Genomic DNA, 143,205 nt, shown 5'->3' on the forward strand with positions numbered 1-143,205 from the left:
GAAAGTCCCAGATGTCAGTGGTCAGAATGTGTAAAGTTACGTTACTCGGGAGAAGTGTCTTGGGAAACAGAGATGGTCTGAAGGTAAATAGATCACCTGGACCAGATGGTGAACACGGCAGAGATCTGAAAGAGGTGGCTGAAGGGATGTGGAGCCATTAGCAATCATCTTTCGAGATCTTACCCCCACTATCCGAAATGTCCTCTCCTCACCCACCCTCCCAACTCCACTCCTGTCCCCGCTTGCAGGGCAACAGTCTGTCGGTGTTTGCCCCCCAATGTGGTGAATCGCCACCACCGTGGGCTCAGACATTTCCACAGATGAGCCCCTCCTGTCCCCACCGGGACAAACATCCTGTCCGCCCCCTCTCTCACCGTCTTCATCCTCTCCCTCCCCGGGGAACCGGCATCAAACCGACGGGCCGAGCGGTCTCCTCCTACCTCTCAGCGATACATCAGACTCCGGCCGCAGGAGACGCTTCACAAACGCCCCAACTTCCCTCGGAGGGAAATGGAAATAAATCAGAAAGCGGACATTTACTTTGGGATTTGCTGCTCTTGAGATGTCAGTGGGGTAACGCCCTCTCGGCTGGTCCGCCTCCGCTATTGGGCGTAAACAGTGATTGACATCGCCTCGGGCCAATGACTACAGCGCAGCGGAGGTGAGGGGTGGAGGGGTCTCGTGGTCGGTGGCTCAGCCGTTAAACTGTTTCAGCGCGAGCAGAGCAGCGCGTGTGTGACGTCAGGTACGCACGAGGGGAACCATGTGTGACGTCAGGCGGGTGGGGGTGTGCGTGTATTTAAAAGCGCCTTAATGGACATTTCTTATGATTTCAGTGGGACAACAACATTAATCTCGGGTTTCATCACTGAATCCAGTGTTGTGAGATGTAAAGTCCCTGTTATGTGTCCGGCTGTGCCGTGTTGTTGGTGGAGTGGGCAGCGTGGTGTTTGTCTCGATTCGGGTCACAACACCAGAATTGCCAGCGGGGTCCACACACAGTGTATTAGTGACCAGAAAACCTCCCGTCCCTGCAGTCTCTGTCTCCTGGTAAACTCAACACCCTGACAATGTGGATCATAGACACCCCTTCCTCTCAGAGTCAGGGGATCATTCAGACAGTGATCAAAGAGAGAAATTATATTTATTGGTCATTAAAGTTCATTGTGGATTATCGATACCCCTTCCTCACCCGCCCCGTTTTTGTTCCGATATTTCCCCCCTTCCTTCTCATTCCTGAAGGAGGATTCAACTGGAAATGTTGACTGTCCATAGATGCTGCCCGGCCTGCTGAGTTCCGCCAGCATTTTGTTTGTGTTGCTCTGGATTTCCAGCATCTGCAGACTGGTGGTGTCGCGGCGAACCTCCTGCAAAACGCAGACTCGGTGCAGACCCCAGCCGTCGCCGGTGGTCCTCCTGTACGGGCGGCGGTGAGGAAGGGGCTGATCTCGGGTTTGTGTCAATCGAGGGCCGGTTGCAGTGGGAAATGTTCGAGTACGAGCTCTGCCGGACAGCCAGAGGCTCCGGGCTCTCCGGTCTTGCAGTCCCGGTTTTATTTTGTGCTGAGCTGGGATTGTGGAATCATTTAGTTGTGGGTCCCCTAGCTGGAAGGGTGGATGTGGGTGAAGGGGATCTGACTACGTGTACGGTTGTGGGCTGAATGGTGGGAAGGATATGAATGAAATTTTATTTTTTGGTCAGTACAAACAACAAAAAACATCATTCTCGACGATGATTTCATAAAACAACAAAAACATAGATATTCTTTAACACAGACCGAAAGGGTGTAGGCTGAAGCTACAGCTTATTACACCTACCCCTCTTACTTATACAAAAACATATTTGGTGTCAATCTTCACGTCAAAATGAAAACATTGATAATCTTTTAACACAAAATCCTGTTCCAAGTATCATTAATTTACATTACTCCCGTTTATTTTAAATCATGTGTTTTATATTTGTTCATTAAATTATTCTGATATATTTTTTAAAACTTTTTTAAGTGTGGTGCATGTTTTTAAATTCTCACTACAACTGTTCCATAGATTCAGCCCTCTGACTGAAATACAATGATTCTTTTACATTTGTTCTTATCCTTTGATTTTGAAATATACACATTCCTCTCAAATCATGTTGACTTTCTCTCATTTTAAACCGGGGTCACCAATCTTTTTCACATTGCGGACCGGTTTAATATTGACAATATTCTTGCAGACCGGCCGACGAGGGTGGGGTTGGGTGGTGTTAATCACGACCAGAATACAGGTGATAAGTCGACTATAAGTCACTTATAAGTGGCTAATACACTCAATTTCGTTTCTAAAAGGGTTTATGTAATGAATTTATTTTTAAACACACAGCACATATTTTCCTTGCATGAATATAGTGATAACTCAACTATAAGTCACTTATAAGTCAATAGCTTCATAACATTTTAAGTAACGTTTGGATATTAAACACACAGCACATATTTTCCTCGTATGAACATATAAAATCATTGCAACACACCAATATCGCTGAATCAGTGGGAGCCCTGGGCTTGTTTTCCTGCAACAAGACTGTCCCATCGAGGGGTGATGGGAGACAGCGATACTCGAAGGGAGTTCCTTATGTCCAGTCTATTCTGCAAGTTAGTTTTCGTTGCATTCATTGCAGAAAACCCCGCTTCACAGAGACATGATGTCGGAAATGGAAGCAACGTTTTCAGTGCTTTCGTGGCTATCTCAGGATATTCAGCCTTGACTTTGATCCAGAATGCCAGCAGAGATGTTATGTCAAACATACTTTTCAGCCCACTGTCACTTGCAAGCTCGAGGAGTTGATCTTCTTCCCGCGCTGACATGGATGATTCACTGGGAACATTCACAAATGGGACACGGATCCATTCCTTTGCACGTCTCGGGTCATTTGCGGTTGGGAAGTAACACTCGAATTCTGTCGCCAGCGAAGATAGGTGATCGCGCACCAGCTGTGAGAGGGACGGTGCAGCCTCAGTCTCCCCCAAAATCCCAGCTAATGTTGGGAACATGTCAAATATGCCCCTGTCCACTCGCCGTCCCCACAGTTCAGTTTGGCTTTGAAAGCAGACACTTTATCTGCCAACTTGAAGACAGTTGTCATTCTCCCCTGAAGTGACAAATTGAGTTCATTGAGCAGGTTGAAGATGTCACACAGATAAGCGAGTTTTGCTATCCACTCCTCGTCACTGAAGTGTGCTGCCAGTGGTGACTTTTTTCCTGAAAGAAATCTCTGTAGCGGCTCTCTTAACTCAAAAACCCTGGCCAGGGCTCTCCCCCTTGATAGCTACCTGACTTCAGTGTGTAAGAGAAGGCGTTTGTGTTCTGCATCCATTTCCTCGCAAAGCTGCTCAAACAGACGCGAGTTAAGGGCTTTTGCTTTGATGTGATTGACAACTTCAACAACGTCACTCAACACGCTGTTAAGATCAGGTGACACTTTTCGGCTAGCCAGCATTTCGCTGTGTATGATACAGTGTGTAGACTCGGGTAGTGAAACCAGACAGCCGTCCAGTCACAGCTGCAGCCCCGTCTGTGCATATTCCAACACAGAATGACCAGTCCAGTTTGCCTGACATGTAGTCATTCAAAGACTTGAATAGTTCTGCCCCAGTTGTGTTAGTTGGCAACGGCAGTGCACACAACATATCCTCGTGCACATCGTCTTGAAATATATATCGCACATAAACCAGCAGTATTGCCTTGTTGTCGACGTCGGCAGACTCGTCGACATCGGTAGACTCGTCGACCTGGATAGCATACCATGGTGACTCGTTAAGCCGTTCCAACAGTTGTGCTTCGATGTCCTCCGCTATGGCATCGATTCTCCTTGAAACTGTGGTAGCTGAAAGAGAAACCTGTGCCATCTTGTTAGCTGCAGCTTCTCCCAACAGTTCACGGCACATGACCTTGGCAGCAGGCAGACTCAATTCTTCACCAACGGTGAAAGGCTTTTTAGCCTTAGCAATCCGGCTAGCCACTAAGTACGACACTCTCAGAGCGGCAGCGTTTGTGGAGGTGGTGGCTCTCAGCACTTCCTTCTGTCCCACTTGCTCCTGTCCCGCTTGCTCACATTTTTTCCGCACAAAAAACTCAACGGGTTTGTCTTTAAGTGCAGGGTGCTTGGTCTCAAGGTGCCGAAGCAGTTTTGAGGGCTTCATTGCCTCATTAGACAGCTTGTCTCCACATACCACACACAGGGGGCTTGGAGCGTGCGAGTCACCGGTCGCAATAAATCCGTGTTTTATGTACGACTTGTCGTATTTTCTGTTGCAGGAAGCTTTCTTTTTTTGAGGAGGGAGGGGTGAGCAGGTGAGGAGGGAGAAAGGGCTGGTGAGTGGGAGTGAGAGAAGGGTTACGGAGACAGGCTTGAGGTAGAACTAGTGAAGCTGTGGGATGCGAAGGGTGGGGTGAGCATGAGGAGGTGGCAAGAAAGGGGGGATGAGTGTGATGGGTGGCGAGTAGAGAGGATTATCCAGGAAATGTATAATCCAAAGGGAATGGGGTAAAAGCAGGGGAGTGGGGATGACTGGAAGAATTGGATCAGCCCATGCTTGAATGGCGGAGCAGACTTGATGGGCCGAATGGCCTACTTCTACTCCTATATCTTATGGTCTTATGGAAGGCTTATGCGGGGACAGGGAGAGGGATGGTGAAGAGAGTAGGGTGAAGGAGATCCGTGGCGAGGAGACATGGATGAGTGAAGAGAGGTGCTGTGACTGGTCAAAGTTATTAGACTAACTACTTATTCCCTCACAGTGCCAAGGATGCCAGTCATGGCTCATCACAAGTCTCTGAACAAATCCACAGCACACGGTTCCCATTCCCACTCTCCCTATTTCACGTTAGGTGTTTTACGGCGCACGATTCCCTGTCTCCCTGTCCCACACCAGGAGTTTTACTCTGCTCGATTCCCGGTCTCTGTGTCGAGCTTTTAATCAGCCGAGTCTCATTGACACGCCCCCTTCCCCTCCCATCCATGTACTTATCCAAGTTTCTTTAACAGATATTGTTAAGACCGCAGACAAAGTCATGAATCAAAAGGTTAATCATGCTGTGACTAATGTTCTGAGTTTGGTAAGTTACAAAGCAGGAAGTATTGAAGCAAAGGCAGGTAACCCTTTGTAGCTGTTAGACTTGGTTGCAGAGAGGCAGGACTGGCAGCTCAATATTCGGGGGTTCCGCTGTTTCAGAGTGGGGTTTGCTAGTTATTTCTTCAGCGCTTTGAACGGGCACGACTGCAAAACCTCATTGAGGTCATCCAGTGAGAACAGCGAGGAGAGTTTAAAAAGAAGACAGCTTTCTACAGCGGGCGAAAGAGTGGAGCGAGACAGAGTAGGAAGGCTTTGGCTCAACGGGGCTTGGGAGGGAAGGGGTCAAGGCGAGGTACGTTACTTGTGTACAATGCTGACAGAAATTATGTGTGTGAGGCCGGCGTTCTGAGCTCGGTGTCAAATGTGGGAGGTCCTGGAGACTCCCAGCCTCCCGGACGGCCACTTCTGCACCAGGTGCGTCGAACTGCAGCTCCAGAGGGACCGCGTTAGGGAGCTGGAGATGCAGCCCGATGACCTTCGTCTGGTCAGGGAGAGTGAGGAGGTGATAGGGAGCAGCTAGAGGCAGGTAGTCACACCGGGGTCTCGGGAGGCAGATAAGACGGTAACAGTCAGGAGAGGGAGCGGCGGCAGTCAGAGGCTAGAGAGCACCCCTGTGGCTGTCCCCCTTAACAATACCTACGCCGGGCAGTCCCCTTTGCACAGAGGGCGGAACTCAGACCTTCCCAGAACCCGGGCTGGATCAAATCGGCAGCCTGGGACTCGCTGTGTTAAATAGAGAAACTCCGCCCCACTGGTTGCGATGAGAGAAAAAGGAGAGATTTAGACAGTGATATTAAAGAGGATGCCTAATGTTTCTTCAGATACATTAAGTGTTGAGGAGAGGAAAGTGTGGATATCGGACAACTGGACACCGATGCTGGAGGAGTAGTATTGGGGGACATGGAACTGGCGGATGAACTGAATAAGTATTTTGCATCAGTCTTCACTCTGGAAGGCACTAGCAGGATGGTGGATGTCTAAATGTCAGTGGTCTGAATTGTGCAAATTTACATTACTCAGGAGAAGGTTCTTGGAAATAGAATGGTCTGAAGGTAAATAGGTCACCTGGACCAGATGGTGTACATCTGAAAGTGGTGGCTGAAAAGATTGTGGAGGGATCAGTAATGATGCTTCAAGAATCAGTGGGTTCTGGTATGGTTCTGGGAGACTGGAAATTTGGAAATACCACTCCACTCTTCAAGGAGGTAGAGAGGTAGAAGATACAAAATTATGGGCCAGTTAGTCTGACCTCACTGGTTGGGAAGATATTGGAGTCGGACGTTGAGGACGTGTTTCCAGGGTGTCTGGGGCACATGATAAAATTAGCCATTTTCAGCATGTTGTCTTCAAGGGAAAATCTTGTCTGACAAGCATGTTGAAATTCTTTGAATTCATTGAAAAAGTAACAAGCAAGACAGACAGAGGAGAATCAGTTGATGATGTGCACCCGGACTTTCAGAAAGTCCTTGACAAGATGGCACACATGGGTCTGCTTAACAAGTTATGAGCCCATGATACGAGTGGTGATTGTTAAGTTCGTGGCCTAAGGTAGAAGGAGTCAATTTTAGAAAACCCAACACATTTATTTTTCAACATAGTCCCCTCCTACATTTACACACTTAGTTCAGCGGTCGTGGAGCGTACGGATCCCTTCTTTATAGAAGCCGGCGTCTTGGACCTGCAGACAGCAGGGGTGATCGATAAGTTCGTGGCCTAAGGTAGAAGGAGATGAGTTATTAACTTCAAACTTTCTGCATAATCACTCAAAGAGTTGGACTGCATGCGCATGTAACGAGAGCTGTATAACTCATCTCCTTCTACCTTAGGCCACGAACTTATCGAAGGGTGGCAGGGGTAAGTTTGTCATGCAGAGAGTGGTGGGTGTATGTAATACACTGCCGGCGGCAGTGCTGGACGCCGATACGAAAGGGTATTTTAAGAGCTTCTTAGATAGGCACACAGAGCTTAGAAAAATAGAGGGTTGTGCGCTAGGGAAATTCCAGGCAATTTCTAGAGTAAGCCACGTGGGCGGGACAACATTGTGGGCCGAAGGGCCTGTAATGTGCTGTATATTTCTATGTTCTATAACTTGAGGCACCAGACCTTACTGACTGTTAGTAGAGCAGGCCCTGGAACACAGAAAGAGCCGTAGCTCCGCAGACAGCAAACGCTCGTCGTCTCAACCGTCTGAAACTCGGCAACCTCTTCCCACCTTACCAGCCTAACAGACATTATTGGGGAAGCATAAATTAACAACCAGAGTGCTCAACAATTCCCCCTGACTCGCGACACGGAACGAGTTCATGCAATTTAACAGTCTAACCCCGATAATGATGGCTTAATACGTACGGCAGGATCTCTGTGAATCTGAAGGCGATGAGGACTTGAATTCTAATTCTGCTAAGAATCAGAAACTACAAAAACTGCGTCTTTACGTATATGGAGCATGGTTTTATTCTATTTCTGTCAGATCAGCGACGCCACATGTGCCTTATTCGTGATACTGTACTGTCTAATGAAACACTGAAACTATCAAGATTGCAGGAACACTTCCGTAAAAGACACCCCGAAAAGGCTTACCTATGTCATTACTCAGATCCAGAGGATGAAAGAAGCGTTTGAAAGGCGTTGCACACTCGAGTCATTTGCCAGGAAAGCTAAAAATATCTTTGATCGCGATCTCATTGCTTCTCATAACATTTCCAAAATGATAGCAAAGTGTGAAAAATCTCATACAATTAGTGAAAGATTACTAATGCCTGTTGTATCAGAAGTGCTCGCCACTGTTCTCAAAATAGATACCAGTATTTTAAAATCAATTCCCCTGAGTAATAACTCTGTGTCTCGTCGTACTGATGACATGAGTAAGGACATTAAGTATCACTATGCACAGAACTACAAAAAAAAACACAATAGAATTTGGGAGCCAACTGTATGAGTCAACTATGTGGGACAACGAGGCCTTGCTAATGGCATATGTATGGCTAATCAAAAATGGAAAAGTTGATGAAGAGATTTCCTATTGTAAATATTTGAAAACAGATATTAACGTGGAATAAATCTATGAGAGCTCAAAATGTATATTGATGACAAAATTATTTTGATTAGGAACAGGATTTCTTGTGTAATGGATAGAGCGGCAAATAGGGCAGGTAGCCATGCTGGTTTAGTGGAATTCATGAAAATTAAATTGCAAGTCCGTGGTGTCATTCATTGTCAACACCCCGCAGCTACTGTGCGGGGCACAGGTACTGTGAAAACTAGTTTTAAAGATAAATAAAAAGTTAAAGCAGAATATTTATTTCATGCCGGCATATGATAGCCATGTGTTTACACGATGGGAGCGCTAGAAAGTATATTCGGTCTCAGAGGGGCGAGTATGGCGAGTATGAAGGTCCTCAGGAGGGCGTTGGCAAGTATGTGGGCGTTGGGTTGGCAAACACTGCTCTGGAAGAAAGAGTTAGCCAATGGGTAAGCATAACCGTCCATGGATGGGATCCCCATGATCATTGCAGATTAGGTGTCAGCGAGAACGTGTCCGACGACAGGCTCAAAGTTGGAGACTCCTTCCCAGAAACTGGATGTTTCCTTGTGACAATACTGGTCCAGGTGGTTAAGACAAAAACATCAAAGATGCGCAATAAAAGGCTAACAAATTCAAGACGATAAAAGCAGAATATGTCATGTGAAACCGGGAAAAAAAATCCCACAATTACAGAATCCTGCAACAATCTAATTCAATCCGATTACTTACACAGGCACCATCAGGCGACAAAAACATCTTTCACCAAATTCTTGCTTTAAGATACAAAATCATGAAACATGCCATGCATTATTATAAATACAATCCTGATCCAGTTTTAATGTCAGGACCCTACAATTATATTACGACCGATTCATTATTAGTGATGGGATAATACCTGCTACCCGCCCGAATATAATATTACAGGATAAATATGCAGTAATAATTTATTTAATAGGTATGGCCATTCCGAACACACACAGCCCACGGAAATCAGTCAGTGTAAAACACCAGAAATAAGCTGACGAAAGAGGGAAATGAACGACTATGGTACATGAAGAGGGTATACATTGTCCCGTTGTAATATACACGACTGGCATCTTCCCAAAATCACTACACAATAGCTCTAAACATTTCGACCTGCACGGCAATATTTATTCAAATCTCCAGAAAGGCACAATACTAAAACGCATTAGAATAGTCCAAAAGTTCCAAGCGATTGAGAAATAAGTGCTCGTCTATGTCCATAACGCAATTTTTATCAGATTTAGCTGAGATAAAAAGTAAAAATAATAAACATGCGATTCTACTGGAGTGAATGCAGAGGAGAGTCAAGACGCAATTTGATTGGACGGGCATTTATTAGAAATCAGGAAGTTGGATGACATTATTTTCCTTGAAGCAGAGTAGGCACCGGAGATTTCCGTAACAATTTGCACAATTATGAATGAGTTCTGTGGTGTTAAATATTTCTCTGTAACTTCTTTGTCTAATGCGACGGACATGTCCAAGCTTCACTGTAAGTTCGTGTTGACTTTCTTTTTTTTTCATTCATTCTTATGCAAAAGACTAAAGTAACGAATGAGTTGCATTTTTGCCGATTTGGTCTTGAATGTCCCCAGAACCTGTCTCGCTTTCTCAGACCGAGAAGGGTCTGGCGGTGACGAGCGCGGGAATATAGTGGAAAACTGAAAATAAAAGGTAGGATGAGTTTAATATTTGGTAGGCGCGGAGGTGGCGGGTGTCGGAGAGTCTGTTCCTGGGCTGTGTTTCTCTCGGGTGCTAAACCAGATTTACTCTCCCCCGCTGCCACGTTCATTGGTTCTGTGGAGTCAAGATCGAAAACATTGCGACCACCGCCGAGACCAGCTTAGATATGTTGTTTGTTAGTTAGTTGAATAATCGACGTGAGCGGACATTTCGCCGCGCTGATGAAATGTTCTCTGAACTTGCACTGAGCTGTCCCATAATAAACGTGTTTGTGCAGCAACTTAATATCATTAGCATGTCTCCGGTGTGTTGAAAGATGTATTCAGAATCGTTGTAATTATTTTGATCCAATCAGGCAATGGTGTTATAAAGGAATTCGGCAACACTCACCGACCACAGGATGACGAACCTCCCGGAGATGGTGAGAAGTAAGATCACAGACCTCCTCCTGCTCTCCATCTCCGGGTCACTGCGGTTCTCCGTCTTGCTCTGACCCCTCAGCCCCTTACGGACGCGACTGGTCACTAAAATGTGTCTGACTGTCAGAGCGTTGAACAGTAGTATTAACACAGGAGTATTAGAAATGAGGCCGGGAAACCTTTGGAAAATTAGTGTAAATCTCTGTCCATCAGGATTCTGACTGATATGCAAAGCCGAGAAAGCCTCGGCAACTTTCTCAGCGACAGTGATTCCCGCGATCCGGTCACATCTGTTCACACTGTCCGGTCCCGCTCAGCCCCTCTGTCTCCGACTTTGTCCACGGACAGTTTTCAAAGCTCGTTGCAGATTTACTTCCCCCGTTAGCAGGTATCGATCTCCTCCTCGGCTTCCGCCCACACGGGCCCGGCTCGGCTCGCTTATTTTACATTCTGCAACTACACTTCGCCGCGGTTCCTTCACACTCTGTCAGGGGATCGGATCAGAAAGTTCCCGTGTTGGTTTTATTTAATATTCTCCTTGACCTGCTCCGAATTACTGCGGCGTTACTCTAAATGCTTTAGTGCTGATTGTTCCGGAGCGGAGTGTCGCCTGTAACTTACCCCGTCTGACCTGTATCGGACCCCGCTGTGTCGGCTCTGAACTCCCGCTTCACTACATCGATATCAGGGCGTGGAAACAAACCCCGGGAAACGAAAACTCACAGACACCCTTATTTAATTTTTCCAAACTCCCGAAACTCTCGGGATCTAACACATAAATATACAAACAACAGGAATTCTGCAGATGCCGGAAATTCAAGCAACACACATAAAATATATAAATGTACAGTTGGTTTCATTTTCAAGTCAAGTCAAGTAGCTTTTTATTGTTATTTCAACCATAACTGCTAGTGCAGTACACAGTAAAAACGAAACCACGTTCCTCCAGGACCATAAATGTAGATTTTTTTTTAATAACAGACTTGGGAATGTTGATTTGGTCCCTCAGCCAAATTGTTGACACAATTTGCGAACAACTGGGCTCCGAACACCGGTCCCTACAACACCGACTGGGACATCCTGCAGGCCCGGGAAGGGTCTGGTTATTCCTTGTATTTAAACAAACAGACACCAGGAACAGGAGCCGGCCATTCGGCCCCTCTAACACGTCCTGTCATTCAATAAGATACTGGGCCCCAATACCACTCCCATCCCCACTTTGACCGGACCATTGGCCCCACTTGCAGATCAACAGTCTGCCGGTGTTTGCCCCCAATGTGGTGAATCCCTCTGCTCGCCTCCACCGTGGGCTCAGACATTTCCACAGATGAGCCCCTCCTGTCCCCTCCGGGACAATCATCCTGCCCGTCCCCTCTCCCACCATCTTCATAATTTCAATAAAATCCACCCCTCCCACCCCGGGGAACCGGCATCAAACCGACGGGCCGAGCGGTCTCCTCCTACCTCTCAGCGATACATCAGACTCCGGCCGCAGGAGACGCTTCACAAACTCCCCAAACTTCCCTCGGAGGGAAATGGAAATAAATCAGAAAGCGGGACATTTACTTCGGGGTTTGTTCTTCTTGGACGGGGAGTTCAACGCGGCTGCCGAGATGTCAGTGTTGATGATCAGAGGGATCTTAGACTCCAAGTTCATCGCTTCCTGAAAGAGACTGCACAGATTGATCGAGTGGTTAAGAAGGCAAATGGAGTGGTTGTCTTTATTAGTTGAAGCACTGAGTTGAAAAGTCGGGAAGTTGTGTTGCGGCTGTTGCGAGCCTGCGGTCGGACTGTGACTGTGTCTTTAAGAGCGCCGGAGTGAGGAGGCGGGACTATGACGTCAGTCACAGGCGGACGGCGCTAACTGTGGATTTAACCATAAAAGAGAGAGAGCGATCTGCAGACAGGCAGTCGGCCAGTCTAAAGAGAGAGAGAGAGACTGGAAAAGCTGATAGATTCAGTTTGTCACAGCTGAGGCTTGGAACTCTCCTATGCCCACAAGAGTGGGGTGATCAACGGTACCCGGAACCACAACGAATGTTTGTGGCTATCACTTCGTATAATCCATAGGATTAACTGTAAAAGATGGAAATAAAAATGTAATCTTGCTTAAAATATTAAAGAAATGTGTCATGTTAAACTTTATGCCTTTTGTAAATCAGGTCATCTTTTACTCACTTGGCTATTCACAGTAACAGAAATTTTGACCAGGGGTGCCCAAATATTTGCATGCCACTGTATGTATCCTGTGCCTTCCGAATTGCTTCCAGAAATTCCTGCCCGTGTTCTTTCCAAATCAATTTTGACCAATTTTTCTTTCATGCCTCTCTAATTCTCTTTATTTCACATCTGACTTTAGCTTCTCCTTCTCTAATGTCAGGGTGAATTTGATCATATTAAGAACACTTGCCCCTCAGGGTTCTTTGAACTTAAGTGACCTAATTAATTCTGGTTCATTACAACACCCAATCCAGAATAGTTGATCCCCAAGCGGGCTCAACCATGAACTGTTCTAAAAAAGCATCTTGTAGGCATTCTAGGAATTCCTCCTCTTGAGACCAACACTGTCCTAATTTTCCTAATCACCTGCATGACAATCCCCCATGACTATTGTAACGTTGCCCTTTTGGCACGCACTTTCTATCTCCCATTGTAATTTGTGGACCACATACTCACTACTGTTTGGAGGTCTCCATACAATTCCCATCAGGGATTTTGTTTTACATTTGCTGTTCCTTAATTCTAGCCACAGATTCTACACCTTGCAACCCTATGCCACCTCTTTCCATTTCATCAAACAGAGCCACACAACCCCACTACCTGCTTGTTATTTCAAGAAACATATAAGTATCTGGGAAACAGGAGGACCTGCAGATGCTAGAAATCTAGAGAACTACACACAAAGTGCTGGAGGAGCTCAGCATGTCAGGCAGCATCTATGGATGGGAATCATCATTTTGGGCCAAGACCCTTCATCGGAACTCTTGATACCCACATACCTGGAATATCAACAAGCAAAGAAAATAGAAGGTAGTGCAAAATAGGGAAAACCTTTGACAAAATTTAGTTCAAGGCCTAAAAAGACCTGCCAAACAGAGCTCAACAGTTAACAAATACAACAAAGACAATAAACACTTTCATCAATACCGACATTGACTTTTTTTAAATAAAAATATCTTGGTCCCATTTCAATCAGTAAAATTTACAAAGATAAATAAGAACTTTAGAAAAGACTATTTACGCTCAAACCCACTTAGATTAACACTACCTTGGACAGAAGGAGGAAGAGAGATAACACACATGAAAAAAAATCACACAACAGTCAGATAAAATTTCTAAGTATATATTTTTTATGAAAAATGAACAGTATGCAATGCTCCATGTGTGTATATGGAATCATGACAGGAAATACAGACCAGAAAACTTAAATGAGAGGCCAACTCAGAAAAATGAATCATCACTATGGAAGAAAACATTAACCAGTGGAATAAGTATGACCCTCCATGGGAGACATCCCAATGATCTGAGCAGACGAGATGATGACAAGGAAGCATCGAGCACCTGACTGAGAGTTGGAGACCTCTTCCCAGAAACAGAGGGGGTCCTTGCAGAAATACAGGACAAGGTGGTTAACAAAAGGAAAAAAAAATCAAAAGTACATGAAATACAAACAAATAAGGCAGTAATTGCAGAAAATATTAGCGGAAACCAGACACAATCAAACACATTCCAGGATTCTGCAGCAGTTTAACTCAATCTGATTACTTACAAAGTTACAATCAAGTGGCAAATATCATTCACCAAAATCTTGATTTAAAATACAGACTCATGAATGCCCTCCATCACTTCATAAAGGCACCATAAATTCAAGCCTGATCCAGTTTTAGAGTCAAAATCTTACAAATTATATGATAATCAATATATTATTTCAGATAGGACGATCCATAATAACCATCTGGATATAATATTACTGGATAAACAAGCAGGAACAACTTCTTCTATACATAAAACCATTCCCAACACATACATGTTCCTCAACCAGTGGAGCACCTCACCACAGGTATTGGTTGTGTCATCAGTCAGACAAACGAAAGATTTTCCCAGTCAATCAGCTTCCAAATGTTGCTACTCTGTCATTCGTTGCCACGCCCCACTGATGATTCCCTTCTCCTCATCATACGTTCTTACCCCGACCGTCGTCCAGAGTCCCAAACTCTGCCACGTGCCCACCTCTGATTTCTGACCCTGCTTCGTTGACGTCCAACTGATGGTTTCCCATTCTGCTTTCAGTCTTTGGAGGACAGGAGTGTTTTCTAAGAACCCTTACAAAGCAAGGAAAATGACCCATAATGTGGAAATGAGTCATGATTAAGGACGTTAACTACCAATGTCATTCTTCCTCAGCCCAGAGATTAGAGGGGCGAAGAACATCTCAGACAGAACTGCAGTCAGCTCGACTTCTTCAGTCTGCAGAAAATTCAAGGGAAACCTCTTCACCCACAGAGTGGTGACTGTTTGGAACCCATCACCACAGGGAGAGCAAGAGGGGAACAACAGGGGAGGATTTAAAAGGACTGTTGTGGAACCGAAACACTGGCAGGGTCCAGCTCGCCTGAGTTGACTCTCTACTGTACACTAGGTGTGTTAAAAATTCAATAAGCACCAGAGACAGAATTTAAAATAGAACTGATTTATTTGTCTCAAATCCAGAAGATTAAACTCCAGTCCCATTAAAGGTGAATATGCAGCAGAAGAAACTCCTCCCATGCCCAGTGACCAGGGTGCAGAACTGGGTGTGGTGAGCAGCAGCAATAATTGCAGAATTCAGCACTGACAGTCACTCTCAAAATTGTATTCAGCAATGGTGATGGACGAATATCCAGCAAGCAGCTTATTGAAACTTTCTCCCCAGTGTGAACCCGGTAGTGTGTCACAAGTGTAACACACTGTAAGGTTTCACTGCTAATGTAACGGCCTCTCAGCAATGTTTCACCGCTGAGGTAATGGTTTCTCTGTAGCAGCAAAGTTTAGGTTATGACTAGAGATAACAGGGTTTTGGAGTGCGGGGTTATCCAGTGAGAGAAATGTTGTTCTTTCTTGTGAGTCAGGAAGAGAGATTTTCACAGTCTTTTGCTGGGGAGAAATGAGAAGACGCGAATGGAGAGAGTGGCCCCTTATCTTTTTCTTTGTTTTCTTCACTAACCCTATAGTCAAAGTAAGAATTATAAATTTGAATTGTTTAATCACATATTGTGTACTGTTTGTTATTTTGGGGTGCTGATTTTTAACAGGGGACACATCACGCAGCATCCATCCAAATGAGATATCTTAAGTTTTCCCGGGTTGGGGGGCTATCACCCCCTATATTAAGTTGCTAGCCGAAGTGAGATTTACATAAGGATAGATGACTGAGTGAATTGCTTCCCACATTCACAGCAGGTGAACATCCTCTCCCCAGTGTGAACTCAGTGATACACATTTGGTTGATTTGGTTGAGAGAATCTCTTCCCAATGTCTGAGCAGGTGAACGGTCTCTACCCGGTGTGAACTCGCTGGTGTTTCTGTAGGTGGGATGACCGAGTGAATCCCTTCCCACACACTGAGCAGATGAAAGGCCTCTCCCCTGTGTGACCTCACTGATGTACCTTCACTTTAGATGTCGATATGAATCCCTTCTCACAGTCTGAGCAGAAAAATGCCTCTCCCCAGTGTGAACTCGCTGGTGTACCTTCAGATTAGATGATGAAGTGAATCCCTTCCCACAGTCTGAGCAGCTGAATGGCCACTCTCCGGTGTGAACTGACTGGTGTCTCAGTAGATCAGTTGACAAAGTGAATCTCTTCCCACACACTGAGCAGGTGAATGGCCTCTCGCCAGTGTGAAGTCGCTGATGTACCTTCAGTGGAGATGACGAAGCGAATCTCTTCCCGCAGTCTGAGCAGGTGAATGGCCTCTCTCCAGTATGAACTCGCTGATGTTCCTTCAGATGAGATGATAGAGTGAATCCCTTCCCACAGTCTGAGCAGGTGAATGGCCTCTCACCAGTGTGAAGTCGCTGATGTACCTTCAGTTGAGATGACCAAGTGAATCCCTTTCCACAATCTGAGCAGGAGAACGGCCACTGTCCAGTGTGAATTCGCTGGTGTACCATTAGGTAAGATGACCGAGTGAATCCCTTCCCACAGTCTGAGCAGGTGAATGGCCTCTCTCTGGTGTGAACTGACTGGTGTTTCAGTAGATCAGATGACATAGTGAATCTCTTCCCGCAGTCTGAGCAGGTGAATGGCCGCTCCCCGGTGTGAACTCGCTGATGTACCTTCAGGTGAGATGAGCAAGTGAATCTCTTCCCACAGTCCAAGCAGGTGAATGGCCGCTCCCCAGTGTGAACTCGCTGGTGAGCCATTAGTTCAGATGACTGAGTGAATCCCTTCCCACAGTCTGAGCAGGTGAATGGCCTCTCACCAGTGTGAACTCGCTGATGTACCTTCAGTTGAGATGACCAAGTGAATCCCTTCCCACAATCCGAGCAGGAGAACGGCCACTGTCCTGTGTGAATTCGCTGGTGTACCATTAGGTAAGATGACCGAGTGAATCCCTTCCCACAGTCTGAGCAGGTGAACGGCTGCTCCCTGGTGTGAACTCGCTGGTGAGCCATTAGGTCAGATGACCGAGTGAATCCTACCCCACAAATTCAGCAGTTGACCAGCCTCTGCCCAGTGAGAACTGACTAGTGTGTCCACAGGTGGGAAGACTGACTGAATCCCTTCTCACACACAGAACAGACTGAATCCATTCCCACTGTCTGAGCAGGAAGGATGATCGAGTGAATCCCTTGCTCCACTTCTTAAATATCTGGACAGAGACAGCAAAACTGGTGTGTTGTATTCTAGATTCCCGTAGACAAATTACTTGTCATTTTTAACCTGTAAAAAGAGTTACAAAATCCATCAATGGGTGTAGGACAACATTTCAGATGAGATCACTTGAGTTGTCAAGGTGTGATCTGACAACACACTGTTACAGTGAACTTCAACCCAAGTTGGAGAGAGAAATCATCTTCTAACTGGGCACAGTGCTGGTATCTGGAATGACCATCAAATTCTCTGATGCTCTTCCTGTCTGTATAAGAATGGGACATTTCTGCCATCTCCAATCTGTGACCTGGCTCAGTTTGACTCGCTCCATTGGTATTATTCCCTGTTCCCACTGAGCTGCATGGGTTCCTGGCCCCACAGTAACTGAAACACTCTCACGCAAATAGCCGGCAGTGCATTCCACGCACCCACCACTCTCTATGTAAAAAACTTACCCCTGACATCCCCTCGGTAGACTTCTTGTCTCTCTTCCCTCCAGGAGAAGATTCAGGAGTTTGAAGACTTGTATGGCCAGGTTTGGGAGCCGCTTCTTTCCAATTATGATAAGACTGCCGAACAGATCCTGACCCGGATCTGGGCCGTACCCTCCAGATATCTGGACCCACCCCTCGGTTTTTTTGCACTACGTTACTTTCCATTTTTCTATTTTCTATTTATGATTTATAATTTAAATTTTTAATATTTACTAATTTTAATTATATTTAATATTTAATATTTGTAATCCAGGGAGAGTGAAGCGCAGAATCAAATATCGCTGTGATGATTGTACGTTCTAGTACCAATTGTTTGGCAACAATAAAGTATGAAGAAGTATAAAGTATTTCAAAGCACCTTAAAACTCTGCCCCCTTGTCTTAGCCACTTCAGCCCTGGGGGAAAAAAAAGACCTCTGGCTATCTACACTATCAATGCCCCTCATCATCTTATACATCTAAAAAAGATTCTAAACATAAACAAGGAAATTATACATTGCTTTGAGGATTTGTTAGAAGTACACAAAATTATGAGGGTATAGATAGGGTAAATGCAAGCAGCTTTTTCCACTGAGGTTGGGTGGGATGACAACCAGAGGTCATGGGTAAGTGGGGAAGTGCAAATTTAAAGGGAACATTTGGTAAAGCTCTTTACTGATGTTTTTAAGAAGATCCAACACTTCTTCTTCCTTAATCTCCACCTTGTCCAGCACACAGGCCTGTTCTATCTTGACCTCACCCTGATCAAGATCCTTTTCAATTGTAAATACTGAAGCAAAGTATTCATTTAGGACCTCCCCAACCTCCCCCACCTCCAGGCACATGTTGTCTTCTTCATCCTTGAGCAGCCCCACCTTCATTCTTGCCATCCTTCTGTTCTTCACATTCGCATAGAACGCCTTGGGGTTCTCCTTAATCCGACATGCCAAGGCCTTCTCATCATGCCCCCTTCGAGCTCTCCTAAGTCCTTTCTTAAGCTCCTTCCTGGCTACCCTATATTTCTCATAAGCCCGTCCTGCTTCCTGCTTCTTACATCTAACATATGCTTCCTTCTTCCTCTTCACGAGTTGCCTCACGTGTTTCGTCAGCCACGATTCCCTTTTCCTACCATTTTTTCCTTGTCTCAGAGGGACCAAACCTATCCTGAACCCAGCACAAGTGGTCCCTAAACTTCCTCCACATTACTTCTGTGCTTGCACCCTTGAACATCTGTTTCCAATTTACTCTCGCTAGTTCCTGCCTCATCCCTTCATAGTTAGCCCTTCCCCAGTTAAGCACTTTCCCATTTTGTCTGCTTTTATCCTTTTCCATAGCTATGCTGAAGCTAAGGGAGTTGTGGTCACTCTCACTAAAATGCTCCCCCACCAAGAGGTCTGCCACCTGACCAGGTTCATTACCCAGAACTAGATCTAGTATGGCCTCTCCTCTCATCGGCCGGTCCACATACTGTGTCAGGAATCCTTCTTGAATGCACCTGACAAATTCAGTCCCACCTCTCCCCCTTGCAGTCAGGAGGTGCCAGTCAATACGAGGGAAGTTGAAATCACCCAAAACTACAAATCTGCACCATTCTAAACTCTGTCTGCTTATCTGCTCCTCAGTGTCCCGAGGGCTATTTGGGGGCCTATAGACTACTCCCAGCACAGTGATTGATCCCTTCCTATTTCTGACTTCCACCCATACCAACTCAGTGGACACTCACTCTGCAGCATCCTCCCTTTCTATAGCCGTGATACTATCCCTGACCAGTAATGCTACTCCCCCGCCTTTTCTACCTCCCATCCTATTCCTTATAAAACACCTGAACCCCGGTACCTGCATCAGCCAATGCTGCCCTTCCTCCAGCCAGGTTTCAGTAATGGCCACAACGTCATCATTCCATGTACTGATCCATGTTCCAAGTTCATCCCCTTTATGCCTAACACTCCTAGCATTGAAATAGACACACATCAACCACTTTAACTGGCTACATTTGTGTTTTGTCCCCTGCCTGTCCTTCCTCAGCAACTCAGAACACATAGCATCATGCTCTTGTCCTTCTACCCTAATCTCTGCACTCACATTCTGATTCCCACCCCCCTGCCAAACTAGTTTAAACCCTCCCCAACAGCTCTAGCAAACCTGCCATGCCCGGATATTGGTCCCTTTCCAGTTCAGGTGCAGCCCGTCCTTTTTGTACAGGTCAGACCATCCCCAGAAGAGATCCCAATGTCCCAGAAATCTGAACCCCTGCCCCCTGCACCAACTCTTCAGCCACGCATTCAACTGCCATGACTTCCTGTTCCTACTCTCTCTGCCTCGTGGCACAGGCAGCAATCCTGAGATTACCACCCTTGAGGTCCTGCTCTTTAACTTTTTTCCTAACTCCCTATATTCCTTCTTTAAACCCTCATACCTACTGCTGTCTATGTCATTGGTCCCCACGTGGACCATGACATCTGGCTGCTCACCCTCTCTCCTGAGAATACCGAGAACTCGATCTGAGATATCGTGGACCCTGGCACCAGGGAGGCAACAGACCATCCGGGATTCTCGATCTCTCCCACGGAATCTCTTACTTCTCCCCCTAACTTTCTAATCCCTAATCACTACTACTCTCCTCTTTTCACTCCTTCCTTTCTGAGGTAAGGGTCCAGTCTCAGTGCCAGAGACGCGACCACTACAACTTGTCTCTGGTAGGTCGTCCCCATCAACAGTATCCAAACTTAGAGAAGTTCAGTACAGAAACAGGGGCCCACCTAGTCAATGGTGAAAACATATTCAGGCTGTCTAATGCAACTTCCTGCACTGGGACCTCCTTCCTATCTGTTCTGGCATTCTGACTCCAATCCCCCCTGCAACTTGAGTTTAACTTCCACCCTCCCACACCACACACTAGCACTAGCAAGCCTTACCACTAGGATATTGGATCTCTGATAGTTTTAATTCCCTAACTAACAAATCCCCTATCAACCCTTTGACATTCCTCTGCTAGGTAATCCTCCCTAACAGTGTCTAAAGTGGTCCACCTGCTGTTGTGTGGGATGGCCACAGGAGTACTCTGCAATGGCTATTTAACCTCATTCCCCTACCTGACTCTCACTCAGTTTCTTATGTCCTACATTTCGGTTTAAATCACCTCTCTTCATGCCATATCTATCACCCTCTCCAGCTCCTGGATGATATGGAATTCATCCATTTCCAGATCCAGCTCCTTAAAGTGCAGGATTACAAGCTGCAGCTGGATGCACATCTTGTAGGTGAGGGCATCAGGGCCACTGGAGGTCTCCCCACCTTCCCACCAATATCCTCTCTAATTTGTAATGACCAGTGTGCCGAAAAATCTTGCGCTGTGCAATTTTTACCCAGTAACAACAACATGTGCACACTGAATTTTAAATAGAGAGGTATTTATTTTAACAGCTAGCAGAACACTGTTATCCTCCGGGTTTGATCAAGTTCATCTGCACTCTCACACAATCTATGTAGCAGGCCTGTAGAGGGTTATGAAGGATTTTCTCACTCCAGCTTTTGCACACCGTCCATATCTGATTTGCTTGCTAAATGACACTTTAAAAAGGCAGATTTCCAAATATCACTCCACTTCCTCCCATTTGCAAATTCTCCAGCAATTTTTGCATCGTCACAATACACAGGTAACACCAGTTTCTGTATTGTACATAAATATTTCCCCTGAACCCTCCCCCAGGTGACTGGCGGCCAATGAATATGAAGGGAAGGGCAGTAGTCTGTCTCATTGGAGTCTGGCACTTGTTGCCAAGGACAAAGGTGCTTGATATCATTATTTCCTCAGAGAGAATGGGTCAAAACATGTCCCCACGGGTAGAAAGGTCCAGAACAAGAGGAGGTAGAACAACCAACACACACAAAATGCTGGAGGAACTCAGCAGGCCAGGCAGCATTATGGAAAACAGTACTAATGCTGAATTCCTCCAGCATTTTGTGTGTGTTGCTTGGATTTTCAATATCTGCAGATTTTATCTTATTTGTGATTGGAGGCAGAACAAAGGTGAATTTCTTAACAGCTGATGGAAAAGATTTTGTTCCCTTTCTCCGAGTTCCTAATCCTTGCATTTAGACAGCTGGAGCTCAGCTCTGTCTGAGAGATCCATCGGCTCCCATTCCCTCATCAGCCGGAAGCTCCCCGGGCCCATGTACGGATCGTGGGGCTGAGAGAGAGGGAAGAGAGCACGACTGTCCCGGAATTGCGGGCCACGGTATTCGGAGCTCACAGCAATTGTTCCGAATCCGGCAACCGGGGAATATCTCTTACCTGGAGCTGATTTTCCGAGGCCTTTATATACTGCGCGCATGCGTGATATTCGGGACAACCGCAACCCTGACGCATGCGCATTCGATCGGCGTTTCAGCGACAGCGACCACTCCTACGCAGAGCTTTCTGGGTAATCACGATGCCATTAAACATTTCTGCAAACACCGGTTCCATGTTCATACCTCAGCTTGTTTTTTTTGGGGGGGGGCGGAATTCAGCAGCTCTTTTAATGGAGAAAGCAGCTTTCGTAAACAATGCACTTAATATCAGCAAACTTTCCGCGTGTTTAATGCCGAAGTAGAATCTTCTTACAAATGCAGATATGAAACACAAGAGATTCTGCTGCTGCTGGAACTGTAGACACATGCACATAAAATGCTGGAGGAACTCTGCAGTTCAGGCAGCAACTAAGCAGAGGAGTACACAGTCTAGGCATACTGAAGGGGCTCGGCCTAAACGTTGTCTATTTATTCCTCTCCACATTTGCGGCCCGATCTGTTGATTTCCTACAGTATTTTGCACAGGTTAACCACCTTTTTTTTTTCAATCGAACAGTTTCAAAATGTTTCTGATCTTTCATTTGTGGCCACATCCTGGTGGTCTGATTCCTCTCCCTCCTCGTCCTTGTAAATTCTAGACCCCATTTCCTTTCTGGCGCCCCAAAGCCTGATTCAGGGTGGTAACTCTTTGGTTTCTGACTCTGCACCATCGAAGATTCACTCGCTAGTCTGCTGTCAGACTTTAGAGGCGCATTGCAACAATCCAGCTGTCTGAGGCACAGACCTTTGAAATGAGTGAAAATGACACAAAACTTTGAAAAGAGCAGGGAAGAAGGAGCTTAACCACCTTAGTCCAGAGCCCTGAAGAACGTCAAAACCACAGTGAGCTCATCGTGTTATTCAGCCTGGAGAGAAGCATGCAGGAAATTCATGCAGGTGTATAGGATGATGAGAGGCATTGGTCGTGTGGATCGCCAGAGGCTTTTTTTCCAGGGCTGAAACGGCTAACACGAGGGGGCATAGGTTTAAGCTGCCTAGAAATAGGTGCAGAGAAGGTGGAAGAGCTAAGTTTTATAAACAAAGTGTGGTGTGTGTGTGTGTGTGTGTGTGTGTGTGGAATGCACTGCCAGCGACGGTGGTAGAGGTGGATACAATCGGGTCTTTTAAGAGACTCTTAGATAGGTACATGGAGATTAGGAAAATAGAGGGTTATGCAGTAGGGTAATTCTAGACAGTTTCTAGAGTAAGTTACATGGTCGTCACAACATTGTGGGTCAAAGGGTCTGTAATGAGCTGTAGATTTCTATGATTCTATGAAATTCAAGGGAGATCTCCTATCTCAAGGAGTGGTGACTAGTTACAACCTGTTATCACAAGGAGAGTGAGAGGGGAACGGCAGGGATAGATTTTGATATACTGATATGGAACAGAAACATGGGCAGGGACCAGATGGGCCGAGTGGCCTCTCTAGTGTACATTGTGAGTGTGGTAGAGACAGTAAGTACCTGAGACACGGGATTTGATATAGAACTGATTTATCTTTCACAGATCCGCAATATTAAACACCAGACTACTTTAAGGCTAAAGTCAGCAGAACAGACTCCTCCAATGCTCAATGACCAGGGTCCAGTCCTGGGTGCGATGAGCAGCCGCAAGAACTGCGGAATCTGACAGTAACAGTCCCTCATGAATCTGCAGCTGCCTTCAATCAGTGTGATGGTTGAATATTTAACACAGAGCCATTCATTTGAGAATTCAGCCTTTTCTATGTTTCTGAGCTTCTCACAAATGTGTACAGTTTTGTTAAGCCTTGCTCCAGAATTTCCACACAATTAAAAGAGCTTATTACATTTTTTTTATTTTTATTTTTGCACCACTTATGTAATTTAACTATTTAATATGTATATTATTGTAATTCATAGTTGTTAAAATCTATTGTTAAGAATTAGGTTCTACTGCTGCCGCAGAGACAACAGATTTCATGAGATATGCCGGTGCTATTAAACCTGATTCTGAAAATTGGTATTGGAGACCCACAACGGTCACCTGATCCCAGTTACCGCAGATGGTAATGCGAGATTGAAGCCTTTTCTATTTATCTGCATTCCTCAGAAATGACAACAGTTCAGTTAAGTTTCCTTCTGAGGTTCCAAAGCAGAAGCTCAGTCTGTCTAATATTTCCACAAAATTAAAATGGGGAATTTGTTTATTTTTATCACGGACTGAGCTACAGTGAAAATCTTGCCTGACGTACCATCCACACAGATCAATACATTACTACAGTACATTGAGCTGATATACGACAAAACAATAACTGTAACAAAGCATTATGGCTGCAGAGAAAGTGCAGTGCAGAGAGACATATGGTGTAGGGTCACGTCGAGTTACATTGTGAGGTCGAGTCCATTTTATCGAACTAGAGACCATTCATTCGGCTTATAACCGCAGACAGGAAGCCGTCCTTGAGCCTGGTGGTACGGGCTTTAAGGCTTTTGTATCTCTTCCCCGATGGGGGAGCGGGTTTGCAGCAAGAATGTCCGGGTTGTGAGGATCTTTGACTACATGGCCTGCTTTTCCGAGACAGGGGAAGTGTAGGAAGAGTCCATGGAGGGGAGGCTTGTTTCTCTGATGTTCTCTGCTCTCCAAAGTTCTCTGCAGTTCCTTACAGTCATGGGCAGAGCAGTAGCCATACGAAGGCGTGAAGTATCGACAAGAAGCTCAGAGACCTCGGCCTTCACCCTGCCTTGTGTAGCTGGATCCTGGACTTCCTGTCAGATCGCCGGCAGGTGGTAAGAGTGGACTCCCTCACCTCTGTCTCTCTGACCCTCAGCACTCATACACGCAGGGTTGTCTCCTTGGTCCCCTCCATTACTCTCTGTATTCCCATGATTTGTGTCGCCACCCACAGATCCAATCTGCTAATTAAATTTGCTTACGACACGACATTGTTTGGCCTAATCTCAAATAATAACGAGGCAGCCTACAGAGAAGAAGTCATCACCCCGACACAGTGGTGTCAAGAAAACAACCTCTCCCTCATGGTGACAAAAACAAAGGAGCTGGTTGTGGACTACAGGAGGAAAGGAGACAGGGACCAATTTCAACATTTCCAAGTCTGTTATTGACACAAAATGCACATTTTAATATTGATCACAACACAATGTATTTTATATATTGTTAATGACATAAAACGTATTTATAGATTGTTACTGACAGAGAATCGTATAATTTGTGCTCCGTGTGTTATCTGAATGTATTTGCCTGTGATGCTGCCACAAGTCAGTGTTTCTCTGTACCTGCACCTTCCCGTACTTGTGCACTTGGCAATAAATTCAACAGGACCTGAGAAATCTCCGTGAGTTTTGATTAGTGATGATCATCTTGGCAGCTCGGTAGGTCGAATGTATGAGACAGTACACTGTTAAATGCAAAACCCTGAACAGTGTTGATGATCAGAGGGATCTTAGACTCCAAGTTCAATGCTCCCTGAAAGAGACTGCACAGATTGATCGGGTGGTTAAGAAGGCAAATGGCGTGGTTGTCTTTATTAGTTGAAGCACTGAGCTGAAAAGTCGGGGGGGGGGGGGGAGAGAGAGAGAGAGAGAGAGAGAGAAGAAAGAGAAAACGAACCCAGACAGAATATAAGGTGCTGATCCTGGACCCTGAGGGTGGCCTCATCTTGACACAAGAGGAGACGATGGGTTGACACGTCGGAACGGAAATGGGAATGAAAATGTTTGGACACGGGAAGTCCCGCTCGGGACGGATAGTTCAAAGGTTAATTCATTATCAAAGCAGGTATCCATAAACAACTCTGAGTTTTTTTTTCTCCTCCAGAGAGTCACGAAAGAAAGAAAGAAAAAGGCTTTCAGAGCGAGAAAAATCGGACTCCCATCCCACCCCCGTATAAAAAGGAACGGCATCCCGATCATCAACCCCCCAAAACCCACCCCTCCCACAAACGGGAACAATAACATCGAATCTGGGCGAACTTTAATGACCAATAAATATAATTCCTCTCTTTGATCAGCTGTCTGAATGATTCCCTGACTCTGAGAGGAAGGGGTGTCTATGGTCCACATTGTCAGGGTGTTGAGTTTACCAGGAGACAAAGACTGCAGGGACGGGAGGTTTTCTGGTCACTAATACACTGTGTGTGGACCCCGCTGGCAATTCTGGTGTTGTGACCCGAATCGAGACAAACACCACGCTGCCCACTCCACCAACAACACGGCACAGCCGGACACATAACAGGGACTTTACATCTCACAACACTGGATTCAGTGATGAAACCCGTGATTAATGTTGTTGTCCCACTGAAATCATAAGAAACGTCCATTCAGGCGCTTTTAAATACGTCCACGCTCACGCGCCTGACGTCACACATGGTTTCCCATCGCGCGTACCTGACGTCACACACGCGCTGCTGTGCTCGCGCTGAAACAGTTTAACAGCTGAGCTACCGACCACGAGACCCCTCCACCCCTCACCTCCGCTGCGCTGTAGTCATTGGCCCGAGGCGATGTCAATCATTGTTTCCGCCCAATAGCGGAGGCGGACCAGCCGAGAGGGCGTTACCCCGCTGACATCTCTTCTCAAAGAGGAACAAATCCCAAAGTAAATGTCCGCTTTCTGATTTATTTCCATTTCCCTCCGAGGGAAGTTGGGGCGTTTGTGAAGCGTCTCCTGCGGCCGGAGTCTGATGTATCGCTGAGAGGTAGGAGGAGACCGCTCGGCCCGTCGGTTTGATGCCGGTTCCCCGGGGAGGGAGAGGATGAAGACGGTGAGAGAGGGGGCGGACAGGATGTTTGTCCCGGTGGGGACAGGAGGGGCTCATCTGTGGAAATGTCTGAGCCCACGGTGGTGGCGATTCACCACATTGGGGGGCAAACACCGGCAGACTGTTGCCCTGCAAGCGGGGACAGGACTGGAGTTGGGAGGGTGGGTGAGGAGAGGAGATTTCGGGTAGTGGGGGTAAGATCTCGAAAGATGATTGCTAATGGCTCCACATCCCTTCAGCCACCTCTTTCAGATCTCTGGGGTGTTCACCATCTGGTCCAGGTGATCTATTTACCTTCAGACCATCTCTGTTTCCCAAGAAACTTCTCCCGAGTAACGTAACTTTACACATTCTGACCACTGACATCTGGGACTTTCATATTCCTGCCAGTGTCTCCGACAGATAAGAGTGATGTACAATACTTATTCAGTTCATCAGTTCACCTTGCACCCCCACCCCATTACTACCTCTCCAGCATCATTTCCCAGTGGTTTCCACCTCTCTTTTACACCATATGTACCTGAAGAAAAATTTGGTATCCTCTTTAATATTACTGGCTAGCTCACCTATGTATTCCATCTTTTCCTACTTAATTACTTCAGTTGCATTCTGTTGGTTTTTAAAAGCTTCCCAATCCTCTAACTTCCTAGAAATTTTTGCTCCATGCTCTCTCTTTGGTTTTTATGTTGTCTTTGATTTCTCTTATCAGCCATGGTTTTGTCACCTCACCTTCAGAATACTGCTTCCTCTTTGTGATTTGTGTATCCTGTGCCTTTCAAATTGCTTCCAGAAATTGCAGCTATCTCTGCTCTGTTTTCATCCCTGCCCATGTTCTTTTCAAACCAGTTTGACCAATTCTGCTCTCATGCCTCTGTAATTCTCTTTATTCCACATCGGACTTTAGCTTCTTCCTTCTCTAATGTCAGGGTGAATTTGATCATATTAATATCACTTGCCCCTAACGGTTCTTTGAACTTAAGTGACCTAATTAATTCCGCTTCATTACAACACCCAATCCAGAATAGCTGATCCCCAAGTGGTCTCAACCATGAACTGCTCTAAAACAGCATCTTGTAGGATCTCTACGAATTTCTCCTCTTGAGACCAACACCATCCTAATTTTCCTAATCACCTGCATGACAATCCGCCATGACTATTGTAACATTGCCCTTTTGGCACGCATTTTCTATCTCCCATTTTATTTTGTGGACCACATACTCACTGCTGTTTGTAGGTCTCTATACAATTCCCATCAGGGATTTTTTTTTTTTTTTTTACATTTGCTACTCCTTAAATCTACCCACAGATTCTACACCTTCCGACCCTATGCCACTTCTTTCTAATGATTTTGTTTAATATTTTACCAACAGATCCACACAACCCCACTACCAGCTTGTTCTTTTAAGAAACATGTAAGTATCTGGGAAACAAGAGGACCTGCAGATGCTAGAAATCCAGTGAACTACACACAAAGTGCTGGAGGAGCTCAGCATGTCAGGCAGCATCTATGGATGGGAATCAACATTTCGGGCCAAGACCCTTCATTGGGACTCTTGACACCCACATATCTGGAATATCAACAAGCAAAGAAAATAGAAAGTAGTGCAAAATAGGGAAAACCTTTAACAAAATTTAGTTCAAAATTTTTTTTAAAACTGCCAAACAGAGCTCAATAGTTAACAAATTCAACAAAGGCAATAAACATCTTCATCAATTGACTTTTTTTTGAAATAAAAAAAATATCTTGGTCCCATTTCAATCAGTCAAATTTACAAAGATAAATAAGAACTTTAGAAAAGTTTAGAATAGACTATTTACACTCAAACCCACTTAGATTAACATTACCTTGGACAGGAGGAAGAGAAGTAACACACACGAAAAAAAAAAATCACACAACAGTCAGATAAAACTTCTAAGTATCTACTTTCATCAAAAATGAACAGAATTCAGCACTCCATGTGTGTGTATGCCATCGTGATAAGAAATACAGACCAGAAAACTTAAATGAGAGGCCAACTCAGAAAAAGGAATCATCACAATGGAAAAAAACATTAACCAGTCGAATGAGTATGACCCTCCATGGGAGACATCCCAACGATCTGAGCAGACAAGATAGTGACAAGGAAATGTGGAGCACCTGACTGAGAGTTGGAGAACTCTTCCCAGTGTCACATACACACAACCCAGTAAAAGTATCAGCAGCAGTAGAACACACGTTATGTGGTATCTTATGGTGTTGTTTCACTAAGTACCGGAGACAGAGTTTAAAACAGAACTGATTTATTTGTCACAGATCCAGAATATTAAACTCCAGTCCCATTAAAGGTGAATATGCAGTAGAAGAAACTTCTCCCATGCCCAGTGACCAGGGTGCAGAACTGGGTGTGGTGAGCAGCAGCAATAATTGCAGAATTCATAAACTTAAAACTTTTCTGACTACAGTAGTGTGTCATAAAGTTACATACATGACTGAACACCTTCCACAGTCACAGCAGGTGAACAGCATCTCCGCTGTGTGAACTTACTGGTGTCCCTTAGACCAAATAGATGGGTGAAACCCTTCCTTCAGTCTGAGCAGGTGAATGGCCTCTTTCCAATGTGTACTGCCTGGTGTGCCAATAGGTCGGATGACCGAGTGAATCCCTTCCCACACACTGAGCAGATGAATGGCCTCTCCCCAGTGTGAACTCGCTGATGCAGCTTCAGGTGGCATGATTGAGTGAATCCTTTCCCACAGTCTAAGCAGGTAAATGGCTTCTCCCCAGTGTGAACTGACTGGTGTGCTTGTAGGCTAGCTAACTGTGTGAATCCCTTCCCACACAACGAACAGGTGAATGGCCTCTCCCCAGTGTGAACTCTCTGATGTACCTTCAGTTGAAATGACCGGGTGAATCCCTTCCCACAGTCTGAGCATGTGAACGGCCATACTCCAGTGTGGATTGACTGGTGTCTCTGGAGGGTGGATGAGTGATTGAATCCTTTCCCGCAGTCTGGGCAGTTGAACAGCCATTTCCCTGTGTGGGATGCCAGGTGTGTCTGCAGGCTGGATAACTGAGTGAATCTCTTCCCACAATCTGAGCAGGTGAACAGCCTCTCCCCAGTGTGAACTGACTGATGTGTCAGCAGGTGAGATGACAAAGTGAATCCCTTCCCACAGTCTGAGCAGGTGAACAGCCTCTCCCCAGTGTGAACTTGCTGATGTGCCTTCAGTTGAGATGACTGAGTGAATCTCTTCCCACAATCCGAGCAGGTAAATGGCTTCTCCCCAGAGTGAACTGACTGATGTGCTTGTAGGCTAGCTAACTGTGTGAATCCCTTCCCACAGTCTGAGCAGGTGAATGGCCTCTCCCCAGTGTGAACTCTTCGATGAACCTTCAGTTGAAATCTCCCAATGAATCCCTTCCCACAGTCTGAGCAGGTGAATGGCCACTCCCCTGTGTGAACTGACTGGTGTCTCCGTAGGGTGGATGAGTGAGTGAATCCTCTTCCACAGTCTGAGCAGGTGAATGGCTTCTTTCCAGTGTGGGCTGTCTGGTGTGTCTGTAGGCTGGATAACTGAGTGAATGTCTTCCCACAATCCGAGCAGGTGAACGGCCTCTCCCCAGTGTGAACTGACTGGTGTCTCAGTAGGTTAGATGATGAAGTGAATCCCATCCCACAGTCTGAGCAGGTAAACGGCCTCTCCCTGGTGTGAACTGACTGGTGAGCCAGAAGGTTGGATGATTGAGAGAATCCCTTCCCACATTCTGAGCAGGTGAATGGCCACACTCCAGTGTGAACTGATTGGTGTGTCTTTAGGCCAGATGACCTAGTGAATCCTTTCCCACAGTCTGAGCAGGTGTACGGCCATTTCCCAGTGTGAACTGACTGGTGTGCCTGTAGGTGGGATGACTGAGTGAATCCTTTCCCACACTCTGAGCAGGTGAAAGGCTTCTCCCCAGTGTGAATGCGCTGATGTACCTTCAGTTGACATGACCGAGTGAATCCCTTCCCACAGTCTGAGCAGGTGAACAGTCTGTCCGCAGTGTGAATTTGCCGATGCACCTTCAGTTGAGATGACAGAATGAATCCCTTCCCACAGTCTGAGCAGGTGAATGGCCTCTCCCCAGTGTGAACTCGCTGATGTACCTTCAGTTGAGATGACAGAATAAATCCTCTCCCACAGTCTGAGCAGGTAAACAGCCTCTCCGCTGTGTGAACTGCCTGGTGTGCCTGCAGGTTGGATGAGCGAGCGAATCCCTTCCCACATTCTGAGCAGGTGAACGGCCTCTCCCCAGTGTGAACTGTTTGGTGAGCTAGTAGGTTTGATGAGCGAGTGAATCCCTTCCCACAGTTCGAGCAGGTGAATGGCCGTTCCCCGGTGTGAATTCGCTGATGAGCCATTAGGTCAGATGATCGAGTGAATCCTTCCCCACAAATTCAGCAGGTGGCCAGCCTCTGCCCAGCGTGAACTGACTGATGTGTCCGCAGGTGGGATGACTGACTAATTCCCTTCCCACATACAGAACAGTGAGTGGCCGTGTCCCAGTGTGGAATTGCTGATGGACTTTCAGTTCAGATGACTGAGTGAATCCCTCGATCCACTTCTTAATGGACAAGAAGGGCAACACTGGCGTGTTGTCTCTGAGATTCTGGGAGACAAATTCCTTGCCGTGCTTAACCTGTGAAAAGATTTACAAAATACATCAGTGGGTGAAGGCAACATTTCAGATGAGATCACTTTAGTCACCAAGATGTGATCTGACATCACACTGTGCTTGGGCCCTGACGATTTCTGCACTTGTCTTCCGCAGGGTCCCAGGGAACAACTTGTCAGGCCCTGGGGATTTATCCATGGTAATTTGCCTTAAGACAGGAAACACCTCCACCTCTGTAATCTGTACAGGGTCCATGAAGTTGATGCTGCTTTGCCTCACTTCTATAGACTCTGTGTCCAACTCCTGAAAAATAGAGATGCAAAAAAAAAATTTTAAATCTCCCCCATCTATTTTGTCTCCTCATATAGATTACCGTTCTGATCGTCCAGAGTGGGCATGGTTCTGTATTGACATTCTCCATGTTTCTGTGGCAGAGAAGCTGGCCAAACTTGTTTGGAAGGGAAAAGGTAGGAGTGACAATGGAGCAGCAATGGCTGGAGTTTCTGGGAGCAATTCAGGAGCTGAGTGATTGATACATCCCAAAGAAGTGGAAGCATTGTAAAGGCAGGAGGACACAACGGAGGCTAAAGTGAGAAGCCTAAGCCAACATAAGAACCAAAGAGAGGCCAAACAAAAGAGCAAAAACTGCTAGGAAGCTTTTAGAAAGCAACAGAAGCTGACTAAAAAAAAATGTCAGATGATCTCAGGGCGTGGAATTATGATTATTGTAGTCATTAATGAGTCTTTGTAGCACCCAACAGTCTGAGGCATTTAGAGGAACAAAATATCTGGGGCCTCGATATCTCTTGAAAACCAAGGTTCCCTGCACCAGCTACCTTTCAACTTTTACTTTGACAGGCACATACAAACCCTGCACCCTCAAAACTTCACTTCTGAAGGCCTCCCACTTACCAAGTACTCCTTTGTCAGAAAACAGCCTGTGCCAATCCACACTTGTCAGATCCTTTCTGATACCATCAAAATTGACCTTTCTCCAATTGAGAATTGAACCCATGGTTCAGTCCTCATTTTTTCTATATTAACTTGGAATCTCATGACATTATGATCACTACATACAAAGTGTTCCGATACACTAATTTCTGTTACTAGCCCTGGATTATTTTCTAATAGCTTATTGCACACTTCTATGTCGGGAGTTCTACGTGCTGACTTCAGGCACATTTGACAAACTCTACCTATCCAGTCCTTTTATATACGGGAGCCCCAGTAATCTTTGGGAATTTAAAATCGCTCACTATATGAAGCATTCTTTCTTGGCATAGTCTGTGATCTCTCCACAAATTTATTTCTCTGAATTCCTTAGATTGTTGGGTGCAAACAAGTCCCAGCAATAGCTACAATATCACATTCCATGCCCTGAGGTGTCTGGTGTCAAGAAAACAACCTCTCTCTCATTGTCACAAAAACAAAGGAGCTGATTGTGGACTACAGGAAGAATGGAGACAGGCTAACCCATATTTGCACCAATGGATCTGGGGTTGAGAGGGTGAACAGCTTTAAGTTCCTTGTCAGACACATCACAGAGGATCTCATGTGGTCTGTACAACAGTGCCTCTTTCACCTCAGACGGTTGTAAGAAGTTTGAAATGCAGCCCACAATCCGAAGAACTTTCTGCAGGGACACAATTGAGAGCATCCTGACTAGCTGCATCACTGCCTGGCATGGGAACTGTACTTCCCTCAATCACAGACTTTGTAGAGTGGTGTGTACAGCCCAGCACATCTGCAGTTGTGAACTTCCCATGATTCAGGACATTTACAAAGACAGGAGTGTAAAAAGGGCCCGAAGGATCATTGGGGACCCGAGTCACCCCAACCACAAACTGTTCCAGCTGCTACCATTTGGGAAACAGTACCGCAGCATTAAAGCCAGAACCAACAGGATCCGGGACAGCTTCTTCCACCAGGCCATCAGACTGCTTAATTCATGCTGATACAATTGCATTTCTAAGTTATAGTGACTGTCGTGTTCTATTATAACTTACTAAAAATTGCACGTTGCACATTCAGACGGAGATGTGACATAAAGATTTTTACTCCTCATGTATGTGAAGGATGTAAGTAATAAAGTCAATTCAATTCAATTCACCCTCTCCACTATCTGTTCTGTCATTCTGGCTCCCATTCCCACTACAACTTCAGTTTAACCCAGCCTGTCTCCACCACACTAGCACCAGCAAGCCTTACCACTACGACATTAGTCCCCTTCTAGTTCTGGTACCCTAACTACTGAACCCACATCACCCCTTTGACTTTCCTCTGCCAGGTAACCCCCCCCCGCCCACCTCCAACAGTTTCTAAAGTGGTAGAATATATAGACCACAGAAAACCTACAGCACAATACAGGCCCCTCTGCCCACAAAGCTGTGCCGATCATGACCCTGGCTTAGGACTACCTGGGCTTACCCATAGCCCTCTATTTTTCTAAGCTCCATGTAGCCATCCAGGAGTCTCTTAAAAGACCCTATTGTTTCTGCCTCCACCACCACCGCCAGCAGCCCATCCCATGCACTCACCACTCTCTGCATAAAAAAAAACTTACCCCTGATGTCTCCTCTATACCCACTTCCAAGCACCTTAGAACTATGCCCTCTCGTGCTTGCCATTTCAGCACTGGGAAAAAGCATCTGACTATCCACATGATCAATGCCTCTCATTATCTCGTACACCTCCATCAGGTCACCTCTCATCCTCCATCGCTCCAAGGATAAAAGGCTGAGATCACTCAACTTATTCTCATAAACCATGCTCCCTAATTGACACAAAGTCCTTGTAAATTTCCTCTGCACCCTTTCTATGGTCTACCTGTTGTTGTGGGGGATGGCCACAAGAGTACTGTACTCTGCGATGGCTACTTAACCTCATTCCCCTTCCTGACTCTCACCCAGTTTCATGTGTCCTACACCTTGGGTGTAACTCACCTCTGTTCAATGTCATATCAATCACCCCTCCGACTCCTGATTAATCCAGAATTCATTCATTCCCAGCTCCAACTCCAATATCACTGTCAATAATAATTTTTATCTGCTCTGGGTTTGATTGACTTCATCTGCACTCTCACACAACCTATGTAGCAGGCCTGTAGTGGATAATGAAGGATTTTCTCGACAGAGCATTTGAACACCGTCCATACGTGACTTGCTTGCTAACTGATGCTATGAAAAGTCATTTTTTCAAATATCGCTCCACTTCTTCCCAGTTGCAAATTCTCCAGCAACTTTTGCGTCACCACAATACACACAGGTAACACCAGTTTCTGTTTTGTACATAAATATTTCCCCTGAACCCTCCCCCAGGTGACTGACAGTGGTAAACTCATTGATGGCAATGTCAATGAATATGAAAGGAAGGGCAGTAGTCTGTCCCATTGGAGTCTGGCACATTTGTGATGTGAAAGCTACTTGTTGCCCAGTGCAAAGGTGTTTGATATCATTATGTACCCAGACAGAGTGGGTCAAAACATGTTCTCACGGGTGGAAAAGTCCAGAACAAGAGGAGGTAGAACAAGCAAAACACACAAAATGCTGGAGGAACTCAGCAGGGCAGGCAGCATCTATGGAAAAGAGTACTAATGCTGAGTTCCTCCAACAATTTGTGTGCGTTGCTTGCATTTCCAGCATCTGCAGATTTTCTCTTGTTTGTGATTGGAAGTAGAACACACCTGGTGATGTAAAAGATTATGTTCCCTTTCCCCGAGTTCCCAATCCTTGCATTTAGATAGCTGGAGCTCAGCTCTGTCTGAGAGATCCAGCGGTTCCCATTCCCTCATCAGCCGGAAGCTCCCTGGGGCCCGTGTGCAGATCGTGGGGCTGAGAGAGAGGGACGAGAGCAGGACTGTCCCGGGATTGCGGGTCACGGTATCCGCATCTCACATCAATTGTCCTGAAGTCGGTATTAAAATCCCGCCCGGAGATTCTCTCTTACCTCTTGCCGATCCTCCCGAGGCCTTTGTATATCGCGCGCATGAGTGATATTCGGGAAAATGCGCAATCCTGACGGCTGCGAATTTGATCGGTGCTTCAGCGACGGCTAAATTTCCAACTCCCGGCTTTATGGGTAACCAGGGCACCATTAAAAGTTTCCGCAAGCACCGCTTCCATGTCCATACCTCAGTTTTTTTTGTGTGTATAGAAAACTCAGCAGCTATTTTAACACAGAAAGCGGTTCCCATAAACAACATACTCTATAGCAACTGGTATTCCGTGTATCTAATACCAAAGTACAACCCTCTTACAAAGACAGAGTGGCGGGCAACTGGAGTCTCTCCCTGCGGTGGGAAACCCCACCAGTCACGTGATCTCATTTGCCCCTCCCATTTGACCGCGGATGGGCAGCATCTGCGCGTATGTTTCCGAGGCCCCGCCCTCTGGATGATGTAACACTGACGCCGCGCATGCTCACTGCATCCAGATGGGTGGTGTTTTCCTTTCCGCTCAGTGCTGAAGCCGATTCATCTGCGGCAGCGGGATCGGGAAAGGTCGGGATCGCTGTCCGCGGGCTGAAGTTTTCACTTTCCCATCGGTGAGTATAGAGACCGATCCCGAGCGGGGAGATCTGATGTGGGCCGTGATCCCCGAACTGAGGGCCAGTTACTCATTCAGTACCCAGTTATCTGGGCTCGTCAGAAATGTGTCGACTTCACTGAATCTGCATTGAACGATCCAAACCAGGAGCCCAGGCTGTCTGTTTCCACAGAATTGAAACGGGAGTCCCGTCAGCCGGTCACGTGAGGCTGTTTTACCGCAGATCTGCCCCGCCCTCCGCTTTGTGACGTAGGATCACGTGGTGTGCCAGCCGTGGGGGTGGTGTGTGAGTGGCAGATTCAGCTGTTGACTCTGTGAGGCTGGGTCCTGGTGCATCACAGTTTTTGATCCAAGTAAAATGGACCGGGACTTCGAGCTGCCCGAGTTTATGAGGCGCTGAGTTCTGGGATCAGATCTTTGTTTCTGGAGTTCCTTTGGAAACAATGACTGCTGATCTGAGGAGAGACTCGAGGAAACCTGCAGATGCTGGAATTTCAAGCAACACACATAAAAGTTGCTGGTGAACACAGCAGGTCAGGCAGCATCTCTGGAAAGAGGTACAGTTAGGACAAGGGTCTCGGCCCGAAACGTCGACTGTACCTCTTCCTAGAGATGCTGCCTGACCTGTTGCGTTCACCAGCAACTTTTATGTGTGTTGCTTGTAACCTGAGGAGAGGATGCGTTCCCATTCCATCCTCACAGGTAGTGGCTGCTCTGTGTTTGCATCAGTAGAAATAAAATAGACCAGTGTTCAAACTGTGTTTGGAAATTCCCCCTCACTGTCACCTGTCTATCAGGCAGTGGAAATAAAACATAAACCCAAGATGCAGGAGATCGGCACTAAAAACTGAAAATGTGTGAGGCCATTCTGATAAAACGTTATTAACCTGAATCGTTAAGTTTGTTCCTCTCCCCACAGCTGTTCCTTACCTGCTGAGTGTTTCTGGTAATTCCAGTTTTTTTTAATGTCACTCACCCTGGTCTGGTTTATATTTCCTGAAATGAACCTGTTTTAACCTGGGAATGCAATTGGCTCAGTCTGTGATAGTAGAACATGAAAGAAAGCACAACTTTTCCCTGGTACTGATATGTCTGTTATTCCTGGAAATGTGTTCTGTACATTGGTTGCTGACAAGGTTTACAAGAATAATCTCAGGAATGATCGGCTTTATGTATTGTCACGTACTCCGTGACGGGCTAAAGAACCAGCAGAATGGAAAACACTTTGAAGTCCAGTATTGTTATTAACTAATATTATTTATTAGTAACTATGCAATACAGTAATATAAATGCAGATATGTCAAACAGGTTAGCAATGAATATATATATATAGGAATATATAAAAACCAAGCTTCTTCAAGTCTAGGGGTAAATAGATCGTCTTACAATGATGAGTAAAGTTCAGTTCAGTTCGTGGTATTGAGTTGAGTAGTGATAGAGAGAGAGAGGGAGAGATTTGAGTCTTCAGGTGAGCTGATGCTGTCGATCTTCCTGTTGTCCTCTGAAATCCTTTTGAAGTCACTGACTGTGACCACAACAAAGGGGGCCGTTCTTCTGTGGTGGAATTATCAACCCACGCGAGGGTTGGACACACAAATAGCTCCCCACCGGTCACACCCTTTTCACACTGCAAGAGCCGCTGATCGATTCTCCAAAACCCACCTTTTCTGTGGGCACAACAAAGCTCATTCAGTGTCCAAAACCATTGTGTCTGTAGCTCTATCATCTGACCTTCTATTTATCTCACCGCACTGAATACCAACTGCCTATCAAGTAGCTCCTCCCTTCTCTTGTAAGAATACAGAAGCTGAGAGTGTCCCTGCAAAAGTGTAAACATACTGCTGAAAAACCATAACATCATCTCAAAGCAGTCTTTGTCTCTCTCTCTCCTTCTTTCTCTCTCTTTTAACAAGGTGTCTGGTGTTGAATACACCTCTATCTCTCTTTTCAAAAGCACAGTTCATAGGGGTAATTCAGGACCCCCGTCACAGTATGAGGAGCATTTGATGGTTCTGGGCCTGTGCTCAATGGAGTTCAGAGGGACTGTGGGGGTGCTGGGGAGATGTACGGTTAAGTAAACCTACCGAATGCTGAAAAGCCTGGATACAGTGGACACGGAGAGGATGTTTCCATTAGATATTAATCTGACAGCACAGTCTCAGAATAAAGATGTTTCCCTTTAAAACTGAGGTGAGAGATTTTTTTTGGCAAAAAGCTGTCTGATGTGTGTGCGGGTTTCAGGTTACCAACCATTCCCTCCTTTCCCAGGTGTGTACAATTATGTTTCCATCATTAAAGGCTTGGTCTCCTGCGAAAGTGCTGTAGCAGGCCACAAATTGCTCCCAATAGTCTGGTCCCGATTCCCCAGGCTTAGGTTTTTATTAAAGTACCTTAGTGATATCTACAGGTTGGTGGAGAGCCCTTTCCAATGCTTGAATTATCTGGTCTGTCCGTTCATTCTCATTATGGTTTCCCGCTTGTAACTCCTGATAGGTTTGGTATCTCAATTCTGCCTTCTATTTCCGCCCCTCATCAGCTGAGAGAATCGTGCAGCAGAGACCGAATAAATCTTGCGGGGTCACTTTAAGCATTTGTAGAGTACTGCAGACATACTGAGCAAACTGTGCTGGTCTTTCTTTTCTATGTGGGGCCTGATTCATGATCATTATCATTTCTTAAGGCTTCCAGGGTGCATACACAGGAATCACTGAGGGCTGTCCCTCCTCCTGCTCGTGGACTGGGCATCATTCGGGTCGGCAATTGTCTTTGTGGAGCCATTAACTCTGGGGTTTTATTGGATTCTTCCCTCCCTGTCTCAGTATAATCCTCGGTATTCCCTTTCTGGATCTCAGGGTATAGGGACCTCCCCTCCCCTGATGCCGCTGTTTTACCTGAGCCGCCACCGTATCTGAGTACTGGGAGAATTGGGGTTCGGGAGCACGGGTGCACGGGTCGGTATGCCAGACATGTGTTCGGGATCCCTTGTTTCCCTATCAGTTAGAACTTTAGACTGACGTTCCTGCCCTTCCCTCCTATGTAAGCCAGCCTTGGTTTGCTTACGTTGTTTTTCCTGCTCTCGTTTTCAACGCCCATCCACCATTCACACTCCGGTTTTAGCCTCTCCCAACCTTTGGCATTCCTTCTGCAGTACATACCTTTGTCCGTTTGTCACATGCATTATTCCTCCAACTTGCTAATAATATACTGTTCCTCTTTACATCTGCCTTTTCCTTCCATTCCCTTTTCAACAACTTCCACTTCTTTCCACAGTTCTTTTTCCATATCAAATTTACTGCTTTTTCTCATGAGGTAATATCCTACCACAGTCTGCTTGGCACTCCCGATATTGGGATCCTGTTTGTGACGCCGAATGTTGAAGTTAAATCTGAATAAAACTTGAGAGACCAGCTTCTTATCATCACCACAGTTTATTGCGTATTCTGCTGCAGGAGTTTGAGACCCAGTTGTCAAAGGGAAGGCATGTAAGCACTGCCACCAACTGACAAGTGGAATGAGTTAGTCAGGTTACAGCCGTATATTTATACATAGTAAGCCGCATACCTTACTGTTGGTAGATGTTATTTGAACTGGTACAGCCATCATGTCTGTTGGTGTAAAACTTAATTAATTAGATAAGAGAGTTCATAAGGTTTTAGTTACAGATGGATGTACCATCCAGTCCTTATCCGTTGTTCCCTTTGTAAGGTCCTGACTTAATTACAGACAGATGTTCATTCCTGTCCTTATCAGTGAGTCCTCCTCTCTTTACTCAAACGAGGGTACAATGTATAATGTTATCAACTAACGAAGGTACAATGTACAATGTTATCAGCTCTCAGTCTGTCTCTCTGCAAGCCGCAGAGAACTGGTAATGAGCCTGTCTCAGCTAACTGCTGATGACAGAGTTTACTTCAGTTCAACATTCCTGTTCAGTCCCAATTATTCTTTTAGCCAGAGGTTACATAGGTTCGAAATGATTTTTTAATATATCCTCAATTCCTCGGGAGGATTCAGGGAAAATATTTATGTCCAATACAGAAACTGGTGTTACCTGTGTGTATTGTGGTGATACAAAAGTTGCTGGAGAATTCGCAAGTGGAACGAAGTGGAGTGATATTTGGACACCTGACTTTTTAAAGTGTAATTTAGCAAGCAAACCACAGATGGACAATGTGCAAAAGCTCTGGTGAGAAAATACTTCATTACCCGTTACAGGCCTGCTGCATAGTTTGTGTGAGAGTGCAGGTGAACTTGATCGAACACAGAGGAGATCAAAGTTCCTATCGACAGTGATTTGCTAGCTGTTAAAATGAATACCTCTCTCTATATAAAATTCACTGTGCACATGTTGTCACTGGGTAAAAAAATGCACGGTACAAGATTTATGTATACGCTGGTCATTACAAATTAGAGGGCACATTGGTGGGAAGGTGGGGAGATCTCCAGCGTCCCTGATGCCCTCAGCTACAAGATGTGCATCCAGCTGCAGCTTGTAACCCTGCACTTTAAGGAGCTGGAACTTGAAATGAGTGAATTCCAGGTCATCCAGGAGATGGAGGGAGTGATAGATATGACATGAGGAGAGGTGAGTTGCACCCAAGGTGCAGGACATGGGAAACTGGGTGAGAGTCAGGAAGGGGAATGAGGTTAAATAGCCATCGCAGAGTACTCTTGTTGCTATCCCACACAACAACAGGTGGACCACTTTAGAAACTGTTGGGGAGATTACCTAGCAGAAAAAATTCAAAGGGATGACAGGGGATTCATTACTTAGGGGAATAGAATGAGAGGGAACTAATATCCTAGTGGTAAGGCTTGCTAGTGCTCATGTGGGGGAGGGGGTGATGTGGTTAAAATAGTTGTAGGGGGGAATGGGAGCCAGAATGACAGAACAGATAGTGGAGAGGGTGAATTCAATTGACTTTATTACATACATCCTTCATATACATGAGGAGTAGAAATCTTTACGTCTCCATCTAAATGTGTAACTTAGAGTCATTTATAATAAATAGTTTGTACATAAGACATAGAAGTCAATTGTATCAGCATGAATTAATCAGACTGATGGCCTGGTAGAAGATGATGTCCCAGAGCCTGTTGGTCCTTTTGCTGGGGTACCGTTTCCTGGATGGTAGCAGCAGGAACAGGTTGTAGTGGTGGTGAATTGGGTCCCCAATATCCTTTTTACACACCTGTCTCTGTAAATGTCCTGAATAGTGGAAAGTTCACACCAACAGATTCGCTGGGCTATCTGCACCACTCTCTGCAGGGTCCTACGATTTAGGGAAGTACAGTTCCCATACCAGGCAGTGATGCAGCCAGACAGGATACTCTCAGCTGTATCCCTTTGGAAGGTTCTTAGGATTTGGGGCCCCATCCCAGACTTCTTCAACCATCTGATGTGAAGGAGGTGCTGCTGTGCTCTTATCAAAACACAACCATGTGAGATCCTCGGTGATGTTTATGCCGAGGAACTTAAAGTTGTTCACCCTCTCAACCCCAGATCCATTGATGTCAATAGGGGTTAGCCTGTCTCCATTCCTCCTGTCGTCCACAATCACCTCCTTTGTTTTTGTGACAATCAGGGAGAGGTTGTTTTCTTGACATCTGTCAGAAGTTGTTCAGACCTCAGATAGAGCGAGCAATGAAATGGTTGAGCATGGTGTGATGAATGTGCTGAGCTGAGGATATCACAATGCAAGAAGCATCGTAGGAAAGCCAGATGAGCTCAGGACAGGGAATTATGATATTGTCGCCATTATTGGGATTTGGTTGCACCCAACAGTCTGAGGGATTGAGAGGAACAAATTTGTAGAGAGATCGCAGACCATGCCAAGAAACAAAGGTTGATTCAGTAACTGATTTTAACTTGCTATATTTTGACTGGGACTCCCATACTGTAAAAGGACTAGATGGGTTTGAGTTTGTCAAATGTGCCCTTAATCAGTACGTAGAATACCCGACATAGAAGTGTGTGATAAGCTGTTAGGAAATGATCCAGGGCTGGTGGCAGAAATCAGTGATCATAATGCCATGAAATTCAAAGCAAATATGGAAACAGATAGGTCTGGACCATGGGTTGAGATTCTAAATTGGAGAAAGGTCAATTTTGATGGTATCAAAGGATCTGACAAGTGTGGTTTGGGACAGGCTGTTTTTTGGCAAAGGAGTACTTGGTATGTGGGAGGCCTTCGAAGTGAAATTTTGAGGGTGTCTAATTTGTATGTGCCTGCCAAAATAAAAGTTGAAAGGTAACTGGTGCAGGGAACCTTGGTTTTCAAGAGATATTGAGGCCCCGGATATTTTGTTCCTCTAAATGCCTCAGACTGTTGGGAGCTACCAAGACTCATTAATGACTGCAATATCATAAATCAATACCCTGAGCTCATCTGACTTTTATTTTAGTTGTCTTCTGTTTTTTTTCTAAAAGCTTCCAAATAGTATTTGCTCTTTTTTTTGCCCTCTCTTTGGCTTTTATGTTGGCTTTGGCTTCTCATTTCAGCCATGGTTGTGTCCTCCTGCCTTTCCAATGCTTCTGCTTCGTTGGGATGTATCGATCACTCAGCTCCTGAATTGCTACCAGAAACTCCAGCCATTGCTGCTCCATTGTCACTCCTACCTTTTCCCTTCCAAACAAGTTTGGCCAGCTTCTCTGTCATAGAAACATGGAGAATTTCAGTATGGAAACAGGCCATTTGGCCCATCTAATCAATGCTGAAAAAACATTTAAGCTGTCTAATCCACCGGGACCATCGCCCTCCATACCCCTACCATCCAGGTACCTATCAAACTTCTTCGAAATGGTGAAACTGAGCTCATATTCACCACTTGTGCTGGCATCTCATTCCACACTCTCACAACCATTTCAATAAAGAGCTTTTCCACACGTTCCCATTAAATTTTCACCTTTCCCATTTACCCATGACTTCTGGTTGGCATCCCACCCAACCTCAATGGAAAAAGCCTGCTTGCATTTACCTTATCTATATTCTCATAATTTTGTATACTTCTAACAAATCCTCAAAGCAATGTATAATTTCCTTGTTTATGTTTAGAGCCTTTTTCAGGTGTATAAGATGATGAGGGGCATTGATCGTGTGGCTAGTCAGAGGTTTTTTCCCAGGGCTGAGATGGCTAACACGAGGGGGCATAATTGTAAGCTGCTTGGAAATAGATACCGAGTGGATGTCAGGGGTAAGTTTTTTTACACAGAGAGTGGTGGGTGCGTGGGATGCACTGCCGGCTATTTGCGTGAGAATGTTTCAGTTACTGTGGGGCCAGGAACCCATGCAGCTCAGTGGGAACAGGGAATAATACCAATGGAGAGAGTCAAACTGAGCCAGGTCACAGATTGGAGATGACAGAAATGGCCCATTCTTATAGAGACAGAAAGAGCATCAGAGAGTTTGATTGTCATTCCAGATACCAGCACTGTGCCCAGTTAGAAGATGATTTCTCTCTCCAACTTGAGTTGAACTTCACTGTAACAGTGTGATGTCAGATCACACCTTGACAACTCAAGTGATCTCATCTGAAATCTTGTGCTTCACCCATTGATGGATTTTGTAAATCTTTTTACAGGTTAAGAATGACAAGGAATTTGTCTATGGGAATCTCGAACACAACACATCAGGTTTTCTGTCTCTGTCCAGATATTTAAGAAGTGGAGCAAGGGATTCACTCGATCATCCTTCCTGCTCAGATGTGGGGAGGAATTCACTCGATCATCTGACCGACTGACATGCCTGTCATTTTACACGGGGGGGAACCCGTTCATCTGCTCAGACAGTGGGAATGGATTCAGTCGGTCATTTCAACTGAAGGTACATCAGCAAGTTCACACTGGGACAAGGCCATTCACCTCTTCTGTGTGTGAGAACAGATTCAGTCGGTCTTCTCGCCTGTGGACACACCAGTCAGTTCACACTGGGCAGTGGCTGGTCATCTGCTGAATTTGTGGGGAAGAATTCACTCAGTCATCTGACCTAATGGCTCACCAGCGAGTTCACACCAGGGAGCGACCATTCACGTGCTCGGACTGTGGGAAAGGATTCACTCACTCATCTAGACTGAAATTACATCAGCGAGTTCACACTGGAGAGAGGCCGTTCACCTGCTCAGACTGCGGGAGGGGATTCACTCGGTCATCCGCCCTACTGGTACACAAGTCAGTTCACACTGGGGAGTGGCCATTCACCTGCTCAGACTGTGGGAAGGGATTCACTCGCTCATCTGAACTGAAGATACATCAGCGAGTTCACACTGGAGAGAGGCCATTCACCTGCTCAGACTGTGGGAAGAGATTCACTCAGTCATCTCAACTTAAGGTACATCAGCGAGTTCACACTGGGGAGAGGCCGTTCACCTGCTCAGACTGTGGGAAGAGATTCACTCATTCATCTCAACTTAAGGTACATCAGCGAGTTCACACTGGGGAGAGGCCGTTCACCTGCTCAGACTGTGGGAAGAGATTCACTCATTCATCCACCCTACAGAATCATCAGCGAGTTCACACTGGGGAGAAGCCGTTCACCTGCTTAGAATGTGGGAAGGGATTCACTCAGTCATCCCACCTACTGGTACATCAGTCAATTCACACTGGGGAGAAGCCGTTCACCTGCTCAGTTTGTGGGAATAAATTCACTCTGTCATCCCACCTACAGAATCATCAGCGAGTTCACACTGAGGAGAAGCCGTTCACCTGCTCAGTCTGTGGGAAGAGATTCACTCATTCATCCAGCCTACGGAGTCACCAGCGAGTTCACACTGGGGAGAAGCCGTTCACCTGCTCAGAATGTGGGAAGAAATTCACTGATTCATCCACCCTACGGAGTCACCAGCGAGTTCACACTGGGGAGAAGCCGTTCACCTGCTCAGAATGTGGGAAAGGATTTACTCAGTCATCCCACCGACTGGCACACCAGTCAGTTCACACACAGGGGAAGCCGTTCACCTGCTCAGTTTGTGGGAAGGGATACACTCGGTCATCCTACCTACAGAGACATCAGCGAGTTCACACTGGGGAGAAGCCGTTCACCTGCTAAGAATGTGGGAAAGGATTCACTCAGTCATCTCAACTACGGGCACACCAGTCAGTTCACAGTGGGGAGTGGCCGTTGTTATGAATCCCTTGGTTTCGTTTGCTGTGGACTGTCATTTTAAGAGAGAGAGAGAGAGATTAAGAAGGCTAATCAGTCTGATTTGCAGCTTGTTTATATCGCTCACAGCTTGTTCAGTTTTAACCAAGGGCACAAACACTAAGAGTCAGAGGAAGAAAAATGGAAGGATCAAAACCAGGGAACTAGTGGCAAGGGTCACTGTTTAGAACTATACTTTGCCCAGAAGGGTGGGTTAATTATCGAAACAGCGTACATTGCATGTGTGGTTGTCACCTCGTTTGATCCATTGGAGTGGATCGGATTTGGGGTATCCTGTGAAGACCACTTATGTCTTATGTGCCTGGGTGTGGTGTGGTAATTCACTTGAAGATGATACCCCTTGTGAAAAGTCACTTTCGGTGATAATTCGTATGTGGATTTGGAACGACGACGAATAAAATCTACAGTGACTATTCTCTTGTTTTACCAACATGGGACCTGTGGAATTCGACATAATTGCCTTCTCTTGACATTTACCCTGGATTACAAATATCTCTCTCTCATCACCTGTTCCATGGATGAACTGAACTTTCATAGTTTACTCAAGACTCTAAGCCTGGTTTCCCCAGAGCTCAATATTTTGGGAGTTGTATTTAAACACATATATACACATAATACTGTTCACTTTTGTTTATCTTGCTTAAGTTACTATATTATAAGTAGATACTCGCAATGACAGTGGTTTTAACATCAAAACCAGACTCCAGGTGTAGTCTACTGCTGCTGGTTTGTTTCTAAAGCGCAACAAAATTGAGACCTGCGTTCGGGATATGAACAAATTCGGGGGCATATTTATTGAATAATTATCAATTTCATTGGGGAAATCCCTTTTGATTTATTTGCGTGTGAAAAATCAGCAGCAATGGATGTTGATAGATTTCTGGAAGCGCCAGTCTCTGAGGCATGAGAGGATGCCAGAAGGATTGGGTTGTTGAGTATTGCTAAAAGGTTAAAATTTGCTAAGGTGAAATTGACAATGAGGAGGGCACAGAGAAGCAGAAAAACAGAGAAGAGGCAGAAAAACAGAGGGAGGAAGCACAAAGACGGGCTGATTGAGCTGGAAAAGATGGAGAGATTGCAGCAAAGGCGTCTGGCATTAGACTCTGGTGATAAGTTTGAGGCCAGTCAGGAAGTTAAATTGGTACCTCCATTTGATGAGGCGGATGTTGATAAATACTTCCAGCATTTTGAGAAGTTTGCTCAGAGTTTAAAGTGGCCAAAAGAGGGTTGGCCTATCCTCTTACAAAGTGTAATTAAGGGGAAGGCTCAGCAAGACTATTCTACTTTGACAGTTGATGAAGCAGCTGTTTTGGACATAGTGAAACAGGCTGTGCTCAAAGCTTACGGGTTGGTCCCAGAAGCAAAAGTTTAGAAATTTGAGGAAATCTGTTATATGGAATTTGCTTATGAGAAATTTGTGTGTTTTGACCGCTGGTACACATATAAAAATGTAAATGATGATTTTACCAGCTTGAAAGAGTTGGTTTTAATTGAAGAATTCAAAAGGTGCATCCCTGATGACATAAACATGTATTTAGATGAAAAGGATGCTGCCACTTTGCAGGTGTCTGCTAGATTAGCAGATGAGTTTGTTTTAACTCATAAGATTAAGTTTACGCCGAATAAGAGTTTCCAGAAGAGTAGCAGGGATAACCAGTGTAAACCAGAAATTAAAGCTGGGATTACTAACAAGTGCAAGGATGAAGGGCAGCAGTTGAAGGAGAAATATTCTTGTCTTACTTGTTACTATTGTAAGAAAGCTGGTCATATGATGGCTAATTGTTCCGTCCTGAAGAAGAAAAAGGAAAAGGAAGCAGTCCCAAATGCCTGTGAATCAGTATGTTGAAGCACCTATAAACCCACAGGGTTCTGAACATTCTGTTGAGGCTCAGTTAAGGACTGAGGGGTCTGACCGAGTTAAGAAGGTATTTGATTATTTTAAGCCAGATGGGTTTGTATTAGTAAAGGAAGGGTCAACCCCAGTACCAGTGACAATTCTTCGAGATACTGGGGATTCTCAGTCACTTATATTAGTGTTCTAAAGTTTGGTGATGAGATGGACATAGGTGAGGTAAATTTTATTAAAGGCATTGGGGGTGGCATGGTTTCTGTGCCATTGCACAGGGTAACTTTATATTCGGTGTTGGTTTTGGGACCTGTTAAGATCAGATTATGCTCCGGTTTACAGGTGGAAGTTGTTACTTTGCTGTTAGGGAATGACCGGGCAGATGGTAAAGTTGTTCCTGCAGTGCAGTTGACAACTAAGCCAACCACTGACGACCCACAGATGGATTTTAACATTTATCCTTCCTGTGCAGTAACTCGAAGTATGGCTAAAAAGTCTGCCAATGCAGACGATTCTGGGCAGCATGATTCTGATAACCATGATAGCCAAAATCGGGATTCAGGTTATGATAACTTGTCAGGGACTTTTCTGCCTTCATTGTTTCAACAAGATTCAGGTAGTAAGTCTGATGGAATAGATTTATCCCTGCCTAGGAAGAAGTTTATAGCAGAACAGAACCGAGACCCTGAGATTGAAGCTTTAAAAGAAACAGCTCTCTCAGATAATGAGATTAAGAAAGTGCCAGTAGGGTATTATCTCAAGGATGGAGTGTTAATGAGGAAGTGGAGGCCATCTGCTATACCTGTGAGTGAGGAATGGGCAATTGTTCACCAAGTTGTAGTCCCTAAAGTTTATAGGACTAAAATTTTAGCTTTGGCCCACAGTATGCCCTGAGGTGGCCATTTCAGAGTGAATAAAACTGTAAACAGGATTATGAAACAATTTTACTGGCCTAATTTGAGGAAAGAGGTTGTGACCTTTTGCAGAACCTGTCACACTTATCAATTTGTGGGTAAACCTAATGAGGTCACCCCAGTGGCCCCACTCCGGCCTATACCTGTATTTGGTATACCCTTTTCTAAAGTTATAGTGGATTGTGTTGGCCCATTGCTAAAGACTGAATCTGGCCATCAGTATTTGCTAACTATTATGTGTACTGTATCCAGATTCCCAGAGGCAATACCTCTCAGAAATATTAAAGCTAAAACTGTAGCGAAGGCTCTTACCAAGTTTTTTACTTTATTTGGTTTACCTAAAGAAATCCAGTCTGATCAAGGAAGTAATTTTACATCTGGATTGTTCCAGCAGGTATTTTATGAACTGGGAGCTAAACAAATTACATTGTCTGAGTACCATCCAGAATCACAAGGGGCTTTAGAAAGATTTCCTTCTACCCTCTAAACAATGATTAAGACATACCGTGTTGAAAATGGAAAAGACTGGGATGAAGGAATACATTTGCTTTTGTTTGCAGTAAGAGAGTCAGCACAAGAGTTACAGGGCTTTAGTCCTTTTGAACTTGTATTTGGTCATAGAGTGAGGGGAACTTTGGCCTTGTTAAAGGAACAGTGGATTGATGGGGATGTACATGTTAACTTGTTAGACTATGTTTTGAAGTTCAAAAATAAACTACACCAAACTTGTAGTCTAGCAAGACAAAAATTAAAGATTTCTCAAAACAAAATGAAGTGTTGGTTTGATGAGTGGGCTTGTGAAAGAAAATACCAGGTGGAGGATAAGGTGCTTGCCTTATTTCCAAGGTTGACGAATCCACTTCAGGGGAAATTCAGTGGACCGTCTGAAATAGTCTCTCAAAGTAATGATGCGAATTATGTTACTAAAACACCCGACCGACGTCAACTAACACAGGTGGTACACATAAATATGATAAAGCCTTATTTTGACAAGCAGGCACCATCTGTGAGTGTTGTCAAAATATATGAATCTAGCAACCCTGAGAATGAAACAATTGACTCATCTAAGGCTATGTCCACACTAGACCGGATAAATCCGTAACCGAAGCTTTTGCTCTTCGTTTTGTCCTTCTGTCCACACTGAAATGGCGTTTTCCTCCCCCAAAAATGGAGATTTTGTTCAACATCCTCCAGAGTGTGTAAATTTGAAAACGCCGATTGTGCAGAGCAGTGTGGACGGGGTAAACGGATATTTTTAAAAACGCTGTCATGACGTGCTGGTACAGATGGCGGCAGCGCGACATTTCATTGTTTTCTTGACGCAACCTCCCACACAACCTAACAATTTCAGAATAGACGGCAACAATACTGAAGCCTGAGGAGTTAAAAATGTACTTACCAAATACTTTGACCCATAGCTTACTGAATAAATAAGTATACTTACTTTGCCCTATTTTCTGTCCTTGCTTGTGTGAAGGTAGTTTACCTATTTATGCAAGTACTTCTTTCACAATAGATGTGTAACAGCCTAATGTAACATTGTATGGAGATACAAGCTAACACTGATGCAGACATGTTTTATACATTTAACAAGATGCTTTATTTGTCACGGACCCTTCTGGCAATCCCCCACCTTACTATTTACCTCAGGAATTGGGCTTCGATCCCCTCGTTTAATTTCCAATCATTCCCAGGTTCCACCAACTACACACACCTGCTTTCCATCAGAAAATGCAGGATAAAGACGCTGTGATCACAACAAGGAGCTGTCAGTTCATTGGTCAACTCGGGTGTGAGTAACCTTGTTTCATGGTTCTTAGGGACATTAGTTCCAAGTCCAGCATCGCTCCTGGAATCTCTCCAAACCCAAGGCTTCAGGTATATACTCTTCTGGAAACCGATTCCATGCTTGCTACGGTGATAACGCCTCCCGACTCTGCCCCCACGCCCGTGTTCTGCACTTGCGTTGGTCCACCGCCACACTTGTGCAAATAATGTATTAATGTATTGCTTGTGCAAACATTCAATAGATGCAATTGTCACCTTTGCCCAGTAACTCATTTTATTGCACATGTTAAATACAGCAAAATAATACACAAAGACATGGCAAAAGTAAAGGTAAACAAATGAGGTAACAGCAAATTTCACTTTTGCCCAGTAATAAGCCTTATTGCATTTAGTTGTAGCTGTCGTCCCTTTCATCGATGAAGAGACTATGGCTGTAGAAAACATTTCTGGACAAACGCGCACCAAGTCTTTCATTTGACAATTTTCTTTTAAGTTTCTCTAGTCTAACTGGACAAACGCACACCAAGTACACCGTTTCCTCTCCACTTGTTTTCCGTGTGTCTTGCGCATGCCCAGTAGGAGGAGATTCACCCAAATATCCATTCTAATGTGAACGGAGGTATTTTGAAAAACACCTGGTGTGAACGCCTATCGTTTTTAGGCCAAACCGGCATTTTCAAAATTATCCGGTCTAGTGTGGATGTAGCCTGAAACTTTTTACAAGCCAAACATGGTTCCAGTTAGGCTAATGAACTTGGTTGTTCTAGAAAACATTGATAACAAGTTGGCTCATCTGCAGCCAAAGCAACAACAACAGCTGAGGAATTAATTCTGAAGTTTAAAGATTTATTTCCCGACGTTCCCAAGCAAACCACGGTCACAGTACATGACGTAGATATTGGTCAAGCCAAACCGATTAAACAGCAGTCATATCGCATGAATGTAGAAAAGCGTAAATTGGCTGAGCAAGAAATTGGGCTATTATTAGGCCTTCAAAATCAGATTGGAGCTCACCCTGTGTTATTGTGCCCAAATCTGATGGTAGTGTTAGATTTTTCACTGATTATAGGAAGGTAAATGCGGTAACATAAACAGATGCCTATTCTTTCTCTAGGGTGGATGATTGCATCGATAAGGTTGGAAAAGGTAAATTTCTTACAAAGATTGATCTGTTGAAAGGGTATTGGTATGTTCCATTGACGGACAGAGGTAGAGAAATTTCTGCATTTGTGACACCTACTGGGTTGTATGAATACAATGTTTTGCTGTTTGGAATGAAAAATGCTCCAGGAATATTCCAGAGAATGATTGATTCTGTAATTTGAGGGTTAGAACACACAGTTGCCTATATTGATGAGTTAGTCACAGGGAGTGACACTTGGGAAGAGCATATCTCTGCAGTAGAAAAGCTGTTTGACAGGCTTTCCCAGTCCAGCCTTCCAGTTAAGAGTGAATTTGGCCGTCCCACTGTGACCTATCTTGGCTATGTAGTAGGTCAAGACAAGTTGGCTCCTGTTCAGGCAATTTCTGAAGTTCCTATTCCAACTAGTAAGAAGGCTCTTGAAATGTTTCCAGAAATGGTTGGATATTATCGTAAGTTTTGGAAGAATGCTGATATCGCTCTTCCTCTGACTAATCTCCTGAAGAAGGGTGAAAAGTTTGTTTGGACCGAGCCTTGTTTGGAGGCATTTCATCGATTGAAAGTTATTATTTGAGATTAGGCCAATCAGTGTAGTGTCGTCAGCAAATTTAATTAGCAGATTGGAGCTGTGGGTGGCGACACAAGTCATGGGAATACAGAGAGTAAAGGAGGGGGCCAAGGAGACAACCCTGTGGGGTATGTGTGCTGAGGTTCAGAGAGACAGAGGTGAGGGAGCCCACTCTTACCACCTGCCGGCGATCTGACAGGAAGTCCAGGATCCAGCTACACAAGGCAGGGTGAAGGCCGTGGTCTCTGAGCTTCTTGTCGATACTTCACGCCTTCATATGGCTACCGCTCTGCCCGTGACTGCAAGGAACTGCAGAGAACTTTGGAGAGTAGAGAACATCAGAGAAACAAGCCTCCCCTCCATGGACTCTTCCTACACTTCCCCTGTGTCGGAAAAGCAGGCCGTGTACTCAAAGATCCTCACAACACACACATTCTTGCTGCAAACCCTCTCCCCCATCGGGGAAGGGATACAAAAGCCTTAAAGCATGTACCACCAGGCTTAAGGACGGTTTCCTGTCTGTGGCTATAAGCCAAATGAATGGTCTCCAGTATGATAAAATAGACTCGACCTCACAATGTAACTCGACAAGACCATGCACCATATGTCTATCTGCACTGCACTTTCTCTGCAGCCATAATGCTTTGTTACAGTTATTGTTTTGTCGTATATCAGCTTAATGTACTGTTGTAATGTATTGATCTGTGTGGCTGGTACGTCAGGCAAGATTTTCACTGTAGCTCGGTACGTGATAAAGATAAACAAATTCCCCATTTTAATGGTGTGGAAATATTAGACAGACTGAGATTCTGCTGTGTGACCTCAGAAGGAAACTTAACTGAACTGTTGTCATTTCTGAGGAATGCAGATAAATAGAAAAGGCTTCAATCTCGCATTATGATCTGCGGTATCTGGGATCAGGTGACCGGTTGTGGGTCTCCCATACCAATATCAGAATCAGGTTTAACAGCACCAGCATATGTCATGAAATTCGTTGATTCTGCGGCAGCAGTAGAACTTAATTCATAACAATAGATTTTAACTATGAATTATAATAATATTTATTAAATAGTTAAATTACTTCAGTGGTCCAAAACTAAAAATAAAAAAAATGTAATAAACTCTTTTAATTGTGTGGAAATTCTGGAGCAAAGCTTAACTAAACTGTACAAGTTTATGAGAAGCTCAGAAAAATAGGAAAGGCTAAATTCTCACATGAATGCTCTGTGTTAAATGTTTAACCATCACGGTGACTGAAGGCAGCTGCAGGTTCATGAGGGACTGTTACTGTCAGAATCTGCAGTTCTTGCGGCTGCTCATCGCACCCAGGACTGAACCCTGGTCACTTGAGCATTGGAGGAGTCTGTTCGGCTGATGTTAGCCTTAAACTGGACTGGTGTTTAATATTGTGGATCTGTGAAAGATCAATCAGTTCTGTATCAAATCTCGTGTCTCAGGTACTTCCTGTCTCTACCACACTCACAATGTACACTAGAGAGGCCATTCGGCCCATCTGGTCCCTGCCCAGGTTTCTGTTCCATATCATTATATGAAAATCTATCCCTGCCGTTCCCCTCTCACTCTCCCTGTGATGACAAGTTGCAACTAGTCACCACTCCGTGGGATAGGAGATTTCCCTTGAATTTCAGAGAATCATAGAAATCTACAGCACATTACAGACCCTTTGGCCCACAATGTTATGACGACCATGTAACTTACTCTAGAAACTGCCTAGAATTACACTACCGCATAGGCCTCTATTTTCCTAATCTCCGTGTACCTATCTAAGAGTCTCTTAAAAGACCCCATTGTATCCGCTTCTACCACCGTTGCTGGCAGTGCATTCCACACACACACCACACTTTGTTCAAAAAACTTAGCTCTGACATCTCCTCTGTACCGACTACCAAGCAGCTTAAACCTATGCCCCCTCGTGTTAACCGTTTCAGCCCTGGGAAAAAGCCTCTGGCGATCCACACGACCAATGCCTCTCATCATCCTACACATCTGCATGAATTTCCTGCATGCTTCTCTCCAGGCTGAATAAGACGATGAGCACACTGTGGTTTTAATGTTCTTCAGGGCTCTGGTCTAAGGTGTTTAAGCTCCTTCTTCCCTGATCTTTTCAACGTTTTGTGTCACTCTCACTCATTTCAAAGGACTGTGCCTCTGACAGCTGGGTTGTTGCAATGCACCTCTAAAGTCTGACAGCAGACCAGCGAGTGAATGTTCGATGGAACAGAGTCAGAAACCAAATAATTACCAGCCTGAGTCAGGGCTTTTGGGCTCCAAGAAGAGATGGCCCATAGAGATTACAAGGAGGAGGAGAAAGAGAAATTAGACCAGCAGGATGTGGCTACAAGTGAAAGATCAGAAACATTTTGAAAATGTTTGATTGAAAAAAAAGGTGGTTAATTTCTGCAAATTACTGGAGGAAATCAACATATCAGGCAGCAAATGTGGAGAGGAATAAATGGAGAACGTTTAGGCCGAGTCCCTTCAGCATGCCTAGACTGTGTACTCCTCTGCTTAGTTGCTGCCAGCATTTTGTGTGTGGGCGTCTCTGTATTTCCAGCAACTTTTGTATTTCATATCTGCATTTGTAAGAGGATTATACCTTGGCATTAAATACATGGAATACCTGTTGATATTGAGTCCAGAACAAGGGGCCACAGTTTGAGGATAGAGGGGAAGCCTTTTAGGACAGAGATTAGGAAAAACTTCTTTACACAGAGAGTGGTGAATCTGTGGAATTCTCTGCCACAGGAAACAGTTGAGGCCAGTTCATTGGCTATATTTAAGAGGGAGTTAGATATGGCCCTTGTGGCTATGGGGGTCAGGGGGTATGGAGGGAAGGCTGGGGCGGGGTTCTGAGTTGGATGACCAGCCATGATCATAATAAATGGTGGTGCAGGCTCGAAGGGCCGAACGGCCTACTCCTGCACCTATTTTCTATGTATGTTTCTATGTATATTGTTTGTGGGAGCCGCCAACACAAAAAAAAAACTGAGCTGTGGATATCGAACTAGTGCTTGCAGAAACTTTTAATGGCATCGTGATTACGCATAAATCCTTGCGATAAAAATGTCGCCGTCGCCGAAGCACCGATCAAATGCGCAGGCGTCAGGGTTGTTGCTGTTAGCGAATATCACGCTTGCGCAAAGTATACAAAAGGCCTCTGATTATTCGGTGAAGGTTAGAGCGGGTTTGCGGGAGGGACAGTCGCTGTGACCCACAATCCCGGGACAGTCCAGCTCTCTCGTCCCTCTCTCTCTGCCCCACGATCCGTACACGGGTCCCGGGGAGCTTCCGGCTGATGAGGGAATGGGAGCCGATGGATCTCTCAGACAGAGCTGAGCTCCAGCTGTCTAAATGCAAGGATTAGGAACTCGGAGAAACGGAACAAAATCTTTTACATCACCGGTTGAGAAAATCACCTTTGTTCTACCTCCAATCACAAACCAGAGAAAAATTGTAGATGTTGGAAATCCATGCAACAGACACAAAACGCTGGAGGAATTCAACATTAGTACTCTTTTCCATAGATGCTGCCTGGCCTGCTGATTTCCTCCAGCATTTTTTGTGTGCTCCTTGTTCTACCTCCTCTGGTGAGAAAATCCTTCATTACCCATTACAGGCCTGCTACATAGGTTGTGTGAGAGTGCAGATGAACTCGATCAAACCCAGATGAGATCAAAGTTCTTATCGCCAGTGATTTGGTTGCTGTTGAAATGAATACCTCTGTATATAAAGTTCAGTTTTCACATGTTGTCACTGGGCAAGAATTGTACAGCACAAGGTTTTTGCAGACACTGGTCATTACAAATTAGAGGGGACATTAGTGGGAAGGTGGGGAGACCTCCAGTGTCCCTGATACCCTCACATACCTGACTCCCTGTAACCCTGCACATTAGGGAGTTGGAGCTGGAAATGGATGAATTCCGGATCATTCAGAAATCAGAGGGGATGATAGATATGATACGAAGAGAGGTGAGTTACACCCAAGGTGCAGGACACAGGAAACTGGATGAGAGTCAGGAAGGAGAATGAGGTTAAATAGCCATCACAGAGTACTCTTGTGGCCATCCCCCAGGACAACAGGTAGACCACGTTAGAAACTGTTGGCAGGGAATTAGCTAGCACAGGAAAGTCAAAGGGGATTTGTTAGTTAGGGGAACAGAACTAGAAGGGGACTAATATCCTAGTGGTCATGCTTGCTAGTGCTAGTGGATGTTAAACTGAAGTTGCAGGGTGGATGGGAGCCTGAATACCAGAACAGATAGTGGAGTCATTGAAGTGAATTGACTTTATTACTTACATCCTTCATATACATGTGGAGTAGAAATCTTTATGTTCCGTCTCCATCTAAATGTGCAATTTGTAGTAATTTGTAATAAACAGTATGTACATCAGAATGGTCAATATAATATAGAAATACAATTGTATCAGCATAAATATATGAGTCTGATGACCTGGTGGAAGAAGCTGTCCCAGAGCCTGTTGGTTCTGGCTTTCATGCTGTGGTACCATTTCCCGGATGGTAGCAGCTGGAATAGTTTGTGGTTGGGGGTGAATCAGGTCTCCAGTGATCCATCAGGTCCTTTTTTACACATCTGTCAGTGTAAGTGTCATGAATAGTGGAAAGTTCACATCTACAAATGCACTGGGCTGTCCGCACCACTCTCTGCAGAGTCCAGCGATTGAGGGAGGTACAGATCCCATACCAGGCAGTAATGCAGCCAGCCAGGATGCTCTCTATTCTGCCCCTGTAGAAAGTTCTTTACATTTGGGGGCACATTCCAAACTTCTTCAGCCTTCTGAGGTGAAACTGGCATGCTTGTGCCTTTTTCACCACACAGCCGGGATGTACAGACCACGTGAGATCCTCGACGATGTTTATGCCGAGGAACTTAAATCTGTTTACCCTCTCAACTCCAGATCCATTGATGTCAATAGGGGTTAGCCTGTCTCCATTCCTTCTGTAATCCACAACCAGCGCCTTTGTTTCTGTGACATCGAGGAAGTGGTTGTTTTCTTGACACCAGTCAGATGTTGTTCAAACTTCAGACAAAGTCAACAATCAAAAGATTGAGCATGGTGCTTCGAATGTACTGAGCTGTGTAAATCAAATGCAAGAAACATCATGGGAAAGCCAGATGAGCTCAGTGTATTGAATTATGATATTGTTACCATTACTGGGACTTGGTTGAAACCAAAAGTCTGAGGGATTGAGAGGAACAAATTTACAGAGAGATCACAGACTATGCCAGAAACAAAGACTGATACAGTAAGTGATTTTAACTTTCCATATATTGACTGGGGGTCCCATACTGTAAAAGGACTAGATGGGACAGAGTTTGTCAAATGTGCTCTCAACCAGTAGAATTCTCAAAGTAGAAGTGTGCAATAAGCTATCAGGAAATGATCCAGGGCTAGTGACAGAAATTAGTGTATGGGAAGACTTTGTACCTAGTGATCATAATACTATGAGATTCCAAGTAAATATGGAAAGAGAGAGGTCTAGACCACAGGTTGAGATTCTAACTTGGGAAAGGTCAATTTTGGTGGTATCAGAAAGGATCTGACAAGTGCGAATTGGGACAGGATGTTTCTGGCAAAGGAGCACTTGGTAAGTGGGAGTTCTTCAGAAGTGAAGTTTCGAGGGTTGTATGTGCCTGTCAAAATAAAAGTTTGGTAACTGGTGCAGGGAACCTTGGTTTCCAGAGATATTGAGGCCCCGGATATTTTGTTTCTCTAAATGCCTCAGGCTGTTGGGTGCTACCAAGACTCATTAGTGACTACAATATTATAATTCCACACCCTGAGCTCAGCTGACTTTTTTTGAAGTCATCTTCTGTTGGTTTCTAAAAGCTTCCCAATAGTTTTTGCTCTTTTGTTTGCCCTCTCTTTGTTTTTTACATTGGCTTTGGCTTCTCATTTCAGCCATGGTTCTGCCCTCCAGACTTTACAATGCTTCCAGTTCTTTGGGATGTATCTATCACTCACCTCCCGAATTGCTCCCAGAAACTCCAGCCATTGCTGCTCTGTTGTCAGTTTCTACCAGTTTCCCCTTCCAATCAAGTTTGGCCAGCTTCTCTGTCATAGAAACATGGAGAAGGTCAGTGCAGAAACGTGCCCACTCTGGACGATCAGTGAATGGTAATCTATACTGTGAATGGTATCTATAATGTGAAAAAGACTAAGGAGCTGGTGGTAGACGTGAGGAGAGCTAAGGTACTGGTGACCCCTGTGTCTATCCAGGGGGTCAGTGTGGACATGTGGTGGCCAGTGCTATCATGTTTGCTGTTGTGCGCTGGGGCAGCAGGCTGAGGGTAGCAGACACCAACAGAATCAACAACTCATTCGTAAGGCCAGTGATGTTGTGGGGATGGAACTGGACTCTCTCACGGTGGTGTCTGAAAACAGGATGCTGCCTAAGTTGCATGCCATCTTGGACAATGTCTCCCATCCTCTACATAATGTACTGGGTGGGCACAGGAGTACATTCAGCCAGAGACTCATTCCACCGAGATGCAACAGTGAGCGTCATAGGAAGTCATTCCTGCCTGTGGCCATCAAACTTTACAACTCCTCCCTTGGAGGGTCAGACACTCTGAGCCAATAGGCTGGTCCTGGACTTATTTCATAATTTACTGGCATAATTTACATATTACTATTTAACTATTTATAGTTCTATTACTAGTAATTATTTATGGTGCAACTGTAACAAAAACCAATTTCCCCCAGGATCAATAAAGCATGACTATGACTATACGAGGAGGCAAAATAGATAGGGTAGATTTTACATAGCATTCTTGCATCTGTATTTACTCAGGACACAGATACCCATTCAAACTTCTCATCAATGGTGAAATCGAGCTCACATGCATCACTTGTGCTGGCATCTCATTCCACACTCTCAACCATTTCACTGAGAGGTTTTCCACATGTTCCCCTTAAATTTTCACCTTCCCCACTTACCCATGACCTCTGGTTGTCATTCCACCCAAACTGAGTGGTAAAAGCCTGATTGCATTAACCCTATCCATACCCTCATAATTTTGTACATTTCTAACAAATCCTCAAATCATGTATAATTTCCTTGTTTATGTTTAATGCCTTTTTTAGGGGTCTAAGATGATGAGGGGCATTGATCATGTGGATAGTCAGAGGCTTTTCCCAGGGCTGAAATGGCTAACATGAGGAGCCTGAATAACAGAACATATAGTGCAGGGTTGTGGAGACAGATGTTGTTCAGACTTCAGATAAAGTCAGGAATGAAAAATTTCAGCAACTTTAGTTTAATCCCCCCCATACACACACAAACCCACCTTCCCATGCAGCTCTATCACCCCTTTGGCTTTCATCTCCCAGATCAATAAAAAGGAGGTACATACCAGTTACAGGTAAATAGGAACAAATGGGGTACTTATGAAGTACAGGATATTCAAGTGAACACTTACGAAAGAAATAAAAGAAGGCATGAGGTTGCCCAGCAGACAAGGTGAAGGAGAATCTTCAGGGATTCTGCAGATATGTTGAGAGTGAAAAGATGGCAAGGGAGAAAATTAATCCTCTGAAAGATCAGAATGGTAATCCATATGAGGAGACAAAATAGATGGGGGAGATTTTTTTGCCATCTGTATTTACTCAGGAGATGGTCACAGGGTCTATAGAAGTGAGGCAAAGCAGCATCAACTTCATGGACCCTGTACAGATTACAGAGGTGGAGGTGTTTGCTGTCTTAAGGCAGATTACCATGGAAAAATCACCAGGGCCTGACAAGTTGTTCCCTATGACCCTGTGGAAGACAAGTGCAGAAATTGGTGGGGCCCAAGCACAGGTATTTAAATCATTCACAGTGACAGGTGAGGTACTGGAGGTTTGGAGCCAATGTTATTCCGCTGTTCAAGACAGGCTCCAAATATAAACTAGGAAATTATACGTTGGTGAGCTTGACATCAGTAGTGGAAAAGTTATTGGAACGTATGTGCAGGAACTGGATATATAATTATTTGGATAGATGTGGACTGATTAAGGATAGGCAGCATGGCTTTGTGCATGCTAGGTCATGTCTAACGAATCTTATCGAGCCTCACGAGGAAGTTATCAGGAAAGTGGATGAAGGCAAGGCAGTGGATGTTGTCTACATGGACTTTAGCAAGGCACTTGACAGAGTCTCATATGGGAGGTTGGTCAAGAAGGTTCAGTCACTCAACATTCAAGATGAGATAGTAAATTGGATGAGACACTGTCTTTGGGAGAAGCCAGACTGTGGTAGCAGATGGTTGCCTCTCTGACTGGAGACCTGTGACTAGTGGTGTGCCACAGGGATCACTGCTGGATCTGTTGCTGTTTGTCATCTATGTCAGATATCTGGATGATAACATGGTTAGCTGTATCAGCAAATTTGTGGCTGACACCAAGGCTGGGGGTGTAGTGGACAGTGAGGAAGACTATCATGGCTTGCAGAGCAATCTGAACCCACTGGAAAAAATGTGTTGAGAAACAGAAAATGGAATTTAATGCAGACAGGTGTGAAGTGTTGCACATTGGTAGGAACAAGGTCTTACACAGTGACTGGTCGGGCTCTGAGGAGTGATGTAGAAGGAAGGGATCTGGGAACGCAGGTCCATAGTTCACTAAAAGTGGTGCCCCAGTTAGGTAGGGACGGAAAGAAAGATTGTGGCACATTGGCCTTCATAAACCAAAGTACTGAGTACAGGAGATGGATGTTATGTTGACGTTGTATAAGAAATTGGTGAAACCTAATTTGCACTGTTGTGTGCAGTTTTGGTCACCTACCTACAGGAAAGATGTTAGAGGTTGAAAGAGTTCAGAGAAAATTTGCAAGGATGTTGCCACGTCTGGAGACTTTGATTATAAGGAAAGATTGAACAGGTCAGGCCTTTATTTGTTGGAACGTAGAAGATTGAGGGGAGATTTGATGAAGGTGTACCAAAATTATGAAGGTTATAGATAGGGTAAATGCAAGCTGGCTTTTACCACTGAGATTGGGTGGGACCACAACCAGAGGCCGTGGGTTAAGAGTGAAAGGTGAAACGTTAAGGGGAACATGAGGGGAAACTTCTTCACACAGATGGTCATCCGGTTGTGGAATGAGCAGTTAGCACAAATGGTGAATGTGAGCTCAATTTCGACACTTAAGAGGTATGAGTAGGTGCCTGGATGATAGGGATATGGGAGTAGAAAGTTAAAATAGTTCAGCACAAACTAGATAGGCCAAAGGGTCTGTTTCTGTGTTGTACTTTTCTATGACTGTGACAAGAACCTTAAATAATACTAATATTCACTTTAATTCCTTTTAACAGACCAACCATTCATCTCAGCAGCAAATTTTTATATGGTGTTAAAACTGTGGCACTTTAAATTAACAGTGCATAAAAGAAAATCCCAGCTGCAGGTCAACAAAGGCTATTTGTGTGAGAGTGTTTCAGTTACTGTGGAGCCAGAGACCTATGTAGCTCAGTGGGAACAGGGAATAATACCAGTGGAGAGAGTCAAACTGATCCAAGTCACAGATTTGAGACGGCAGAAATGCACCATTCGTATACAGACAGAAAGAGCATCAGAGAGTTTAATTCCAGATACCAGATACCATTTAATTCCAGATACCAGCACTCTGCACAGTTAGAAGATGATTTCTCCTTCCAACTTGGGTTGACTGTCACTGTAACAGTGTGATGTCAGATCACACCTTGGTGACTAAAGTAATCTCATCTGAAATGTTGTCCTTCACCCATTGATGGATTTTGTAAATCTTTTTACAGGTTAAAAACTATAAGGAATTTGTCTATGGGAATCTTGAACACAACACACCAGTTTTGCTGTCTCTGTCTAGAGATTTAAGAAGTGGAGCAAGGGAACCACTCGATCATCCTTCCTCCTCAGACTGTGGGGAGGGATTTACTCGATCATCTGACTGACTGGCACGCCCATCATTTTACACATGGGGAGAGGCCATTCACTTGCTCAGACTGTTGGAATGGATTCCCTCAGTCATCTCAGCTGAAGGTACATCAGTAAGTTCACACTGGTCAAGGCCATTCACCTGTTCTGTGGGTGAGAAGGGATTCAGTCGGTCTTCCCACCTGTGGACACACCAGACAGTTCACACTGGGCAGAGGCTAGTCACCTGGTGAATTTGTGGGAAGGATTCACTTGGTCATCTGACCTCATGGCTCACCAGCGAGTTCACACTGGGGAGAGGCCATTCACCTGCTCAGAATGTGGGAAGGGATTCACTCGTTCATCCACCCTACAGAGTCACCAGCGAGTTCACACAGGGGACAGGCCATTCACCTGCTCAGTCTGTGGGAAGGGATTCACTTTGTCATCTCAGCTACTGAGACACCAGTCAGTTCACACCGGGGAGTGGCCATTCAACTGTTCAGACTGTGGAAAGGGTTTCACTTGGTCACCCGACCTACTGGTGCACCAGCGAGTTCACACCGGAGAGAGGCCGTTCACCTGTTCAGACTGTGGGAAGGGATTCACTCAGTTATCCACCCTACTGGCACACCAGTCAGTTCACACACGGGAGACGCCGTTCACCTGTTCAGCCTGTGGGAAGAGATTCACTCGGTCATCTGACCTACAGAGTCATCAGCGAGTTCACACTGGGGAGAAGCCGTTCACCTGCTCAGAATGTGGAAAGGGATTCACTCAGTCATCCAACCTACAGAGTCATCACCAAGTTCACACTGGGGAGAAGCCCTTTACCTGCTCAGACTGTGGGAAGAGATTCTCTCATTCATTTCACGTACTGACCCACCAGCGAGTTCACACTGGAGAGAGGCCGTTCACTTGCTCAGAATGTGGGAAGGGATTCAATCAGTCATCCACCCTACTGAGTCACCAGCGACTTCACACTGGAGAGAGGCCATTCACCTGCTCAGAATGTGGGAAGAGATTCACTCGATCATCCGACCTACTGAGTCACCAACGAGTTCACACTGGAGAGAAGCCGTTCACCTGTTCAGAATGTGCGAAGAGATTCAGTCGATCATCTGACTTACAGAGTCATCAGCGAGTTCACACTGGAGAGAAGCCATTTACCTGCTCAGAATGTGGGAAGGGATTCACTCATTCATCCACCCTACAGCGTCACCTGCGAGTTCACACTGGGGAGAAGCCGTTCATCTGCTCAGTTTGTGGAAAGAGATTCACTCGATCATCCACCCTACAGAGTCATCAGCGAGTTCACACTGGGGAGGGGCCGTTCACCTGCTCAGACTGTGGGAAAGGATTCACTCAGTCATCCCAACTACTGGCACACCAGTCAGTTCACATTGGGGAGCGAGCATTGATATGAATCTCGAGGTTTCACTTCCTGTGGACTGTCATTTTAAGGGAGAGGGAGAGATTAAGAAGGCGAATCAGTCTGACTTTCAGCTTGTTTACATCGCTCGCAGCTTGTTTAGATTTAACCAAGGACACAGACACTCAGAGTCAGATGGAGACAAAGGAGAAAAAATGGAAGGATCGAAAGAAGGGAACTAGTGGCCAAGGGTCACTGTTTAGAACTTTCCCATGCCCACAAGGGTGGGTTAATTATTGATTCAGTGAACATCGAATGTGTGGTTATCACCTCATTTGATCCATTGGAGTGGATCGGATTTGTGAAGACCACTTATGTCTTATGTGTCTGGGTATGGTCTGGTAATTCACTTGAAGATGATACCCCTTGTGACAAGTCCGTTTCGGTGATAATTCGTACGTGGATTTAGAACGACAAGGATAAAATCTACAGCGACTTTTCTCTTGTTTTACCACCGTGGAGCCTGTGGAATTTGACATAATTGCCTTGTCTCAACATTTACCTTGGATTACAAATATCTCTCTCTCATCAACTATTCCATGGATGAACTGAACTTTCATACTTTACCATCTCAAGCCTCTAAGCTCAATAGTTTGGGAGTTATCTTTAAATATATATATATACACACACACACATAACACTGTTCAATTTTGTTTATCTTGTTTAAGTTACTATCTTATAAGTAGATACTAATAAAGATAGTGATTTTAACATCAAAACCAGACGCCTGGTGTAGTCTATTGCTGCTGGTTCGTTTCTAAAGCGTTACAGTTCGTAAGAAAATTGGGGCCTGCGCCTGGAATATGAACAAATTTGGGGGCATATTGATTGATTAATTATCAATTTCATTGGTAAATCCCTTTTGATTTATTTGTGTGTGAAAAATCAGCGGCAATGGATGTTGATAGATTTCTGCAAGCGCCAACCTCTGAAGCATTAGAGGATGCCAGAAGGATTGAGTTGTTGAGTATTGCTAAAAGGTTAAAACTTGGAAAGGTGAAATTAAAAAACAGAGGGAGGAAGCAAAACGACAGAGGCTGTTTGAGCTGGAAAAGATAGATTGCTGCAAAGGGGTCTAGTGTTACACTCTGGTGATAAGTTTGAGTCCAGTCAGGAAGTTAAATTGGTACCTCCATTTGATGAGGCAGAGGTTGATAAATACTTCCAGCATTTTGAGAAGTTTGCTCAGAGTTTAAAGTGACCAAAAGTGGGTTGGCCAATTCTCTGACAAAGTGTAATTAAGGAGAAGGCTCAGCGAGCCTATTCTGCCTTGACAGTTGATGAAGCAGCTGATTATGACATTGTGAAACAGGCTGTGCTGAAAGCTTACGAGTTGGTCCCAGAAGCATACAGGCAAAGGTTTAGAAATTTAAGAAAATTGTTGTATGGAATTTGCTTATGAGAAGTTTGTGTGTTTTGAACGCCGGCGCACATATGAAAATGTAAATGATGATTTTAACAGCTTGAAAGAGTTGGTTTTAATTGAAGAATTCAAAAGGTGCATCCCTGATGACATGAAGACATATTTAGATGAAAAGGATGCTGCCACTTTGCAGGAGTCTGCTAGATTAGCAGATGAGTTTGCTTTAACTCATAAGGTTCAGTTTACCCGGAATAAGAGCTTCCAAAAGAGTAGCAGGAATAACCAGGGTAAACCAGAAGTTAAAGCTGGGATTAGTAACAAGAGTAAGGATGAAGGGAAGCAGTTGAAGGAGAAATATTCTGATCTTTCTTGTTACTATTGTAAGAAAGCTGGTCATATGATGGCTAATTATTCCATCCTGAAGAAGAAAAAGGAAAAGGAGGCTGTCCGAAATGCCTGTGATCTGTATGTTGAAGCACATATAAACCCACAGGGTTCTGAACATTCTGTTGAGGCTTAGTTAAGGACTGAGAGGTCTGACCGAGTTAAGAAGGGATTCGATCATTTTATGTCAGATGGGTTTATATTAGTAAAGGAAGGGTCAACCCCAGTACCAGTGAAAATTCTTCGAGATACTGGGCTTCTCAGTAAGTTACGTTAGACAGCGTTCTAAAGTTTGGTGATGAGACTAACATTGGTGAGGTAAATCTTATTAAAGGCATTGGGAGTGGCATGGTTTCTGTGCCATTGCACAGGGTAACTTACAGTCAGGGTTGGTTTCAGGACCTGTTAAGTTCAGATTATGCTCCGGTTTACAGGTGGAAGTTGTTACTTTGCTGTTAGGGAATGACCGGGCAGATGGTAAGGTTGTTCCTGCAGTGCAGTTGACAACTAAGCCAACCACTGACGACCCACGGATGGATTTTAATATTTATCCTTCCTGCGCAGTAACTCAAAGTATGGCTAAAAAGTCTGCCAATGGAGATGGTTCTGTGCAGCATGATTCTGGTACCTATGACAGCCAAAATCGGGATCAGGTTGTGATGACTTGTAAGGGTCTTTTCTGCCTTCATTCTTTCAACAGGATTCGGGTACTAAGTCTGATGAGAAATATTTATCCCTGTCTAGGAAGGAGTTTATAGCAGAACAGAATTGAGACCCTGAGATTGAAGCTTTAAAAGAAAGGGCTTTCTCAGATGATGAGATTAAGAAAGTGCCAGTAGGGTATTATCTCAAGGATGGAGTGTTAATGAGGAAGTGGAGGCCACCTGCTATACCTGCGAGTGAGGAATGGGCAATTGTTCACCAAGTTGTAGTCCCTAAAGTTTATAGGACTGAAATTTTAACTTTCCCCCACAGTATGCCCTTAGGTGGCCATTGAGAACCTAGAACAGTTCAGGCCCTATGGCCCACAATGTTGTGCCGACCCTTAAACCCTGCCTCCCATATAACCCCCCACCTTAAATTCCTCCATGTACCTGTCTAGCAGTCTCTTAAACATCACTAGTGTATCTGCCTCCACCACTGACTCAGGCAGTGCATTCCTCGCACCAACCACTCTCTGAGTAAAAAACCTTCCTCTAATATCCCCCTTGAACTTCCCACCCCTTACCTTAAAGCCATGTCCTCTTGTATTGAGCAGTGGTGCCCTGCGGAAGAGGCGCTGGCTGTCCACTCTATCTACTCCTGTTAATATCTTGTATATTTTGGAGTGAATAAAACTGTAAGCAGGATTATGAAAGAATTTTACTGGCCTAATTTGAGGAAAGATGTTGTGACCTATTGCAGAACCTGTCACACTTGTCAAGCTGTGGGTAAACCCAATCAGTTCACCCCAGTGGCCCCACTCCGGCCTATACCTGCTTTCAGTGAACCCTTTTCCAAAGCTATAGTAGATTGTGTTGACCCATTGCCAAAGACTAAAGCTGGCCATCAGTATTTGCTAACTGTTATGTGCACTGCATCCAGATTCCCAGAAGCAATACCTCTCAGAAATATTAAAGCTAAAACTGTGGGGAGGGCTCTTATCAGTTTTTTTTTACTTTATTTGGTTTGCCTAGAGAAATCCAGTCTGATCAACGAAGTAATTTTACATCTGGATTGTTCCAGCAGGTAGTTTATGAACTGGGAACTAAAAAAATTACATCGTCTGCATACCATCCAGAATTACAAAGGGCTTTAGAAAGATTTCATTCTACCCTCAAAACAAAGATTAAGACATACTGTGTAGAAAATGGAAAAGACTTGGATGAGGGCAAACTGTCTTTTTTGCTTTTGTTCGCAGTAAGTGTCTCGGTACAGGAAAGACTGGGCTTCAGTCCATTTGAACTTATATTTGGTCATAGAGTGAGGGGAACTTTGACCTTGTTAAAGGAACAATGGACTGATGGGGATGTACATGTTAACCTGTTAGACTATGTTTTGAAGTTCAAAAATAAACTACACCAAACCTGTAGTCCAGCGAGACAAAACTTAAAGATTTCTCAAAATAAAATGAAGTGTTGGTTTGGTAAGCAGGCTTCCAAAAGAAAATGTCAGGTGGGGGATAACGTGCTTGCCTTATTTCCAATGTTGACGAATCCACTTCAGGCGAAATTCAATGGACCATATGAAATAGTCTCTCAAAGTAATGATGTGAATTATGTTATTAAAACACCTGACCGATGTAAACTAACACAGGTGGTACACACAAATATGATAAAGCCTTATTTTGACATGCAAACCATGGTTACAGTACATGACACAGATATTGGTCAAGCCAAACCAATTAAACAACAGCCGTATCGCATGAACGTAGAAAAGCGTAAATTGGCTGAGCAAGAAATTGAATATATGCTGAAAATGGTATTATTAGGTCTTCAACATCAGATTGGAGCTCACCCTGCGTTATTGTGCCCAAACCTGATGGTAGTGTTAGATTTTCCACTGACTATAGGAAGGTAAATGCAGTAACGAAAACAGATGCCCATCCTATACCTGGGGTGGATGAGTGCATCGATAAGGTTGCAAAAGCTAAATTTCTTACAAAGATTGGTCTGCTTAAAGGGTATTGGTATATTCCATGGACGGACAGAGGTAGAGAAATTTCTGCGTTTGTGACACCTTCTGGGTGGTATGAATACAATGTTTTGCCATTTGGAATGAAAAATGCTCCAGGAACATTCCAGAGAATGATTGATTCTGTAATTTGAGGGTTAGAACACGCAGTTGCCTATATTGGTGACTTAGTCACAGGGAGTGACACTTGTGAAGAGCATATCTCTGCAGTAGAAAAGCTGTTTGACAGGCTTTCCCAGGCCAACCTTACAGTTAAGAGTGAATTTGGCCATGCCACTGTGACCTATCTTGGCTATGTAGTAGGTCAAGGCAAGTTGGCTCCTGTTCAGGCAATTTCTGAAGTTTCTATTCCAACTGGTATGAAGGCTCTCAGAAGATTTCTGGGAATGGTTGGATACTATCGTAAGTTCTGTAAGAACTTTGCTGATATCGCTCTTCCTCTGACTAATCTCCTGAAGAAGGGTGAAAAGTTTGTCTGGACCGAGCCCTGTCAGGATGCATTTGATCGATTGAAAGTTATTATTTGACATTAGGCCAATCAATGTAGTGTCATCAACAAATTTAATTAGCAGATTGGAGCTGTGGGTGGCTACACAAGTCATGGGTATAAAAAGAGTAAAGGAGGGGGCCAAGGAGACAGCCCTGTGGGGTATGAGTGCTGAGGGTCAGAGAGACAGAGGTGAGGGAGCCCACTCTTACCACCTGCCAGTGATCTGACAGGAAGTCCAGGATCCAGCTACACAAGGCAGGGTGAAGGCCGAGGTCTCTGAGCTTCTTGTCGATACTTCACGCCTTCGTATGGCTACTGCTCTGCCCATGACTGCAAGGAACTGCAGAGAACTTTGGAGAGCAGAGAACATCAGAGAAACAAGCCTCCCCTCCATGGACTCTTCCTACACTTCCCCTGCGTCGGAAAAGCAGGCCGTGTTCTCAAAGATCCTCACAACCTGGACATTCTTGCTGCAAACCCGCTCCCCCATCGGGGAAGAGATACAAAAGCCTTAAAGCGCGTACCACCAGGCTCAAGGACGGCTTCCTGTCTGCGGTTATAAGCCAAATGAATGGTCTCCAGTCCGATAAAATGGGCTCGACCTCACAATGTAACTGGACGTGACCCTGCACCATATGTCTATCTGCACTGCACTTTCTCTGCAGCCATAATGCTTTGTTACAGTTATTGTTTTGTCGTATATCAGCTCAATGTACTGTCGTAATGTATTGATCTGTGTGGATGGTCCGTCAGGCAAGATTTACACTGTAACTCAGTACGTGATGATAACAAACAAATTCCCCATTTTAATTGTGTGGAAATATTAGACAGACTGAGCTGCTTTGGAACCACAGAAGGAAATTTAATTGTTGTCATTTCTGAAGAATGCAAACAAATGGAAAAGGCTTCAATCTCGCTTTACGATCTGCGGTGACTGGGATCAGGTGACCGGTGTGGGTCTCCCACATCAATATCAGAATCAGGTTTAATAGCACCGGCATATGTCATGAAATTCATTGTCTCTGCAGCAGCAATAGAACCGAATTTATAGCAATAGATTTTAACAATTGTGATTTAAAATAAATATATATATTAAATAGTTAAATTATGTAAGTAGTACAACATAAAAAAATGTAATAAACTATTTTAAATGTGTGGAGCTATTTGACTCCAGCATTGGAAATTCTGGAGTGAAGCTTAACTAAACTGTATGCATTTATGAGAAGCTCAGATAAATAGAAAAGGCTAAATTCTCACATAAATTGATCATACACCCAGAAACATTGGCTGCACTTCAGCAGGTAAAAACAGTGAAATGAAACATGCTGAAAATTTTGCAGATAAAAACATATTGTCCACCCACAACGAGAGGACGTGACAGATCCGGATCTCACTGCCTTGTCTGAACGGGCGAAAGATGAAGCTACACGGACACGTAGAGCAGTGACCGGCAGATGCTGCAGATCTGCGGGAAAACGTGAACAGGAAACGGGATCAGGTGACGGGTGGATGGTCTCCCACCTGAACCGGTGACTCTGCTCCTTGCCCCTCACATGCTGTCCGACCCATCCGCTGCATTTCCCACATTATTTCATATTTACAACAAATACATAGTTACCTTTTCTCTCCATATCTTCTCTGTCCCTTTCCTTTCAGGTCACAGAGTCACGGGCTCGATTCCCATCCCGATCCAACACACAATTCAGACCTAAACAGGAAATGTGCAGGTTTCATTTAAATCAGTCTGTGTTTAAAAACACTCATTTCTATTCACATTCCTCTGGCCTCACTGGACAGCAACACTGAGAAAAAGCAGGAGGTGGCCATTCAGCCCCTCGAACCATCAACAAGATGGCGGCTGCTCTCCCATCTCAGCCACATGTTTCTGTCTGATCCTCATTTCCTCGATCCCTTCGGTCTCCACTCATCTGCCGGCCTCTGTTTTCTGTGAGGACAATCACTGAGTCTTCACCGCCCTCTGTGGTGGGAATTTACAGACATTCACCACCCTCGGAGTGGAGACACTTCCCCCTCATCTCAGTCCCGGACAGTCCACCCCCTTTTTCAGAGACTGGGATCCCTGGTTCAACCGGTAATGATGTTGTGCATTTCAATGTGTTCACCTCTCAGTCCTCGATTATCTAAATGAAAGGGTTATCACATTCGATCTTTCTTCATATGATGATCCCAACACCCCAGGGATCAGTCTGGCGAATCTTCATTGCACTCTCTATAACAAATACTCTCTAACTCTTTGTTAATCCTCTATGGAATTAATTTCGATTTTCTGCAGCCCCATGTTGCCCCAACCACTCACCTCCCACCCCTGTCACTATTTCCACCTTCCCACCTCCCCCTCACCTGGATCCACCTCTCACTCCCCAGCTCTTGCCCCATCCCCACCACTCACCTCTTTTCTCTGACTACTTCCCGTCCACTCTCAGTCCAGAGGGAGGGTCTTGGCCCGAAATGTTGATGGTCCATTTCCCTCCACAGATGCTGCCCGACCCACTGAGTTCCTCCGACAGTTTGTTCTTTGGTCTGTATAACCCGTGTTAGTGTGGGGAGCGGGATTTTACACCATATTCCAGGTACAATCTCAACAAAACACAAATAATTGTCACTTTGCCCGGACCATTGGTCCCGCTTGCAGGACAACAGTCTGCCGGTGTTTGCCCCCCAATGTGGTGAATCCCTCTGCTCGCCACCACCATGGGCTCAGACATTTCCACAGATGAGCCCCTCCTGTCCCCACCGGGACAAACATCCTGTCTGCCCCCTCTCTCACCGTCTTCATCCTTTCAATAAAATCCCCCTCTCCCTCCCCGGGGAACCGGCGTCAAACCGACGGGCCGAGCAGTCTCCTCCTACCTCTCAGCAATATATCAGACTCCGGCCGCAGGAGACACTTCACAAACGCCCCAACTTCCCTCGGAGGGAAATGGAAATAAATCAGAAAGCTGACATTTACTTTGGGGTTATGAGTGGGTGTGGGTGTGGGTCCCGGGACAAATTAACTTGTAAACATGGAACCATCTGGTGAATTGGATCAGACAGCTTCGCTCGCCTGTCCTTTCAGGAAACAACAATTCTCTCTTCATATTAATGACTGTCTAAACTTGCTGTGAACAAGATTATGTGTTGCAAGATTGTGAGTTACAGAGTCTAGGACAGCTGTCACCGTCATGGGCTGCGAGTGCAGACAGGGATTGGGGTCACTGAGCTGTGCATCAGAGAAGGACACGGGTTTGTACAGCCTCTGTGAGGTAGAAATGTCCACATGGTGAATTCGGATCTGCTGGCACAGCGGGAGTCTGAAAGGGAAAGGGAATAGGGAAGGGGCTGAGCAGAGAGTTTTAACAGGGGAACCTGTTCAGGGGTGGAGGGGTACAGGAGCTGTCTGATAGATCGTTTTAATTGTTTTTTATAATCCGACAGATGGTGACTGAGGAAGAAGCTTGTTGACGGAGGATACCCGGAGGCGAGCAGCTCAGGCACAGAATCAGGAATTGAATTGAATTGACTTTATTTCTTACATCCATGAGGAGTAATAATCTTTACGTTACGTCTCCATCTAAATGTGCAATGTGCAATCATAGTAATTTATAATAGTTTATAATAAATAAAACAGACAATGTAATATAGAGCACACTCAAATCAGCGTGAGTTCATCAGTCTGACGGCCTGGTGGAAGAAGCTGTCCCGGAGCCTGTTGGTCCTGGCTTTTATGTTGCGGTACTGCTTCCCGGATGGTATCAGGAGAGTGACAGTGATGTGATTTCCTGTGTCACGGGTACAGACAGTCGTCTCAAGTGAGGAGTTTGTGTGGAGATGCAGCTTCCCTGGAGGTGGAGGAAAGAGGACACACCAACAGGCGGAACCAGCTGTGGGAAGACATGGTTTGTCAGGTCTGACGACGAGCTGAATGCACCATAACCTTCAGACTGAATCAGAAAACCATTCTGAGGGTATTTGAAATGTAAGAATCAGGGGAGATGTGATCACATGTGCAGAGGGCAGGGGTTGTGTCTCCATCAGACCCTCAGTGAGATGGTTCAAGTTACAATGTGCAGGGATGAAAGCAGAATGTTTGGGGCTGGATTTAATCACTGATTCTGACAGTGAGAGGGTTAGTTTTGCTGTAAGGAAGCAACATTAATGGAAGACGACACAGGGACTTCATCAATTGCCAGTTGTTTGGCAGAAGTGACCAATTTGTATGTTACCTCGACAGAAACAGATATTCACAGTGGTGACAAAGGGGTTCAGTCTGGTTTATTTCAGGTTGGATAGGGGTGAGGGGTTTTGAAATCAATGCCTTGCGGTGCCACCATCGTTAATTTGTCATGTCCGGAGTGGTGGATCACACAGCACGGAAACAGGTCTTTGGCCGGCCATACCTGTTCTGACCATCCACTCACTGTCCACACTGGTCCCATTTATCAGCACTCGGTTCATAGCCGACTGTATCTCGACAGTTTCAATGCTCATCCACTTCGTAATGTTGTGAAGGGACCTGTCTCCACACCACCTCGGACAGTGTGTTCCAGATTTCAGCTACCCTCTGAGTGAAAAATCTCTTCTTCAGATCCCTCTAAGCCTCTTCGTCCTCTGTTTAAATCTGTGCCCTCTGATCAGTGACACCTCTGTCCCAGGATTGTGTGCGATATGGGCATCAGTGAGGCCTTTGACAGGGTTCAGCATGGTAAGTTGCTGTGGAAAGTTAGATCACATGGGATCCAGGGAGAGCTGGCTAACTGGATGCACAGTTGTCTTGATGCTAGGAAGCAGAGAGTAATGGTGGGAGGCCGTTTATTGGACTCAAGGCCCGGCCTAGGTGGGTTCCCCAGCGTTACACCCCATTGCTTTTGTTATTTGTTGATATTTAATTATATTTGCATTTACACAGTTTGTTGAATTCTCTGCTCTACTTGATCTTTCATTGATCCTGTTTCTATTCTATAGATTTGCTAAGTGTTCCTGTAGGAAAAAGTATCTCAGGGTTGTATGTGGTGACATATGTACTCTGATAATAAAATTTACTTTGAACTTTGAACATTGCTACTTGTCATCTCGATCAATAATTTGGTTGAGAATGTACAGGGTATGGATAATAGGTTTGCAGCAAGTAAGTTTAAACAAGTACTTTTTCTGAAAGATATTAAGTATAAACTCTCCACTCTGTTTCCCGCTCCGCACTCGACCACCCCCTCCCCTTACTGTCCTCCCTCTCACCTCCATATTGGACATAAGTTCAGGGTGAAAGTGAATACTTTTAGGGGAGTCTGAAGGGGAATTCTTCACTCAGAGGTTGGTGGGAGTGTGGAATGAGCTGCCAGTGGAAGAGGTGGATGTGGGTCCAATTGAGACACTAAAGAGAAATTTGGGTGATGACATGGATGGGAGGTGTATGGAGGCTATGGTGCAGGTAGTTGGAACTAGGCAGTAAAAACAAAAGGTCAGCATTGACTAGAAGGGCTGAAGGGCCTGTTTCAGTGCTGCTGGGCTCTGTGACTCTAATAATATTCTGATTTGTAATTTCCACAGTCAGTGCTTTGCTGCTAATGACTGAACCCAGAAATTTACCCAAGCAAGAATTGAAAGACTCTTAGCTGACTACAAAAAGCGTTTACAAACTGTAATACTTGCCAAAGGGGGTGTTACTAAGTACTGACCATGCAGGGTGCCCAAACTTTTGCTTCGGGCCTTTTTCCTTTTTCATTATTTTGAAACTGTAAAAGATGGAAATAAAAATGTAACCTTGCTTAAAATATTAAAGAAATGTGCCATGTTTAACTTTATGCCTTTTGGAAATCAGGTCATCTTTTACTCACTTAGCTATTCACAGTAACAGAAATTTAACCAGGGGTGCCCACACATTTGCATGCCACTGTATATATCCTGTGCCTTCCAAATTGCTTCCAGAAATTCCTGCCATTGCTGCTCTGTTTTCATCCCTGCCCGTGTTCTTTTCAAATCAATTTCGACCAATTTTTCTCTCATACCTCTCTAATTCTCTTTATTCCACATCTGACTTTTGCTTCTCCTTCTGCAATGTCAGGGTGAATTTGATCATATTAATATCACTTGCCTCTAAGGGTTCTTTGAATTTAAGTGACCCAATTAATTCCGGTTCATTACAAGACCCAATTAATTCTGGTTCATTACAACACCCAATCCAGAATAACTGATCCCCAAGTGGTCTCAACCCTGAACTGCTCTAAAAAAGCATCTTGTAGGCATTCTAGGAATTCCTCCTCTTGAGATCAGCACTATCCTAATTTTCCTAATCACCTGCATGACAATCCCCCATGACTATTGTAACATTGCCCCTTTAGCACGCACTTTCTATCTCCCATTGTAATTTGTGGATCATATACTCACTACTGTTTGGAGGTCTCTATACAATTCCCATCAGGGATTTTTTTTACATTTGCTGTTCCTTAATTCTACCCACAGATTCTACACCTTCCAACCCTATGCCACCTCTTTCTAATGATTTTATTTAATATTTTACCAACAGAGCTACACAACCCCACTACCAGCTTGTTCTTTCAAGAAGCATGAAAGTATCTGATAAGCAGTCGTGATAAGAAAGTTAGGCCAGAAAACTTAAATGAGAGGCCAACTCAGAAAAATGAATCATCACTATGGAAGAAAACATTAACCAGTGGAATGAGTATGACCCTCCATGGGAGACATCCCAATGATCTGAGCAGATGAGATGGTGACAAGGAAGCATCGAGCACCTGACTGAGAGTTGGAGACCTCTTCCCAGAAACAGAGGGGTTCCTAGCAGAAATATAGGTTTCCCCCGCCATCCGAAGGTACAGCGTTCCTATGAAATGGTTCGTAAGCCGAAATGTCATAAAGCAAAGAAGCCATTACCATTTATTTATATGGGAAAATTTTGTGAGCGTTCGCAGACCCAAAAACAACCTACCAAATCATGCCAAATAACACATAAAACCTAAAATAACAGTAACATATAGTAAAAGCAGGAATGATATGATAAATACACAGCCTATATAAAGTAGAAATACTTTTCCACAATCATTGCCGGCACTGTTCTCCGTAGCGAAAATCTCACACAAGCACTCTCGGCAGAAAATCTCATGCAAGCGCTGTTGGCAAGAACACTCTCTCCAGTAACCTGTAAGCCATGAAGCTGCCAAATCATACCAAATAACACGTAAAAATACACAGCCCATATAAAGTAGAAATAATGTCTGTACAGTTTGGTATCACTCATCAGAATCGGGACAGCGCCCAGCACACTGATGGTGCTGTGTTAGGCTGAGTCGTCGCAGGTTGGGATGGTGCAGTGGCCCCCACACTCTGGGCCGCCGACCGATATATTGCCGCGAAGAATGCAGCAGTAGCCGGGAGGCATCTAGCACATCTTTAAGAAAAAAAGCCGAAATAAACATGCAAATTAATTAGGTGCCGCCCGACACATAATTAATTAGCATGTTTATTTTGGCTTTTTTCTTAAAGGTGTGCTGTGTGCCTCCCGGCTACCGCTGCATTCTCCGCGAATCACTATCTATCCGAGGTCTGGGGGTTGGGGTGATGGGACACTGGGGTGTCGTCTGTTTCCATCAGGCAGGCAGCTCATCTTCTCCTATGTCTGCCCGCCTCGATGTCGAAGGTCAAGGTTTGTCGTCTGCTGTGGCTGATGTGGAAGGCTTGCTTGACTGCTGAGCCTCGCACCTTTTTAGATCATACAGTTCTTTGTAAGCACTCAAATCATCTTGCAAATATCCCCTAAACCAACGTACCCTTTCAAAATTAAAGTTGTACATTATCATTGCAGCGAAAATCTCACGCAGTTGCTTCACGTTCATTTCGTTAATGAATTTGGTTTTGATTGTTATCCTTTCCTCTTCCAATTGCATCAGCTCTTCATCTATCAGGTCTTGGTCATGGGATGCCAAAAGCTCTTCAACATCATCTTCGTCAGCTTCCACAAGCCAAACTCACGTTGTCCTTACTTCGTTCACCACGATCACAACGCTTAATTATGTCTAATTTTACGCTAAGTGTAACACCCTTACGAGCTCTTTCAGGCTTTTCCGACACCTTAGAACTCATCTCGCTAACGGCTGCTTAATGCAACGTGTTTAAGCAATGCCAGCGAGAATGCCATTCCGAATCCAGGGGGAGAGGGGCCGCTCGGGGCGCGCGCTGCCTTTTATTGCTCGCTGATTTTTTCGTGCACTGATTTTTTTGTAACAGTGAAAACACCTTCTGTTAGTGAAAACAGGGAACTAATATAGGTCTTTCGTAACAGTGAGGTTTCGTAAAACGAACGTTCGAAAAGCGGGAGACACCTGTACAGGACAGGATGGTTAACAAAAGGAAAAAAAAAAACAAAAGTAAATGAAGTACAAACAAACAAGGCAGTAAGTGCAGAAAATGCCAAGAAAAACCAGACACAATCCAATACATTTCAGGATCCTGCAGCAGTTTAACTCAATCTGTTTAATTACAAAGGTACAATCAAGTGGTAAATATCATTCACCAAAATCTTGCTTTAAAATGCCCTCCATCACTTCATAAAGGCACCATAAATTCAAGCCTGATCCAGTTTTATAGTCAAAATCTTACAAATTATTTGATAATCAATACATTATTACAGATAGGATAATCCATAATAACCATCTGGATATAATATTACAGGATAAACAAGCAGGAACAACTCCCTCAATAAATAAAATCATTCCCAACACACATACTCCTCGACCAGTGGAGCACCTCACCACAGGTATTGTTTGTGTCATCAGATAGACAACCGAAAGATTTTCTGTGTCAATCAGCTTCCAAATTTTGCTACTCTGTCATTTGTTGCCACGCCCCGCTGCTGATTCGCTTCTCCTCGACTTCTTCAGTCTACAGAAAATTCAAGGGAAACCTCTTCACCCACAGAGTGGTGACTGGAACCTATCCCACAGGGAGAGCGAGAGATGAACAACAGGGGAGGGTTTAAAAGGACTGTTGTGGAACTGAATCACTGGCAGGGTCCAGCCAGCCTAAGTTGACTCTCTACTGTACACTAGTCATGTTATGAATTCACTAAGTAGAATAGACAGAGTTTAGAATAGACAGAGTTTAAAATAGAACTGATTTATTTGTCTCAGATCCAGAATTTTAAACTCCAGTCCCATTAAAGGTGAATATGCAGAAGAAACCCCTCCCATGCCCAGTGACCAGGGGCAAGAACTGGGTGTGGTGAGCAGCAGCAATAATTGCAGAGTTCAGCACCGACAGTCACTCTCGAAATCACATTAAGCAACCGTGATGGCCAAACATCCAGCATGCAGCTTATTGAAACTTTCTCCCCAGTGTGAACCCGGTAGTGCGTCACAAGCTGTAAGGTTTCACTGCTAATGTAATGGCCTCTTTGCAATGTTTCACTGCTGAGGTAATGGTTTCTCAGTAGCAGCAATGTTTAGGTTACGACTAGAGACAACAGGGTTTTGGAGTGCGGGGCTATCCAATGACAGAAATGTTCTTCCTTGTGCGTCTAGAAGAGAGATTTTCATAGTCTTTTGTCGGGGAGAGATGAGAAGACACGAATGGAGAGAGTGAGCCCTTTTATCTTCTTTTGTTTACATCACTAACCATATAGTCAAAGTAAGAATTATAAAGCTCAATCATTTAATCACATATAGTTTACTGTTTGTTATTTTGGGGTACTGATTTGTAACAGGGAACACATCACGCAGCATCCACCCAAACAAGATTTCTTAAGTTTGGCCAGGCTGAGGGACTATCACCCCCTATATTAAGCAGCTAGCCGAAGCGGGGATTATATAAGGTTAGATGACTAAGTGAATCGCTTCCCACAGTCAGAGCAGGTGAATGGCCTCTCTCCACTGTGAACTCAATGATACACATTTGGTTCATTTGGCTGAGAGAATCTCCTCCCAAATCGTGAGCAGGTGAACAGCCTCTATCCAGTGTGAACTTGCTGGTGTCTCTATAGTTGACATGACCGTGTGAATCCCTTCCCACAGACTGAGCAGAAGAACGGCCTCTCCCCAGTTTGAACTCGCTGATGTACCTTCAGATGAGATGACATAGTAAATCCCTTCCCACAGTCTGAGCAGGTGAATGGCCTCCCCCCAGTGTGAAGTCTCTGATGTATCTTCAGTTTAGATCACGAAATGAATCCCTTCCCACAGACTGAGCAGGTGAATGGCCATTCCCCTGTGTGGGCTGACTGCTGTGTCACGAGGTGAGATGACCGATTGAATCCCTTGCCACAGACTGAGCAGGTGAACTGCCACTTCCCAGTGTGAACTGACTGGTTTCTCTGTAGGAAGGATAATTCAGTGAATCCTTTCCCACAGACTGAGCAGGTGAATGGCCACGCCCCGGTATGAACTAACTGGTGTCTTAGTAGGTGAGGTGACAAAGTGAATGTCTTCCCACAGACTGAGCAAGTGAATGGCCTCTCTCCAGTGTGAACGTGCTGATGTACCTTCAGTTGAGATGAGGAAGTAAATCCCTTCCCACAGTCTGAGCAGGTGAATGGCCTCTCTCCAGTGTGAAGTCTCTGATGTACCTTCAGTTTAGATGACGAAATGAATCCCTTCCCACAGTCTCAGCAGGTGAACGGCCTTTCTCCAATGTGAACTCGCTGGTGTACCTTCAGATTAGATAACCAAGTGAATCCCTTCCCAAAGTCCGAGCAGATGAACGGCCGCTCCCTGGTGTGAACTCGCTGGTGAGCCATTAGGTCAGATGACCGAGTGAATCCTTCCCCACAAATTCAGCAGATGACCAGGCTCTGCCCAGTGTGAACTGACTGGTGTGTCCACAGGTGGGAAGACCGACTGAATCCCTTCTCACCCACAGAACAGGTGAATGGTGCCCAGTGCCCAGTGTGAAATATCTGGACAGAGACAGCAAAACTGGTGTGTTGTGTTCAAGATTCCCGTAGACAAATTCCTTGTCATTTTTAACCTGTAAAAAGATTTACAACATTCATCAGTGGGTGAAGGAAAACATTTCAGATGAGATCACTTGAGTTGTCAAGGTATGATCTGGCATCACACTGTTACAGTGAAGTTCAACCCAACTTGGAGAGAGAAAGCATCTTCTATCTGGGCACAGTGCTGGTATCTGGAATGACCATCAAATTCTCTGATGTTCTTCCTGTCTCTATAAGAATGGGGCATTTCTGCCATCTCCAGTCTGTGACCTGGCTCAGTTTGACACTCTCCATTGGTATTATTCCCTGTTCCCAATGAGCTGCATGGGTGCCTGGCTCCACAGTAACTGAAACACTCTCACACAAATAGCCTTTGTTGACGTACTGCTGGGATTTTCTTTTATGTTCTGTTAATTTAAAAGTGCCGCAGTTTTAACACCATGTAAATGACTCTGACTGAGATGTATGCCTGCACAGCTGTTAAAAGGAATTAGAGTGAATATTAGTATTATTTTAGGTTCTTGTCACAGTCATAGAAAAGTACAACACAGAAAGAGACCCTTCGGCCTATCAAGTTTGTGCTGAACTATTTAAACTTTCTACTCCCATATCTCTACCATCCAGGTACCTACATAAACCTCTTAAATGATGAAATTGAGCTTCCATTCACCACTTGTGCGGGCTGTTCATTCCACATGCAGATGTTCATCTGTGTGAAGAAGTTTCCCATCATGTTCCCCTTAAAATTTCACCTTTCACACTTCATCCATGGCCTCTGGTTGTAGTCTCATCCAATCTCAGTGGAAAAAGGCAGCTTGCATTTACCCCATCTATAACCCTCACAATTTTAAAACACCTCCATCAAACCTCCCGTCAATCATTTATATTCCAAGGAACAAATATCAGCAACAAATATCTTGTTCTGGATGCTGTTGAGGGGATGACCTGACAGGGGACGCCCATGGTGACCGGGGTCTCTGGCACTGAGCCTGGCGCTGTTGTGCAGGAGAGAAGGAGGGAGAAGAGAAATGCGGTAGTTGTCGGGGATTCCATAGTCAGGGTAACGGACAGGAGATTCTGTGAGCCTGACAGAGATACCCGCATAGTGCGTTGCCTCCCAGGTGCCAGGGTACGGGATGTCTCGGATCAGGTACTGAATATTCTGAAGGGGGAGGGTGAGCAGCCAGTTGTCTTGGTACATGTTGGTACCAATGACATAGATAGGACAAAGGAGGAGGTCCTGAAGAGAGATTTCCACGAGTTAAGAAGGAAGCTGAGAAGCAGAACCTCCAGGGTAGTAATCCAGGGTGCCCAAACATTTGGATGCCACTGTATATATTCTGTGTCTTCTGAATTGCTTCCAAAAATTCCTGCCATTGCTGCTCTGTTTTCATCCCTGCCTGTGTTCTTTTCAAATCAATTTTGACCAATTTTCCTCTCATGCCTCTCTAATAATCTTTATTCCACATCTGACTTTAGCTTCTCCTTCTCCAATGTCAGGGAGAATTTGATCATATTAAGATCACTTGCCCATAAGGGTTCTTTGAACTTAAGTGACCTAATTAATTCTGCATCATTACAACATCCAATCCAGAATAGCTGATCCCCAAGTGGGCTCAACCATGAGCTGCTCTAAAAATGCATCTTATAGGCATTCTAGGAATTCCACCACTTGAGACCAACACCGTCCTAATTTTCCTAATCACCTGCATGACAATCCCCCATGACGATTGTAACATTGCTCCTTTGGCACGCATTTTCTATCTCCCATTGTAATTTGTGGCCCACATACTTACTACTGTTTGGAGGTCTCTATACAATTCCCATCAGGGATTATTTTTTTGACATTTGCTGTTCCTTAATTCTACACACAGATTCTACACCTTCCAACCCTATGCCACCTCTTTATAATGATTTTATTTAATATTTTACTAATAGAGCCACACAACCCCACCTCCAGCTTGTTCTTTCAAGAAACATACAAGTATCTGGGAAACAAGAGGATCTGCAGATGCGAGAAATCTAGAGAACTACACACAAACTGCCGGAGGAGTTCAGCATGCCAGGCAGCATCTATGGATGGGAATCAACATTTCAGGCCAAGACTCTTCATCGGAACTCTTGATATCCATGTATCTGGAATATCAACAAGCAAAGAAAATAGAAGGTAGTGCGAAATAGGGAAAACCTTTGACAAAATTTAGTTGAAGGCTTAAAAAACCTGCCAAACAGTTCAATAGTTAACAAGTACAACAAAGACAATAAACACTTCCATCAATACCAACATTGATTTTTTTTAATAAAAATATCTTGGTCCCATTTCAATCAGTAAAATTTAAAGATAAATAAGAACTGAAATGATATTTACGCTCAAACCCACTTAGATTAACACTACCTTGGACAGGAGCTAGAGAAGTAACACACATGAAAAAAATATCACACAAAGGTCAGATAAAACTTCTAAGTATATATTTTCATCAAAAATGAACAGGATTCAGAACTCCATGTGTGTATATGCCATCGTGATAAGAAATACAGACCAGAAAACTTCAATGAGAGGCCAACTCAGAAAAATGAATCATCACTATGGAAGAAAACATTAACCAGTGAAATGAGTATGACCCTCCATGGGAGACATCCCAATGATCTGAGCAGACGAGATGGTGACAAGGAAGCATCGAGCACCTGACTGAGAGTTGGAGACCTCTTCCCAGAAACAGAGGGGGTCTTTGCAGAAATATAGGACAAGCTGGTTAACAAAAGGAAAAAAAAATGTGAATACATGAAATACACACAAACACGGTGGGAGGAGAAAATGGCGGCGCGCCAGCGTGTGCACAGCCCTCCGGTGAAAAATGATGTTGTATCTGTTAAATAGGGGCCGTGGACAACTCTGATTTGATGGAGAATGGACGTGAAAGCACAGAGGAACATCTGGAGAAATTTATGAAATGCCCATTCGCTGCTGTCATTACCGTGTGGTCGGGAATCTTTCGGAGGGTAGGCCTCAAAATCCCCGGCCTTGCCTGCTTTTGGTGACCGAGAGGAGGTCGAATCGTTCAGACAGAGATGGCGCTCAGTACTCGGTGTCAGAGAGCTGATCACAGCTCGAAGTTTTCGGATGGCTCAGAGACGGATTGTGATCGGCATGGCAGGGAGAGTTTTTCTTCCTTCTCCTGTCTGTGTGAGATGTGGGACATTTGAGAAACTTTGAACTTTACTGTGCTCACTGATTTCTTCATCAAGTTATGGTATTGTTACACTCTTTGTAACTATATGTTATAATTATGTGGTTTTGTCAGTTTTTTCAGTCTTGGTTTGTCCTGTGTTTTGTGATATCACACCGGAGGAAATAATGTATCATTTCTTAAGGCATGCATTACTAAATGACAATAAAAGAGGACTACGTGTCTTCATAATCATATAAAAACAAGGCAGTAAGTGCAGGAAATGCCAAGAGAAACCAGACACAATCCAACACATTCCAGGATCCTGCAGCAGTTTAACTCAATCTGATTACTTGCAAAGGTACAATCAAATGGCAAATAATATTCACAAAAATCTTGCTTTAAAATACAAACTCATGAAGGCCCTCCATCACTTCATAAAAGCATCAGATTTCAAGCCTGATCCAGTTCAGAGTCAAAATATTACAAATTATATGATAATCAATACATTATTTCAGATAGGACAATCCATAATAACCATCCGGATATAATATTACAGGATAAACAAGCAGGAACAACTCCCTCAATAGATAAAACCATTCCCCACACACACGTTCCTCAACCAGTGGAGCACCTCACCACAGGCATTGTTTGTGTGATCAGTCAGACAACTGAAAGATTTTCTCTCTCAGTCAGCTTCCAAATGTTGTTACTCTGTCATGTGTTGCCATGCCCCACTGCTGATTCCCTTCTCCTCATCATACATTCTTACCCCGACCGTCGTCAAGATCCCCAAACTCTGCCCTGTGCAGACCTGCCTCTGGTTTCTGACCCTGCTCCATTGAACATCCAACGGATGGTTTCCCATTCTGCTTTCAGTCTTTAGAGGACAGTGGTGTTTTCTAACAACCCTTTAGAAGCAGGAAAAATGACCCACAATGTGGAAATGAGTCGTCATTATGGAGGTTAACGACCAATGCCATTCTTCCTCAGCCCAGAGATTTCAGGGCGAAGAACATCTCAGACAGAACTGCAGTCAGCTCGGCTTCTTCAGTCTGCAGAAAATTCAAGGGAAACCTCTTCACCCACAGAGTGGTGACTGTTCGGAACCCATAAGCACAGGGAGAGCGAGAGATGAACAACAGGGCAGGATTTAAATTGACCGTCATGGAACTGAATCACTGGCAGGGTCCAGCTGGCCTGAATTGATTCTCTACTGTACACTAGGTGTGTTATAAATTCACCAAGTACCAGAGACAGAGTTTAAATTAAACTGATTTATTTGTCTCAGATCCAGAATATTAAACTCCAGCTCCACTAAAGGTGAATATGCAGCAGAAGAAACTCCTCCCATGCCCAGTGACCAGGGTGCAGAACTGGATGTGGTGAGCAGCAGCAATAATTGCAGAGTTCAGCACCAACAGTCACTCTCGAAATTGCATTCAGCAACTGTGATGGACAAATATCCAGCATGCAGCTTATTGAAACTTTCTCCCCAGTGTGAACCCGGCAGTGTGTCACAAGTGTAACATACTGTAAGGTTCCACTGCTAATGTAACGGCCTCTGTGCAGTGTTTCACTGCTGAGGTAATGGTTTCTCTGTAGCAGCAATGTTGAGGTTATGACTGGAGATAACAGGGTTTTGGAGTGCGGGGTCATCCAATGAGAGAAATGTTCTTTCTTGTGAGTCTGGAAGAGGGATTTTCGTGGTCTTTTGTTGTGGAGAGATGAGAAGATGCGAATGGAGAGAGTGGGCCCTTTTTTTTTTGTTTACTTCACTAACCATATAGAACCATAGAACACTACCACACAGAATCAGGCCTTTTGGCCCTCCTTGGCTCTGCCGAACCATTTTTCTGCCTAGTCCCACTGACCTGCACCTGGACCAATTTAGCACATTATCATCCAGATCATTGATATAGATGAGAAATAACAATGGACCCAGCACTGATCCCTGTGGCACACCACAAGTCACAGGCCTCCACTCAGAGAAGCAATCCTCTCCTACCACTCTCTGGCTTCTTCCATTGAGCTAATGTCTAATCCAATTTACCACCTCTCCATGTATACCTAGCGACTGAATTTTCCTAACTAACCTCCCGTGTGGGATCTTGTCAAAGGCCTTACTGGAGTCCATGTACACAATACCCACTGCCTTCCCTACATCCACTTTCCTGGTAACCTCCTCGAAAAACTCTAACAGATTGGTTAAACATGACCTACCACGCACAAAGCCATGTTGACTCTCCCTAATAAGTCCCTGTCTATCCAAATACTTGTAGATCCTATCTTTTAGTACTCCTTCCAATAACTTACCTACTACTGTCGTCAAACTTACCGGCCTATAATTTTCCAGATTACTTTTAGATCCTTTTTTAAACAACAGAACAACATGAGCCATCCTCCAATCCTCCGGCACCTCACCCGTAGATACCGACATTTTAAATATATCTGCCAGGGCCCCTGCAATTTCAACACTAGTCAACTTCAAGATCAGAGGGAACACCCTGTCAGGTTCTGGGGATTTATCTACTCTAATTTGCCTCAAGATAGCAAGCACCTCCTCCTTTTCAATCTGTACAGTTTCCATGATCTCACTACTTGTTTCCCTTAATTCGATAGACTTCATGCCAGTTTTCTTAGTAAATACAGACGCAAAAAAACCATTTAAGATCTCCCCCATTTCTTTTGGCTTCACACATAGCCGACTACTCTGATCTTCAAGAGGACCAATTTTATCCCTTACAATCCTTTCACTCTTAATATACCTGTAAAAGCTCTTTGGATTATCCTTCAGCTTGACTGCCAAGGCAACCTCATGTCTTCTTTTAGCCCTCCTGATTTCTTTCTTAGTTTTTTTTTTGCACTTTTTATACTCCTCTAGCACCTTATTTGCTCCCTGTTTCCTATACGTGTCATACAACTCTCTCTTCTTCTTTATCAGAGCTCCAATATCCCTTGACAACCAAGGTTCCTTATTCCTATTCACTTTGCCTTTAATCCTGACAGGAACATATAAACTCTGCACTCTCAAAAATTTCTCCTTTGAAGGCTTCCCACTTACCAATCACATCCTTGCCAGAGAACAAACTGTCCCAATCCATGCTTTTTGGATCCTTTCTCATTTCTTCAAATTTCACCTTTTTCCAGTTTAGAACCTCAAACCGAGTACCAGATCTATCTTTATCAATGATCAAGTTGAAACTACTGGCGTTATGATCACTGGAACCAAAGTGCTCCCCTATACACACTTCCGTCGCCAGTCCTAACTCATTTCCGAATGGGAGATCTAATATTGCATCCTCTCTAGTTGGTACCTCCATATATTGATTTAGAAAACTTTCCAGAACACATATTACAAGCTCTAACCTGTCTAGACCTTTAACAGTATGGGAGACCCAATCAGTATGTGGAAAATTAAAATCCCCTACTATCACTAATTTTTGCTTCCTGCAGTTGTCTATCTCTCTGCAGATATGCTCCTCCAATTCTCGTTGACTATTGGGTGGTCTATAATACAACCCCATTTATGTGGCCATACCTTTCTTGTTTCCCAGCTCCACCCATATGGCCTCAATAGACAAGCCCTCTAATCTGTCCTGCCTGAGCACTGCTGTAACATTTTCCTGACTAGCAATGCTACCACCTGCACCCCCCACCCCCTTTCATTCCTCTGCCTCTATCACGTCTGAAACATCAGAACCCTGGAACATTAAGCTGCCAGTCCGATCCCTCCTGCAGCCAAGTTTCACTAATGGCTATAATGTCGTCATTCCATGTGTCAATCCACGCCCTCAGCTCGTCTGCCTTCCACACAATACTCCTTGTATTGAAATAGACACACCTCAGGAGATTATTTCCACTATTCACAACCCTTCTAATTGTGGCTTTGCATGAGCTTTTAACATCATTTATTTTCACCCCCGCTCCACTATCTGCTCTGGCACTCTGGTTCCCATCCCCCTGCAAATCGAGCTTAAACCCTCCCCAATAGCACGAACAAACCTCCCCGCAAGGATACCAGTCCCCTTGTAGTTCAGGTGTAACCCGTCTCTCTTGTACAGGTCCCACCTGCCCCAGAAGAGATCCCAATGATCCTGAAATCTGAAACCCTGTCCCCTACACCAGTTCCTCAGCCTCAGTCAAAGTAAGAATTATAAAGTTCAATCGTTTAATCAGATATTGTTTACCATTTGTTATTTTGTGGTACCGATTTGTAACAGAGGAGACATCACGCAGCATCCACCCAAACGAGATTTCTTAAGTTTGGCCGGGCTGGGGGGCTATCACCCCCTATATTAAGCTGCTAGCTGAAGCGAGAGTTACATAAGGTTAGATGACTGAGTGAATCCTTTCCCACATACACAGCAGGGGAACGGCCTCTCCCCAGTGTGAACTCAGTCATGCACATTTGGTTGATTTGGCTGAGAGAATCTCTTCCCAAAGTCTGAGCAGGTGAACGGCCTCTCCCCAGTGTGAAGTCGCTGGTGTCTCAGTAGGTGGAATGACCGAGTGAATCCTTTCCCACAGTCTGAGCAGGTAAACGGCCTCTCCCCAGTGTGAACTGACTGGTGTCCCTTCAGTTGAGATGACTGAGTGAATCCCTTCCCACACACTGAGCAGGTGAACTGCCTCTCCCCAGTGTGAACTGACTTGTGTACAAGTAGGTGGGATGACCGACTGAATCCCTTCCCACAGTCTGAGCAGGTGAACGGCCTCTCCCCAGTGTGAACTCGCTGATGTCCCTTCAGATGAGATGAGTATGTGAATCCCTTCCCACAGTCTGAGCAGGTGAACGGCAGCTCCCCAGTGTGAACTCGCTGGTGTGCCTTCAGGTTGGATGACCAAGTGAATCCCTTCCCACACACTGAGCAGGTGAACGGCCTCTCCCCAGTGTGAACTCTCTGATGTACCTTCAGTTTAGATGACTGAGTGAATCCCTTCCCACAGTCTGAGCATTTGAACGGCCTCTCCCCAGTATGAACTGACGTGTGTACCAGTAGGTCGGATGACCGAGTGAATCCCTTCCCACAGTCTGAGCAGGTGAACGGCTTCTCACCGGTGTGAAATCGCTGATGTCCCTTCAGTTCAGATGACGAAGTGAATCCCTTCCCACAGTCCGAGCAGGTGAACGGCCGCTCCCCAGTGTGAAATCGCTGATGTATCTTCAGTTGAGATGACGAACTGAATCCCTTCCCACAGTCTGAGCAGGTGAATGGCCTCTCTCCAGTGTGAACTCTCTGATGTACCTTCAGTTTAGATGAGCAAGTAAATCCCTTCCCACAGTCCAGGCAGGTGAACGGCCGCTCCCCGGTGTGAACTGACTGGTGTCTCAGTAGGGCGGATGACCGAGTGAATCCCTTCCCACAGTCTGAGCAGGTGAACAGCTGCTCTCCAGTGTGAACTCGCTGGTGAGCCATTAGGTCAGATGACCGAGTGAATCCTACCCCACAAATTCAGCAGATTACCAACATCTGCCCAGTGTGAACTGACTGGTGTGTCCATAGGTGGGAAGACCGACTGAATCCCTTCTCATATACAGAACAGGTGGATGGCCTTGTCCCAGTGTGAACTTGCTGATGTACCTTCAGTTGAAATGACCGACTGAATTCATTCCCACTGTCTGAGCAGATGAATGGGTTCCCCCCTGTGAAGTGATGGGCATGCCAGTCGGTCAGATGATCGAGTGAATCCCTCCCCACAGTCTGAGCAGGAAGGATGATCGAGTGAATTCCTTGCTCCACTTCTTAAATATCTGGACAGAGACAGCAAAACTGGCGTCTTGTGCTCGAGATTTCTGTAGACAAATTCCTTGTCCTGTTTAACCTGTAAAATTATTTACAAAATTCATCAATGGATGTAGGTCAACATTTCAGATGAGATCACTTGATTTGTCAAGGTGTGATCTGACATCACACTGTTACAGTGAGTTCAACCCAAGTTGAAGAGAGAAATCATCTTCTAACTGGGCACAGTGCTGGTATCTGGAATGACCATCAAACTCTCTGATGCTCTTCCTGTCTCTATAAGAATGGGGAATTTCTGCCATCTCCAATCTCTGACCTGGCTCAGTTTGATTCTCTCCATTGGTATTATTCCCTGTTCCCACTGAGCTGCACGGGTTCCTGGCCCCACAGTAACTGAAACACTCTCACACAAATAGCTGGCAGTGCATTCCACGCACCCAGAACTCTCTGTGTAAAAAACTTACCCCTGACATCCCCTTGGTATTTATTTCCAAGCACTTTAAAACTATGGCCCCTTTTGTTATCCATTTCAGCCCTGGGAAAAAGCCTCTGGCTATCCACAAGATCAATGCCCCTCATCATCTTATACGTCTAAAAAAGGCTCTAAACATAAACAAGGAAATCATACATTGAAGATTTGTTAGAAGTATACAAAATTATGAGGGTATAGATAGGGTTAATGCAAGCAGCTCTTTCCACTGAGGTTGGGTGGGATGACAACCAGAGGTCATGGGTGAAAATTTAACGGGAACATTTGGAAAATCTCTTTACTGAAATGGTCATGAGAGTGTGGAATGAAATGCCAGCACAAGTGGTGAATATGAGCTCGGTTTCACCATTTCGAAGAGGTTTGGATGGGAGCCTGGATGGTAGGGGTACGGAGGGCAATGGTCCCAGAGCAGGTGGTTGCTTTAGACAGCTTAAATGTTTTTCAGCATTGACTAGATGGGCCAAATAGGCTGTTTCCGTACTGAACTACTCCATGTTTCTATGACAGAGAAGCTGGCCAAACTTGTTTGGAAGGGATACGGTAAGAGTGACAACGGAGCAGCAATGGCTGGAGTTTCTGGGAGCAATTCCGGAGCTGAGTGATAGATACATCCCAAAGAAGTATAGGCTGTGGAAAGGCAGGAGGACAAAATCCTGGCTGAAATGAGAAGCCAAAGCCAAAATAAAAGCCAAAGAGAGGGCAAACAAAAGAGCAAACACGAACAGGGAATGGACTTGCACAGTGTGAACTTGCTGATGTACCTTCAGTTGAGATTACTGACTGAATCCATTCCCACTGTCTGAGCAGGTGAATGGGTTCACCCCTGTGTAAAATGACGAGCGTGCCAGTCAGTCAGATGATCGAGTGAATCCTTCCCCACAGTCTGAGCAGGAAGGATGATCGAGTGAATCCCTTGCTTCCACTTCTTAAATATCTGGACAGAGACAGCAAAACTGGCGTGTTGTGTTTGAGATTCCCATAGACAAATTCCCTGTCATTTTTAACCTGTAAAAAGATTTACAAAATTCATCAATGGGTGAAGGACAACATTTCAGATGAGATCACTTGAGTTGTCAAGGTGTGATCTGACATCACACTGTTGCAGTGAGGTTCAACCCAAGTTGGAGAGAGATATCATCTTCTAACTGGGCACAGTGCTGCCATCTGGAATGATCATCAAATTCTCTGATGTTCTTCTTGTCTCTATGAGAATGGGTTCAGAGGAGATGTGAGGGGTATGTTTTTTTACGCAGAGAGTGCTGAGTGTGTGGAATGGGCTGCCAGCAACGGTGGCAGAGGTGGATACAATAGGGTCTTTTAAGAGACTCCTGGACAGGTATATGGAGCTCAGAAAATTAGAGGTAATTTCTCAGGTATGGACATATTCGGCACAGCTTTGTGGGACAAAGAGCCTGTGTTGTGGGGTAGTTTTTTTTCTATGTTTCTACCATCCCCAATCTGTGACCTGGCTCAGCTTGACTCTCTCCATTGGTATTATTCTCTGTTCCCACTGAGCTGCATGGGTGCCTGGCCCCACAGTAACTGAAACACTCTCACACGAATAGCCTTTGTTAACGTGCAGCTGGAATTTTCTTTTATGTATTACTAACTTAAAGTGCCACAGTTTTAACACCATATAAACAATTCCTGCTGAGATGAATGGTTGGTCCGCACAGCTAGTAAAAGGACTTAAAGTGAGTTTTTGTATTATTTCAGGTTCTTGTCACAGTCATAGAATAATACAATACAGAAACAGGCCCTTTGGCCCATCTAGTTGGTGCCGAGCTACTTAAACTTTCTACTGCCATACCCCTACCATCCAGGTACCTGTACAAACCTCTGAAATGTTCAACTTGAGCTTGCAGGCACCGGGTGTGCTGGCTGCTCATTCCACACCTGGATGACGGTCTGTGTGAAGAAGTTTCCCCTCATGTTCCCCTACCGTTTCACCTTTCACACTTAACCCATGGCTTCTGGTTGTAGCCCCACCCAATCCCAGTGGAGAAAGCCAGCTTGCATTTACCCTATCTATGCCCCTCTATCACAATCAAATCTCCCCTCAATCTTCCACATTCCAAGCAATAAAGTCCTGATCTGTTCAATCTTTCCCAATAACCCAAGTCCTCCAGATCTGGCAGCATCCTTGTGAATTTTCTCAGAACTCTTTCAACCTCTTTTACATCTTTCCTGTAGGTAGGTGACCTCAAGTGCAAACAAGACTCCACATTAGGCCTCACCAATATCTTCTGCAAGTCAACATCCATAAGACCGAAAGAAGCTGCAGAAGATCGTGAACACGGCGCAGTGCATCACACAAACCAATCTTCCGTCCTTGGACTCACTTTACACCGCACACTGCCGGAGCAGTGCTGCCAGGATAATCAAGGACACGACCCACCCAGCCAACACACTTTTCGTCCCTCTTCCCTCCGGGAGAAGGTTCAGGAGCTTGAAGACTCGTACGGCCAGATTTGGGAACAGTTTCTTTCCAACTGTGTTTAACCAACACCCCCGACTCCCCACACTCGCACAAGCCAAACTTACCACTAGAATATTAGACCTCTGCTAGTTTAAATTCCTGAACTAACAAATCCCTTGTCACCGCTTTGACTTTCCTCTGCCAGGTAATCTCCCGACCCCGAGCAGTTTTGGGAACAGCTCTTTTCCAACTGTGATACGACTGCTGAACGGATCCTGACCCGAATCTGGGCCGGACCCTCCAAATATCCGGACCTGTCTCTCGTTTTTTTTGTACTACCTTACTTCCCATTTTTCTATTTTCTATTTATGATTTATAATTTAAATTTTTAATATCTACTAATTTTAACTATTTTTAATATTTAATATGTGTAATCCAGGGAGTGTGAAGCGCAGAATCAAATATCGCTGTGATGATTGTGCGTTCTAGTTCCAATTGTTTGGCAACAATGAAGGATAAAGTATAAAGATCTACCATTGTCACTACTTTGGTTCATGAAGGCCAATGGGCTGAAATCTTTCTTTCTGTCCGTATCTAACTGTGACACCACTTTCAGCGAATTAAGGACGTGTATTCCCAGATCCCTTTCTTCTACAACACTCCTCCATGCCTGAACAGTCACTGTGAAAGTCCTCCCTTGGTAGGTCCTACCAAAGTGCAACACCTCACACTTGTCTCCATTAAATTCCATTTTCCATTTCTCAAACCATTTTCCCAGCTGGTCCAGATCGCACTGCAAGCCATGATAGTCTTCCTCACTGTCCACTGCACCACCAATCTCGGAGTCAGCCACAACTTTGCTGATCCAGCTAACCATGTTATCATCAAGATTACTGATATAGATGACAAACAACAGATCCAGCACTGATCCCTGAGGCACACCACTAGTCACAGGCCTCCAGTCAGAGAGGCAACCATCTGCTACCACAGTCTGGCTTCTCCCAAAGACAGTGTCTCATTCAATTTACTATCTCATCTTGAATGCTGAGTGACTGAACCTTCTTGACCAACCTCCCATATGAGACTCTGTCAAGTGCCTTGCTAAAGTCCATGTAGACAACATCCACTGCCTTGCCTTCGTCCACTTTCCAGATAACTTCCTCGAGAGACTCTATAAGATTGGTTAGACATGACCTACCATGCACAACGCCATGCTGTCTATCCTTAATCAGTCCACATCTCTCCAAATACTTATATATCTGGTTCCTGCACATACATTTCAATAACCTTCCCCTACTGATGTCAAGCTCACCAAAGTACAATTTCTTGGTTTATTTTTAGAGCCTTTCTTGGACAGCAGAACAACATTGGCTGTCCTCCAATCCTCCAGTACCTCACCTGTCACTAAGGTTGATTTATATATCTGTGCTTGGGCCCCGACAACTTCTGCACTTGTCTTCCGCAGAGTCCTAGGGAACAACCTGTCAGGCCCTGGTGATTTATCCACGGTAATGTGCCTTAAGACAGCAAACACCTCCACCTCTGTAATCTGTACAGGGTCCATGAAGTTGATGCTGCTTTGCCTCACTTCTATAGACTGTGTCCAACTCCTGTGCAAATACGGATGCAAAAAACCTATCTCCCCCATCTACTTGGTCTCCTCATATGGATTATCATTCTGATCTTCCAGCGGATTAACTTTCCCCTTGCAATCTTTTTGCTCTTAACATGTCTGCAGAATCCCTGAGGAGTCTCCTAAATCTTGTCTGCTGGGGCAACCTCATGCCTTCTTTTATTTTAACTTGAATTTCCTGTATTTCATAAGTACCCCATTTGTTCCTATCTGCCTGTACCTGGTATGCACCTCCTTTTTATTGACCTGGGAGAAGAAGCACAAAGGGGTGATGGAGTTGCATGGTGGGAGCTGGGGGAAGGGGTTATTTAAATTAAAGTTGCAAGGGGAATGGGAGCCTGAATAACAGAACAGATAGTAGAGGGGTTGTGGAGACAGATGTTGTTCAGTCCTCAGACAAAGTCAGGAATGAAAAACGTTGAGCATGGCGCAGTGAATATGCTGAGCCCTGTATATTTCAATACAGGGAGCAGCGTAGGAAAGGCAGATGTGTTCACGGCATGGAACAACACTGGAATTATGACACTAGGATCTGGCAACTGTGGATTGTGACAGGCTGCTTTATGGCAAAGGTGTGCTTGGTAAATGGGAGGCCTTCAAAGCAAAATTTTGAAAGTACAAGGCGGGTATGTGCTTGTCAGAATAAAAGGTAAAGTTGGAAACTGTATCTCTTGGTTTTCAAGAGATATTGAGAACCTGGTGAAGCACAAAATGGAGTTGCATAACAGGGATAGGCAGGTAGATTCTTATGGAGTATAAGAAATGCAAGAGAACAAGGAAGAAATAAGTCAGGATGGCTAAAAGAAAGCATGAGATTGCCCTCACAGAAAAGACGAAGGATAAGCCTCACGGATTCTAGAGATAGATTGAGAGAAAAAGGATTGCAAGGCACAAAGTTGGTCCTCTGGAAGACTGGAATGGCAATCCACGTGTGGAACCAAAGCAGATGGGGGAGATCTTAAATATTTTTTTCATCTTATTTACTCAGGAGATGGACACAGTGTCAGTGAGGGTGTGGAAAAGCGGCATTAAAATCATGGACCCTGTACAGATTAATGAAGAGGAGATGTTTGCTATCCTGAGGCAGATTAGGGTGGATAAATCTCCAGGGCATGACAAGGTGCTCCCTCGGACCCTACAGGAGGCAAGTGCAGAAATCGTCAGGGCCCTAGCAGAGATAATTAAATCATCCTTTGTGCCGGGAGAGTTATCAGAGGATTGTAGGATAGCCAGTTATTTCACTGTTCAACATAGAACATAGAAATCTACAGCATATTCCAGGCCATTCAGCCCAATGTTTTGCCAACCATGAAACTTACCTAGAAACTGCCTAGAATTTCCCTAGCACACAGACCTCTATTTTTCTAAGCTCCATGTACCTATCTAACAGGCTGTTAAACGACCCTATTGTATCTGCCTCGACCACCACTGCTGGCAGTGCATTCCACACACCCATCACTCTCTGTGTAAAAAACTTACCCCTGCCATCCCTTCGGTATCTATTTCCAAGCAGCTCAAAACTATGCCCCTCATGTGAGCCATTTCAGCCCTGGAAAAAGCCTCTGGCTATCCACACGATCAATGCCCCTCATCATCTTATACACCTGAAAAAGGCTCTAAGCATAAACAAGGAAGTTATACATTGTTTTGAGGATTTGTTGGAAGTATACAGAAGCTTTTGCATCACCGCAATACACACAGTTTCTGTATTGTACATAAATATTTCCCCTGAAGTCTCCGCCAAATGACTGACTGTGGTGAACTGATTGATGGTGCAGTAATGCCAGTGAATATAAAGGGAAGCGCAGTAGTCACATTTGTGATGTGAAAGCTATTTGTTGCCCAGGGCAATGGTGTTTGATATCATTATCTTCACAGAGTGAATGGGTCAAAACATGTCCTCACGGGTAGAAAGGTCCGGAACAAGAGGAGGTGAAACAAGCAACACACACAAAATGCTGGAGGAACTCAGCAGGCCAGGCAGCATCTGTGGAAAAGTGTACTAACGCAGAATTCCGGCATTTTGTGTGTGTTGCTTGGGTTTCCAGCATCTGCAGAATGTCTCTTGTTTGTGATTGGAGGTAAAATAAAGGTGATTATCAGAACTGGCGATGTAAAAGATTTTGTTCCCTTTCTCCGAGTTCCTAACCCTTTGATAGCTGGAGCTCAGCTCTGTCTGAGAGATCCATCGGCTCCCATTCCCTCATCAGCCGAAGCTCCCCGGGTTCCGTGCAGGGATCGTGGGGCTGAGAGAGGGGGAAGAGAACAGGACTGTCCCGGGATCGCGGGGCACAGTTTCCGGGAGTCACAGCAATTGCCCCTCAGTCGGTAGTGAAAACGGGCGCACGGAGAAACACTCACCGGCAGCGAGATCCGAGGCCTTTTGTGTACTGCGCATGCGTGATATTCGGGAGCGGCCGCAACCCTGACGCCTGCGCATTCGATCGGTGCTTCAGCGAGGGCGAAGAGTGTTACGCCTCAGTGTTCAAGCTAATCACAGTGCCATTGAAAGTTTCTGCAAGCACCGGTTCAAGTACATACCTCAGTTTTTGTGTGTAGAAAACTCAGCAGCTCGTTTAACACAGAATGCAGCTCCCATAAAACATTACACTTAACATCAGCAAACGTTCCGCATGTTTAATGCCAAAGTAGAACGTTCTTACAACTGCAGATATAAAACACAAGAGATTCTGCTGTTACAGGAGATGTGGACACATTCACACAAAATGCTGGAGGAACTCTGCAGTTCAGGCAGCAACTAAGCAGAGGTGTACACAGCCAATGCATGCTGAAGGGGTTCGGCCTAACCGTTGCTTATTTGTTCCTCTCCACATTGACTGCCTGATCTGTTGATTTCCACCAGTATTTTGCAGAAATTAACCACTTTTTTTTTGATCAACCAGCTTCCAAATGTTTTTGATCTTTCATTTGTAGCCACATCCAGCTGATCTGATTCCTCTTCTCCCCCCTCCTTGTAAACTCTCGGTCCCATCTCTTTCTGGAACCCCAAACCCCTGACTCAGGCTGGCAACCCTTGGGGTCTGACTCTGGTCCATCGAAGATTCACTCTCTAGTCTGCTGTCAGACTTCAGCAGTGCATTGCAACAACCCAGCTGTCGATGGCACAGTCGTTTGAAATTAGTGAAAACGGCCCAAAAAGTTAAAAAGAGCAGGAAAGAAGGAGTTTAACCACCTTAGTCCAGAGCCCTGGGGAACGGCAAAACCACAGTGAGCTCATTGTCTTATTCAGTCTGGAGAAAATCATGCAGGAAATTCATGCAGGTGTATAAGATGATGAGAAGCATTGGTCGGGTAGATAGCCAGAGGCTTGTCCCAGGGCTGAAATGACTAACACGAGGGACATGGTTTAAAGCTGCTTGGAAGTAGGTACAGATGAGATGTCAGAGCTAAGTTTTTTAAACAAAGAGTAGTGTGTGTGGAATGCACTGCCAGCAACGGTGGTCGAGGTGGATACAACAGGGTCTTTTAAGAGACTCTTAGATAGGTACATGGAGATTAGGAAAATAGAGGCCTATGCGATAGGGTAATTCTCGCTGTTTCTAGAGTAAGTTACATGGTCGGAATAACGGACCCAAAGGGTCTGTAATGTGCTGTAAATTTCCATGATTCCATAATATTCAAGGGAAATTTCCTATCCCACGGGGTGGTGACTAGTTGTAAACTGTCATCACAGGGAGAGTGAGAGGGGAACGACAGGGATAGATATTGATATACTGATATGGAACATGAAACATTGGCAGGGACCAGATGGGCCGAGTGGCCTCTCTAGTGTACATTGTGAATGTGGTAGAGACAGCAAGTACCTGAGACACGGGAGTGAATATAGAACTGTTTTATCTTTCATAGATCCAGAATATTAAACACCAGTCTAGTTTAAGGCTAACATCAGCAGAACGGACTCCTCCAATGCTCAGTGACCAGGGTTCAGTCCTGGGTGCGATGAGCAGCCGCAAGAACTGCAGAATCTGACAGTAACAGTTCCTCATGAACCTGCAGCTGCCTTCAGTCACCGTGATGGTTAAACATTTGACATAGAGCTGATTTGAACTTCCTCCCTGATGTGAAGTTGCTGCTGTTGCAGCAGCTGGGATGATTGAGTAAAACTCTTTGTTCACTCCGGACAGAAATGTGGCCTCTATTTATTGTGAATTCACCGGAGCATCACAAGGTGGGTTAACTGAATGAGCCTCTTCACACACATGGAGCAGGTGAACGGCCACTTCCCGCTGTTAGTGTATCTGTGATGGCATGGTTTTCCCTTCACTTTGAGCAGATTAGGTTCCTCTGATTTGCAGAGTAGGAGGTTATCTGTGTACTAGTTGAAGTGTTTCCTTCAATTTTGGAGGGACAATTATCTCCCAATTTGTGTAAAGGAAATTACAGTTCTACTGGATTTGCAAATGCAATATGCAGTTATGGGTGGGCTATTGATGGGAATCCAACTCTTTTGAATTTTGGATTTCCTGTGGTGTAGAAAGATGGGTGAGAATGCACACAAAAAAAAACTGGAAACACCCTTCAGAACAGGCAGCACTGGGAAGGACAACCAGACTTAATGCTTCATCTCAAAGAACCTTTGTTGGAAGTATAAAGGAAACAGGAAGGTATGGGGAAGACAAGTGTGGCTCTATTTGAGAGACAAGAATACATTGCAATGAGAAAGGCAGTCTGATGTAGGAAAATTAATTTACCTGTCTGGAGGGGCTTATGGGATATCCTATATTAAGGGAGTAGGAAATGCTCCCTTGTTTTTTTTTCTGGGGATGGGGTTTATGGAATTTGCTATATTGAGGGAGTAGGAAATACTCCCTTGTTTTTTTTTCTGAATAATTGGTTTGAGATGGAGATCTGTTTTCTCCCGAGTCAAGGGAAATTGGAATACATATTCCGTAAGAAGGAGTTAAATTACATCTAGTTTTTAAAATTATTATAAACAGGTTTGCTCCATCTAACACACGGACACCCCAAACATGACTTGCTCTGCTCACTCACCAGGAACTCCAGTGGCGGCAATGACCGTGTACAATATTTTCTGCACAGTGCCGTACCTAACCCACATTTCAGACATTTTGTCCATCCAGTGATTTGACCCCAGACACCACAGACGATCTCTATGAACAAAATATTAAGTCTGTGATTTGAAATACCACTTAGCCACTCCAAAGTGACAGATTTCAACAGATTTAAAAATAAAGATTTTGAACAAGCCATTACGTCACACGAGTGTAATCCCTGCACTGACAGACTGTGATTAATTTAGTGAATTATTTTAGGTACTATTTGTGCGAGTTGGTTTGTTCCATCAAAGATTTGTGTCTGATTACAGAGGAAAGGATAGTCTTGTATGCAGAGTGAGGGATCTTCACAGGTTTGGAAAACAGGATTCCTTGGTGTGATGTGGAAGTTGATTCCCCTGGCGTACACACAGGGAGATTTCCATGAACCGTGAGGGAGGGGTGTTCTCTAGTGTTTTGGAAGGTGATTTTCTCTGGTGAGGGAAAAGTTGGTTGGTGATTAATGAGGAACATGAATAATCTGATTTGGAAGCAATTAAGTCTCGCAGTGTTTTGGGGATGTGGGTCTTGGTGTGAAGGAAGGGGATTCTCTTGGTGTTAAGTGATGGATTTCTGTGGATGATGGTGAGTGGAGGAAAGCTCTCTGCTGTCTGGCTGGAGGTCATGAGCCTACGAGTGCAAATTAACCATGTTTCTTCACCCATTTCTCATCATCAATTGCCCTGATCCACAGACAGCTACGTGAGATGCTGATAGAGCTGACACCCTGTAAGTACGTCCTGTCTAAGTGCAGAAGATAAACGGAACAGAGAAAGCAGGAAGATGGAAAAGAGTTGATACAGAAGATACTGGATTATGGTCATGCATGTATTATTCCATTCAATGTATTGATGGGGTGGGGATGGTGGTGGGGAATCTGGGACAGTGGGGTAATCTAAGTAAAAAATGCATAATTATCCATGCAGTCTTTCTTCTGCATTTCCTACATCTTTTTGATAAACAAGTTATTTTTTTTCCAATTTTAAAGTAAATTCTATTATTAAACCACATATATGTTACCATAAACAATCCTGAGATTTACTTTCTTGCATATCAATAGAATAACAATCATAACCAAATCAATGAAAGACCGCCCAACTAAGGTGTTCACCAGAATGCAGAAGACAACAAACTGTGTAAATACAAAATGAAGAGATGATCATAATAAATAAAAACGTGCTGAATATTGAAAACATGAGATGAAGAGCTCTTGAAAATGTATCAATTGGTTCAGGAAACATTTCACTGATGGAGGAGGTGAAGTTGAGTAAAGTTATCCCCTTTGGTGCAAGAGCCTGATGGTTGAAGGGTGGTAACTGTTTCTGAACCTGTCCTTGATGTTAGGTGTTCCTGTTGACAGCGGCAGCTTTCCTGCCATAGCACTTCATGTAGATGTGCAGAATAGCTGGGAGGCCTTTATCGCTGACTGATTAGGCTGTATCCTTTACTTTTTGTAGGATTTTTTGTTCAAGTACATAGGTGCTTCCATTCTGCAAAGGCCAGTAAGTTGTCAATGATGGAATGCAAGGACAGATGCATTCATGACATTCTTATCTGTTTCAGTAATTGTTTCTGCATCTGTTGATACAAGGCATATGTTCCCACTTTACTTCAGTGTGACATTATGCTCATTTATCTACGTTGTGAAAGTCAATGTAGTAAAGACACAGAATAATGCACAAATGTTTCCAGATAACTTTATGACAATGGGAACCAATCTAAACAGATTGCAGATAACATAATATATGGTGGCCATGTCCATCGGTAGGATAGTCTTGGGTTACAGGATGATATTGATTACTGGGGAAAATCGACAGAAAAACTTGCCCAACTCTTCTTGAACTCTCCCTCCCATCCCCTGCATGATCACGGACTCCTTGGTTAATGGTTTTGGCTGTTAAGAAAAAAAAAGTTGGCAACCCCGGTCTACATGATAATTTCTCCATAATTTTATCAAGTTCTATCAAGATTTCTCTCAGCCCCGAGCATTCCAATAAAAGCCCATGATTGTTGAAACTCTAAACTCTGTTTATAAACCTTGGGGCAGGCAACATCCTGGTAAATCTTACCTGTACATTTTGAAAGTCACCTTAGGAAGATCGGAATTGCACAACTGTATTCCAAGTGGAAACCGGAATGTTTCATGGAGCTGCTGTTGACCTTCTCCAACCAATAATGACAGGCGTGTCAATAAAAACAGGCCTTCACCATTTTGTTGACTTGCATACCTTTGTTCACTTTTAACCTATTCTAAAATCAAACTGAACTCTTCCTGCATGGTCATTAAATGTTTAATGGGGTAGTAAGTCTGGAATTTGATTGTAAATAAGATGGGGCACCAGAAAACTGATTGAATGAGGATGAACCAATCAGGATGGATGGACGACGGAGACCATGCTGTCTCCCATTTTTGGGGATATGCTCCCATGGTGGAAGGGGTGGGGTAGGTTAAGCATCTGCTACTCGTTGTCCAAGGGTGACCTGCAGACTAGAGAAGGGAAGGAGCACATCAGGAAGAAGCGTGTGGGGTTCAAGTTTAGGGGTTCAGGCTCAGGTGTTGTAGGAAGGATCTTTGTTTCGTCAGCCACTCCTGTCACCACTCACAGTCCTGGCAGTGAGGCAGTGGGATACATGTGCTTAAACACCTGGGAGGGTAGCGGATAACAGTCTATTAATCCCGAGCTTCTAAATAATCTGGAATAAACCAGCAATGGCAGACAAGAAGATCAATGCGCCTTGATGTACCTTGCAAGATTGGTTTATTGTTGACACCTGTACCGAGGGACAGTGACAGTCTTGTCTTGAGTACCGTACACAACAATCAGAACACTACACTGTGCACTGCGGTAGAACAAGGTAAATCAATAACAGAACGCAGAATCGAGTATAACTGCCTCAGATAAAGAGATAAAGTGCAGTGCAGTTAAACAATAACGATATTGTGGCGCATTGGACGGCAACTTGTTAAACGGCAATACGGAGTCGAACAGCGGTTCCCGCCACGACTCAAAGTTTCTTCTCATCGAGGTCGTCCGAGTGCGCGCTCCTGTCACAGAATCTTCTCGGAGCCAGCAAAGCGCTGGATCACTCAAACCATCTCCAGGCTGTAAATCGCAGCCTTTACCTGTCCCAGAAACACATTAAAGATAAAAAAAAAACAGACATAAAAGAAGTAAAAAATATATATATATTCGTGTCCTATGAGAGAGATGTCGACCGAGAGAGCGTCTCTCCAGCATTTGTGTCTGTTTTGGAAGAAGATGGTTGGATTCTAATCCAGGATCATTCCTCCCCCGAAGTCCAGTGCGGATGCCACTACATCACTGGCCAGATGGACAATAAGGTGCAAGATGCTAATCCAGTACATTGAGGTCGAGTCCATCTAGTTATAGTAGGGATATTCTTATCGCATAAGAATATTATAAAACATAATCATGGTCCTTATAACAGACTGTCCATGAGCCTGGCAGTGTGAGCTTTCAGGCTTTGGTATCTTCTGTCCGGTTAGAGGGGAGACAGGATGTCCGGGGTGAGTGATTATACTGGCTGCTCTACAAGGCAGTGGGAAGTGAAGACCGAGTCCACGGAGGGGAGATTGGTTTCCGTGACATGCTGAGATGTGGTCGTAACCCTCTGCAGTTTCTCACAGTCACAGGAGGAGTATTTTGCTGTACCAAGCCATGATATCAGGATGCTTTCCGCCAAGGTCAAGGTGGACGTGGCTACAGGGGTGTGGGCTGCCACATTTACCTGTCTGGATAGGGGGAGGAAATCGCAATGTGGTCCCACAGATGTCTCCACGGCCTGTGGTGGGGAGGTGGGTGATCTTACGTCTGGCTCTGTGTATGAACCTCTCAGTCCACGACGGGAGTCCAGCTCCTTGTGTTCGAGGGAGGAAGTGCTGTGGCCATTCACTTCGGCTGATCACTGTATCCACCTGTCCGGGTGCAGAACAAACATCCTCCAGCAGTTCTCCCACCTATTGCTTGTCGGGACATCGCAGACTCAGCCCACCCGTAGGTTCCTCTTGACCGGAAAACTCTGGTTTTCTATAGAACTCTGGTCAGATTGCACGTGGGGTATTGCACTTAGTTTCGGTCGCTCCATATCAGATGGATGCCGAGGATTTGGAAAAGGCATAGAAGAGGTTGTAATGAGGACCTTTAGGAGGAGATCTAGAAGGTGGAGTTGCACAAAGTTGGATTGTTCTTTCCGGAGTGGTGGGAGCCAAGGGGAGAACTGAGAGGATCATTGTTGTCATAAAAGGAAGTGATGTTACAGCTTTATCAATCTCTGGTTAGGTTGCATCTGGAGTTTGCAGTCGCCCCATTACAAGAAGGAGGCCAAGGCTTTGGAGAGGGGAAAGAAGAGGTTTATAGGGAGGAGATCTATAAGGAGGATTTGCAAGAACTTGTGTTATTCTTTCCAGAATGGCAGCTACCAAGGGGAGATAGAGAGGCCTATAGGAGTCATAAATGCGGTAGGCAACTGTGATCTTTCTCACAATATCAAAATACCGTATAACAGAGGACACGCAGTTAAGGTGAGAGAGGAAAATGTTCAAAGGAGGTCTGCGGAGAAATGTTTAATATAAAACAAAGCTGAGAGTTGCGGTTTCTGGAATGTATTTCTAGCTTGGTAGTGAAGGCAGTGGTGTGTTTCAGATTCTGTGATAGACAAACAAACACACAGAGAAAGGACAGATATAGACAACACGCAGGCAGGATGATTAGTATAATTAGGCATCATCGGCTAAATCATATCAACCCAACATCACAGACTGAATTGTCTCTTCCTGTCCTACAATGTCTAACTGGAGAAATAATCACTGATGAGGGAAATTTATTTTCCACTTCATGTTGAATATCAGTTCCTTCATTCTGAGTCTGTGACCGATGGTAATAGAATTCTCATTCAGGGGAAACGTCCTCCCAGCCATCGGTCCAAATTATCTGGAAGAATCCATCAATTCTCCTCACAATTCCAGAAAATACAGGCCTAGCTCATTCACTCTCCCCTCAGACAGACAGCTTGCTATCTCTTGAAGCAGTCAAGTCAGTGTGAGGAACTGTGATTAGACCTGGAAATAATATTCAATGTGCATTCAGGCAGAGGGATTAGTTTAATGAGGCTTAATTACATCAGCCCAACATCACAGACCAAATAGCCTTCTCCTTTCCTGCACTGTTGTATGTTTTAACTGGAGAAAGAATCACTGATTAAGGACATTTGTTTTCCACTCCTTCCTGAATATCCGTTCCTTCATTCTGGGGCTGTGACACATGGTATTAAAATTATCATTCAGGGGAAACATTCTCCCTGCAATTGGTCTGAATGACCTGAAATAAGCCAGCAATTCTGCTCACAATTCCGGAGAATACAGATTCAGTCTCCCCGCACGCAGCAAGTGTGTCCTCCCAGGAACGAGACCTGTCAGCGTGAGGAATAGTCTCCGCACCCTCTCTTCAATAGGGATAACTTTCCCAAGGAAATGCGGCAAAACCTGGAACTAATATTCAACGTACATTCTCACCACACCCTGTAGGACCCTCCCAGTCAGACATCTCTATACCTCTTCTCCAATCCTCCTGTATCACGGCACAGAATATCATTTGGCTCCCTAATTATTTGCAATACGTGAATGTTAACTATTAGTGATTTGTTGACGAGGACTGTCGGGTCCCTATGAACCGGTCACTCTGTCCCCATGTAAATGTGGATTTTCTAGTTTGTTCCTCTGGGAATGAATGGCCTCGCATTCCCCCATATTCTGTCTGTCTGCCACATCTTCACTCTGTCACTTCTGTCTGCATCCCCAAACTCTCGCTGCGCCCTTCTCAAACCTTGCCTTTCAGCTCTGTACAACAGCCAACAGGGATATAATAAAGTTGGTCCTCACATCCAAATCGCCAATGTAGACTATGAACAGCTGGGGTCTCAGCCACAAACCCTGAGTCACCTAAATTTTGAACGTGTTCCATTTACTTCCTCTATCTGACCTTCACCTACTGACTAATTCTCACACAGGCATAGTGTCCCGAACCCCATGTGCTTATCCGATCCTTTCTTAGGTTCTTCTAATACCACATTCATCAGCTCTCAATTAAACGTCTGTTTGTCCAATCCTGAGTCCACACTGACTCTGCCAGCCCCAGTGAGTATTTGGGGATTTGGTCTGTGTCTCTACCTGTAAGATACTGGTATAGAATACAATGGGAATATTACCCATCTGTGGTTCAGTGTAACCGTTGTATTGGTGACCTGTGTCGGGATCTTGGGTTCAGTGTGGGACTGAATCTGAATATCTCTGCTGTCTGAAACTGTGGAACTGATGAGCTGTTGGTGTCTCTGTGCTCTGTAACGTACCTTCTGTGTCAGACAAGAGCGGCTGATCTGGTGCCTCGACAGGAGGGAATATCATAGTTGATTGCAGTTTGTTTTTTCCTGTGGGTATGAGAAAGAAACTCGGTCAGTGAGGGAGAGGTAAATGTCATGTGGTTCTGTGAAGCGGCCATTGCAGCCTGTGCCATTGTCAGTCTGTCGGTCTGACTCTCTCTCTCTCTTTCACACATATATAACATTGCATCTGATGCTTGTCTTTCTTTCATTCACTTTCAGCCATCCTGCGTCGATTCACCTCCCAATTTATTAGATTATGAAGACATGCAGTCCTCTTTTACTGTCATTTAGTAATGCATGCATTAAGAAAGGATACAATATTTCCTCCGGTGTGATATCACAAAACACAGGACAAGCCAAGACTGGAAAAAACTGACAAAACTGCAGAATTATAACATATAGTTACAGCAGTGCAACAATACTGTAACTTGATGAAGAAGCCCATGTGCACAGTAAAAGTTCAACGTCTCTCAAATGTACCTCATCTCACGCAGACGGGAGAAGGAAGAAAAACTCTCCCTGCCATGCCCGATCACAATCCGTCTCTGAGTCATCCGAAAGCTTCGAGCCTCCGAATCAGCTCTCCGACACCAAGTACTGAGCGCCATCTCTGTACGAACGATTCGACCTCAATCTCGGTCGCCAACAGCAGGCAAAGCCGGGGATTTTGAGGTCTTCCCTCCGGAAGATTCCCGACCGCGCCGTAACAACAGCAGCGAGCGAGCGCTTCTGAAATTTCTCCAGATGTTCCCCTGTGCTTTCACGTCCGTCTCCATCAAATCAGAATTTGGAGTCCTGTTTTTAATATTTAAGTGGTCTTCTCATTCCTTTGCCGATCGAAGCATTTCTTCGTAATTTTCATTTGATGCTCTTAAACGCCTATTACATCAGTAACATGTCAACATTCTTGAGCTTTGCCAGCACTTTGCATGTGTTGCCTTGAATTTCCAGCATCTGCAGATTATCTCATGTTTTGTACATCAGCATTGTGGTCATCTGATCGCCGCCATCTTGTGTGTGTGTGTGTGTGTGTGTGTGTGTGTGTGTTTGGCCAGGATGATGTTGAAAGTGCAAAACCGCAGGGACAGAAGTTGGGAGTTGGACGTGTCATTGACCTCTGTTTACAAATGGATAATTAGCGAAGACAAAATTGAAATCTGTAAATGTGGCTGCTTCGGGTCTTTGTCAATAGAACTCCGACATTCTTTTCAATAGAACACACATAAATGTTGCTGTTGAATGCAGCTGGCCAGGCAGCATCTCTAGGAAGAGGTACAGTCGATGTTTCAGGCCGAGACCCTTCGTCATGACTAACTAAATGAAGAGCTAATAAGAGATTTGAAAGTGGGAGGGGGAGGGGGAGATCCAAAATGATAGGAGAAGACAGGAGGGGGAGGGATGGCGCCAAGAGCTGGACAGGTGATTGGCAAAGGGGATATGAGAGGATCATGGGACAGGAGGCCTAGGGAGAAAGAAGTGCGGGACGGGGAAGCCCAGAGGATGGACAAGGGGTATAGTGAGAGGGACTGAGGGGGAAAAAGTAGAGAGGGAAAAATAATGTGTGTATATAAATAGATAAATAACGGACGGGGTACGAGGGAGAGCTAGGGGATTAGCGGAAGTTTGAGAAGTCAATGTTCATGCCATCAGGTTGGAGGCTACCCAGACGAAATATAAGGTGTTGTTCCTCCAACCTGAGTGTGGCTTTATCTTTACAGTAGAGGAGGCCGGGGATAGACAAATCAGAATGGGAATGGGACGTGGAATTAAAATGTGTGGCCACTGGGAGCTCCTGCTTTCTCTGGTGGACAGAGCGTAGGTGTTCAGCGAAATAATCTCCCAGTCTGCGTCGGGTCTCACCAACATATAGATGGCCGCATCGGGAGCACCGGACGCAGTATATCACCCCAGCCGACTGACAGGTGAAGTGTCGCCTCACCTGGAAGGACTGTCTGGGGTCCTGAATGGTAGTGAGGGAGGAAGTGTAAGAGCATGTGTAGCACTTGTTCTGCTTACAAGGATAAGTACCAGGAGGGAGATCGTGGGGACGGATGGGGGCCGGGGGGGGGGGGGACGAATGGACAAGGGAGTCGTGTAGGGAGCGATCCCTGCAGAAAGCAGAGAGTGGAGGGCGGGGGGAGAGGGAAAGATGTGCTTAGTGGTGGAATCCCGTCGGAGGTGGCGGAAGTTACGGAGAATTATATGTTGGATCCGGAGGCTGGTGGGGTGGTAGGTGAGGACGAGGGGAACCCTATTCCTAGTTGGGTGGCGGGAAGATGGAGTGAGAGCAGATGTGTGTGAAATGGGGGAGATGCGTTTGAGAGCAGAGTTGATGGTGGAGGAAGGGAACCCCCTTTCTTTAAAAAAGGAGGACATCTCCTTCATCCTGGAATGAAAAGCCTCATCCTGAGAGCAGATGCGGCGGAGACGGAGGAATTGCGAGAAGAGACAGGGTGAGAAGAGGAATAGTCCAGATAGCTGTGAGAGTCAGCAGGGTTGTTTCCACTGCCACATGTCCAGTCCTGGTATTCAGCATTCTCGGAATGGAATCGAAACCAGCCTCTGTGGATTCTGAAATCTGGATCTAAAAATAAACTGCTGTAGGATTCATCGATAGACCTCAGTGGGTCACGCAGATTTCCTTTCCCGAGGTGAGTACCGCTGAGGTAATGCCTAGGAATTTAGAAGTGCTTGTCTTCAGTCGGCTGAATATTGACATCAGAGACAATGAATGGTGTTGAATTACCATGTTTATTCAAGTGACTGTTGTCAGTTCGTCAGCGGCATAACCGTATCTCTGGAGACTGATCCTTTGTATAAATCAGAGCCGGTTTGAATGCATTAGCTCAGAGTTGCTGAAGGAGCTGTGAGTTCAGAAGCAAGACAATTGGCAGATTATTACTGAAATGGGGTATCCAGTCCTTTTACGGATAGGAGAAGTTTACTATCCATTTATTTCAGCCTTTGGAATTCCCGGTAAGCCGCAGAATCGGCTGCCGTTGGTGGGAATTGAAGTTAAATGCCAACGTTGTAATCGTTTCTGTCGCTGGTTTCCACGGTCACATGTTCAGTCCTAGTGTTCGGCATTCTCGGAATGGAATCGAAACCAGCCACTGTGGATTCTGATGTCTGGATCTAAAAATAAAACGCTGTAGAAATCATCGGTGGACCTCAGTGGGGCAGGCGGATTTCTTCCAGCGGTTTGTGTTTCAATGATGTAATGCTCGGGTCTCTGTGCTTTTGGTCTCGAAGCAGCTACACTGCATTTGCCAATATTGTGTTTATACTGCTGTGGAGATGATAACAATTGATTGTCTGCATTGGTATGTCAGCGGTCGTGTGAGGTACGTGTAATGATCAAACCATCGATTAGTGATAACGATTTAGGAAATGTGATGAGTTCTATGCTGCAGCATGGAACTTGAGGATTTTTAGTAAATGTGTGCGGTGTGACAGAAAATAAAACAGTTGATGGACAACACAATGACGTCGCTGCTGATCAATACTGTGAAGTGTATTCTATCATATCCACATCTGACCCCTCTACAGACATTGCACTGCGTCACCGAGTCTGCTACTGGACGTTGAATCCCTCTCCCCGGCTTCCCTGTGATGGATTCAGTCGGAGGCTTCGAGTATATCTGTGAGACTGTATCAGTCTACGCTGTGACTGCTGCCTCGGACAATGTTCTGTTGTAAAATCAGCGAGGTGAGAAATGCTGGAATAGGGAACAAACACGGGGCATGCTGGAGGCACAAAGTAGCATCTATAGAAAGAGAAAGTCGTGTCACAGGGGCTCTCTGTAAACAGTTCAAACAAAATACACGCTAACTGCTTTCCCACATATTCTATTTTGCCTGGATGAGTGGTTCCGGGATTTCCTGTTTCTGTTTCGTCCTTCGGCTATTCTGTCGCTGACAGGGAGTTGCATGGAAGTTGATGATTGTCTAATGCCAGAATCCCGCCATCAGCGTCCAGATTTATTAATTTCATTCATATCAGACGCGGATGACGCCGATAGAAAATGTTTCAACCAGTACTGACTCTGAGGTTACCTTGCTTTATCTTTCCGCTGCCTCTTCACATTTTGGTCATCAGAAAGGAATCTGAATTCAAATCATTTGGCTTTATTTTTATGCATAAACTCAGTCAGCTCTTCGACATTTCTTCACCCTTCTACCGCTAAATGCGGCATTAAAGTCCAAATATTACATGATCCCCGAAAACTGCTGCATTGGGTTCTGCTCAGTTTTTTCTCAATTTGCTATTTCCTGTCTCTCTTCCAGCGAACCTGGTGGCGATCGTAATCCTTTCCCGGGGGAAGTGCGGTCTCTCCAAATGTGTTACTCGCTACCTGGTGGGAATGGCAGCGGCCGATCTCCTGGTCGTTATCTCGCAACCGCTGCTGATGTGGACTGCTTGGATTTATTTTCCACAATCATTCCTGTTCATTACTCCTGTGTGCAGTCTCGCCAGATGGTTGATTTTTGCGAGCGCTGCGAACTCTGTCTGGCTAACGGTCGCTTTCACCGTCGATCGATTTATGGCTATTTGCTGTCAGAAGCTGAAAACAAAATACTGCACCGAGAGAACGGCGGCTGTGGTTATCGGGTCAGTGAGTGTGTTGGCCTGTTTGGGGAGTATCCCCTGGGGCTTTACTTCTGAACCTCTTGTAATAATTGATGGTGTTCCCTGGTATTGTGTTCTTACATCGAGCTACAAATACTCTCCTTCTTGGGCGGTATTTGAGTTGTTTCACCGCATTTTTACCCCTTGTGTCCCATTCTTTCTGATTTTGTTGTTCAATATTCTGACAGCCAGGCGGATTCTTGCGGCCAGTCAAGCCCGCAGGGGACTCCGGGGACAAAAGAGTGGAGAGAATGACAAGGACCGGAAGATGGAGAACCGACGCAAATCCATCGTTTTGCTCTTCAGCATAACCGGTAGTTTCATACTGTTGTGGGGAACACGTTTGGTATTTTATATCTATCAACGGATTTCAATGAGTTTTGTTTATTATTCTGTCATGAATCCTGTTTACATTGTAGAAGAGACATCGGGAATGCTGGAAATTCTCAGTTCCTGCACCAACACGTGTATTTACGCCCTGACTCAGAGCAAATTCCGAGAGGACCTCAAGAATGCGGTGATATACCCACTGAACTGGATTTTGAAACTCATTAAACGATATAAATAAATGCTGTGCAGTAGTACAATTCAGCTGCTTTCATGTCCCTATTCTGTACTCCCACTTGTGAGCAAACGGAAACGGTATGATGAACACAGTTACTGAAGGTTGTCTGCCTGAATAGTTAGATGTTCACTCTTTTCCAAAGTTGCTCCCTATCTGCTCAGTTGTTCCAGCATTTTGTGTGTGTTGCCTTACAGATACAAAACGGCTATTTACAGCCGATCCCGACGGTACCCTAGCCTCAGCATCCCAGAAAAATCCCCTTTGCATCTCACCCTCGCCATGCTGAAATTGAATGTTGAGGCGAACCTGTCACTCCTTCTTCCCAATTCGGACAAAACTGTCTGTTTTTGGAGTATAATTTCGTCACTATCAATTCTCCTGTTCTCATCATTACCCTTCCTTTCCTTCACGCTCCTTTTCGCCTCTGTCTCTACGTGTAGTTTTCCTTTTGTTTTCCCGTTTGAACTAATTTCCAGTAACAGAATTTTAGCTTTCAGAGAAAGAGTTGCCGGGGGGGGGGGGGGTGGATGGGGGGGCGGAGGTGGTGGTTGGGTGGAAGAGGAGATGCTGTGAACCTAAGAACAAAAGACACAGTGAAGAGAAATGGGAACTGATGTGGTCTAATCCTACACAAAGTGCTGGAGAAAAGCTTCAGCAAGCTCAGGCAGCGGGACTGGAGAGAGAGAGAGAGAGAGAGAGAGAGAGAGAGAGAGAGAGAGAGGAAGGGAGAGGGAGAGGGAGAGGGAGAGGGAGAGAGGGAGAGGGGAGAGGAAGAGGGAGAGGGAGAGGGAGAGAGAGAGAGAGAGAATCCAATTCTGCTGAAGAGTCTACAATTTACTCTTTTCCATAGATGCTACCTGGTCTGCAGAACTCTGCAGGCATTTTAGATTTGTAGAATCCGCAGAATGTCTTTTGTTTATGTTTGGTCTAATCCTAGTCAGTGTCAATGAGATGTTTGGCTGTGCCAACACAGACCCGACCCTGGACAAAGAACAGGTGTATAATGGTTGAAAAGGACAGCGTTGCAGAAACAGACACTTGATAATTAATGGAACAAAGCCTCAGTTAATTTTGAACTCATGCAACTGGAAAATTGGAGGATCTCTCTAAACAAACGCGATCGGGGATATTATTGTTTATACAATTAGAAAGGTGGTGAAAATAGCAGCAGTTTGTATTTAGATATTACATACTCCAGATGAAACTGAATTGAGGAATCAATCTGAATCATTCAATGGTTGGTCCGTGATGTCAATTAATGTTCATTGTGAGGGGGTGATATCTAAATATAAACTCTAAATGTAAGCTTGGTTAAGACGGGTAATAGGTAGTGAGGATAATCCTGTTAATTGTATAACCATGACTCCTGGCATTAATGGAGGCTAAATCTTTGAAGGGAATTCTTCACAATAGGTTTGACAAATATTTGTAGAAGCATAATTAGAGACAGTCAAATGGTTTTGTGAGGGGAAGATCATGCCTTACGCACCTGAATGACTTTCTGAGGGGTTGACAAAACAAAGGCTAGAGTGGTGGACGCTGTGTGTATGGAATTGAGTGAGACGCTTGACAAGAGCCCCTGCAATAGATTCACCCAGAACGTCGGGAGGCATGGGACTGATGGAAACTCAGCTGCCTGGGTTTAGACTTATCTTGCCCAGTGAGTATGGGACTGGCAGTAGATGGGGAATTTCCAGGAGATCTGATTTTTCTCATATTTGTAAATGACTTGAAAGAGGAAGTGGATATGTAGGTTAGTAACTTGCAGTTTGAACCTCCACGTAGCGTAGCGCTTAGAATCCGACTATTCCAGCTCGGGGCACTGGAAATCGGAGTTCAATGCCGGTGTTTTTCTGGAAGGAGTTCGTACAAAATCCCCGTGTTTTTTATGGGTTTTCTGCCAAGTTAAAAAAGGAAGCAAAACTTAGTGATTAGGCTCGGGCAACATTGAGGTTGCTGGGCGCGGCGGCTCATTGTTCTTCGCTTCATCTCTAAATGAATCAAGGACACCTATGTGCTGTAGCTGTGGATAGCGTAGAATTTCATCATAGGTTACAATGGGACATCGACACGGTGTAGAGCTGGGCTACGATGTAGCAGATGGACTTCCATGAGTAACAGTACGAGCTGATACACAATAAAAATTTAAACTGGATTACAGAGTACAAATGGCAGATTTTATCGCAGTGTGGAGGATCAGGGGAGTCGTGCTATGCAAGTCTATAGATCCCTTAGAATGTTCAAACAAGTTAATTGAATAGTTAAGAAGAATTATGGCTCAAGAACTGGCGACTCCGGAAAAGTGATCTCACGATCACTTCCAGTGTCACGGGCTTACGAGGGAAGAGATGCTAAGGAAGAACAGGTAAATGTGTGGCTAACAATTTGTGCAGGAGGAAGGGCATCGTATACACATATTATCGGGCTCTCTTCCAGGTTTGGTGCGACTGGTGTAAGGAGCATGGGTTTTACACCTGTGCTGAAGGGGTGTTCATGTTCTAACTGGGAAGTGTGCTGCAGCTGCCCTGCCATTAAAATGTGGCATCCGCAAGCCGGGTGTTGAGGGGTAGGCGAGAGAGTGGGCACTAGAACTACAGGTATGCAAACAGCATTGAGTAAAAGGTAGAGACGAGGTCAAGGAATGCCAAAATAAGCCCAGACTTGACCCCGTTAATGAGTCCGGTGTCTCCGAGGGGCTGAGGTGAGGTTATGTCAGTAAAAGTGTGTAACACTTAAGACAGACGCGTTTAGAACCTGGATTAGTACGTGACGCAGTGAGCCAGCTATTACAGAGCTCTGGTTGAGAGAAGGTCAGAGCTGGTCGCTAACCATTCCAGAATTCAGATGATTCAGGCAATCCCTCCAGAGGGGGTCAAAGAGGTTGGGGAGCTGCACTGCTGATCAGGCAGAATGTCCCAGGTCCGAGATCATCCCATAGGCTTCATCAGTAACACGATGCAGGTAGAGCTCAATAATAAGGAATGTGCAATCGCTCTGATGGTGTTCTACCTGCAGCCTGTAAGAGAGAGCAACAGACAGGTCGGGAGGTTATGGGCTGATGTAAAAGCAATCATGCAGTTATTGCGGGTAAATAATCACTCCAACATTACTGGCATTCCCTTATCCCTTGAGGATGATGGGGCTTTGTGGTTCAGATGGGTCCTGGGATGCTTCCTGAAAGAGTATTTAGATGGACGACCAGGGAGGGAGACGTGCTTGACTTAGTAGTATCAGTAGTATAATTCTGGAGCTTCGCAAACAGTTTTTGATAAGGATAAGACTGGAGCTGCAGGGGGATAAATGTAAATTCGGTGAAGGCTAACTACAGTAAAACTGGACAAGAAATCTTAAATAGTAGTCATGGTGCCGATGGTACAGATTAAATCAATGTCTGGCATCTGAGTGTCACTTAACATTCAGCTGGTCATAAATCAGGGCTTCACTGTCCCTGTGAGGAAGGTGGAGAAGGTTGAGAACATTCATAGACTTTCAATGATGAGAGATAGCGTATTTTTTTCTAAAAAAGTAAGAAGAGTCAAATGTGAGGTTCAGGGAGCTGAAATGTCACCGGGTCTTGGAGGATCATTTAGAAATAAAGAGCCAAGTCATAGTGCGAATCAGCAGAGTGACCAGGAAGTGTCCTCAGTGAGAGAGAATCCAAAAGAATTTGATGCAAACAGTGAAAAGAACAGTATACTGGGGAGAGCACAGGACAATTCAGGGAGAAAGAAGGGAATGTATGCCTGGAGCCAGAGTTAGCATACGATGTACAAAATGAATACTTTGTTTTCGTTGTGTTCACTAAGGAGAAGGTCATGGAGTACAGCGAGATCAGGAAGGGGGTATGATGATACTCACAGTTGTGTTAATACTAAGGAGGAGATGGTGTGGAGTCAAAGAGCATTAAGGTGGGTAAATCTGTCGGTGGATTTTGTCGATTGGGAGACACAGTCCACATGCAGGCAAACATGCAATCTAAACTGTCTTAAAGGTCAACACACACACACACACAGGAGAGGGGGCTGTTCCTCTGCTGTGCTCTGCACTGTTTGCTGGTCGGTGATTTGAGGCCCAGTGGGCAAAGGATCACAGGGGCACATGACGATTTCCTTATCTGCACACTGACTGTGGTTCTCATCTGAGACACGCTGCCTGCAGGGGTGGTGTGAACAACCAGTCAGAGTGTTCAAAGAGGAAATGGACATGTCATTCAGGAGAATTAATCTTCCGAGCTGTGGGAAAAGAGTAGAAAACGGGACAGTGAGAATCTTATTCTAGGAGCTAGATTAGATACGATGGTTTGAATCGTCTACCCCACAATAATCCCGTGGCCGTTAATAATAGCAAAAACTAAAAATGGTGTTCAGGAAGCTTCGGTCCAATCTGTAACATGGGCACACTTCCATAAAAATGCTGGAACTGCATTTTACCCACACTGAGCTGGCAGAGCACAATACTGGCCGGTGAAGGCGCTGACCAGTACAAGATTCTAATACATGACAGAGATTTAGCAAAACATCGCACTGATGACCAGTGCTGGACCATCCCAGTTCTGCATCGTAATGCTGACTTTTAAACATCATTAGCACTGCATTGAAAGGGTAGCGGCCTTTACAACACCGAATGCAGTACTCTGTGGATGCAGACTATTACAGCAGTTGCCTCCAGACAAAGGTCAGTGATCTTCACAACTATTGGCAGCATACTGTAAGGACACAGGCCTCTTCAACAGCTGGTCTTAGAAACACCTGCACAACCATGGAACAGTATCGGAAGAGCGGAGATTCTTATTACACACAGACACTTTGCACAGTGTGAACAGAGACCTGTATGATGTCTGCGACGAACGGAAACTTAACAGTAATACAAACATCACTCTATTCTGCACACCATGACAAGCCCACAGAACTGAATTAACACTGCAACAAAATGGAGGAATACAAATCCCAGCCAAAGCAGGACAGCTCTGTGGTGCCACAGATTGCCAGCACCAGTCATTACAGAGAAAGTAATGAACAACCTCACATTGTGTTCTGAGGACACATGCCAACACAGACCATACTCGGCCCGCAGAGTATACGAGCCATCAGCAAAACTGGAAGAGCAGAGACATGTAAAAGACAGCTCTGGACTGTGTGTACGCAGTGCCGTAGACTACACACAGTTCAGCAGAGCTCCAGGACTGCACAGCAGGGAGGTAGACAACAGGAAACTCAACAGAGCACTACAGGGACACACATTGATGCTGAGACAGTGGAGGGTGCATCTCTGGTATAAGCATGATCTGCATTTGATATAGTAGAAGGACAGTCAGCAGATGGCCCCAGGGACAATGATCTTTACAACATCTAGACCTTCACTACGAGGACACAGAACTATAAAACTCTGTAGTGAGCACACAGACCAGTGCACACCCAGCAGAGTACTCCACATTAAAAACCAGTAAACCCCAGAACTTCAAAGCCAGAGATTTGTACAACCCTGACAATGGACTGCAATTCACACTATCAATAACCTCCACGCCTCCCCCCGCCCCCCCCCCCCCCCCCACTGGGCTTCTTTCAGGTTGCTGATATAGGAGAACCTTGATATGTTGGGCGCTTCAGTTTCCAAAGGTTCTTGAAATGTCACCAGCAGAAAGAGTAGCTGAGATGTAGGCAGGTTGTGGAACATTGTTAAAGCAACAGATCAGTGTGTGACTAATTCCTCCAATATTGACTGAGATTCTTAGTGTAGAGCCTCACAGGAGCAGTAATCGTTGGCATTCTGAAAAGAGTAACAAGCATTTGCAGCATATACCTTGTACGTTTAATTTAGCAACAATCTGAAACAAACTGGTACAGACGTACAGAGGAGAATATCTTGACTGGTTGCATCATGGTCTGGGGTGGTGACACTAATGTCCATGAATGGAATAGCCAATGAAATAATGTGGATGCAGCCAGCCCATCACAGGTAAAGCCATCCCCACCAGTGAGAACATCTACAAGGAGAGCTGTCACAGGAAAGCAGCATTCATCATCAAGGACCACCAGCATCAAGGAGATGTTCGCTTTTCAATGCTGCCATTACGAAGGAGTTACAGGAGCATCAGGTCCCAGAGCACCAGGTTTAGAAATAGCTTTTGCTAGTAAATGATCAGGCTGCTGAAGTACAGGGGATAATTTCACTCATTCCTACAAGGAACTCACATTCCAGGACTCCACGACTCCTGGTCCCGATATCAACTTTCATATTTTTATTATTATTGAAACACCCTGGTTTCCTTGCCGACGTACGTCTGGGGAAGGCAAACCTCAGCTCCGGCAAATTAGTGAGATTGAGGTGCTCTCCCACCACAATCCCCAGTTTGTAATGATGCTAAGTAATTTGCTACCCTGTTACAAATTGGTGCCATGAAATAACAGACGGTACATTGCATACGATGAAATTAATTGTATTTATGAATCTTAACTTAACTAAAGGGTTAGTAAATGACAACAAAAAGAAAAGTGCCCATTCTAATTAAACAATCAAATGTGTACAGGTTGGAGATCATCTTGAACTCTCTGTCAATCAGGAACTGGGCTGTCGATCAGTGTGAACACCTACACCGCCTTCCGAACGTCGCTCGGAATCCGTCTCGAACAAAGGGGTCTCCCACCGGATCGTATGCTACGACCGGTCCTTCCCAGCGTCTTCTCTCTTCATCTCCCGCGCAAGAAAAGCCCAGGACCAAGCTATTGTCCGTCACCACAGAAAACCTCCTGCTGATTGGGTGGCATACATTCCACATCATCTCTTCAACAATAACCCCAAAAGGCTGGAAACACAGCAGGCTGCTCTTACAGAGCTGCTAAATAAATTACCTGCTGCATAACAGTAAAAATATGAATCTGGGCATTACACTCTCCCCCCACCACAAATAGTCATATCCTCATGACCTAGAAATAATTTGTCATCTCCTCATGAATAACAACGTTTTCAAATGAATTTCGCGATGTCAGAACCTCCATTTCATTTCTAAATGGTAATGACATATCTCACTAGGGAGATAGTCACAACCCTCTGTTCCCCCGGTGCTATATAGGGGAGCCTATCTGGGGGTCTTCTGTCCTTTTAAGACCTAGTTATCCCATTATCTGCGCCTTCAGTTTCAGACACCCTTTGGGATACTTCTGGTCTACATGGCGAGGCCTTAATCTGTTTATCTCTTGTGCCTTCCGGCAATACAGGTCCCTTGCCACTTGACTGAGCTCAGCTTCATTCCCGGTTACTTTACTGCCCAACCCCTCTTCGTGGTCCAGCTGCAAACCTGCCTGTCCACAGATAGTCCCCCCAGTTTCATCTGCCTCAGCTTCTAAAGGGCTGGGAATCTCCTCCTCAATTGGTGGGGAGTTCGCAAAAGGCAACATATACCACAGCCCCTTCTCCTCATCCTGCGAGTCCGTATCCCAGTCAGGGGCGTGGGATGGTGTAATATTTCCTGCCGCTGGTCCTTCAGTCTCTCCACGTCGCCGCAGAGTCCTCTTACTCTGTGTAGGGTCCAGATCAGGCTTTGGGTCAACACGTACCTCTTGTCCCAAAGAAAGAAGGTGGTTCCAATATAGAATCTTGACAGGATCATTCCCATCCTACAGTCTCACCAGGAAAACTGGTACAGTTAGTTGGCTTCTGACTCTCCACTACATAAAGCGTAGCCGCCCTGCGTCAGCCAACTTATACTTCCCAGGTAGCCTCAAATTCTTTATGAGAACTCGGTCTCCAGGCATGAATTGAGAGAACCTAACCTTTTAATCATACATCCTCTTATTTACTTGATTCTGCTTAACAGCTGCAACCTTAGCTAATTCATCATTCTTTTTCAGCTCCCTTCTCATATCGAACGTCTTGCGTGGTGGATCTTCCTCTCCAGTCCAAGACCAGAGATCGATGGGCAACCCCGCCTCGCACCCAAACATTGGATAACATGACAAGTACCTGGTAGCTTCATATCGTGTATAGTTGTAGTAGTGGACCAGATGTGCAATATGTTGACATTACTTGTTCTTTTTGCTGAATATCTGACAGGTTCAGATTAAACCTCTCGGGCTGGGGATCACCCTGCTGGTGATAAGGCGTAGTCCCCGTCTTCTCGACTCCAAGCATGTTCAGTAGCTCATGTATGAGCCTACTCTCGAAAATCCCGTCCCTGATCACTATGTATCCGCCTGGGGAGGCCATAATAAATGAAATACTGCTCCCACAACACTTTAGCCACATCGGACGCCCTCTGATCCTTGGTGGGGAAGTCTTGCGCACTCTGCTGTAGTGATCCGTAATGACCGAGACTTTCGCCATGTTGCTATCATCTGGCTCTATTGAGAGGAAATCTAGGCACACCACGTCAGCGGATCGCGCACTACAAGCGGGACAATGGAGCGGACCTCGTCGGCAGTGTCCTCTTCCGCATACAGCGAACGCAGGATTTTCAGTACTCTTCATCCTTTAGCTTCAATCGGAGACAGTAGATCTGATCTCTGAGCAATCCATAGGTCTTGTCAGCCCCGAAATGGCCAGAATCATCATGAAGTGCCTTCAATAGAATCCACCGATACTTCTCAGGCACACCCAGTACGGAACGCCGAGGCCGCTCGGGAGGCTATGTGACCCAGTATAGGATCTGGTTCCTCAACTCCAATCAGTAATTGAGACACTGAAGCGTGTTTTGTCCTCTCCGCTTGGGCAATGCCTCCTTTTTCAACCGCTGACCAAATGATACCGGAGCCCGGGTCATCTCGCTGAGCAGCTGCCACTTCCTCAGGACTCAATTCCGGCCACTGTTTTCTCTTCGGAGCAGTCAGGTAGCAGTAACCTTGTGGAAAGAACCGTCAGAAGCTCCCAATTGATCTACCGCTCGAATTTGCTCTTGCCTTTGCTCTGCCTTCACCGTGATGGCAAACTGGCACATGGCTTTCACATCCGGGGCAGGAGCATTCTTCCACTCTTCGTCCCCGTCCAGCCCTTCATGCGCACGTCGGGACAAAACATCGGCATCCCTGTTTCTACTTCCCGGCCGTATGTCAGGCTGAAATCATTGGCAGACAACGCCACTAACCACCGATGGCCTGTGGTATTCAAGTTCGCCGAGACCAGGATATAAGTTATAGGATTGTTGTCCGTCCGCATCTCAAACTTGGCACCGTAGAGGTAGTCGCTTTACTTATCCACCATAATCCATTTCAATGCCAGGAACTCCAACTTGTGCGTGGGTGATAGACTCCGGCTGACGAACACAACAGGATCAACCCTGTGCCCTGATCCTGATACAGGACGCCCTTAAGCCCTCTCTGCTGGTATCCGTATGCCGTACATACAGCAATCGGGAGTCTGCAAAAGCCAGCACAGGTGCTTGCGTCAACAACTCCTTCAGCAATTGAAAGGTTTCTTCACATTTCGCATCCCATCTCGCTGCAAAAGGCTCCGAAGTGCTAAGATAATCTTTATCCTCCTCTTCTTCTATCCTCCTCCTGTTCTTCCTTCAGGGAGGGTAACCGGACAGAAGCTGATTTAAAGGATGACTCACTTTCGTGCAGTCCTTCACGAAATTCCTGTAGTATCCACAGAACCCAAGGAATGAGCGCAAAGCGCTCGCAGTCAGATGCCTTGCCATATGTCACCACCTCTAGCTTAGACGTATTCGTATATACTCTATTCCATGAGACTATGTTCCCAATATATTTAACAGATGTCTTGGAGCTTGTCCAGGGAAGGTTTTATCCTTTCAGCTTTTAGGCGGCCCAGCAACTTTAGCAGCCTGGCTTCATGTTCTTCCAAGGTGGACCCGAACACTATGAGATCATATCCCCCATCGTTTTCTACATGACAGGCTGGGAAGTGGCAGGGGCTCCCGGTATGCCATATGACATTCTTTCGAACTGGAAGAATGCCAGTGGACATATAAATGCCGTCTAATGGATATCTGGTAATACCCACCCCTCAGGTCCAGCACACTGAACCACTTCGAACCACTCAGACAGGCCAGCGCATCTTCGATCCTGTGTCGGTCTACTGTTCAGAGTTCTATGGTCCACACAAAGGGGCGGCGCTGAGGTGGTGCTAGCTGGTGCTATAGCACCAGAAGAAATTACAATAGCACCACCATAGCACCACCAAGAAATTAATTGAAATTTGACATAAAAGTTGCTGCTGCTTTGCTTTCTTTGTATAGTTTTGAATACTGCTTGTTTCTCCAGTTGATATCGTGAAATAGCGCCCCCAATTACCACAGCACCCATGTAGCAATAAAGTTACAAGCTCTGTCTCTGTACTGGGCTAAGGGCAGATCCATTCTGCACTTCTGCGTATTCGTTCGTTGTCAATGTCTTGCCGTTGCCATCCTCAGATCAGTTAAGCTGATCTAAGATCACTTAAGGTAGTGATGTCATTCACTCTCGCTCAAGCGAGAGATTGATAGTATACACACACACATTGTGCTTTTACAATCTAGCGTCGGCCTGGCACGTGCACTATTTTGGCCGGCGTGCAAAATGGATCGATTTTTAGTGAGAAAACAACTTCATCCAGATGAATCAGTGGTGATCAATGGTGTCTCAGCCTGAGTCTGTCTTAATTGAAAGCGACATGCAGAAAGAAGTAAGTGGGAATGAGGACAACAGCAGTTCATCGAAAGAGTGTGAGGGCGAAGTAGAGGAACAAGAAATAGAGCGGGATTCGGAAGAGAACGTGGATGAAGCTGCTGTTAGTGCTATTGGGGATACTGTTAGCGATGTTAGCCAGCAGCCTGTGGAAGGACCCCGTCGGCCAGCATTAAAAAAACTACCCTTCACAACAGTTTTGCAATTAGCAAAGGAGTTTAATTCGTGGCTGGTTTGACCAGTACTCCTGGCTGGAATATTTGATCACGAAAGACACTACGTTCTGCTTTGCATACAGGCATTTCCTGTGTGGAGGACATGGGTTCCATTCTGAGTCCACCTTCACTGTCACTGGTTACCGCAACTGGCGGAAAGCTACAACAGCTTTCAAAACCCACCATGTAATTGCAGCTGATAAGTTTGCTATGGAGGCGCGGGCCGAATTCAGATTGAGGAAACTGGACAGTTCAAGATTGGGAAATATGCTTGATAAAGGACATGCAAAGATTGTCCGAGAAAATCGTGAGTATATGACAGCAGTAGTTGAATCTCTACGCTATACTGCATTTCAAGGCATTGCCCAGCGAGGACACCGGGAGGATGATGGATGTGGCAATAGGGAAAACTTTGTTGAGTTTCTCAGTGCAATGTGGCAGTTTGATAAGACTGTAGCTAAAGAAAATAGAGAATAATCCTGGAAATGCAAAAAAAAGAAAACACCCATCACGATATCCAAAATAAAATTTTGGGTATTATGGCAGATATGGTCAGACGTCAAATAAGTTGATTGGAAAGGGACACTGGCGGGAAAGACAGCAGAGCAGCAGTGGCTGGAGTTTATGCGAGAAGTGAGGAAGGTGCAAGACAGGTATATTCCAAAAAAGAAGAAATGTTCGAGTGGAAAAAGGATGCAACCGTGGCTGACAAGAGAAGTCAAAGCCAAAGTTACAACAAAGGAGAGGGCATACAAGGAAGCAAAAATTAGTGGGAAGACAGAGGATTGGGAAGTTTTTAAAAGCTTACAAAAGGAAACTAAGAAAGTCATTGAGGGAAAGAGATTAACTATGAAAGGAAGCTAGCAAACAATATGAAAGAGAATACTAAAGGGTTTTTCAAGTATATAAAGAATAAAAGACAGGCGCGAGTAGATATAGGACCGATAGAAAATGATGCTGGAGAAATTATAATGGGAGATAAGGAGATGGCGGAGAAACTGAACGAGTATTTTCACTGAGGAAGACATCAGCAGTGTACCGGACACTCCAGGGTGGGAGGGAAGAAAAGTGCGTGCAGTCACAATTACGACAGAGAAAGTACTCAGGAAGCTGAATAGTCCAAAGGTAGATAAATCTCCCGGTCCAGATGGAATGCACCCTCGTGTTCTGAAGGAAGTAGCTGTGGAGATTGCGGAAGCATTAGCGATGATCTTTCAAAGGTCGATAGATTCTGGCATGGTTCCAGAGGACTGGAAGATAGCAAATGTCACTCTGCTATTTAAGAAGGGGGAAAGGAAGCAAAAAGGAAATTATAGACCTGTTAACTTGACATTGGTGGTTGGGAAGTTGTTGGAGTCGATTGTCAAGGCTGAGGTTACAGAGTACCTGGAGGCATATGAGACAAGATAGGCAGAACTCAGCATGGATTCCTCAAAGGAAAATCCTGCCTGACAAACCTATTGCAATTTTTTGAGGAAATTACCAGTAGGCTAGACAAGGGAGATGCAGTAGATGTTGTATATTTGGATTTTCAGAAGGCCTTTGACAAGGTGCCACACATGAGGCTACTTAACAAGATAAGAGCCCATGGAATTACGGGAAAGTTACATACGTGGATAGAGCATTGGCTGATTGGCAGGAAACATATTGTGGGAATAAAGGGATTCTATTCTGGTTGGCTGCCGGTTACCAGTGGTGTTCCACAGTGATCAGTGTTGGGGCCACTTCTTTTTACATTGTACATCAACGATCTGGATTATGGAATAGATGGCTTTGTGGCTAAGTTTACTGACGATACGAAGATAGGTGGAGGGGCCGGTAGTGCTGAGGAAACGGAGAGTCTGCTGAGAGATTTGGATAGATTGGAAGAATGGGCAGAGAAATGGCAAATGAAGTACAATGTTGGAAAGTGTATGATTATGCACTTTGGCAGAAAAAAATAAACGGGCAGACTATTATTTAAATGGGGAAAGAATTCAAAGTTCTGAGATGCAACGGGACTTGAGAGTCCTCGTACAGGATTCCCTTAAAGTTAACCTCCAGGTTGAGTCAGTAGTGAAGAAGGTGAATGCAATGTTGGCATTCATTTCTAGAGGAATAGAGTATAGGAGCAGGGATGTGATGTTGAGGCTCTATAAGGCGTTAGTGAGACCTCACTTGGAGTACTGTGGGCAGTTTTGGTCTCCTTATTTAAGAAAGGATGTGCTGACGTTGGAGAGGGTACAGAGAAGATTCACGAGAATGATTCCGGGAATGAGAGGGTTGACATATGAGGAACGTTTGTCCGCTCTTGGACTGTATTCCTTGGAGTTTAGAAGAATGAGGGGAGACCTCATAGAAACATTTCGAATATTAAAAGGCATGGACAGAGTAGATGTGGCAAAGTTGTTTCCCATGATGGGGGAGTCTAGTACGAGAGGGCATGAGTTAAGGATTGAAGGGCGCCCTTTCAGAACAGAAATGCGAAGAAATTTTTTTAGTCAGAGGGTGGTGAATCAATGGAATTTGTTGCCACGGGCAGCAGTGGAGGCCAAGTCATTGGGCGTATTTAAGGCAGAGATTGATCGGTATCTGAGTAGCCAGGGCATCAAAGGTTATGGTAAGAAGGCGGAGCAGTGGGACTAAATAGGATAAAATGGATCAGCTCATGATAAAATGGCGGAGCAGACTCGATGGGCCGAATGGCCTACTTCTGCTCCTTTGTCTTATGGTCTTATGGACATCTCCTCTGTACCTACTCCGAAGCACCTGAAACCTGTGCCCTCTTGTGGCAGTCATTTCAGCCCTGGGAAAAAGCCTCTGACTATCTACACAATTAATACCTCTCATCATCTTATACACCTCTATCAGGTCACCACTCATTTTCCGTCGCTCCAAGGAGAAAAAGACCGACTACACTCAAACTGTTTTCATAAGGCATGTTCTCCAATCCAGCGAACGCCCTTGTAAATCTCCTCTGCACACTTTCTATGGTTTCCACATTTTCTCTGTTGTGAGGCGTCGAGAACTGAGCACAGTACTCCAAGTAGGGTCGGACCAGGGTCCTATATAGCTGCAAAATTACCTCTCGGCTCCTAAATTCAATTCCACGAATGATGAAGGCCAATACACCGTATGCCTTCTTAACCATAGAGTTAACCTGTGCAGCTGCTTTGAGCGTCCTATAGAGTAGGACACTACGATCAATCTGATGCTCCACACTGTCAAGAGTCTTACCATTAATACGATATTCTGCCATCATATTTGACAACCAAAATGAACCACTTCACACTTACCTGGATTGAACTCTATCTGCCGGTTCTCAGCCTAGTTTTGCATCCTATCAATGTCCCGCTGCAACCTCTGATAGCGCTCTACATTATCCACAACGCCTCCAACCTTTGTGTCATCAGCAAAGTTACTAACCCATCGCTCCACTTCCTCATCCAGGTCATTTATACGAATCACAAAGAGTAGGTGTCCCAGAACAGATCCCCGAGCCACACCACTGGTCACCGAACTCCATGAAGAATATTACCGTCTACAACCATGCTTTGCCTTTTGTGGGCAAGCCAGTTCTGGATCCACAAAATAATGTCTCCTTGGATCCCATGCCTCCTTACTTTCTCAATAAACCTTGTATGGAGTACCTTATCAAATGCCTTGCTGAAATCCATCTACATCTACTGCTCTTCATTCATCAATGTGTTCAGTCACATCCTCAAAAAATTCAATCAGGCTCGTAAGGCACGACCTGCCTTTGACAAAGCCATGCTGACTACTCCTAATCACTCCTAGTCATATTATACCTCTCCAAATGTTCATAAATCCTGCCTCTCAGGATCTTCTCCATCAACTCACCAAACACTAAAATAAGACTCGCTGCTCTATAATTCCCTGTGCTATCTCTACCCGCTTTCTTGAATAAGTGAACAACATCTGCAACCCTCAAATCCTCCGAAACCTCTCCCATCCCACTGATAATGCAAAAATCATCGCCAGATGCTCAGCAATCTCCTCCCTCGACTCCCACCGTGGAGTACATCCTATCCGGTCCCGGCAACTTATCCAACTCGATGCTTTCCAAAAGCTCCAGCAGATCCTCGTTCTTAATATCAAAATGCTCAAGCTTTTCAGTCCGCTGCAAGTCAGCACTACAATCATCAAAATACTTTTCCGCAGTGAATACTGAGGTAAAGTATTCATTAAGAACCTGTGCTGTTTCCTCCGGTTCCATACACACTTTCCCACTGTCACACTTCATAGGTTCTATTCTTTCACGCCTTATCGTCTTGCTCTTCACATACTTGTAGAATGTCTAGTGTTTTGTCTTAATCCTGCCCGCCAAGGTCTTCTAATGACCTCTTCTGTCTCTCCTAATTTCTTTCTTAATCTCCTTCCTGTTAGCCTTATAATCTTCTAGATTTCGAATATTACCGAGCTCGTTGAACCTTTTATAAGCTTTTCTTTTCTTCTTGACTGGATTTTTACACCACGGTTCCTGTACCCTATCATAACTCCCCTACCTCATTGGAATGTACCAATGCAGACATCCACTCAAATATCCGCTGAACATTTGCCACATTTCTTCCGTACCTTTCCCTGAGAACATCTATTCCCAATGTAACCTTCCAAGTTCCTGCCTGATTGCCTCATAATTCCGCTTACTCCAATTAAACGCTTTTCTAACTTGTCTGTTCCCATCTCTCTCCAGTTCTATTGTAAAGGAGATAGAATTATGATCACTATCTCCAAAATGCTCTCTCACTGAGAGATCTGACACCTGACTAGGTTCATTTCCCAAACCAAATCAAGTACTGCCTCTCCTCTTGTAGAGTTATCTACGTATTGTGTAAAGAAACCTTCCTGAATACACCTAACAAACTCCATCCTATCTAAACCCCTTGCTCTAGGGAGATGCCAATCGATATTTGGGAAATTAAAATCTCCCACCACGACAACTCTGTTATTATTACACATTTCCGGGATCTATTTCCTATCTGCTCCTCGAGATCCCTGTTACTGTTGGCTGGCCTATAAAAGACCCGGTAGAGTTATTGACCTCTTCCTGTTCCTAACCTCCACCCACAAGACTCCGTGGATAATCCCTCCATGACGTCCATCTTTTCTGCAGCCGTGACATTATCTCTGATCAACAGTGCCACGCCCCCACCTCCTTTGTCTCCCTCACTGTTCTTTCTAAAACATCTAAAACCCGGCACTTGAAGTAACTATTTCAGTCCCTGAGCCAGCCAAGTCTCTCTAATGGCCACCACATCATAGCTCCAAGTAGTGATCCACGCTCGAAGCTCATCCGGTTTGTTCACAATACTCCTTGAGTTAAAATAGACACATCGCAAACTGTCCGTCTTATTATGTTCCTTCTCTATCGCCTGCCTATCCTCCCTCACACACTGTTTCCAAGCTTTCTGTATTTGTGAGCCAACCGCCTCTTCCCCAGTCTCTACAGTTCGGTACCCACCCCGCAACAATTCTGGATTCAACACTCCCCAGTAGACTTAGCAGACCTCCCCGCTAGGATATTGGTCCCCCTGGGATTAGTCATAGTCATAGTCATATTTTATTGATCCCGAGAAGGAAATGCAACTCATCCTTTTTGTACAGGTCACACATGCCCCAACTTCCCGGAAGTCATAGACTGGTGAGCCTCGGTTCAGTGGTGGTTTACCACTTTGTCTTGGCTGGAGATCACTCCTGATGATCCTCGCTCTTCAATAAAATTGTTCAACCACACACTTTCAGCGAATATCCTCTCTCGGATTAAACCAAAAATTGTTCCCAATTCAGCAGCATCTGTAGAAAGAACTTCACTTTTCTGATGCAGGTTAGTTTACTAACGGAGAGAAATAATAGGAGAACAAAAAGGCATAAAGGGTAATTTTATTTTGTATATATCAGTAGAATATGTAAAACTGTCGATACATATTTTTCCCAAAGTTTTCAAACATCGACTGATGATTGAAAATATACATGACCATCTCTTCAATAGAGTGTCCAGGATTATCTAATACATGCTGTCAGGATGACAGCAGTGACACGAATACATTTCTATTCAGCACTTAGTTAGTATACAAAAAAATATGAGCATAAGATTAAATAAGACAAGATAAGTATTACACTTTATTTATCCCGATGGAAAATATTGTTGCAAAGTTGCTTAGTCGGAGATATGTAATTTAAAATATGTACATTAAAAAGTAATAGTGCAAACTACCGATGTGCAATGAAACCAGGAAGTATATACTTAAGGGTTGGGGGGGGGGGATTGTAGATTTGCATAGCCACAAGGAAAAAGGATCTCGTGTGGCGTTCAGTGGTGCAGCTCGGTGGAAACAGTCCGCTACCAACTATGCTTCTCTGTTGGTCCAGTATGTCAGGGAGGCGGTGAGAGTAATTGTTCATATTGCTCCGTAGCTTCTGCAGAATCCTCGGCTCAGACACAGCCACCAGGGAATCCAATTCCATACCCTTATCAGAAAGTATCTTCCTTACGAGCTTATTAATCTTTTTGGCGTTAGCTGTTCTCACCCTGTCGCCCCAGCAGACGACGGCGTGCAATATAATGCTGGCCACCACTGAGTCGCAGAACATCTGCAGCATAGTATCGCGGACAGTGAATGACCGGAGCCTCCTCAGGAAGCACAGCCGGCTCTGCCCCTACCCGTTCTGGTACAGAGGCTCTGTCTTTGTAATCCAGGAAAGTCATGAAGCATCCACCTGCATCTCCGTAAACTCACACCCTAGTAAAGCAGGCCGTGTGGTATTTAAACACTGGAGAAATCAAGAAGCGTGATTCTCAGTGTGGCCTGGCTCGCCTAGATCGGTGTATGCCCGTTGAAGCAGGAAAAAATGGTGTACTCGACTCCAATATGTGATTAGTAAGCAAACTGCTGGGGACGTCCAGTGATGGATTTACGATGGTCTGGATGTGTGTCAGAGGCAGCATTTCTAATGATTTCATAACATGTGAAATCAGTGCCAGTGGCCTGCAGTCCCTGGGCGTGGTGTGATATGTCTTCTTGGAGTTCTTGAACTAGGCAGAGCGTTTTCCACAGCAAAGGAATCCTCTGCAAACTGAGGCTCAGATCAGAGATGTATCGAATGACTGCACCCAGCTGAGTAGCACACACATTGCGTGCCCTTGGGCTGATATCATCCGGGCCAACAGCCTGGATTGGATGAAGCCTGCTGTTCTCGCTCTTTACCTGTTAGAAGTGACAGTCCACGTGTCTGTGATCATTGGTTCTACGGTGTCCTTGGAGAGAGACGGAGGGAAAGGGATGAGCTGCGGATTTAGTTTGGTTGTAGAGGGTGAACAGAAGCCTCCCCATCAAACCTGTTGAGAAAACAATTCAATTCGCTGGCCCTGTCCTGGACCCTTTCGATCACTTTTCTCTGGTCCTTTTGTACACTGTGATCGTTTTTGTACCAATCCACACGTCCGTTGCGTTGTTCTGTTGTAGTAATTGTCTGGGAAGCATCTGTTAAATGTCAAGTTTCTGAACGATTATTGCTGTGTACCTTTAAAGAAAACATGACTTGACAATAGGAAAACAAGACATAATGATATCAGTACTATGTGGTAAACACTTCGTGATTTAGGGGAACGGGATGATGTTATTTCAGGAAGGAACCAGTCAGGTATTGCAGGGACACCAGAGGAGTAACTGCTACAACGTCAATGCAGATACATTTTGTAAATTAAAAAAGCAAGCCAATATATGAAACATCAACAATAGTCTCGGACGAGCTGTCATTTCAATGTTAGGTCTCCGTTCGTTCCGAGGGAGTGATTTATTTGTGCGTTGGGATATAATGCATTTTATCTGAACAAAATGTACACATGACTCCACGTGTGTGTGTGGTTGCAAGTCATTCAAATTAATGACTTTGGTGGATTTATGCCAGAAGAGACAGGTAAGTTCCTGAGAATTTTTCCATGTAAAACAAGATTCGCAGTGATGATATCCAGGACTGAAATAACCCGTGAAGCGAGTCCGTGGCGTGAATCGACCGGATTCGAAATAAAAGCCGTTCCCTCATTTTACCATTCCACGTGTTGCTCTGCTAGAATGATTATGGTCACATGGGGCAAATTCCAAGTAACATTGATGAACAGAAGAACTTTATTCCAGCAACAGAAACCTCATGACTAGGACAAACCTTGCAACCCGAAATTGAACAAGTTTCACAAAGAAGTGTCCATACTCATTGAGCAATAAGATACATTTCACAATGCCACAACGAGCAAAAACAAAGTTAATTGTGTTCGTTCAGTGGGTTGTGTCTGATTTGAGTGACGAGTCGCTCCCGGATTGTCCCAGTGGATCTCCCTTCTACTATATAAAAGCTGCATAAGCATTTTGCCAGTACGCGGGGCATTTGGAACAACTTTGAACAACTGCTCGCAGCGCGTTACTGAAGATGGTATATGTAACTATTTACCACGTAGCCCGCATCTGTTATCCGATCCTTGCAGCGGCCGGAATTCCGGGTAGGGCACACATCGGTTGTTATTTGAGTGGCTTCGTCTTCCTATTGCTTGTGGCAATTACAGCAAACTGAGCTGGCTGCTGTCCAGTCACCAATTTCACCATTTTAGTTAGTGGTAATGCTGTTTATTTTCCGACTGCTAACACTGCTTGAAAATCGGAGATTTTTTGGAATGCATTCCTTCTGCCCGAGTCCGTATATTTACTTCGAAACAATTGTTTTAACGGGACAATCCTTCATTTGGAGCCGCAGCAGCTCTTCCAAACTGATTTGCCGTGAATTGCGGAGGTCTGGATATATCATCCACAACACAACGAATTTGATCGCCATCACAAAACTACGCAAGAGCGAATTACATTTCTGTTAGGTTGGCACTTTTCTTCCAAACTACCCCATTGTGGGTTCAGAATGGTCCATGGTCCATGTGCCCATCCATCTGACACAGTCCGAGCTCTCCGCTCTTTTCCTGACGAAACAACTGAGATGTGGACCGCTCTGGACACAAAACAGGATGTTCCTCTTCCCTGAAAAGCCGCAGTAAAAGATTGATTGCACCTGCACGAAGTGTCAATCTTCCACAAACATGAAGGTGACCAAAGCGACCAATCTGACTTGGTTCTCATTTTGGGTGATCAGAGCGATGAGAGTCACTCCGTTGCTTTATAAATGACAGTCAGAACAGTGCGAATGCAGACACAATGAAGAACGAGAGCAATTGAGGAAACAAATGATTTAGGAAGGAGAAAGCAGAGTTCACGACTTCAGTGAAAACAAAAGCAGACATAGCGTTTGGGATCGTAAACTCGTCATGGGCACTGGTCAAACGAGAAACTTGTTTCCCGGAGATGAAGATATATCAAACTGTATATCCGCTCTAGAAAGACACCGGGGCGACTGTAAGTGAGACTGTGTTCACCGAATCTTCGAGAGAGCGGGTAACTTTGATTTAATTACACAACATCAAGCACATTGTACAGTTCGAGAGCGAGAGCACTGTTAGATGAATGTAAAGATTGTGAGATGCAGAGCTGCATCATATGCCCCTGTCAGACCGGAGGGGAGGACTGGGTCAGGGTCACAGATGGATGACTTGTCATTGCGATCAGATGGAGAATGAGACAACTCGCTGCAGAGTAGTAACCAAAGAAAATTGGATGAGCGTTTCGAGAAGAAGCTGGATAGTAATAACCTTTTCGGTACTGTGTTCAGTCTCATTCCATTTTTGAAAATCTCCGTCTGTGGTGCCATGGCCCTTCTGAGCGAAGCTCAGCGCAAACCTGAACCACACCAACTCCTCCGCACGAGACACACTGCAGACTTCAATCATGAATATCCAGTCTCCAATTTCCGGTATTCCGCTCTTCCGACTGTACCTCACCACCCCGTACTACGACAGTGAAACCGTTTCGCTTTTCTTTATCTATCAGCACAAAGTCGGCAACAGGTGATTTGTCAGCTCTACGCCGTGAAGCTCTGGCAGTCTGCATGTCAAAATCTTGTATTCACAGCATTTTAACACATTGGGATAAAAGCAACATGTTTTAGGATTCAATTGACAGTCCATTGAATCCCCCAGACAAAGCTGTTTATCGCTACTGCACCGTAGGAGTCGCAGTGTCGAAGACGGCCCATTTCCTCTCTTTCTCACACCCCATTCCCGTTGCAACACAACAACAGCGCGTTTTCCTTCATTTCTAATTTTACTGAAGGATTTATCGACTTGCATCATCAACCGTTTATTTCCACATCTTTCGCGTGACCAGTTAAGCATTTTGCTTCTTTTTTCAATATTTCTTTTGGAACATCTGCAACATTTTCGAGAGTCCGATGCACCCCAGCATATTCCTCCACGTGCATTACATCTCCACCTTACGAAGCATTAGTCAAGTCTGATATTCGCATCCTGAATTCTTAAGCGCAAGTACGCCGATAAAGCAGATGATTGGTGTGTGCTCAGAGCAATCAGCATCTTTCTCACTTATTAATGAGGGGGAAATGATTCGTCTGAACTTCTCTAAAGTTACCCTCTGCTTTCTCTTTATATTGCAGTGAATTTAATTGCGATTGTGATCCTGTCCCGTGGAAAATGTGGACTCTCTAGGTGTGTCACTCGCTACCTGGTGGGAATGGCTGCGGCAGATCTCACTGTCGTTGTCATTGTAGTTATTGGGCAGGATATCAATAATCTCTACATGTACGCCAGATTCTTGCTGGTCACTCCGGTTTGCGCTCTGACGCTTGTGCTTACAGTTGCAAGCTTGGATTTCTCCGTTTGGCTCACAGTGGCTTTCACATTCGATCGTTTCGTTGCGATCTGCTGTCAAAGTTTTCGGAAAAGATACTGTACAGAGAGAGTAGCGACCATCGTCACAGTAATAGTAGCGTTTGTGGGCCTTGCGAGGTGCATCCCGTTTTACTTTGTAGTGGAGCCTCATGTAATAATTAATAAAGTACCGTGGCGTTGCGTCTTCATACCTGAATACTTCACTTCTGCAGTGTGGAAGGCCTACGAATTGCTTGACAGCATCACCACACCGATACTACCAATTTGTTGAATCCTTCTGTGTAACGGTTTAACAGCGAGACACATTATAGCGGCAAATAGAGACCGCAAGGGACTCCGGAGTAACAGTGAAAATCAAAAAGATCTAGAAGTGGAGAACCGGAGAAAGTCTATTATCCTGTTGTTTGCTCTGTCAGGTAATTTCATTTTACTGTGGATGCCCCACATAATACAGTCTATGAATTGGCAAGCGGTGAATTATTCCTTCACAGACAAATATCTGAATACTCCGATTTTCATCTTTGAAACATGTGCTATTATGCTAACGTCTCTCAGTACCTGCACCAACACTTGCATCTATGGGCTGACGCAGAGGAAGTTCAGAGAGGAGCTGAGCAATGGAGTGAAATATGTGTTGACATTAAATGGGTTGCTATGTAAATAACAGAAATAATATCCGACTAGAACATGGTGGAAATTGCAAATAAATATCCCAAAGACTTCATTAATTTCGTCAGCATTCCATAAATCTAGTAATGTATATTGAGAGGATTCGCAGTATTGAAGGAAAAAAAACACTCTAAGCAAATGGAATAAATTGTTTCATTGTTGTAACTTTGCCACCCCAACAACATTAGTCACGGGGTTGGTTATGAATAAGAGTTTTTCATGCTGGTAACATTAATGCCCGCAGTTGCAACACGATATGTCTTATTCTCTAATTCTACGATTCATTGAACGTCGTCATTAAAATGTGCTTTTTAAGAATTCATTTTATAATAATGAGGATAGAGATTGCTATCAAATTCCTAATAATCATTATTCTCTGTGAATTCGCCCCCACTGGAGTGGCCGGTTGCTTTGCTGCATTGTTTTATGTTCAATGTGCTACGTTCAGGACTGAGCACAGTACTGTAAGTGTGATCTCTCACAATTGTTGTGTAGACCTGCAGCGTTACGTCACGGGAAATGGACTGGCTCTGGAGATAGTGCCGAGGAATTGATTGTGGAGATGACGGGGTTAACCCTATGAATCTCCTGGGAGTAAACTGACTGCAATCCAGAAGAAAGAGAGGGGATCGGTCGGAAATGTAACAAATGAACCTGTTGACTCCTCTGTAGTTGAGGCTACTTCAGTAAATACGCAGTCAGTGGCCGGGTGGTCAGGTACAGGAGTGGAAGCCCGTGCGGCCTTTTGCCGCTGCAGCCCAGCCACTTTTGGTTGGACGTGCTGTGCGTTCAGAGATGCTCTTCCGCACGCCGCTGTGGCAACGTGCGTTTATTTGATTCACTGATGTGAGTGAAAATCCCAGAAGATTAGTCGCTTGAGAAATTCTCAAATCATTCCGTCTGGCAGCAATAACTATCCCATGCTCAACGTCAGTTCAATCACATTTCTTCCCTTGTCTGACGTTTGGTCCCAACAGGAACATCTTGATCATGTCTGCATAACTGTAATGTGTTAAGGTGCTGCCGGATGATTGACTGATTCGATATTTGCATTAATGAACAGGTATACAGGTGTACCAAAGGCTGTGTGCATTTTAGACACGGGCAGATTTCTGCATAGCGGGGAATTGAAGACTTCAGGGTGAAAGGCAGGTAACGTCACTGTGGCCGCTGGCAGGACATTGGAGAAATGACAGACTTTGTCACGGCGAGCGGGGACAACGACTCAACGCAGGAGCGGGGTAATGGCAGATTCCTCTGTAGAGACAGAAACCAGAGGTCAGACAAGGGAATAAAAGCAGACAGCGGAGGCAGGACTAAGCGGCAGCGCGAGGAAAGGAATTCTCCCAAATACAAGGATCCCGCTGCAGCGCAATTAATCAATGCAGAGACCCCTTTAAATAATCGAGGTACCTGGGAAACCGGTTCAAATGTTCAAAAAAGGTTCAAAGGTTCGTTGGGAACTGGGTGGGTGGAAGCAGAGCGAGGCGGAAGTGTTGGGGAGTGTGTGGTGAGTCCTCACTCTCTCCAGACGAGGGGAACCAGACAATCGTTCCCCATGTAGTTTCCTTTCAATGCGATCAACAGCGGGTCTCCACAAAGCGGAACAAACATTTCAAGTTGGAAGTACTTGTGTCAGTGTGTGATATCGACCTCTGGAGCAGAGAGGGAAGGAGAGTCGGTGAGAGATGGGCATTCCTTCGTCGGTCCTCACCATTTCTACCACCCCTACTCGACTTCCCATATCCTCTACCCGCCTCCACAAACCTCCCCATCTCGGTCACCCTCATCCTCCCCTACGCCACACCGTCTCCGAGAACTCTCTCCTTCCCCTAAACAGTTCCCACTCTCCGTCATCTCCTCCCCTCCTGGCACGCCTTCGTGCGTTCATCACTCTCTCGCTCCCCTGAACCCCTCTCCAGTTTCCTCGTTTCTGCGCTGAAATAAGACAACAGTGATGACTGCCTTGTGGCTGTGGACGCTCGTACACTGTAGCTGTTTGCACGATATTTTTCTCTCTGCAAATTTGGTGTATGATTGTCTTTTTTTCTTTGCTTTGCAGAGAGTTTGATATTGTGCCCGAATGCCTGAACTATGGCCAGTTAGAAGATGAGGTGTTGTTCCTCCAAGTTATTTGAAGTTGTGACAGAGTTTGTATCAGACATCACCATGGAGTCCAAAATTATCTCAGCTGAAGTGTTGTCCTTGACCAACTGGCTATGCTTTGCAAACTTTTAACAGGCTGGAAAGGTGAAGGATTTGTGTACGCGAATCTCAAGTCCGTTAGTTCCGCTGTATCTGTCAGTTCACCAGCGCTTGAATGCCGCCGATCCTTGAATGTGCAGGCGGAGATGCTGGAGAAGACAGCGCCCCACTCGCTACCAGGAGAGCCCGATCACGTGCCCATGTCCGTGATCTGATTGGATACATTACCATGACGTTGATAGCAGTGTGACGTCATGCACTGGCTCTCATTTTGGAAGGGATTCAGTCGGCCATCGCAGATACACCAACAGCTTCGCACTGGGAAGCAGCCGTTCACCTGCTCCGTGTGTGCGAAGAGTCTCATTCAGTCAACCCACCTTGTGATGCTCCGGTGAGTTCACAATAAATAGAGGCCACATTTCTGTCCGGAGTGAGCAAAGAGTTTTACTCAATCAGCCCAACTGCTGCAACACCAGCAACTTCACATCAGGGAGGAAGATCAAATCAGCTCTGTGTTAAATGTTTAACCATCACGGTGACTGAAGGCAGCTGCAGGTTCATGAGGGACTGTTACTGTCAGATTCTGCAGTTCTTGCGGCTGCTTATCGCACCCAGGACTGAACCCTTGTCACTGAGCATTGGGGGAGTCCGTTCTGCAGTCTAGTCGTTAAACTAGACTGATGTTTAATATTGTGGATCTGAGAAAGATAGATCAGTTCTGTATTAATCTCGTGTTTCAGGTACATACTGTCTCTACCACACTCACAATGTTCCATATCAGTATTTTAAAATCACTTCAGCACTGAGCGGAAAGGCAAACACCTTCCATCTGGAGACTGTGAGCAGGCGCGGAGTGATTGTTGCGTCATCCGGAGGGCGGGGCTTCGGGAACAGACGCGTAGCTGCTGCCCGTCTGCGGTTCAATGGGAGGGGCGAACGGGATCACGTGACCTGTGGGGGGCAGAGACTCCAGCTACCCGCCACTCTGTGGAAAGAAACAAACTTGTGTTATGTACCAGCAGCAATAGACCACAAACTCAGTTTTAATGTAAACTACTGTCTTTATTAGTATATAGAAAATTAAGCAAACTACTCTTCGAAACAGTTAACACTGTTATGCGTTTGTGCCTCCCCCACTGTCAAGTTTAGGAACAAGTACTTAAAGTCTCTCTCTCTCTCTCTCTCTCTCTCTCTCTGCTCCAGCAGTCGGTGTAGTGACGTCATACTCCCGCCTCCTGCAGGCTCTCTTAATGTAACACCCACAGCAAAATGAAACCTGTCATCACGTAACACTTACCGCTCACATCTCCTCTCACCTTAAATGTATTAGACATTTCAACCCCCAGGAAAAATACATCGTCTCTCCGCTCTATCTATTCCTCTCATAATCTTATAAAGGTCTATCCAGTCTCACCCCAGCCTGCGCCGCTCTGGAGAAAACAACACAAGTTTGTCCAACCTCTCGTTATAGCTCTCTTAACCACCCGATCAATCTGTGCAGTCTCTTTCAGGGAGCTGTGAACTTGGATCCAATATCCCTCTGCTCATCGACACTGTTCAGGGTCTTGCATTTAACAGTATACTGTCTCTTTACATTTCACAGTGCACTGTCTCTCTACATTCGACCTACCGAGCTGCCAAGATGATCATCACTAATCAAATCTCACTGAGATTTCTCAGGTCCTGTTGAATTTATTGCCAAGTGCACAAGTACGGGCAAGTGCAGGTACAGAGAAACACTGACTTGTGGCAACATCACAGGCAAGTACATTCAGATAACACACGGAACACAGATTATACGATTCTCTGTCGGTAACAGCCTGTAAATTTGTTGTGTCATGATCAATATTGAAATGTGCATTTTGTGTCAATAACAGATTTGAAAATGTTGAATTTGGTCCTTGTCTCCATTCCTCCTGCAGTCCACAACCAGCTCCTCTGTTTTTGTCGCAAAGAGGGAGAGATTGTTTTCTTGACACAATTGTGTCGGAGTGATGACTTCTTCTCCGTTGGCTGCCTCATTATTATTTGAGATTAGGCCAATCAATGTGGTGTCGTCAGCAAATGTAATCATCAGATTGGAGCTGTGGGTGGGGACACAAGTCATGGGAATACAGAGAGTAGAGGAGGGGGCAAGGAGACAACCCTGTGGGGTATGACTGCTGAGGGTCAGAGAGACAGAGGTGAGGGAGCCCACTCTTACCACCTGCCGGCGATCTGACAGGATGTCCAGGATCCAGCTACACAAGGCAGGGTGAAGGCCGAGGTCTCTGAGCTTCTTGTCGAAACTTCACGCCCTCGTATGGCTACTGCTCTGCCCATGACTGCCAGGAACTGCAGAAAACTTTGGAGAGCAGAGAACATCAGAGAAACAAGTCTCCCCTCCATGGACTCTTCCTACACTTCCCCTGCCTCGGAAAAGCAGGCCGTGTACTCAAAGATCCTCACAACCCGGACATTCTTGCTGCAAACCCGCTCCCCCATCGGGGAAGAGATACAAAAGCCTTAAAGCGCGTACCACCAGGCTCAAGGACGGCTTCCTGTCTGCGGTTATAAGCCAAATGAATGGTCTCCAGTTCAATAAAATGGACTCAACCTCGCAATGTAACTCGACGTGACCCTGCACCATATGTCTATCTGCACTGCACTTTCTCTGCAGCCATAATGCTTTGTTACAGTTATTGTTTTGTCATATATCAGATCAATGTACTGTTGTAATGTATTGATCTGTGTGGATGGTACATCAGGCAAGATTTTCATTGTAGCTCAGTACGTGATTAGAAGAAACAAATTCCCCATTTTAATTGTGTGGAAATATTAGACAGACTGAGCTTCTTCTTTGCAACGTCAGTGGGAAACTTAACTGAACTGAGGAACACAAATAATGGAAAAGGTTTCAATCTCACATTACGATCTGTGGTAACTGGGATCAGGTGACCCGTGGTGGGTCTCCCATACTAATGATCAGAACCTGGTTTGATAGCACCGGCATATGTCATGAAATTCGTTGTTTCTGCGGCAGCAGTAGAACCTAATTCATAATAAGGATTTTAACAATTGTGAATTACAATAATATACATATTAAGTAGTTCAATTATATAAGTGGTGCAAAAAAATCTAATAAACTCTTTTAATTGTGTGGAAATTCTGGAGCAAAGCTTAACTAAGCTGTACACATTTATGAAAAGCTCAGAAAAATAGAAAACGCTAAATTCTCATGTGAATAGGTCATATACCCAAAAATATTGGCTGCACTTTGACAGGTCAAGACAGTGGAATAGACTATAAGACCATAAAATATTGGAGCAGAAGTAGGCCATTCGGTCCATCAAGTCTGCTCCACCATTCAATCATGGGCTGATCCAATTCTTCCTGTCATCCCCACTCCCCTGCCTTCACCCCATACTCTTTGATGTGCTGGCTAATCAAGAACCTATCTATCTTTGTCTTAAATACACCTAATGACTTGGCCTCCACAGCCGCTCATGGCAACAAATTCCACAAATATACCACCCTTTGCCAAAAGTAATTTCTCCGCATCGCTGTTCTAAATAGACGTCCTTAAATCCTGAAGTCGTGCCCTCTGGTCCTAGAATCCTATACAACGGGAAATAACTTTGCCATATCTAATCTGTTCAGGCCTCTTAATATTCAGAATGTTTCTATGAAATCCCTCCTCATTCTCCTAAATTTCAGGGAATACAGTCCAAGAACTGCCAGACTTCCCTCATATGGTCACCCTTTCATTCCTGGAATCATTCTCATGAACCTTCTCTGAACCCTCTCCAATGTCAGTATATTATTTATAACCTCGCTTAGTCATAGTAATAGTTATAGTCATAGTCATACTGTATTGATCCTGAAGGAAATTGGTTTTCGTTACAGTTGCACCATAAATAATTAAATAGTAATATGTAAATTATGCCAGGAAATAAGTCCAGGACCAGCCTATTGTCTCAGGGTTTCTGACCCTCCAAGGGAGGAGTTGTAAAGTTTGGTGGCCACAGGCAGGAATGACTTCCTATGACGCTCTGTACTGCATCTCGGTAGAATGAGTCTCTGGCTGAATGTACTCCTGTGCCCACCCAGTACATTATGTAGTGGATGGGAGACATTGTCCAAGATGCCATGCAACTTGGACAGCATCCTCTTTTCAGACACCACCGTCAGAGGGGCGCTTAGCCTAGTGGTATGATCGAGGGGTGATATCTCGTGTCCAGCCAAGCCTTAGAACTCTCGTTTGGGTGGATGCTGTGCGATGTGTCCCCTGTTTCATATCAGTACCCCGTAATAACAAGCAGTACACAGTATGCGGTTAAACAATTAAGACTTTATAACTCTGACTTGAACTATGGGGTTAGCAGAGAACCAAAATATAAAATAAAAAGGTGCCACTATATCTTTATACAGTTCGTGCACCTCGTTGGAGCTCATGCAGTATCCTTGGTCCACCATTCGATCTCCTCTGAACTCTGCCAGGTGCTGAGTCCCCGCTCAGGGTTCGCTTCAATTGCCAGGTCACAACATCTCTTCGGGTGCGTCTTCTCTCTTCTTTCCCATGGCGCGTTCTGGCCAAATCCCACGCAAACAACAGCTTCAGATACACAAAAAAGAATAATATCTCTCCCATTGGATAGCAAATGAATACAAGTCCCGATATCACTAATTATAACCCAAACATGCTGCTACAGAGAACCCCTTACCTCAGCAGTTAACATGACAGAGGAGCCATTTTATTATAACACTACAGAAAGGCCATTTTATTAGTCTTAGCAAATAACATGAAAGAAGAAACCCCTTACACTTTTCTAAAATAAGGATTCCAATACTTCACACAATCGTCTGTGTGATCTCACGAGTCCCTTATAGAGCCTCACCATCACATCCCTGCTCTTATATTCTATACCTCTAGAAATAAATATGCCTTTTTCACCACCAACTCAACCTGGAAGTTAACCTTTAGGGTATCCTGCACAAGGAATCCCAAGTCCATTTGCATCTCTGCATTTTGAATTTTCTCCTCATATAAATAGTAGTCTGCCCATTAATTTCTTCCATCAAAATGCATGACCATACACTTTCCAACTTTGTATTTCATTCGCCACTTCTTTGTCCATTCTCCTAAACTATCTAAGTCTCTCTGCAGGCTCTCTGTTTCCTTAACACTACCCGCTCCTCCAGCTATCTTTGTATCATCGGCAAATTTAGCCACAAATCTATTAATTCCATAGTCCAAATCATTGACATGCATCGTAAAAAGCAGCGGTCCCGCCTATAGAACTTCACTGGTAACCGGCAGCCAGCCAGAAAAGGATCCCTTTATTCCCACTCTCTGTTTTCTGCCGACTAGCAATGCTCCACCCACGCTAGTAGCTTCCCTGTAATTCCACGGCCTCTTATCCTGCTAAGCAGCCTCATGTGCGGCACCTTGTCAAAGGATTTCTGAAAATCTAAGTACATTATATCTACTGCATCTTTTTGTCTACTCGGCTTGTAATTTTCTCGAAAAATTGCAGTAGATTTCTCAGGCAGGACTTCCCTTTCAGGAATCCATGCTGGCTTTGACATATCTTGTCATGTGTCTCAGGTACTCCATAATCTCATCCCGAGCAATCGATTCCAACAACTTCCCAACCACTGACGCCAAGCTAACAGGGCTATAGCTTCCTTTCTTCTGCCTCCCACCCTCCTTAAATTGCGGATAACATTTGCAATTTACCAGTCATCCGGTACAATGCCGGAGTCTATCGTGTCTTGAAAGATCATCACTAATGCCTCCACAATCTCCCCAGTTACTTCCTTCAGAACCCGAGGGTGCATTCCATCAGGTCCAGGAGATTGATACACACTCAGACCATTAAGCTTCCTGAGCATCCTCTAAGTCGTAATTTTCACTGCACAAACTTCACTTCCCTGACACTCTTGAATGACTGATATACTGCAGATGTCTTCCACTGTGAAGACTGATGCAAACAACTCATTCAGTTCCACTGCCATCTCTGCATCTCTCATTACAATATCTCCAGCGTCATTTTGTATTGGTCCTATATCTAACCTTGACTATTTTTTTTTACCCTTTCTATACTTAAAAAAGATTTCAGTATCTTCTTTGATATTATTCTTTGTTACCTCTCACAATTCTTCTTTTCCTTCCAAATGACCTTCCTAGATTTCTTCTGCAAGTTTTTAAAAGCTCTCCAATCCTCTATCTTCCCACTAGCTCTGGCTTCCTTGTATGCCATCTCTTTTGCTTTTACTTTGGCTCTGACTTCACTTGTCAGCCACGGTAGTGTCCTTCTTCGCTTTGAAAATTTCTTCTTATTTGGAAAAAAAATCTGACTTGCACTTCACTCATTTTTTGCAGAATCTCCAGCCATTGCTGCACTGTTGTTCTTCCTGCAAATGTCCCTTTCCAGTCAACTTCGTCCAGTTCCCCTCTCATGCCATTGTAATTTCCTTTATTCCACTGAAATACCGACACATTGGATTTTATTTTTCTAAATTTCAATGTGAACTCGATCATATTGTGATCACTGTTCCCCAAGTGTTCGTTGACCTTACGCTCTCATCACCTCCAGATCATTGTACAACACCCAATCCAACAGAGCCGATCTCCTGGTGGGTTCAACAGCAGGCAATGCTAAAAAACCATCCTTTAGACAGTCAAGAAATCCTCTCTCTTCAGGTCCAGAACTGAACTGGTTTTCCCAATCCACTTTCTTGTTAAAATCCCCAAAGATTATCATGACATTACTTTTCTGACACGCCTTTTCTATCTCTTGCCAAATTTGTAATCCACATCCCGGCTGCTGCTTAGGGGTCTGTGTTGGCAACGTTTCTTAGAAGTCGAATATTGAAAGGACTAGATAGAGAGGTCGTGGAGGGCGATAGAATCTGGTTATCACAATGCCATAAATACAATTTAAATATGCAGACGATAGGCTTTCGCCACGGCTTGAGATTCTAAATTGGAGAATGGCGCTTTATTCACAAAATCCTCACAGACCACAGTGACGGTATGCTGATTCCAGCAATGGAACCCGTCACTACCGTCAAATGCCAGGAGGGACATAATAATCAGAAAGTCTCTAGTCGCAGCCGTGTAAATAAAATGTGATCTTAGTTGGTGTGTGGCGTATGCTCAGAATGCGAAGGAGACAGACAAACTGAGCCAAGTAACAGATTGATGAAGGGGAGGAATGACCCATTTTGATATAGAGAGGGAAGCAGAGAGTTTGATATTGTGCCGATGCCAGAACAGAAGCCAGTTAGAAGATGAAGTCTTGTTCCTCAAAATTGTTTTGAGCTGTGACAGTGTTTTTATCACAAGAAACCATGGAGACTAAAATTATCTGAGTTGAAATGTTGTCCTTAACTCACTGACGTGTTTTGTAAACATTTAACAGTGTAGAAGGGTCAAAGGATTTGTGCATGGGAATCACAAACACAACAGCCCGTTAGTTCCGCTGTATCTGTCAGTTCACCAGCGCTTGAATGCCGCCGATCCTTGAATGTGGACGCGGAGATGCTGGAGAAGACAGCGCCCCACTCGCTACAAGGAGACCCCGATCACGTGTCCATGTCCGTGATCTGATTGGATACATTGCCATGACGTTGATAGCAGTGTGATGTCATTCACTGACTCACTTTGGAAGGGATTCAGTCGGACATCGCAGATCCATCCTCCCGCCACCCCACTAGGAATAGGATTCCCCCTGTCCTTACTTACCACCCCACCAGCCTCCGGGTCCAAAATATAATTCTCCTTAAGTTCCGCCACCTCCAACGGGATCCCTCCACTAAACACATCCTCCCCTTCCCCCTCTCTCTGCTTTCCGCAGGGATCGCTCCCTACGCGACTTCCTTCTCCATTCGTCCCCACATCCCTCCCCACCGATCTCCCTCCTGGCACTTATCCTTGTAAGCGGAACAAGTGTTACACATGCCCTTACACTTCCTCCCTCACTACCATTCAGGGCCCCAGACATTCCTTCCAGGTGAGGCGACACTTCACCTGTGAGTCGGCTGGGGTGATATACTGCGTCCAGTGCTCCCGATACAGCCTTCTATATATTGGCGAGACCCGACGCAGACTGGAACACCATTTCAATGAACACCTACCCACTGTCCCCCAGAGAAAGCAGGATCTCCCAATGGCCACACATTTTAATTCCATGTCCCATTCCCATTCTGATTTGTCTATCCACAATCTCCTCTACTGTCAAGAAGAAGCCACACTCAGGTTGGAGGAACAACACCTTTCATTCCGTCTGGGTAGCCTCCAACCTGATGGCATGATCATTGACTTCTCTAACTTCCGCTAATACCCCACCTCCCCTCCCTGCACCCCATCCGTTATTTATTTATTTAAATACTCACATTCTTTTTCTCTCTCTCCTTTTTCTCCCTCTGTTCCTCTAACTACACTCCTTCCCCATCCTCCTGGTTCCCCGCCCCCCCCCACCCGTCCCCCTTTCTTTCTCCCTGGGCCTCCTGTACCATGATCCTCTCATATCCCTTTTGCCAATCACCTGTCCAGCTCTTGGCTCCATCCCTCCCCCTCCTATCTTCTCCTAACATTTGTGATCTCCCCCTCCCCCTCCCACTTCCAAATCTCTTATTAGCTTTTCTTTCAGTTAGTCATGATGAAGGGTCTTGGCCTGAAACGTCGACTGTACCTCTTCCCAGAGATGTTACCTGGCCTGCTGCGTTCACCAGCAACTTTCATGTGTGTTGCTTGAAATTCCAGCATCTTCAGATTTCTTCATGTTTGCAGATACACCAACAGCTTCGCACTGGGAAGCGGCCATTCACCTGATCCGTGTGAACGAAGAGACTCATTCAGTTAACCTACCTTGTGATGCTCCGGTGAGTTCACTATAAGCAGAGACCACATTTCTGTCCGGAGTGAGCAAAGAGTTTTACTGAATCATCCCAGCTGCTGCAACACCAGCAACTTCACATCAGGGAGGAAGTTCAAATCAGCTCTGTGTCAAATGTTTAACCATCACGGTGACTGAAGGCAGCTGCAGGTTCATGAGGGACTGTTACTGTCAGATTCTGCAGTTCTTGCGGCTGCTCATCGCACCCAGGACTGAACCCTGGTCACTGAGCATTGGAGGAGTCCGTTCTGTCGCTGTTAGCCTTAAACTAGACGAGTGTTTAATATTCTGGATCTGTGAAAGATAAATCAGTTCTGTATCAAATCCCGTGTCTCAGGTACTTACTGTCTCTGCCACACTCACAATGTAAACTAGGGAGGCCACTCGGCCCATCTGGTCCCTGCCCATATTTCCGTTCCATATCAGTATATCAATATCTATCTCTGCCGTTCTCCTCTCACTCTCCCTGTGATGACAGGTTGTAACTAGTCACCACTCGGTGGGAGAAGAGATTTCCCTTGAATTTCATAGAATCATAGAAATCTACAGCACATTACAGACCCTTTGGCCCACAGCCTCGTGTCGACCATGTAACTTACTTTAGAAACTGTCTAGAATTACCCTACTGCATAGCCCTCTATTTTCCTAATCTCCATGTACCTATCTAAGAGTCTCTTAAAAAACCCTGTTGTATCCGCCTCTACCACCGTCGATGGCAGTGCATTCCACACACACACTACTCCTTATTTAAAAAAAAAACTTAGCTCTGACATCTCCTCTGTGCCTACTTTCAAGCAGCTTAAATATATGCCCCCCACCCCCCGTGTTAGCCGTTTCAGTCCTGGAAAAAGCCTCTGGCGATCCACACGACCAATGCCTCTCATCATCCTATACACCTGCATGAATCTCCTGCATGATTGTCTCCAGGCTGAATAAGACGATGAGCTCGCTGTGGTTTTGACGTTCTTCAAGGCTCTGGACGAAGTTGGTTAAACTCCTTCCCCGCTCTTTCTAACGTTTTGTGTCATTTTCACTAATTTCAAAGGACTGTGCTTCAGGCAGCTGGATTGTTGCAATGCGCCTCTCAAGCCTGACAGCAGACTAGCGAATGAATTTTCGATAGAGCGGAGTCAGAAAGAGTTGGCAGTATGATTCAGTGCTTTGGGGCTCCAGAGAGTGATGGGGTCTAGAGTTTACGAGGAGGAGGAGAAATCAGACCAGCAGGATATGGCTACAAATTAAAGATCAGAAACATCTGGAAATTGGTTGA

At 44.9% G+C, this 143,205-nt stretch overlaps 1 protein-coding gene, 2 long non-coding RNA genes and 2 pseudogenes across 4 annotated transcripts; 3 read left to right on the top strand and 2 right to left on the bottom strand.

Moving 5' to 3' along the window:
- Positions 1-15,126: 15,126 nt before the first annotated feature.
- Positions 15,127-36,055, bottom strand: LOC140193361 (uncharacterized; annotated as a pseudogene).
- LOC140193359 (uncharacterized) lies at positions 35,719-63,223 on the top strand. The gene is given in 3 exon segments (XM_072250691.1): positions 35,719-35,839; positions 43,423-44,936; positions 61,467-63,223. Coding segments are annotated over 2 exon segments (2,232 nt in total). The 5' UTR covers positions 35,719-35,839; positions 43,423-43,829; the 3' UTR covers positions 62,592-63,223.
- A 13,618-nt stretch (positions 63,224-76,841) lies between these two features.
- Positions 76,842-94,300, bottom strand: LOC140193357 (uncharacterized; annotated as a pseudogene).
- Positions 94,301-106,042: 11,742 nt separating this feature from the next.
- LOC140193362 (uncharacterized) lies at positions 106,043-108,595 on the top strand. 2 transcript variants are annotated; one of them, XR_011884757.1, is made up of 3 exons: positions 106,043-106,720; positions 107,664-107,988; positions 108,195-108,595. It is a non-coding gene; the product is annotated as an uncharacterized lncRNA (long non-coding RNA). The 2 variants fall into 2 exon arrangements; XR_011884756.1 differs by having other exon boundaries at positions 107,664-108,595.
- Positions 108,596-133,343: 24,748 nt separating this feature from the next.
- LOC140193363 (uncharacterized) lies at positions 133,344-135,484 on the top strand. Its single transcript, XR_011884758.1, has 3 exons — positions 133,344-133,444; positions 134,657-134,814; positions 134,976-135,484. It is a non-coding gene; the product is annotated as an uncharacterized lncRNA (long non-coding RNA).
- The last annotated feature ends 7,721 nt before the right edge of the window (positions 135,485-143,205 follow it).

The sequence above is a fragment of the Mobula birostris genome, unplaced genomic scaffold (assembly GCF_030028105.1).
Source record: "Mobula birostris isolate sMobBir1 unplaced genomic scaffold, sMobBir1.hap1 scaffold_532, whole genome shotgun sequence".
Classification (NCBI taxonomy): Eukaryota; Metazoa; Chordata; class Chondrichthyes; order Myliobatiformes; family Myliobatidae; genus Mobula; species Mobula birostris.